General features: G+C 52.7%; 2 protein-coding genes and 2 long non-coding RNA genes across 6 annotated transcripts; 2 read left to right on the top strand and 2 right to left on the bottom strand.

Moving 5' to 3' along the window:
* Positions 1-33670: 33670 nt before the first annotated feature.
* On the bottom strand, positions 33671-46510 carry LOC127564638 (uncharacterized). Its single transcript, XR_007954322.1, has 3 exons — positions 44698-46510; positions 41589-41711; positions 33671-36619 (listed from the first exon to the last, which is right to left on the bottom strand). It is a non-coding gene; the product is annotated as an uncharacterized LOC127564638 (long non-coding RNA).
* A 1620-nt stretch (positions 46511-48130) lies between these two features.
* ICA1 (islet cell autoantigen 1) lies at positions 48131-82011 on the top strand. Of its 2 annotated transcripts, none has more exons than XM_052000446.1 (15): positions 48131-48238; positions 55470-55553; positions 56809-56977; positions 61133-61205; positions 61705-61828; positions 65719-65917; positions 75733-75858; positions 76117-76215; positions 76770-76870; positions 77154-77203; positions 78274-78342; positions 78431-78472; positions 80347-80595; positions 81278-81373; positions 81762-82011. In XM_052000446.1, exons 2-15 carry the CDS (start codon positions 55537-55539, stop codon positions 81881-81883), a joined length of 1536 nt encoding a protein of 511 aa, XP_051856406.1. In that variant the 5' UTR covers positions 48131-48238; positions 55470-55536; the 3' UTR covers positions 81884-82011. The 2 variants fall into 2 exon arrangements, with proteins under 2 accessions (XP_051856406.1, XP_051856405.1); XM_052000445.1 differs by lacking the exon at positions 48131-48238 and adding an exon at positions 48263-48523.
* Positions 82012-87626: 5615 nt separating this feature from the next.
* Positions 87627-125015, bottom strand: GLCCI1 (glucocorticoid induced 1). 2 transcript variants are annotated; one of them, XM_051963577.1, is made up of 8 exons: positions 124654-125015; positions 109507-109658; positions 107149-107235; positions 103676-103798; positions 101177-101308; positions 100738-100936; positions 89659-89779; positions 87627-89354 (listed from the first exon to the last, which is right to left on the bottom strand). In XM_051963577.1, the coding sequence occupies exons 1-8, from the start codon at positions 124928-124930 to the stop codon at positions 89039-89041; spliced, it is 1407 nt and encodes a 468-aa protein (XP_051819537.1). In that variant the 5' UTR covers positions 124931-125015; the 3' UTR covers positions 87627-89038. The 2 variants fall into 2 exon arrangements, with proteins under 2 accessions (XP_051819537.1, XP_051819538.1); XM_051963578.1 differs by having other exon boundaries at positions 103676-103795.
* Positions 89814-94393, top strand: LOC127539381 (uncharacterized). The gene is made up of 2 exons (XR_007947912.1): positions 89814-92169; positions 92398-94393. It is a non-coding gene; the product is annotated as an uncharacterized LOC127539381 (long non-coding RNA).
* Positions 125016-141071: the final 16056 nt, after the last annotated feature.

Raw genomic sequence — 141071 nt, 5'->3', positions numbered from 1 at the left:
TTGACCTTTTGGTTGCTTGCTTGGTCTTTTTCTTTCTCATTTCCCCTTTTTTATCTGATTTTTCTTATATAGTATGACAAATATCAAAATATGTTTAGAAGAATTAAACGTTTAACCTATATTGCATTACTTGCTTTCTAAGGAAGGAGGTGGGAGGGAAGGAGAGAGAAAAATTAGAACACAAGGTTTTGCAAGGGTGAATGTTAGAAACTAGCTTTGCATGTATTTTGAAGAATAAAAAAGCTATTATTTTTTTTAAATCCCTAAAGTCATAAGCTATCTTCTCCTTTGCTCTCTCTAATTACGCTAGATTTTTTTCTTCAAGTACCAGAACTTTGAAGAGGTCAAATCTTAGAGCTTCTTCTTTACATTTCTCATACGCTGCAAAACTTGCAGGGCTATTTTCCAATTTTTTCAATGTTTTTTCTCCCACAGGTGCCAGGCTGCCCTGGTTGATCTCCAAACCACCCTTTAGAACATTTGTTCAGGTCAGAAAGTACATTTAGAGTGTCCAAAACCACTTCCAGAGAAATATTGGGAATGGGGCCTGTTTTCCCCTTGGGGACTCCTGACATTATGCCCTTAGGTCACTGAGCCCTAGTGGAGAAACTACATGTGGGGTAGAGGAAGTGGGCAGTCCCTCAGCATGAAAGACATCCCGTCTTTGGAGTTGAGATTTCGAAGACAATGTCAGGCCCCAACAGAATGAAAGCTCCATGGAGGTAGAAATGGAAGGTTTTCCCCATGTGTGACACTGAGTAGGTCCTTAATCGATGTTTGTTGAGTGATTGAGAGGAGGGAGTAGATTTCCAGTCCATGTACCGAGTCACCCAGTGGAATTGTGGCTGGAAAAACCTACTCACAGCGCCAGCTCTGCCTTAGCAACTCCATCCATTTCTTCCGGTGGTCGTCGGTGTAGATGCCGTTCTTTAATTCTAGGCAGGAAAGCAATCTTGGGGCCAAAGCCGCCTGTCAATGATGAAGAAGGTGGGTGCAAATGCAGAGGATTAGAAGAGGCTTGCCCCTCAGACTGCCTTAGAAGGCCAAGCTGAGTAGGAACTTAGAGTCAGAGAGGAGCCGTAGGAGAAAATGGCCTTGGACGTCTATTCTTGGCTTCCCAGGCCCAGTGGAAGGCCCAACTCGTGGGCTCCAGACTCATCCCCGAGAGCATAGTGGCTGCCCCCTAAATGCTACTGATTACTGGCTATTCATTTAAAAGTACTCTGCTTTTCCCTGGTACAATTTTTCTATAAATTATCCCACTCCCTACTTACTTCTCAATAACTGAAATCCTGAACTCCCTTAATTAAAAGAGAGGAAACAAAAAATCACCCATCCCACTCCTGTATCCACTCAGTAGTGATAGTGAAAGTTTTCCTCAAACCTAAGGATAAGGCTCAGCTGGCAGCAATATTACCATAATTCTTTCTCCCTCTTTCCTCTCCCTTTTCTCTCCCTCCCTCACTCTGTCTCTCTGTTTTGTCTCTGTCTCTCCATCTCTCTACCTCTTTCTCTCTGTTTTGGTCTCTCTCTATGTCTCCCCCTCTCTCCTTTTCTGGCTGTCTCTCTCTCTGTGTGTTTGTCTCTCTGTTTCTGTCTCTCCATTGCTCTTCCTCTGTCTCTCTGTTTCAGTTTCTCTTTCTCTGGGTGTGTGTCTCCTTCTCCTCTCTCTGTCTCTCCTTCTCTGGCTGTCTCTCTGTCTCTGCTCCACCCCTGTCTGTCTCTGTTTCTGTCTCTCTCTTTTGTTGCTCTCATTATCACTCTCTCCCTCTCTCTTCCTGTTGATGGCAGTGACAAGTCATCACTTTGCATCTTTGCTCTCCTGGCCTCATGTCTAGGATTACTGTGAAGGGATCCCAAAATGCTAACGATCTCCAAGGAGCAAAGCAGCCAAAGGGACATATGCAATCCCGGGGGCTGACCAGCCTCCTTTGAAGCTTTTTCTCAAAGAACGAGAAGTTCCGGGCTCACACTTTGGCCTTGTCTTCCTCTCCTGGGGGTCACCATTTTCAGTCAATAGGGGCCGACCCCTGAACTCAAATCACCATGGGAAAGATACCAAAAAACTCTATTCAAACTCAATGGGTGAAAACCTGTTAGTAGGTTTTCTTAACTTCCCAGAGCTTTCTACCACCATGATAACCCACTGAAATCCCTGAAACCAAACTAAAACTGGGCCCTTGGTAATTCTGGACCTTGGGGAGGATTGGGGGAATGGTGGAAACACTATTGTAGAAACTAGGGGCAGCACAATGACACCCAAGAAGAATACTGGTCCTTCACTGGCTCTTATGACCCAGTGAATTCTATCTGATTTAAGCCAGTGGATCGCCTAGCATCTGGCCTGTAAAAAAAAAAAAAAAAAAAAAAACTGTTTTTCCACATCTTCACTTACTTAGCTAATTAAACTGTTGCTCTCAGGATAAAGAGGGCATGGCTTAACCCTCAGATAATTCCTCCCCTTCAAAGTGAGTGTCTGACATAGATCTGTTCGAGTGGAAAACACTGGGACCTTTGACAAAGACCTGGTCCCAATCCCAGATCTCCTTTATTCAATCTCAGGCCAGTTACCTAAGTTCCCCAAGCCTCAGTGATTCCTAAACATAAAATGAGAATAATAATGATATTTATACTCCATTCGGGCTCTGATGAGGTCGTTTCTCTGAAGGACTCTGCAAATAGTAAGGCCCTCTGTTCTTGCCCACCATGGCGGAGATTCTTTTATAGAAAAGGGTTTTTTCCCTCCTTCCCCGTGACAGTACAGCTGCAAAATGCCTCAGCTCGCTGGCTCAGAAATATGGGAGGCATTTGGCCCTAATGGCCATTTTTCCTCTGCTGCTGTCACCCCTTATCTCTGCTGCCTGATGGTGGGTGGCCAGTCCCACAGCTCTGACTTATTCTGTTTATGTGACAAAGGCAAACCAGCAAGGTCAGAGCTGGGGGCCATGCATCATAGTGCCAATATGGTGGCTGTGAGCGATGAGGATGGGGGGACACGCCGCAAGGTCCTGGACTTCTTCTCGGAAGTCACATTTTCACCTCCCTCTCTGACACACAATCCACCCAGTCACCAGTTCTTAGCCCACTTCCCACAGACATCCTGCTTACACTGGCTCAAGGTTGAACCGGCTTTACTGTAGGGGTGCAGAGAGAGGGCATGACGTGTTCAGCTTTTAAAACATTAAACAATCTTCATTCCTTTTTTTTTTTTAAATGGCCTATTCGGGCAATTTTTCATTTTCACTTTTTCTTTTATTTGTGTCTTCTTGTACAAAATGACTAATGTGGAAATGTTTTACATGATTGCACAGGTCTAACTTATATCTGATTGCTTACCATCTCACGGAAGGGGAAAGGGGGAAGGAAAGAAGGAAGGAGGAAAAGACTCTGAAACTGGAAAGTTTAAATAAAAATATTTCTTTAATTTGGGAGAAAAGAATAAAACTAGCTTATTCATGCCTTTTGTTCTTACACGTCAAATCCAGATATGCCCCTTACACAAACCCCAAATGAGCCATCTCTTACAACAAAGAAAAGCACTTAAGAAAAACTGAGCAACATAAAATGAGTGGACTTGTTGGTGACTGCACTATTCTCCCCCCGCCCAGAGACTACCAGCCTCTCTGCCAAAGGAGGGAGAAGCTTTTCTGTAGGCTGGTCGGGACTTCTTCCTCCCTGGACTTCGCTGAAGAGGCTTCTTCACTCGCACTGTTAGAGATAACAGGTATTTTATTTTCCTAGTTCTACGTGATTCACTCTGCATCAGTTCAGGTAAATCTCCCATCCTTCTCTGCATTCCTCATGGCCACTGGCACATAAAGCTCAGCAATGATGAGGCAGATCCTGTGCTCCAACGCACCTACGGTCAGTCGTATTCCTATGATCTCCTCCGAGGAATATCCCTAGGGAACCCAAATGGATGGAGCTCAGCCAAGCACGTCAGTGGCAGGGAACTGACCGGCTGCTTGCAGGATGCACAAAAAAGGCAGGGTGCCAAGGCAGGGGTCAGGGGTCCTGCCGGCTCCGGGCGTTTCTTCTTGGCCCAGAATAACTTCCTTGGTGACACCGAAGAGCATCCTGGAGACTGAGGGGGCTCTGCAGCTGGATGCACGTGATTCCTTGGGATTTTGGTGGATGGAGCCCATGACTTGGTTTGAGAGAACAGAAAGCTAATAGTATAGAATTCAAAAGGAGCTTAACCCCAAGTCAGAGAGCAGGCTGGGTCCAGAGACTTTCAGCAATAGTAAGAGTCACCCAAAAGAAAGGACCTCTTGGGGCAGCTTGTTGGTATACGGCTAAGGCACCGGCCCTGAAGTCTGGAAGACCTGAGTTCAAATCTGATTCTCAGATACTTAACATTTCCTGGCTGTGTGACCCCGGGCAAGTCATTTAATCCCAATTGCCCCCCCCCAAAAAGTACTTCTTATCCAAGAGGCTGTGGTGGCTTTTGGCCTGACCATAGTGTGAAAATGCCATCTCCCAGCATCTCTGTCCCCCACCAAGGACACAGACATTCCAACATGGACCTGAAGGTGAACTTCAGGCTCTGAGAAATCCCAGTTTCATCCCAGCCTCAGTTCACCACCATCTTCCTCTGGAGAACCTGCTGAAGCTGCCCCTGTCCTTTCCCGCAGGTTGGGAAGCTTCCCTCCCACCCCTGCCCCAGTTATCTTGCATTTCTTTCGTATTCATTTTATATGCACATATCCGCTCATACGTATACTCACACACATACATGTACTCCCTAAAAGGAAAGGTCTTTGAAAACAGACTGTTTCTTTTTTTCTTTATGTTCCCAGTGCCTAGGACAGCGAATAAATGCCCGTTTGATTGGAAGGCAGATGGATCTTTCCTGTTATGGTGTTTTTTTAATGCTACATCCTGGATAATTCCCCGGACACTAAACTAGGGATGGTAACAGCAAAATCATTGTAGGACTGGAAAATATTAGCCTTTAGGATAAAAAAAGGAATAATTTCCATGCTTCAAAAAAAAACCCAGAACCATTCATATGTAGAATTCAGATCCTAAACTGTTGGGATACATGGGAGCCACCTGCCAGTGGCTGCTGGAGATCCAACCCAGAATGGAGCTCCTCTTGTGAGAGGATGATACAAGGAGACTGAGAGGCCGCTGCTGTTCTCTGACCTCCCTGACTGAGGGGCTGTTGCGTTGTCTGACCTCTGCCCTCTTCCCCCTGCCTCCAATTTATCTCATTCCCAGTCCACAAGCAACACCTGTGTCAGCAAAGGCTGCCCTGCATCTCCTTCAGATTCTGTGATCCCCAGCTGTGGAGGCTCTCAGAGAACTGACCCATCCCTTAACACTAAACCTGTTCGCAGGTTCCAACACGCTGGAGACACGTGTGTGTGTGTGTCCATGCACATGCGTTTAAGTGTTTGGGGTTAGCAGTGGTCAGGGTGACTTTTAATCAGGGCCTCCCTCTGGCCCCAGATCCTGTGAAATTAGAGACAGAAAGCTCTTTTGTCTTCACATCACTTTCAGAAAAATCCGTCACAGCATCCTAAAATTGTCTGAGGGAAAACGGACTCCCAACCCAAAGAACCCTCCCTGCAGTTGCCGCCAGCTGTGTCTCTGGCTCAGCCCCCCTCAGCAGCCAAGGGGAGAGTGCTGTGGGATCAGCTCCAGGGAGGATCTCTGAGGAGGGGCCATGATGCACCCATTTAGGGCTGGAAGACAGGCAAAGCCCATGACTGAGACACCGTCCTTCTGTGGAGTCCTCGGTGCTTCCAGTACAGGGACAGGACAAGGAGGCCAGCAGCCAGAAGGGGAAGGAGATGGAAGGAGAGAGAATTTGGGAGACAAGAAGAAAAATGAGGGTCATTTACTCTCTTGGTTCTATTCACGTGTAGAAAGCAGGTAGGGACTTGCCTTTCTTCGAGACCATTTACTGAAACCTGGAGGGGACCAGAAAGAAAGCACAGATGGACATTTTTAATTGCACCTGCTCTTGGTCTCCCTCATCATCCTGCTATCGACCGCTCTCCTGACACCATCACCCCGCCCCTGAGCTGCAGCAGGAACTATCCAAACACCAAATAGCCCATACTTGGGCACCAAGCTAAAGACAAGGCTCAAAGGCAGCGTCCCCCGACCTCCATCCAGCAAGTCAGTCCGGCCACCGCCCAGACCACCGTGCCAGTGCAGCGGCAGCTTTTTGCACATTTTCAGCAACAAAGAGCTCTGACCTAAAGGTCCGCAAACATCTTCCACCTCCAGCTGCTGCAAGAGGCCGATTCTCAATTTCTTCGGCTTGATTTAAAAAATCGGCTTGCTCTGTTGACAAAGCCCCCGGTGGAGCGTGGGCCAGTTGGCCCTGCCCGGGGTTTGTGGACCTCATTTCTTTCCACAACCATCTATCTGGATTTAATTCTCTGATAATTCTATCAGCTTCCCAAGTTTGGTGACAGCCATTTCACAGCATCTTTTATATTTTTCACAGATGTTAACTCTTCCAGAGACGGTGTCCAGACTTGGAAATTTTCTAGGGAAGTACCCAGGCCCTTTGGAGCAGCATCCAAAATGCAGCCCCTCTACAAGCTCTCTTGGCCAGGGTTTCAGAGTTCCTTAAAATCATGGACAAACCTACACTGAATGGGCTTCTTCAGCCCACCTTCTAGTCATGGCACCCCTGGGAGCCCAAGTCTGAGAATCAGCAGCCCTGGGTCCTGGCTCAGGGATAACCAAGCCACAGTTCTGGGCTCAATGTCATCATCTACAAAATGGGGCTGCTAATCCTGACATCCCTCCTCTCGCTGGATTATTGGTTTTTTAATCACTCTGTAAAAGCTAAACACAGTCCTGCAGTTGCTGGGACTGTCAATGACATCTTTCAGTGATTCAGTCACAGTCTCAAGCCATTAGGGTGGTGAACCCCTCTTGCTTTATTATAAGAAGAATTTCCTGATCACTTCACTACACTTACAAGGTGGTTGGGTTTTTTCCCATTACAATGGCATAATTAAAATAGAAAAAAATGGTCCCAGATTGAAAAAACAACAGATTCCCACCCCTCCAATTCAGTCCAGCCTTTTTTTGCTCTTTGCACAATGAGAACACGTCCCAGGACAGGCCCAAGCCCTGACCATGCAACTACAGCCTTTCCTCACTGAAAGCCGCGGACCCGTGAGAAGTGTACGGGTCAAATCTCTGTCCCAGAATGTTCCCGCTCATCCTTAATCAACAGGATATGGATTAAAGCAGCTCTGAGGTGCAACCTCACGTCCATCAAACTGGCAAAGATCCTGTAGAAATCTAAAAATTAATGCTGGAGGCGCTCTAGAGAAACAGGGCCAGGCTTTCAGTATTGGGGGAATCTTTCTAGCAGGCAAAGTTACCAAAATAATCATAATCTTTATCCACAGGTTCCACTGCTGGGACGTGCCTCAAAAGCGTTTCTTCCTTTTTTCTATTTGTCTTTCTTTGTTTTCATTCTTTCTTCCTTTTTCTCTCCTTCCTTTCTTTTTTCTTTCTTTATTCTCTTTCCTTCCTGTTTCTTTCATTCACATAAGCTCCCTCTTCAAAATGTTCACAACAATATTATTTTAATTATACCACAAACAAGCTAAATGTCTAACAAGGGACAAATTAGACGATTTTGGTACATAAACATAATGCCATTAACATTGACAAGTATGAGAACATAAGAAATATATGGAAATAGCTAAGAAATAATGCAAAGAGCAAAGCTGCCCAGAAGAATGGCATATACTGGAACTCTGACTAAGAAGGAATAAAGGGAATGGGAATGAAGGGATTAAACAAAGACTCCCAGAGGTGAGTCAGAGGGAATACATTAAAAGTTCCCCTATTTAGGGGGGATAAAATGCATCTATTCAAAGGAATGCCATTTCAAAGACATCGTAATTGACTATTGCTGTAAAATATTTTGCATTAGAAATCATTAGAGACCATTGTAATCAGGTGTGTGCTAGAACCCCTCTCCAGAGAAAGCCAATTGTTAAATGTTCAGTGTCAGCATTTATACCTTGGAAATCAGCCAATATTACAAATCAGGGCTTGGTTTTGTTGTTGCTGTTGTTATTGTTGTTGTTGTGTTGATTACCTGTACTTTAGCAAATAATGGAGAAAATAATAATAATGCTTGTTAAACTTTAAAATGTATTGTGCACATATTTTTAACAAGAGAGCTGATTGTTAAACACTTACAAGCACGTTGCTAACTCTAATACCACAGAAAGCATAAGGAAGTTTGTATTGATCCCTAGGCAAGAAAGGAATCCAGTTTAGGCTGTTCTGGGTATTAGATAACCGGCCTTTTTGCTGATTGGCTGAACATACTTCCTTTCCAGACTGCTCAACCCAAACCAGTAGGAAGAAGCTGTTCTTCCCAGAGAGGGGCTTCAGGAAAAGCTGCTGGAGTCCCGGTTTTACAGCTCAACTGCTCTTGGGACCCGGGCCAGAGCTCAGGCTTCCGACAGTCGCCACCAAAACTCCGGGGCCAGGAGTTGTCCGAAGCAGGCCTGCTTTGGAAGGGCCTTTCACAGCTGTCTCTATTTGTAGGATTATGAAGGAGGCACAAAGTGGATCAGTGCAGGCCCCTTGGGATCTCCAAAAGGCGGGAAGGAAGGCTGATCAGGCCGGACCTTAGACAAGCAACTCAGAGCATTTGAAAACCTGCTGTATTGAAGCAAAAGCCCAGGAACTTGGCAAAGAACGATGGACCCGGACTCAGAAGATGGCTGGAGTGGCAGGCAGGGGTGTCAGTCCCTTCTTTTACCCCTGCTGTTCTGTGAGCTCGGCTACCCTTGCCCTTGGACACCCTGCCCCTCCGGTCATTCCCTGGACACCCCCCTCTGGGCGTGGCCTGCCTTCCAATTCAAACCTGGGAAGATGGCAGAGGCCCCGCCTTAGTGCAGCAGCCTCACCCCCTGCTGCCCCATCCCTTAGGAGAGCCCCCATAAAGTGTTCTCTCTGCCCAGGAAAGGACTAACTTGAACCTCTCTGCCATAGCTGAGATCCTTGCCAGAGGTCTCTGGCAAACGGCCTCCCTGTCTGCTCAGACTCTGCCCCGATGTCTCCTCTCTGTTTCATTTGAACAATGATATACGCGGATTAGCAATGTGGTTAACAGATCTTATCAAAGTGGAGCTCGAAAGCCAAAGCAAATATTTAACTCAGAAAGGTGAACAAGCTTGTAAGGAGGAGACTTTTCCTCACTGGGGAACTGATGGAAGAAAGACTGAAGTGCCGGCCCATGTTGGCGATGCAAATTCTGCCCGCGTCTTCGAGATTTCTTCTGGCCGTCTCCGGCTCAGGGCTTCCAGGGCCTTGGAGTGACCATCCCCTGGGGCTTCCATCATCCACACCACTGCCAGCCCCGTGGCTCCCTGCAGCCCCCAGGGGGAGGGGTCACGACAGCCAATTACAGGTCTCTAGTCCCAAGGTCAGGACAAAGCTCAGCAAGGAGTTGAGAGAAGGAGGGACACTGAAAGACTTCCAGGGATTCAGTATTCCACTCTTTGGCAGGCCCCAGAAAGGCGTGACCACGCAATGGTACATAGCAGCTCCTTCGTTCCTTTTGCTGCACCCACATGGGGTATCTGGGCTGAGCCGAGACTGTTAGACATGAATGCCAGTCATCTTGATATAATAATAGATGCCAGTATCTGGAAAATGGAGAATATAATGGTGAAACATGGCATCTCACGGGGAGCTGTGGGAGGGTAGGAACACTCAGCGATCACTCATCTCTATGTCTCACTCCCAGCCTGTTCTCTCTGCTGACCCAACGGCAGAGAACCCTACAGGGAAATGAAGCCAGAGGAGCCCAAATGGGTGTTCTCTGCCTAAACCTGGATTAGCCCTGGTCACCCCTGAATTTCTGTGGGACCCTGATTTTCCATGGGACCTTGATTTTCACCCCTGATTTTCCATGGGACAGTGCCTCTGTCCTGAGTGCACTCCTCACTGGTGGGGTCATACAATTAGGGTGGACGGCTTGAAAGAGCAAGCCAGGGCTGCCCGTCTCATACTAGCTCCATCTATCCAGGATGAGAGAAACAAGGTACAAAAAGGCTTTGAAAAAACACTCCCCCTCCCCCAATTCCGGGCAGGCGACCAAGGCGCTCCTCATCCTTGACACACTGGGGTTCGAGATAGCTCATGCGCTGGCCTGAAGCCTAATCCGATTTTTTTTCCTGCTTCCCCCGCCAAGCTGCCTCACCCTGATCACAGTCTCAGAAACTAGCCCTGGGGACAAGCCGAGACTTATTCAGCGCCATAGCAGGGACGGCCCTAACCTGGCTCAAGGGAAAAGGTTGGGGCAGCCTGTGTCCCTGTCCGAGGTGCTGGCCGAGAGGCACTCCCAGCTCCACTCTGATAAAATCCGTTAACCCCATTGCTAATCCGTGTATATCATTGTTCAGATGAAACAGAGCAGACATCGGGGCAGAGTCTGAGCAGACAGGGAGGCGGTTTGCCAGAGACCTCCGGCTAGGGTCTCAGCTATGGCGGGGAGGTTCGAGTTACTCCTTTCCAAGGCAGAGAGAACACTTTCTGGGGGCTCTCCTAAGGGATGTTTGGCTCAAATGTACCAAGACGGTTAGACAGGACCCCGGCAGCCCGGGGGCTGGGATCTTGGACAATGATGGCTCACCTCATTAAGTGAAATCAATCACAAATATTAACTACTTAATCAATTACAAATATTAACTACTTGCATTAAGTGCAAGCAACGTGAGGGGGCTCAGTCACCCATAAACACTGGCGGAAACAGGGCTGGGGTGGGGGGAAGGGAAGGCATGGGGAGGGGGCTCAGGGAGGGGTCTCTTTCTTCTCACTGTCCTTCACTCCTCAGGGGCAGCCATGCAAAGAGCCAATCTGTCCCCTAAACACAACCAGAATGGGCATTTACATGAGGCTGCTTTTAAATGGCGCCTGGCTGACTTCTGCTGAGACGGGAGCGTGGAGCTGCTCCCTCCGGGCTGTCGGGGTGCTCTGTCTTTGTCAGAGAGGCCGGCTCCCAGGGACGCGGAACTGCTCAGCCAGCAACAAGTTGGAGGAGGGAAAAGACAAAGGACCCACTACATAAATCACAGGTGTCTGCCTGATAGAAAGCTAATGATGCCGGGAGAAGGACTTCACCTGGAAAAGCTTCACCTCAAACCGGGCAAGCTGCGGGCTCCCAAGTCCTTCAGGCCCAAGGCCATCCCCCCAGGGGTGTCCGGGGACCCCACACACACGCTTCCTGCTGCCACAGCTTAGCCCTGGGAAAGTGACTGCGTCCCCGTGTCTATGAATGTCTGTGTGACCGTGTACATGTGTGTGTGAATATGTGCAGGATTGTATACGTGTTTGTGAATGTATTGTATGATTGTGTCTCTGTGTTTGTGTGTGAATATACGCAGGACTGTGTCCCTATGTTTGTGAATGTGCGTACATGTGTGTGTGAATATGTGCAGGATTGTATACGTGTTTGTGAATGTATTGTATGATTGTGTCTCTGTGTTTGTGTGTGAATATACGCAGGACTGTGTCCCTATGTCTGTGAATGTACATACGTGTGTGTGAATATGTGCAGGAATGTGTTCCTATGTCTGTGAATGTGTGTCTGAATGTGTGCATGACTGTACTTGTGGATGTGTGTGCAGGATTGTGTACATGTGTTTGTGACTGTATTGTGATTGTGTACGTGTGTTTTGTGTGTGGATGTGTATTGTGATTTTATGCATGTATTTGTGAATATGTTTATGTCTATAAGAGTCTGGACTGGACAGAACTGAGAGCATCCACACCAGGTCAGAGTGGTCTGGGAGGTCATTTTAGAGAGACTGGGTCTGGGCCAGGCCTGACATTGGGTCTCCGTGGACCACAACATAATATTTTCCCTCTTTTTGTTGTTGTTTGCTTACATTTTGTTTTCTTTGTCATTTTTTTCCTTTTTGATCTGATTTTGCTTGTGCGGCATAATAATTGTGGAAAATGTATAGAGGAATTGAACGTCTTTAACACATATTGTATCACTTGCCCACTGAGGAGGGGGTGGGGAAAAGGAAGGCAAAAAAAATTGAACACAGAATTTCGTAGGGTCAATGTCAAAAATTATCCATTATATATTTTGAAAATTAAAAAATTTAATAAAAAAATAATGATTGATTCAGTTCACAGGTCCACCAACAGTGCATTAATGTCTCATTCTCCCCACATCCCTTCCAGCATTGGTCAGTTTCTTTTTCTGTCCTATTAGTCAATCTAATAGATATAAGGTAGTATATCAGAATTGTTTGAATTTGCATTTCTCCAATGATTAGTGAGTCAGAGCATTTTTTATGGTTATAAATAGCTTCGATTACTTCATCTGAAAAGTGGTCATGTCTTTGTCTTTTATCATTTGAGAAATGGCATTATTAATTTTTTGTAAATTTGGTTCAGTTCTCTACATGTTTGAGAACTGAAACCTTTATCAAAGAAGCTAGTTTAATTTTTTTTACAATTACAGTTGCTAAATGTATTTCCCTTGATATGGTAGAGACAAGATGCCAGAGTAAAGTCCCTCCAAAAACCTTTAAATAATAAACAAAATCTAGAGCTGCAGAACTCACAAAAAGGATGGAGTGAAACAATTTTCCAGTCAGAGACAACTTTGAAGCAAAGATCTGTTGCACCAGGTTGAGAGTGGAGAGCAGTTAGGTGCAGTGCAACCATAACAGCACAGCCTGGGGCCCCAGCAAACCAGGAGAGAGCCCCACTGAATCAGCAGCAGCAGCAGCAGCAGTGGGTCCCTGCTCCACTGTGGCTGCAAGCTCAAGTGTGCTGGTGGAACTGCCTACAACATGAACCTGATTGTGGACCAAGGGACAGAGTCCTGCCTCAAGCCCAGCAAAAAGACCTCTTTAAACTCCTTCTGACTAGTTGTTTGACCCCCTTATCATGCATGGGATGAGAGCTCTGGAAGCCACTGCTGCCACTGGACTGGACCTGTCTCTTTCATCCCAATAGAAAATTTTCATTAAAAAGAAGAAAAGGATTTCTCATGCCATATATGTAAGAAGCTCCCACGGACAGCAAAGTCGACCATGATGGAATATGGGTGATTTTCGCAAAGCCATTAGCATTGTACATTTACTCTTTGTTCCTCATTTTTATTGGGGGGGAGAGATTGAGCAAAAACTTTCATTTGCTATAAGAAATAAGTACTTATTGCTATGGGCTAGACACAGTGCTAAGCACTGGAGATACAAAGAAAGGCTAAAAAAATCCAGTCCATTCTCTCGAGGAGTTCAAGTTCTAATGAGAGAAACAGTACACAAATGATGGAGTTCACAGAGCTACATACAGAGTGGATGGAAGCTCATTTGAGAAGGGAGGAAGGAAAGCCTTCCAGACAAGGGGAATTGCTAATAAAAAAAAGTGTGGAGACAGGAGATGGAATACCATCTTCCAGGTACAGCAAGTAAATCAGCAGAAATCACTAGAGTGTATGGACTAGAGAAAAGTTTTAAGATGTAAGTAGGAAGGAGACAGGTCATTAAGAGGTTTTTATATGACAGAGAATTTACATTTGATATTGAATGTAATACGGAGTTACTGACGTTTCCTGAATATCAAAGTGACATGGTCAGACCTGTGCTTTAGAAAAATCATTTTGGCAGCTGATGGAGAGAATGGATTGGAGTGGGGGAGATGGGGGAAAATAATGCCTCACTTGGGGCCTCGCTAGGGGGACCAACCTGTCCTGCTCTTCTGCCCCTAGAGACACAATGAGAGAGCATAACTTAGCTCATCTTATCTCTGTGGACATCAATTAACTTATCAAACTTTACCGACCTCAGACTGCAATTCAGGTTCTGAAAGCAAGAGCTAAATGAACTTCAATGGGGGTGGGTGGGAAAGGGGTGGGCTTTAACAAGATGGCGTGCTGATTACTGGGCAATGTGAAGTCGCCATTCACAGCCCACCATGACAACCAGGCAAGTTCATCCTGGAGTACAACATTCAACCCTCCATTGAAAGTATTCCTCACATCCTGGAGGTTTTCCAAATGACCAGGCTCACATGCCTAAGGGGCTCATTTAGCCAGAGTGCAGGCAGTGAAGGAACTTCCCAAATGGCAAGTAATAAATGCCATGTCTACTTTATGGATCAATTTCTGCATTTGCCTTTCCCTCCCTTTGGGAGCTCTAGTTAGATGCAGCTGGGTGAACCCAAATGTTCACAGTGGAAGTTGAGGACAAAGCATTTCTCTAAAAGGCAATAAAAAGAAGCCTCCAAGTATTCTTGATTGGAGACAGTTGGAAATATCCTCTTGGGGAAAAGAAGAATCAGAATCCAAAACTTTAGCAGAAGTAAAAAGTGAATATTGAGATAGAAAGCAATTGGCTCTGCTCTGGGAATAACTCTTCCCATGTCAAGGAGATGGAGGGAGAAGCCATTTCTGCTGCCAAGTACTCATTTAGGGGCTGTCTTAGAACATTGCCTGAAAGTTAAACACATTATCTTCTTTCTCCATTTCCTTCAGTCGTGTCCCCTCCCCTTTGCCTCCTCCCCTATCTCTGAAGCAGTGAGATGCAATAGAGAGCTAGACTCAAAGACAAGAAAATCTAAATGAAGTTTCTACCTCTGATACAAGCTGGACGACCTTGGACAAGTGGACATCCTTTCAGATAGCAAGTTAATAGAGAAGGGGCTAATCAACATTGGTAGAGGAAATTTATTTCCTGGAAGTTCCCTGTCTCAGTGGAATGACAAGTCCACTCCCTATATCTATCCCCTTTTATTCCTCTAAAAGAATGTCTTTAAGCAGGAAATAAAAGTTTGTATTCTTTGAAATCTTGGACTTCAGCTGCAGTGAATTTATCTAACCTTGTTTTCCTTCATATAGTCTATATTCCATCTTCCCTCTACAGTGTGTTGGGAAGATATCACCTAAACTGATTCTGACTTGGTACAATCAAGCAATGCTAATTAAGCCAAGAGCCCCAAGGAATCTCTAACTCAAAGTTAAAGTGAGGCTTCTTAAACAAGTGTCGGGTTTTAAAAGGGCCCAAAACTTTGCCCAAATATATGCCAATCAATCTGACGATCTAAATGAAGTGAATGAATATTTACAACATTTTTAATTGCCCAAATTAACAGAACAGGAAATAAAATACTTAAGAAGGAAGACCTGGAGGGTTTCTGGCTAAAACAGAAACAATTGCTATTTATACTCACTCTGAGAATAAATGACCAAATGAGGATTGGGCTGGAACGTATTGTTGGCCAATCAGTGAGAGCCAGAGTTATTTGGGTTTGAGGTATGGTCCTTAAGAATGAAATCTAGCCTGTAAACCCCAAGATATCTTTCAAGGTTCCAATAATTCAAACTGACATTTCTTTGGGCAGAGCATCCACAGGTAACAATGTGATACCCTATGTACATGGAGGGGAAGCCGGGCCAATATAATAAAAATGACAATTTTACCTAAGTTAAGTTACTTATTCAGCTCCACAACAACCAAACTACCCCAAAATTATTTTATAGAGCTAGAAAAAGGCAAAACAAAATTCATCTGGAAAAACAAAAGGTCAAGAAAACAAAAAGAATCAATGGGAGGAATGTAAAGGAAGGTGGCCTAGCTATAGCAGATTTCAAACAACATTATAAATCGATAATTATCAAAGTAATCTGGTACTGATTAAAACTATAGTAGTGGATCTGTGGAATAGATTAGATTCCCAATACAATGTAAAAAAAGATAAACCCAAAGATACAAGCTTTGGGTACAAAAACTCATTATTTGACAAAAACGGCTGGGGAAACTGGAAAATAGTATGGCAGAAACTAGGTATATAATAAGATAAGGTCAAAATGGGTACGTGATTTAGACATAAAAGATGATATCATAAAGAAATTAGGAGAACATAAAATAGCTTATATATTAGATCTAAGGATAAAGGAAAATTTAGAAACAAACAAGATATAGAGAGCATTACAAAAGTAAAATGGATATTTTTGATTATACAAAATTTGCACAAATAAAACCAACGCAATTAAAATTAGAAGGCAAGCAGAAAACAGGGGGAAGGGCGAGTTTTACAAGTATCTCTGATATAAACCTCATTTCTCAAACATACAGAAAACTAAGTCAAATTTAAAATAATTCAAATCATTCCCCAATTGATAAATGGTAAAAGGAGATGATCAATCATTTCCAGATGAAAAAATCATAGCTATCTATGAAAAGCTTTAAATCACTATCGATTAAATAAAATTAAACAACTCTGAGATACCATTAAATTAAAACAACTCTGAGATACTATTTCACACCTATCAGACTGATTAATATGATAAAAAAAAAGGAAACTGATAAATGTTGAAGAGGATTGGGAAAACTGGGACATTAATGATTGTTGATGGAATTGTGCATTGATGATCCAACCATTCTGGAGAACAATCTGAAACTGTACCCAAAGGACATATAAAACCACACATACCATTTGATCCAACAATACCACTACTATGGTTACAGGTTAACCCAAAGAGATAAAAGGAAGAAAAACCTATTTGTGCAAAAATAGTTGTAGCAGGTAAAAAAGATTCATAGCAGATTTTTGTGGTGGCTAAGAATTGGAAATTGAAAGGATGTCTATCACTAAAGGAGTGAATGAAAAAGTCATGGTGTATAATTGTACTGGAATATTGTGCTGTAAGAAATGACAAGCAGGATGATTGAAGAAAAATCTGGAAAGAATTGCATGAACTGATGCAAAATGAAGTGAGAAGAACCAGAAGAACATTGTACATAATAACAGCAAGATTATATGATGAACCATTAATGGCTTAGCTATAGTGTTTTTGAGCTGTTTCTAATCTAAGAGAGGAATACCAGTGCTGTTCTTCCTCTCCTGAGGTAAATGTGGAAGCACAGATTAAGCCAGAATTTGGAATCACAGAAAAGTTTTGCAGTCTCAGGTTCAATGAAGTCATGGCTGACCACCTCTTTGGGTCAGAGGAGCACTGTTGAACAACCCACACAAGATCAGAAGAAATAAATGCCCGTGTCCGATATAAGCCATGTGTCCAGTGAAACTTCCTGAAAGTCATCCCCTCTGAGCAGCACAAGAATATTACACAGTCCCTGCAGAGCTGAAGGGAGATGCTCCCCCTGACGAGTGAGCTTTTCTTATATGTGTGCTCTGCCCCAATACTTATTTGGCCACATGTTCTTTGTGTGTGTCCCTCTTTCTGAGAGCTCCATACTCAGATCTATTTCCCTATGAATGGCATCCAGATTTCTGATTGCTGTGCTCAGGTTTAGAGGAAATGGTTTGCTGCTCCCTTTCTTGTTGGGCTATTTTATTCAGTGCCTTTGCTCTGTGTCCTGTCCGACTAGAAAGAAAAAATATCTAAGTGGACCCCCATGAGCTAGGGTTCTTGAATGGATAGATCCATAAAGTGCCTTGTACATGGTATACTTTATATGAAGAAGTGACAGGGAGGATTGGGCCATCTCTGCAGGTTCTACATATTTTCCTCCCACACCACCTCCGATCTCCAATTGTTGAAGACCCTGTGTCTTCTAAGGCTCAATTCAGAGGTCACTTGTTCTATAAAGTCTGCCCTCAATCCCCCAGGTGGAAAGGAGCTCCCCCTTCTCAAATGGCCCTTGAGGCATTTGGCCTAAACCTCTTTGTTTCTCTTCATGTCTTTGTATCCTAGATATTTACATACTTCTCCCTAAACCCTTTGGAATCATGGGATTTTAAGCTTGTGGATGAACATACTCTGGCTCCGTAGTTACTGAGAAAATGGGCACAGCAAGCCTATATTTGAAAGTATTCCCTTTTGAGTTGGGCCACAAAGGAGATGGTGGGGATTCCCTGCTCAGCATTAGTGGGAACTTTCATGGAAATTCATATGGCTACATAATAAAGATGGTGGACAGGATCATCCTCCCTTTTGCTTTTTAAGTCAGCAGCCTTTGAGCAAAGAAAACAGGGGAAAACTTTGGATGATAAGGAGTATTTTTCAGGAACTTCTTGCAAAGTAGGTTGAGACAGAAAAACTCGTCATCTTAACGGGAGCATTTGTGGCTTCAAGTGCCGGAACGCGTCTCTTCATCTTCTTTTAATTACAGAGCCACGCTGGAGACGCCGAGCCATTTGTCGAGGCGGCGACCATGCAAGAGCGGTTTGTCTTGGAAACTTGGAAAACAAGTCCAAGAAGGAACTCTTCTCTTGGGAACCGAAGTTCCTTCGCTAGTTTCTTGGCTCCCCACTCAGCGGACAAGAGGCTGGAGTGCGAGGAGCCCGACACAGCCCACAGATCTTGGCCACTCTTGTCTTGGGCATTCACCGGCTTGGGTGGGATTGGCTTGATTCCAAGAAATAGCCAGGCTGTGCCTCTCAGGGCGGTAGAATATCGTTCTGTGCTCTTCCCTTACACCAAGAAAATAGAGGATGTGGACTTGCCCACACTGCCCTCCCCCTGAGAAAAATGAAATATCTGAGCTCTTGATAAAAATCCCCAATTCAGTACAGATGTGTCCAATGCTACCCTTTCTTCCTCCTCCAGGCCCCTGCACTGGCTGTCCCCAGAGCCCAGACAATTCTTTCTTTCCACCTTCTGCTTTCCTGGTTTCAGCTGGAATCCCCCCTTATCCGGGAAGCATCTCCTGAATACCCCTAATTCTAGCACCCTCCCTCGGAGGATTATTTCCTTTTCATGCCGTACGCTCTGGATTCGTCTGTAGACTGTGAGCGTCTCCAGGGCAGGAAGAGTCTCATGCCTCTATTTATATTTCTAACACTTAGCAAAGTGTCTGGCACATGATGGACACTGAATCAGTGTTTATTGACAGACTGTTACAGTGGGAATGACAGGCTCTTTAAATATAAAGTACAAACATTTCTGAAAGGAGAACATCAATATCTTTTCCCCCAAAGGCCCAGTTTGACCTCCCAGTAGATGAGGTCGTACCATGTAGAGAGAGCTTTTATTCAATCCCTTTCATCTCAGAGATCCTGTGATTCTGAGGTCAAGCAGACTTCTCTCTTCTAAATAGAGAGAGAACAAAAATCACACAAAGAAGAAGAGACTCCTGGTGAGTCATCCCTTTATCAGAAGAATCTCTAACTAACCATGGCCACAGAAAATCTGAACCATGATGCTATCCCTGCTGCTTCATCCTAGAGAAGAGGAGGAGAACCAGACCGACAGAGACAGACAGAAAATCCAGAGACCTCTGCTCTCTTGTCTGCTGGGAGAGAAGGGAAGGAACAGAGGGGACTCCAGACGAGCTCTGCTTTCAAAGCCAACCCGAGGCACATCGTGTGCTACGGTCCAAGGCAAACTTGCTACTCTCAGTGTTCTATGCAATCTAAGGGACTATGCCCCTCTCCTACTTGGCTCACTCCCCTTTTCCAAAAAAATTAAGTCATTTTGAGGGTGCCTTGTCACACTGATAAACAAAAAGCTGCCTCCTAAACTGAGTCAAATGGCTTGTTTTCTATCATCTTATTATGGATGGAGCTGACCATAGGAGGGCAGTCGCATGGTATAGTGCATAGGGTATGGGACCTGAGGTCAGGAAGTCTCACCTTCCCCAGTTCAAATATGACCTCAGGTACTTATCAACTGTGTGAGCCTGGGCAAGTCTCTTCACCTGTCTGCCTGTTTCCTCATCTGTAAAATGAGCTGGAGAAGGAAACAATAAATCACTTGCATATCTTTGCCAAGAAAACCCCAAACGGGGTCACAAAGAATTGGACATGATTGAACATGACTGAACAATGACTATCTGAGTCGAGAACAGATATACACCCTTCGCCCTACGGCCAACTCCACCAACACAAACAGTCAGAAGGTCTCAGTGTAAGCCATTCCAAGAATGGCTACAAAGTCAGACTTCCAGCAAACTCTTGGAACATATCCAACTCCACTAGTCAGGAACATGTCATTTATGGTAACCATCTTATTTAGTAGCGAATAAGCTGGTCAGGCTCAGCCCATGATACCCTAAGAGGGTCCTGTGTGAGCACTGAGCTCTTGTCTGAGCCCTTATCATCTCTCTGGCTTTGTGGAGGAAATAGGGCCCAGACAAGAGAAACAGTCTTTTGACAAAGACACCAAACTCTGGTTCTTGTCAAAGGTGGGCAGCCTTTCAGGACTGCTCTTGGTGCTTTTAGAAACCCCCTGCACATGAGGACAGTCATGTGGTGACAGAAAATGTCATCTCAGGTTGTGTTGTCTTATATGTAAATTGTCCCAATGGTCTACAAGCAGATGCTCAGCTTACCCTTGGTTATAAGGAGGCTGTCTCGGGTGCACCTCCCCTCCGGACTAGTACAGACCGTTGGAGACAGCCAGCCTCAGTATATACCTGTTGAAAGAATGGTGTCAATGAGTGAATTGGGGCAAAGTTGATTTCTTTTGGACTTACATGAACTGACGCTAAGTGAAATGAGCAGAACCAGGAGATAACTATACACTTCAACAATGATACTGTATGAGGATGTATTCTGATGGAAGTGGATTTCTTTGACAAAGAGACCTAACTCAATTTCAATTGATCAAGGATGGACAGAAGCAGCTACACCCAAAGAAAGAACACTGGGAAACGAATGTGAACTATCTGCATCTTTGTTTTTCTTCCTGGATTATTTTTACCTCCTGAATCCAATTCTCCCTGTGCAACAAGAGAACTGTTCGGTTCTGCAAACATATATTGTATCTAGGATATTGCAACTAGGATATGTTAAATAAAACATATTTAACATATATAGGACTGCTTGCCATTTAGGGGAGGGGGTGGAGGGAGGGAGGGGAAAAGTTGAAACAGAAGTGAGTACAAGGGATAATGTTGTAAAAAAATTACCCTGACATGGGTTCTGTCAATAAAAAGTCATTATAATAAAAATTTAAAAAATGAGATTAAAAAAAAGTTGATTTCTTTTACTACCAAGGGTGTCTGGGGATTTTCCTAGAGGAGTAATGTATACACAGCCCACACTCACACACACACTGTAGAACACAGAAGGATTCCAGGGGCACTTTATCAAAGTTTCTGCATGAATGTCACCATCACAGGTGAAATATAAATAGTTTCATTTTCATAAAGAGACAAATTCATTCCTGTTTTCTGTGGAGGAAAATAGTTTGCTTGCCCAGAGAACCATGTCCTCAGAGGGTGTCAGAAGAGTTTGCCATTCATGCCAGAGAAATACAGAGGCTGGGGAATTTGACATGCAATAAGGACAACCAAATGTCAGTCCCCAGACCTTAATGAGAATAGGTTGTGTTGGTTTCATCTCCTGTTCTCCCACCTCATTATATTCATTTTCGAGAAAATGGTTTTGCATTACATGACTTTCTCTCTTTACAATCTTTGACATGAGGGGAGGTGCCAGAATCTTAATAACTTCATTATTTAAACATTTTTGATCTTCTCTATATTTTAACTGAACTTGTCATTTTCCTCTCTGGTTCCTTAAAACTTGGGCCAGGAACAGGAATTGGCTGAATCAGATCAGAGAAACTCCGCAAAGTCACAACATCAGGGAGTATTCCTGATCCCGATGAATGTAAGCCCAGGAGGAATCATGAGGAGTCAATGGCCAATGCTTGAGAGCAGAGTCCAGAGGCTTCCTCAGGAGCAGGAGGTCTCCAGTATATTGACAAGGTCTCAGCATTAGTTTGCCCTCAGTGTTTTTTCTAATACTCCAATACATTCAGTTTTCCATGTGAATAATTTTTTTAAATAATATAACAAAAAACATCTATATAGCATTTTAAACTTTGCAAAATACTCTGAAAACGTAATTTTGTTTAATCTGCACAACACTTGTCAGGTAGACACATTATTTATCCACTTTATAGATAAGAAAACTAAGTAAGGAGAAGTTGTGTCTTGCTCAGGGTCCCACGGCTTCCATCAGAGGCAGGACTCAAATTCATGTCTTCTCACCCCAAAACAGCCTACCTAAAACCTCGCCGCCTGAGGGATTCTGATTCAGATTTGGGTAGTTCATGTGTATCTACTCAACACCCAAGGGAATCTGCATTTTTGACTCATTTCTGACTCTCCTGCACTATATTTTTCCTTTGTGATGACTGATTCAGCATCAGAACCAGTCCTTCTCAAACCCCACACATGAAGCTCTCATTCATAGGTTCTCTCTTATGCTAAGATTAAAGGTTAGCTCTAGGGACAGTCCGATAAAGGGACTCCATCACTCTGGCATAATCTCTGACAATTATGTCCCGCCCAGAAGCTGGAGAATCACATGTTCAAGTCCTGAGATCCTATGATATGGTCAAGGATTTGTTGGCTCTTAGGAGTAATGCCCTATTGTTGGGCTCAGAACAACGCAGCAACCATAATTTAAGGTAAAAAGGTACTTTGGCAATCTTCAAGCACACACTCCTCCATGTAAACATGATAGATTGGCCCCAAATCAGAGAACTAGAGAATTAAAAGATCATCCAGTCCAATGTATCCATAAAAGAAATTCCCTTCCAGCTCACCAGAGAAATGGTCATCCCTCCCGTCTCTGTTTGGCCTTAGCTTGAAAGCGCATCTTATAGGTTACACTGAGGTTTCTCCTAACCCTGAGCTTCTGGGCCTCCATTAGGGCATCACGATCCCTTAGAACCCCAACACTTTTATACTCTCTGTGAGAAAGTGTCAGCATCACTCACAGAAATTAGTCAGGGAAGGCAGAAGAGACCCAACCCAATGTACACCCAAGAAGTCTCTGCTAGAGGCGACTCAGTAACAAGGGAGCTGAAGGCAGCTTTCCCAGTACCCCAACAAGGAGAAAATTTTTGATGGAAATGATGGTAGGTGTTATTTCCCTTAAAAAGGCAAGAATGCATTTTGGTTTTTCTTCCCAGGTTATTTCTACCTTCTGAATCCAATTCTCCCTGTGCAACGAGAGAACTGTTCGGTTCTGCACACATATATGGTATCTAGGATAGACTGTAACCCATTTAACATGTAAAGGACTGCTTGCCATCTGGGGGAGGGGGTGAAGGGGGGGGGAAAAACCGGAACAGAAGCGAGTGCAAGGGATAATGTTGTAAAAAATTACCCTGGCATGGGTTCTGTCAACAAAAAGTTATTAAAAAAAAAAAGCAAAGCTTAAGAAAACTAGAAAAGTGTATCATAGTTGTCAAAATCAAGAAAATTAGATGAAGGAATTTCTATTAGATTTATCTGCTGTCTGCCAAACAAAGTAAATGATACACTTACCAAAAAAAAGGCAAGCAAGAAGACCTGTGTTTGCCCTGCCTTTTGAATGTCGGTACAGGCGGCCACCCGGCTTTCTGCCTCTCTCAGCCCACCAACGGGTGAACACTGAAAGTGGAACCCTCCTGGACTAACCCATTAGCTAAAGGAGCAAACTCCCACCGTGGCAGTTCCGTGTCTTTCCAAGTGCAGCCGAACAGCACGGTCATCACCGTCCTAGACCGGGACTGCGTCTGCATGAAGAAACAGGAGAAAATGGCCAGATTGTCACCGGCCAGCCCGGAGCCCGGGCTTAGGAAATTCTTTTCTTCCACGAAGGGAGCCTTAGGGACAGAGGGGTCCCAATGCCCCCTCCCCAGTTTGTTTTGCGACAGAGACTCTGTCGGAGGCAAGCGAAGCTGCACCTGGAAAGCACGGCTGGTGCCCCTTGTGTCAGCGGGCGCTGGGCCCACATCGGGGAGGGCACTTTTGACCCAAGGCTCTAGCGTTTGCACGTGTCTTTTCAATGACATCTCACCTTGTAGCTGCGGAGCTTGCTCCCTGTCCCCGGTGATTTGGGAGGAACTGAACGCCGGAAGCGCTTGGCCCCCTCCCTCCTGCCCGGCTCTGGGTGAGGAACACAGCGCTGGCCCTGGCAGGGGGCGGCCTGGGGAGAGAAGCTGGGGGGAGAAGCGGCTGGATGCTCCCCGGGGCCTCTCTTCCCTCGTCTTCCGTTTGCATTTTACCAAATGAAGCCGTTTGGGAGGAAGGGGCCGCCAGCCTCCATTCACACTCCCTGGGAACAAATGGGGCAGAGCCAGCGCCAAGAACGCGTGAGCACCTTGGGACCCCCCGCAAACTCTGCTCAGCAAGAAACTTCAGCCTAAATGTGAGAAAGCGCCCGAGAAAACCTCCAGGTCCCCAAGAGAACCTTCTCCCCGAGCCTGCTGTCTCTCCTCAAGGGAAGGAGGGGGAGCAGGAGAGCCCCCAAAGTAGGACGCGGCGGAGCCGCCATCGCCCGATGTGTCTGCACAAAGGGGGAACACGGCCAGAATCCGAGGCACAAGCAAAGCCAGGTTCTCCCGGGGGCCGGGGCTCACCCACAGGCCGGGGCTCTCTCGGGGATCGGGGTTCTCCCGGGGGCCGGGGTTCTCCCGGGGATCGGGGTTCTCCCGGGGCCGGGGCTCACTCCCGGGGATCGGGGTTCTTCCGGGGGCCGGGGCTCACCCGGGGGCCGGGGTTCTTCCGGGGACCGGGGCTCACTCCCGGGGGCCGGGGCTCACCCGGGGACCGGGGCTCACTCCCGGGGGCCGGGGCTCACCCGCGGGCCAGGGCTCTCCCGGGGATCGGGGCTCATCCGGGGGCCGGGGCTCACCCGCAGGCCGGGGCTCACCCGGGGGCCGGGGCTCACTCCCGGGGGCCGGGGCTCTCTTGGGGATCGGGGCTCTCCCGGGGGCCGGGGCTCACTCCTGGGGGCCGGGGTTCACCCGCGGGCCGGGGTTCTCCCGGTGGCCGGGGCTCTCCCTCTGCACCAATGGCCAGCCATTCTTATCCACTGCGGGGAAGGGAGGGGGGGCCTGCTCAGCCCCTACCCAGTCCCGATCAAAATTCCACGCCCGCCCTCTACAAGCTGCGACTCTTCGTCCCGTGGCCACGTTCTCCACGTGGGGCGGGAACGGGCGCGTTTTCTGCGCCGGTTTTCGGCGTTTTGTGAGCAGAGCCTAGAACTGCGGGAAGGAGCTCCCAAGTGGAATACCGCCTCCGGTCCGGCCGGAGAGTCACCGAACCGCCACTTTCTGCCTCTGCTTCTCATCTGTAGGATGGGTACAGATGAGGAACTTCCCGGTGGTGACGCTCCCTCTGGCAATGGCAAAGAGCATTCTCTTCCAGACGGAAATCCTGCTCCCCAGACACAGGCAGGGCCTGTCCGAGGAGCTTTACGCCAGGTCTTCGGGCTGCATTGCTGCCCAGGATGCGACACGGCCTTTCCGGGGTCCAAGTGCCCTCTGACGTAGATGGGCGGGGCAAGTGGGGTGCGGCAACTCCCCAAGGCCACGGGCTCCAGAGAAATGTGTCACGTGCTTTGGGGGAGGAAGTGTCACTAGGGGGCACCACACCGCACAGAACAATGCGTGTGGAGTCTGGGAGAGCTGGTTCCTTGTGAGGCCGCTAGGGGGCACCACCCTGCACAGAACAATGTGTCTGGAGTCTGGGAGAGCTGGTTCCTTGTGAGGCCGTTAGGGACAATGCACCTGGAGTCTGGGAGAGCTGATTCCTTGTGAGGCCGCTAGGGGGCACCACCCCGCACAGAACAATGCACCTGGAGTCTGGGAGAGCTGGTTCCTTGTGAGGCCGCTAGGGGGCACCACCCCGCACAGAACAATGTGTCTGGAGTCTGGGAGAGCTGGTTCCTCGTGAGTAGGAAGTGCTGTGTTCAGATTCTAGATGGGATCGTCTTCTATGACGCTCCTGAAGGCCGCCAACAACCCGAAATCCCCTGTTGTAGTCCCCACTGACGTCCCCATTCTCTCTGCCACGGCATCGGTCACATCATTCCAGATTTGTAGACTTGCGGTTCGCCCCTGGGCACGCGCCCTCGGAAGGGGCAGGTCACCATCCTCCCCTTCCTCCTCCTCTTCTAAGACTCTCGTCCACATCCTCCCATCGGCCTCCGCAGCCGCGCCCCGCGGAGCCTCCGCAGCCGGTGCTGGTGGCGAGTCCGGCCGATTTCTCGGAGACTGCACAGAAATGCAGGGAAGGCACCGAGGGTTCCGTGGCCAGGCGAAGACCCCAGGTCCGAGCGGGTGAGTGCGGGGGGCAGGACGGGTGCGCGGAGGGCGGCGAGGCCGAGGAGGAAACGCCCGGGACGTTCTGGAACCCCCGCGCTCCCAAAGCCAGCTGTTCGGTGTGCGGACTGAGCTCCGGCCCCTGGGAGGGCGGCCAGCGCACGAATCTGGCCTCGATGTGTTGCTGTTGTTTTTTGTCTAGACTTAAGTGATGAAGAGAATGCAAACGGGGCAGATTAAACAGGAAATTGTGTCTGGGGAATCTTCTTTCCCCTGGAGGGCCGGTTGTTAAACATTGCCCAGCCCTCAGCTGGGACGGATTACTAACTTGTAAGAAAACCACCCCCCGGAAGAGGGCGCACCTCATTGCTACTCCAAGTCCACCCGTGCTTCGGAGCAGAAAGCCGGCCTCTGGGGCCCATCGGGCGGGCGGCCGGGGACACATCCTGCGGGGGGCTGGGTCTGCGCCCCTTCCAGAAGGAGCCCGTCAGGGCAGAGGCCCCGGCTCTCCCAGTTATAGAAACGGGGCCCGGCCCCAGGCCCGAGAGCGCGGCCGGGGAAAGCTGGTCTCGGCCAAAAAGACAAGACCAGAGCAGCTGGTGGCTGCGGAGCCCCTTCGTGGTCAGCTTTTTGTGGTCTTGGTGTTGAGGTCTAGCTTTGGGGTACCTAAATGAAATTAGGGTTAAGGTCTAGTGGCAGGTTTGGGCACAGATTCGGCGCCAGGGGGTCTAGTAGCGGCGCGAGTTCCCAATAAAAGCATTTATTGGCCCGGAGAGCTAGATTGATAAAAGAGGTTTATTATTAGATAAGCAAAGGTAAAGTATAGGGGAAGATAGAGATAAGGAGGGCACTGGACAGAGGGTCCAGTGGACAGAGGGTCCTCACATGGCTGCCATGTTTGGAATCTCTGCAAAGAGGGGTTCCCAGCGGGGCCTTTTTATAACAGGAGACTTAGCTCGAAGGGCTTTTGGGTGTAGCCCCAAAGTTGGCTCAGATCCGGGTGGGGCTGGGACAGGTCAGATCTTCTATTGGAATTCAAAGGGACCAGGATTTGTGAGTTAAAGGGCCATTTACATTATTAACTAGGAGAGGCTGGGAATCTAGAAAGGAGCTTTCCCGCATCATTGGGAAAGTCACCCAAACTCCTCCTTAAGGCCCCGGAGGAGGAGGAGAACCTTAGAAGCCCCCGGCGCCTTAGGAGGAGGCAGCCTCCCTGCTGGGCCCAGAGCCAAAGGTAGGTCCTCGGGGTCCTTCCTGAGAGGGCCGCGCCTAGAAGCTTCAGGCTGACCCCAACACTGTCAAAGAAGGGATTTAGTCTCAGGAGAGGGAGGAATAAGGGCACTGCTAGGAAGCAGGAGAGACGTCCCCGTCCAGAGCCCGGGCAAGCATGCGGCCGGGAAACTGGGACCCAGAGTCCCCAACTTCCACAGGAAACCAGATCTCGCAGTGAGCTTCCACAAGCCCTCGGGACTAACAGTGTCAAAGGCCTTGGTCAGATGAATGACTGTTGTATCCAGACCCGTTCCGCCCGGTGGGATCAGAGACTGTTGTATATACGGACCGGTTCCGCTCGGTGGGATCAGAGACTGTTGTATATACGGACCGGTTCCGCCTGGTGGGATCAGAGACTGTCGTATACGGACCTGTTCCGCTCGGTGGGATCAGAGACTGTCGTATATGGACCGGTTCCACTTGGTGGGATCAGTGACTGTCGTATACGGACCCTTTCCGCTCGGTGGGATCAGTGACTGTTGTATATACGGACCGGTTCCACTTGGTGGGATCAGTGACTGTCGTATACGGACCCTTTCCGCTCGGTGGGATCAGTGACTGTTGTATATACGGACCTGTTCCACTCAGTGGGATCAGTGACTGTTGTATCCAGACCTGTTCTGCTCGGTGGGATCAGAGACTGTTGTATACGGACCGTTCTGCTCGGTGAGATCAGTGACTGTTGTATACGGACCGGTTCCGCTCGGTAGGATCAGAGACTGTTGTATATGGACCCGTTCCGCTTGGTGGGCTCAGTGACTGTTGTACACAGGCCTGTTCTGCTCCTGGTATTGTTCCCGGCATTGTTGATCAGCAAACATATCAAAACCTGTTCCTCAGTCCTTGCTGAAGCCACACTGACTCTCGAGAAGATGGCTGTCTTCCAGGTGAAGGATCTGTCCATTAAGGAGGACTCTGGCAGGAATCTTGCTGATAATTACTAAGAAACACACAGAGATCCACGCGATTGTCGCAGGACAATCTGTTCCCTTTATCTTTACACAGCTGGACAGTGGCGTTATCCTTGAACACCTGGAGGTTAACTTCTGCCTGCCCCGTAACTGGAAAATTTTCTATCAGCTTTTGGATGAGCCTTGAGCCCCCTGCCTTAAAAACCTCAGCTGGACTAGAATCAGCAGCAGGGGCTTTGCATAAGAGAGGAGCCAGATGCATTCAGAATCTCTTCTTTTGTTGGAAATTCAGCTAGAGAGGATTACTTCAACCTGAGGTAAACAGCTCTGGGAAGATCATCATGCAGTTATCAGGGCCATCTCCAGGAGCCCTGATCTCCATGTTCAGAAGCATCAGACCGGTTCTGGAAAGATCATCATGCAGTTATCAGGAGCATCTCCAAGCGTCCCGATTTCTATCTGGCCACTGAGCCCAGGTGACCCCTGAAGAGAAGGAGAGATGGGTGATGGGGCCCAGCCCTCCCTCCCTCCAATCCAATTCACTCGCATGTCCTGGGTCACCTCCCTGATCACGGTCCTCTTTGAGAAGGAAGACAAACCACTGGAGCAGTTATCCACCAGATGTCACTCTCTATTTAAACAAATATGCTTTATTCAGCTTGGGATCCCAGTTGAAGAGAAGCCGGACAACTTCTGGGAGATGGTTTCATCAACCCCGCAACCTGCAGAGGAGGGCAAAGAGCCTGGAGAGAAGCTCTCTGCAGTCAGAGCGAGCTCAGAGGGGACCAGAAGTATGGGGTCCCGAGCTCCAGGCCATCCCTCTGCTGCCCTGCCTCAAGTTTAAAACCAAAGCAGGGAAGGGATGCTAGGTTCCTCTCAGGGAGGGGGCAGTCACCACCATTGTCTCAACCCACTTATGAAGACGCGGTTGCCATGGGAATGGAGATCCATGAGATCCTCCTCTCACTACGAGCAGAGCCAAAGGCTAAAGAAATTCCCCTTCAAAGATTCAATTAAAAAGTCTGCTTTCAGGCCACAGCACAGCCAAGGACTCCCTGGGAAGCAGTTCACATTTCTGAAAGAGAAAATTGACCTTTCCATTATCCGGGCGTGCTGTGCATCGTGCTGGCTGAATATTGAGTCTGGTTTTCATTTTGGAGTAAGTATCAAGTGAGACTGAGCTCCTGTGAAGCTGCATCAGGGTGTCAAGGGGACCCCAGGCTCTGTAGGCCTTTGGGGGAGTTCAAATCTCTGCCAGGGACCACCAAGCTGAGGGTGCAAGAAGTGATGCTTACTTGCTGAGCACCCCTTAAGCTAAGGGCACAGAAGCTCTGCACCAGCAAGCTGCCAGATCTGGGATGACTTGACAGGAAATAAAAATACAACAGGCTTGAGGGGCCCTCTCTACTTCTACAAGAACAGAAGGGGAAAAACGACGGAAGACAAGAAAGGATGAAGGGCAGGGCTCATGGTCACCCAGTTTCAATATGATTCCACCACGGCAGATTCAAGGACACTGACAAGGCTGAGAATGGAAAGCTGGTGATCAATGAGAAAATCATTATCGTCTTCCAGGAGTGGAAGCTGGAACTTAAGTATGTCGTAGGGGTCACTGGTGTTTTGGGCAGTGGAAAACCTGAAGGATGGAACTAAGCGGGCCATTATCTCTGCATCCCCATTCCAAAACCACTTCTCTTTTTTACTAGATTCTCAAAGGTAAGACCTAACATGAAAGCTGTGCCTTGAGCTTTGCATAACAACATAACAAATAAGAGAGATGCAAGAAAATTTTAAGAATAAAATTAACAGCTTAGTAAAAGAAGCATTAAAAATACAGAAGAAAATAACATCTTAAAAAACAGAATTGGACTAAGGATAAAAAAGGTACAAAACTTCACTAAAGAAAAGAACTCCTTAAAAAGTGGAATAGAGCAAAAATCCACTGAAGAAAATAATTCCTTAGAAATTAGAACTAAACAAATGTAAGCTAATGACATAAGATGTTTAGAAACAACAAAATAAAGTCAAAAGATGAAAAAGTAGAAAAAGTATGAAAAATCTCATCAGAAAAACAATTTTTCTGAAAATATATTGAGGAGAGATAATTTTAAAATCATTGGACTACCTAAAAATTATGACAAAATCATATTTCAAGAAATTCTCAAGGAAAACTGCTCTGATATCTTAGAGCCAGAGTTGTCTTTTCATCAAGAATGCTTAATGATTCTCTATGTCATTGAATATCTATTTTTCCCCTTAAAGAATTATACTCAATTTTGCTGAGCCATTTGCCTCTTAACAGTCAAAAGATATAAGCAATTTTCAGAAAAATAAATCAAATCTATTTATAGTCACATAAAAAATGATCCAAAATCATTATTGATTAGAGTGGCGAATTCAAACAGTTCTGAGGTAACAATTCACATCTATCAGAACTGATATCAGAAATGTTGGAGGGATAAGGTACACTAATGAACTGATGGTGGAGCAGTGAACTGATCCAATAATTCTAGAGAACAATTTGGAATTAGACCCAAGGATCCACAAAACTATGTGTATCCTTTGACACAGCAATACCACTTCCAAGTCTGTATCCCAAAATTATTATAAAAAGGGAGAAGACCCACATATGCAAAAATATTTGTGTGACACAGTGACCCATAATCAAATTTAAATCAGAAACTCTCAAGGTAAAAAGCAAAAAGGACTTACTATGAGAAAGGGCAGTTTCCAATCACAGCAGTATTAGTATAGGAATGCAAAGCACAAGCTACAAAACACAGGATTATATAGACTTTAACACGGAAGCCCCCACTCCCTTCTTAGCTTTTCACCCATTGACTGGAAGTCCAGACTTATATTCTAAGATGTGGAAATCTACTCAGAGACTAAAAGCTGCCCATATGATGCGGGTGAAGTCTGTAAAAATTGTGTCCCCTTTGATCTGCAAAAGAAGAGAGATTGGGGTCTCCCAGGCTCCAAAGAATCTTTCTTCTAGATACTTTCCAGGCTGGGCTTTTTCTAAGGCAAATCAGCCTGCATTGATCTTTTTGGGAAACTGGATCCCCCATTCATGCTGAAAAAGCCTTCAAAGTGATTTTCATTCAATTGAGAGATCTGGTCTGATATTGAGTGGCTTGAAACTCCAAGTATTCTAGGCCTGGGAGCAGTGACAACACTGAAGGAATTTCATTTAATTGAAACTTCAGTCTCAGATTTCTTATTAAAGGGCAATTTTAAACTCATTTCTTTGCAGAATGTCCGTAGTAGGATTATGCCTTGTCAAGGAACTTCTTTCCCTGGCATAGCAGGACTCCTGCCCGCTGTGAAGAGACCCTCTTCTCAATGGAAAAATCTTTTGTCATTTCTCTACCAGGACCTTGCCACTGAGGAAATCAGTCTCTGAGCAAAGCTGACTTCTGCAGTGCCAATAAAATTCCCTTTTGCCATTAATATTTTAGGTTCATGAATTCTTTCTCATTGAACCTGTGCTGACCAGAAGGGGATTCTCACATCTCAACTCTCTGCACTGCCACTAGAACAGCATCACAGAGACCAACTAAAAAGCCACCCAGACACAAAGAACACTATCCAATGACACATTCTTATCATCAATAACACACCATATTAAGAATTTAATGCTAATTGTGGGGAAAAGGGCAGAGAGAAGAGGAGGGAAATGCATATTTATCTAAGCTAAGTGAATACCTGCGACTTTTGGCTATAGCACAACTTGTTATTGCAAAGTTTCAAGTTATACTTAGAGTACAAGTCAAGTCTACATTCTTATGAGAAGTCTTCACTCAGTTTATCCCATTCAATATTTATAGCAAAGAATTGGAAAATGAGATGCTCATCAGAGAATGGCTGATCAAGTAATGTATATGATTGTGATGGAATACTCTTGTGCTATGGGAAATGACAAGTCTCAAAATAACATGGTAAGACCTATCTGAACTCGTGCAAAATAAAGTGAGAAGAAGTGGGAGAGCATTGTGCTCCATAACAGCAAAGCTGTAGTGACAATTAACTGAGAAAGACTTGATTCAGGACAATTGCAATGCACTTATGATAAAAACAAAAAGTTCTGCCTGTCTCCAGAGAGAGAACTGATAAACTCTGAATACAGATTGAAACATAATTTTCTTACTTTCTTTACTTTCCCCGCTTTTTAAAAATATGGTTAATATGGAAATACATTTTGTATGCTTTTACAAGTATGTTTGTTATATTGCTTGCCTCTTAGAGAGGAAGCATGGGGGGAGGGATTCAGAATGAAAAATATAAAAAGAAAAGAATGTTAAAAATACGAAATCATAAATGGACAATGGCTGCCCCGCATCAATCTTTATTGCTATAGCTGCTCTGCTAGCCTTCTTTCCCAGGCATTTTCCTGGGCTCCTCATTCTCCAACACCCCCCCCATCTCCAGCTGGCAAATCTGGCCATTTTTGCCTTCATGTCTCTCATCTCTGAGCCCTTCTTTCAACCCTATTCAGGCCCTCATCACCCTTTACCTAGATGATTGCAGCAAAGCCCGATGGCTCTCTATTGCCCTTCATCCAGGATGAAATATAAACTGTCCTGTCAGATTTCCCAGTCTCTCTTTCCTGGCTCCTTCTTCACTCTGAGGGGCCAAAATGGCTTCTCTTCTTCCATGACACACCTCTATGCCTTTCAGCTACCACACAAGTCCCATATTCTATCTGCTAACGCCCCTCCTGCCGCGTGGTATCTCTGCTATCTGCATTTACATATGAACCTGTCACCTTCCCCACTCCAACTAAGGACAATGTCTAGCACACAGTAGGCGCTTACTAAGTTCTTGTTTGGTTAATTGCTTATCCTCAGTGAACAAGGAAAGAGAGAAGAGGGGAGAACGAGGAGACAGTGTGGTGCTGTGGTCAGACAATCAGACTTGGGTCAGACCACCTGCATTGGAATGTCACGAGGAGTCTCCTCGTGACACTAGGCAAGCCGTTTAACCTTCTGGGGCCTGGGTAGGGGTCCTGATCTATAAAAGGAGAAAGCAGACAGTGGCAGGACCCCTCCCCCTTATTATTCCTCAAGATGGAGGAACATGATGCCAGTGGGAATTGCCTGGGAAAGATTGTTTCCTCTAAATCACCAGCTCAATTCTTGTTGATGTGTTATTAGCCCTTGAGTTTGTTTTCGTTTTTGCCTTGCATTGAATTACATTCATTGTTCAAAGCAAAACACCAAGGAATTATGCAGAACTGCGGGAACAAAAACCCATTTAGTTAAGTTGGAGAAACAATAGGAAAAGAGTTTGACTAAAATTTGCTGCTGAAAAACAGAGCATTAAAGACCATTTAAAGCTCCTCAGTTCCCACCTGCAGTGCAGTCATTCATCCCAGTTTAATGGGCCTTCGGACTGACTTTCTCTCTAAGGGGCCATCAGTGACCTCTCAGATGCACAAATAAAGGGCTGTCTCATCAGCAATCACACTGATGGTCAATGAGTTGAGAAATGGAGAACTTTGGAAATGTGTATTTCCCATTCTCTTCCAAATGAGCTGCACATCACAGCCCATTGCCCAGAAGTCTATTGATCTAATTTCATTGTTCTCGGTGGAGAGGAGTGGGGAGACTGTTTCTTGAAAAATAAATGCTACCTTGTAGGATGAGGCTAGAGATCTCTGGAGCACTCCATGCAGACTTGAAGGCTGGGTCCCCAGACGGCAGCATGACTCCTCTCCTCCTCAGATTTTCGGGTATAACTCTAGAGGTTGGGGGTAGTTTTCCCTAAAATCATTTATGAACCCACAGCCCATGTGAACGCCCCCAAATCAATCAACTCGTTAAAATATCTCCAATTATTATTGGAGATTTAGTATTATTATTAAAATAACATTCATTAACCAATTAATATCAATTACATTTTACAAAGGACTATAGATCAGTGTAGCAATACTGAGACTCACTCTCCCAGAGCAAGACTAATTACATTGCCCAATCAGGAATCTAACCCCCATGATAAACATGGGAGAGGATCTCTTTTCTAGTGCCATTGACTCAACCCTCATTATGGAGAATATGTCAGTTAGTCAATAAACAATGCTAATGTTGAATCATTTGAGTTTTGTCCAACTCTTCCTGACACCATTTGGGTTTTGGGAGGTAAAGAAACTATTGTGTCACAGTTTCCTTTTATTGTCCTCCCTCAGTTTCCCTAAGTTGTCCTGTCTCAGTTCCTTGAATTGTTCTGCCTCAGTCCCCCTGGTTGCAACCCCCTTCCTGTTCCTTAGGACTGAGATAATTAGGGCTGTGGAGATCTTGCCACTCTGGCATTCCAAAAGCTAAGACTCCAGATGCCCTATACAGATACCTAACTGGCATCCCCTATCTCTAAATTCCAGACTTCCTGTCTCTAACTAACTACTCCCTTCACTTCCAGTTTATCAGATTTATGGTCCTACCCCAAGCCTGTCAGAACCAAATTGATGGTCCCTACCTGGACTCCACCCCCTTGCCTTTATCTCCTGATTTTGGGGGTCATGTATGATTCACTGGAATCTCACATTCGAGGCTGCTGCTGCTGCTGAATGCTTTAAAACATCAGCCCTGGGACCAAAATGGATCTTTTGGTCCCAGGAAATCTCTCCCTCTCAGAAATCCAAATAAAATATTAAAAACTCTCTAATTTCTATCTTGCCTCAGTTTCTCCGGCATTACAATACTGGGGTGGGCTGCCATTTCCTTCTCCAGCTCATTGTACAAGTGAAGAAACTGAGACAAAGAGGGCTAAGTGGCTTGCCCAGGGTCACACAGCTTGTAAGTTTCTCAGGTAAGATTTGAACTCAGGTCCTCCTGACTCCAGGAATAGTGCTCTATTCACTTCACCACTTATCTGCTCAAATAAGTACTTATGAAATGCCCATTGTATGCTAGGCATTGAGGTAAGAGCTGGACATTCAAAGAAAGGAACTAGTCAGCCGGGGTTACTGGATGTCCAGATGCATGAGGTGGAGGGGGAGTGGGGAATGGAGTAAAGTATAAAAAGACCAGAAAAAGTCAACCTCAGAATTGGGTGTGAGAAAGAGAGAATAATATTAGACTGCTCCTCTCAAGCTGGCCTGGGAATCTGCAGCCGGGACTGAGCTCATGGTGGGGTACAGCAGCAAGAGGTTAGAGAGACAAAAAATCCCAGAGGGGAGGTTAAATTGCATCATGACCTCATCAGGGCTGGCCATTGGGGTCCCCTGCGACCCCCACGGGATCCTTGGTTTATTGGGGGTCAGCATGAGCTAGTCTGAGCCAGTACAGCAGAGGGAACTCTGAGTTCAGCAAGCAAACAAAGGACCTTGGGATGCCCAGTTCAAGGGATGCTCAGTCTGTCTGCTAATTGCCTGATTCTGTTTCCCTGGTTAACCCAGCCTCCTCTGGGCAATAAAGGAGTGGGGTCAAATTAAGATGATTAGTAGTCATTAACTGCCTCAGTTTCGCCACAGCTAGGAAAGAGCTCGCTCATACAGGGAGTTAAGTACCAAAACAGAAGGTTATATAGTTGATCCTGGAGATGATAGGGAACCATCAGAACTGACTGAACAGTGTGGGGTGCTCAGATTTGTGATTTAGGAAGCTTAGTTTGATGAATTAATGGAGGATGGCCTAAAGAAGGGAGAACCTTGAGGTAGGATGATCAGCCAGCAGACTATGGCAGTTCAGAGGTGATGAGATATATCAAAGAAAACACTGAACCCCAGTGAGGAGCATCCCCTGCACTTCTAATGTATAAATATCTTCTGTTCATATACAGAGAAACAGAGGGACAGACAGAGAGAATTGCCAACTCAACTACTTCATTTCATTCTATTGAATATTCAACTTCATCAATACTTGTTAAAACAACAACAACAACAACCTGCTATCTGATGATGGGCACTGTGAAAGCACCGAAGGCACTCAAGTGTTACTGGCCACAAGGAGATCCCAGTGTTCCTGGACAAAGGAGGAGAACCCACTAGAAGGCAGCTACTGCTAGACAAAGGGATCTTCGAGGCCCTCTTGTGTCCACCCTAGGCCCAGCCTCCCTCACTCATTCCGGCTCAGCCTTAGCAGCTAGCCAGGCTGGGTGCCCTACAAACTTCTAAGGAATGAACAGACTGAGGGAATCACCGTTAACTATCAAACAGGCATTTTGAGTTTGGCTCATCATCTCCTGTCCATATTTCATTTATCTTCCCACATCTTTTTCTATGCTTAGGATAACTCTTTGAATACAGTCAGCACTTAATAAATGCTGTTAATTCGCATTTGTCTTTTGACCTTCAAACAGCTCAGTGGTGCATTTCAAATCCCAGAATGTCAGAGTTGGAAGAAATTCCGAGACATATCATCCAATCTGGACCTGGAAAAAAATCCTTCTGTGGTGTCCCTGTCAAGTGGTCATTCACGTTTTGATGGAAGACTAAGATTGAGGGGAAAGTCATTATCTCCTAAGAGAGAAAAGAAGAAAGAGAAAAAATTCAAATAGAAGAAGCCAATTTAGAATCCAGATCTCATTAGTATAATCCATTCCAATGGGCTTAAAAATATCACTCTGGTTTTTAAACTTGAGTTCATTATCCCATACATCATTACAGAACCTCAGAGCTAAAAGGAATTTGAGAAAAGCAAAAGTCTTGGACAAACATGGATATGGGAGATTTGTTTTTCCTTCTCCACCCTGACTCAACTCTCCAAACTCGCTTTAGTCTAATGACCATCCTAACCTCTTTGGGAAAGATTTGGGTCTTTCTAGGGGTAAGTAGAACACTGAGAGGACAATTCCTTGAGAAACACATATCCAGAGTGGAAGCTGTTTGTTGCAGACTGAGGAAAGGAAGGGATGGCTTCAATAATTGCCCTATTCCAGGTGTAATCATGAAATGCTTTATTTAAAATAAACAGCAGTCACATGGGAAGAACTAAGAAGTCAGAACAATAGACTCAGCAGCTCCAGCACTTTTAAGGAATTGGATTAGGGACAAAAATTATTTGGTCTTAACAATTTGGGACTTTACAGCAGCTATGTTATGGAAAGGGAAAAAATGGTTAACCAAAAAAGAGCTTACCTATAAATCTTTACAGGCTTTGGACCATAAAAGCAATAACTAAGCCCCCAAAATAAATCTGACAATGAAAGCTTACATTACAAAGTGGTAAGGGATGGGAATGTTACAGAACACAGTGAAAAACGGATCTACTTAAGAAAGCTGGCTGTCAGAAGCAGAGCTAAGATGAACCAAGTCAATAACTGGAGTTGATCAGCAACAGAACTGATCTGGAACTTAATGGAAAATCTCCAGAGAGCTGCTCCCAGCTGCACTTGCTCCTGGGGGGATGCTGAGGAGTTTGGGGGCTCATAGGTGGGGCCACACCCAACTGTACCTGTTTCTGGGGGGTTGCTGGGATGGCAGCAGCTCTTGGACAGGAGAAGAGGGACTCCTAGACCTTCTCCCAACTGTGAAAGGGAGGATCAACCAGGGTAGCTTCTTCACTAGGTCTGTGTCTATAGGTAGGGATGTGGCAATAGTTACTAACTCTTTGGTGGAGGGACCCCGAGGTCCTACTTAGTCCTGCAAGAAGACTTGCCTCTCCTCCTCCTAATATGTGCCTTTCCTCTGGCCCCCATTTCTCCCATGTGGTCATCACTGCTTGTATGCTGTCTCCTCATCACACTGTGAGCCCCTCAAAGACCATTTTCAGAAAAGATCCTGGAGGACCTTGCCATTTCCTTCTCCAGATCATTTTACAACTGAGGAAACTGAGGCAAACAAGGTTAAGTGACTTTTCCAGGATCACAGAGCTATGATTTTGTCGTGAAGATGAGTCTTCCTGACTGCAGGCCAGTATCCTATCCATTGTGCTAGCTCACCGGCCTTTTTTGAAGCCAGACACTTTTTCCTTTTTTTGTATTCCCAGCATTAAATACAGTGGTACATGATAGGTGCTCAATAAATGTTTATTGATGCACTGACTGATGGAAATGACTTCAGCAGGCTAACTATATTTGCAGGGAGTCTGAGCAGGAGTAACCTGGAAAATCCATGGGGATCTGGGAATGAGACATGGATGATGTCTCCTTGACATAATGTTTCCACTCACTTTAATGGCCACAAGAAATGTCCTGGGAAGTGCCGGTGACCCCTGTGTACTCCTTCTTGATGGGACTGAGTTCTGACTTATTTCATTGGCTCATTCTAGTATATACCTGGGTCACTCCTAGAAGTTCTAGTCTATGAAAGGGATTGGTGAGATCTTCAGGAGATCTGAATGTAGATCCAGAGAGTCTGTACTGCAAGATACCGGCAGACCCTGAGAAACCAGAGCCCAGAGGATGAGTTATGTCCTTGAGTTAAAATCTCCCCAGGGAAGTCCCTCAGTCTCAGAGACAGTAGCCACAGTAAGGCAGGTGAGGGGAATCATGGAGGAGGGCAAGGAAGTTGAAGGGTTCACACTCACTGGGTATAAGGTTAATCTAGGTTCAGAATTCTCATTCAACAGGCATAGACTTAAAAGGGGATGAGTCCAAGTTCACTGCTCAGAACTTTGATTCAAACAAGACAGAGAGGAAGAAGAGCCCTAACATAAAAGTAATACACAACCAACAAATGCAGGGATCATTATAATAACAAAGGCAATATAAGAAACAAACAATATACAGCATCACCACTCCGGGAAGCACCAACATCTGAGTTTCTTGGCTGGGGAATCCTGCTCACAGCCTTCAGGGTTCCAGGTGGAAGGGTCCCAGGCAAGGACTTCCTGAGTAAGATCCCAAAGTCCCTTTCCCACCAAGGAGTTTTTATGGGATAAGAATAAAGAATGCAGTACACTAGGTAGTCTCTTTTAATATGTAACTCTTGAGACAAAGCAGCCCTCCAGGGCAGAGGACTCTGTCTTAAGGGACCCAACAAGGAGAATATTGGTTCATTCTTTTACTCAGAGTTTTACTCAGGGAACTGGCCAGGTTTCCAGAGCAAATACAGATCAGCAATGAAGAAAGCTTATTAATCAATGCACAAGGAGAGTGACCTTCCCCTCCCTGCACTTCCTGGCATCCTATCAGATAACTGCAAACATGGTCCCATGGTCTCAGTGAAAAGTTACACAAAGGACATGGATGAGGCACACTAGTATTCCTTCCACTGGAATAGATGATTTATAATGTAATGGAAGTGTGTAAATCATTGAGGAAGGAGACTTCAGAGGTCAAGAAGCTATGTGTGGCTGGGAAGGGTAGGGAGGTCCAAGTCAATCCCTGAGGAGTTACAGGGGACTGAAGAGGGAGGGTAGCTGGAGCATGAGGAGTCTTATGGAATGGCTGCTTAGCTTAGCAGTCACTCATAACAGCCCAGGGAGGTAGGGGCTCTTACTATCCTCATATTAATAGGAAAGGAAACTAAGGCAGACACACATGAAGTTCCTTGCCTAGGGTCACACCTCTAGTAAGTGTCTAAGATGATATTTGCCCTTTGGGTCTTCCTGACTCCAAACCCAGTGTTCTGTGCCCTATACCAACTAACAGCCTGATAGAACAATCTGCAATTATTCAGCATTCCAAGGTTTCCAACACTAGGTCAATGAGACCTCAATGGCATTCTTCCCTTTATGACAGACAGTTGACACTAGTTACCTTGTTAGACTTAATTATCTTTTAGAAATGAAGCATTGGGACGCCTCCTCCCATGAACTCTCAGATTAACTTCTGGAGCCCTGAGAGGAGGGGAAGTAGCCAGATTCTGGACTCTCAGTCTGGCAGTGTGAACCAGAGCTTCTGAGAGTAGCCCCAGAGTAAGCATTGCCATGCTGCTGGAGTCACATCTGGAAAAAAGTCAGATTTTCTGAGACAGAGGCAAGGAAGAACTCCCAGGGGTGGGAGATGGCGTGCAGTCTGGAAGGAGCAGGGACAAGGCCAGTTTGGCCAGATGGCAGATTGAGGGAAGTGGAGTCATCTATAAAGAGCTGGAGAAAGAAGTTGGGTTCAGACCATGAAGCATTTTCCAAGCCAAACAAGGAGGCTTTTTTCTGAGCTTAAAGGCAATAGTCAAAGCAACAAGCATCTATTCAGGGCTTTCTGTATGCCGGGCAATGTGCCAAGTGCTGGAGATAAGCCCTGCTGGCCAGGAACTCTTAGTCTAATGGGAGAGCAGCATACAAACCACCTCCTACAAATAGGAGATGTGCAGGAGAGAGCAGAGCCCATCGATGGAGGGAAGCCATCGTCATGGAGAAAGTAGAGGAAGGAAGCCCGGAAGTGAGGAGGAAGAGAATCTCAGGCAGGGGGCTACCCAGAACAAAGACACTGAGGTGGGAGTTGGAGTGCAGTGCAGAATACGTGGGGGAGCAGCAGAGGAGAAAGGCAGCTTATGGAGGGTTTAAGATTCAAAAAAAGGATTGATCCCAGAGGTAACTGGGCTACTTTATTGGAAAGGAAAGTGGCATGGTCAGAACACATCTTGGGAAGATCACTGGGAGCTGGCTGTAGTGGGGCAGCACCAAGGATATGGTGAGTTCCAGATGGCAGTGGATAAGGGCTTGGTCATGTCAGAGGTCAGATGTTCTAGTCAAGAGAGAACACGAAGGTTGAAGCAACAGGATTTGACCAATGATTGCACATGTGATTGGGAAATTGGGAGCAAATGAGAAGTGGGAAATGGCACCTGGGCTGGAGCCTGGGTACATGGGGCAATGGGGCCCTTGACAGTATGACAAGTTAGGAAGGAGATACTGGGGGCCTTTTGATCTGAAGTTGACTGAGTAGGAGAGTGACATTTAAGGAGTCTCATTTTGGCAGCTAGGAACAGTTCCTCTCTCTATAGCGTGACTCAAGACTTGAGGCAAGAAGACCAGTTAAGAGGCCATTGAAATAATCCAGGTGAGAGATATGGAAGTCTGAACTAAGGCAACGTTGATGTGAATAGAGAGAAGTCAGAGGCAAGGATGAAGTGAAAGATTGTCCAGCTGATTGGCTATTGAAGGTGAGGAGAGGATGGAGTCAGAGAGAACTCCCAAGATCCCCCAGCATGTACCTCTTATGTTTTCCCCAGCAGGGTCCTTGGCCACATTTAGGAATTCTGCACTCACCAGTACTTATCAGTCTCGACTTGCGACAGTATGCAGGTGTAACACAAACCTGGTGAAAATCCCGTTTAATTCCTTCTGTGTAATGTCTGAGTTAAGCCACGAGATGGTGCGCTTCCCAAACTGTTCTTTCATGGGTCCCTCCTACAGGCCTGGGATGGGCAACAGCTGGCTGTAGTACCTGCTGTGGCCACTTCAGAGGGATAGAATCAGCAGAGACCTGAGCTGCTCGCTTAGACACGGCACCACAACTCCTCACTGTCACAAGTCAACTCCAGGAAATCAAACTTTGGTAGAGTATGAAACATGAAATGTAATTATTTAGGGCTCTGCTCCCACCTTTTCAGGGTGATTCCCTTTCCACTTCTCTTCCTTCTCTAGCTGCAATGATTTGCTTCATAGGATACTTGGATCTGGGGCTTGACGGGTCCCGAGAAGCCATCGAGTCCAATTCTTTCATTTCTATAAGACAAAGACAAAGACCAGGGACATTAAGTCAGTTGGTTACCCAAGTAGGAAGGTCAGCAGACTCCTCCAGTTTCACTGATTCTGGGGGCAGGGCTGTTCCCAGTGCATCTCTTGAATGCGCTCTCAGTGCCCTCTCAATAAATGAATTAGGAAAATGGCAATAGGTTTTCCATTGATGAAAATGGCATGGGTCACTGAGAAATGGGAAGAGGATGGAGTGAAAGCATTGATACCTTTCTATTCAAACAGTAAAAGAAAATGTACCTGCAACTACAAAGATGTCAAGATCGGATCCGAAGGGACCCGGAGAAGGACATCTGGACTCCTGAGAGAAATGGCCCCCTTCAAAATCCCAGCCTTTGGCCAGGGAAGATGCATGAGATACCAACGTATCTTCCATTGAGAACTTTAATATGTTGGTACTTTGTCTGCCTCGTTGGGCTCCTGGAAGACTTTCAGGCAGTAATCACCCTGCAGACCCTGAGTAAAGATTGTCACCTCAAAGTAAATATATAGAAAAAGCTGACACTACTTTTCCAGGAAACAAAGCGAGTGGAAATAAAAGCTTCAGAGAAAACTAATAATAAGCCTCTAATTGGGGCTTGTCCCAAGACTTTTCAAAGCCAAAAGTCAGGCATCCTAAAGGATGAGCAGAATAGATGGGATCTCTTTAAAGCCAGTACCTCTTTTCCGATTACAATGGAGTTGGGGAGCTGAAAGTACTTCCCACTTCTGTGCACAGTAGAAAATTCCACCTTGAGCAATGATGGAATGGAGACAAGTAAGCAAGGAGTTTGAGACACCTCAGCAAGTCAATTTAACATTTATTAAGCAAATTCTGGTCACGGGTGCTGTCCTTAGTGCTGAGGAAACAAAAGAACAGTCCCTATATCCCAAGTGCTTACATTACCCTGGAGAGGGTACAACACAGGACACAGATAAATGGGAGGGAGGGAGGAGGAGGTAGAGCTCACTAAGCACTGGGAGAGGGGAGCAGGGTAAGTGTCAGACAGGAAGAAAAAACCTCAAACCCATATTTATGAAAACTCCAACTCTTTAGACATTCAGAGTTCAATGTTTGGCATTTGAAAAATGGCTGTTTCAGTAAAAGCGGATATAACCCTTGTGTTGGCGACTTAGTTCTCATGGGATTCAAAGGGGCTCTTGGAGAAAATTCTCTCTGCTCCGGTTCTTGGAGCCCACCAGAAGATCTGGGAGCTTCACTAATGACGGCACCAGTGTCCTTCTCCCAATTCCCATTATAAGCACATGACCCCCAGTGCTCAACACAGGATCAAGAAAACAGAATGAAACTTAGAACAGAGGTCAGAGGAAATGAATACACCGTGTGTCCCACTCCCCAAGGAACTGAGCAGAGTCCCATACTCTAGGCGGGGCTCACAGCAAGTATCAAACCTCCCATTTCCCCAGAGGAGCCCCCTATGTCCCAGACATCCTTCCCAGAGAACTCTTTTTCCAGAGAAAAGACCTTCATTCATTACAGTCCCTATGCCAGCACTCCAAAGAGGCCAGTTCCTGATTATCAGGGGCCCTATAATTTGGAAAGTTTGCTTTTCTCCACACATTTCTTTTGTAAAGCTAATATTTTATCTTAAAGCAACCTGATGGTGATTTCAGGAAGGATGACTAGCAGTCGTGATGATATTCCTTTGATTATCATAACCTTCAAGTTCTCCAAGCCCCAAACCCAACTTCTGCCTCTATATCAAGTTGACCACAAATATGATTTTTATTTCACCTTCACTCTCAAACTATTCCCCTTCTATGTAAACTCTGATTTGGCAATACCTGTCTTTTTCCCTTTCTAAACCTAATCATCATGAATTCTAGTCCTTCCACCCTTTTTTGCTCTTTGAGTCTGTCACCCCTGTTCTGACCATATAGAACTTCCTTATATCTGGAATCCCTTGCCCTCACCATCACTGACACCCTGTCCATCCTTGATGCCAGTTAACCCTCAATATCCATTTTCTTAGATCCTAGTCTTGTACTTTTGCCAAAAGTCACTAAACAGAGACCACTGGTCCCTCTACAAAATTCATTCTATCTAGTTTCAAGTAGGCCCTCCCATAGTATGGCAGCCTTATTCTCCCCACTCTTTCTGCTGATCAACTAATCATGGGTTCTTTTATTAGTTATCACTACACAGACTCTGATTTAAATTTCTAGTCCTAGTCTCACTCCTGAACTCTAGTCCCACATTGCCTATTCTCCAGGGCAGATCTCCAAATAGCCAGCTCATTATGTTCTCAAGCTACACATATTCAAAACAGAAATACCCCTGTGTATTCCTTTTTTCCAAACCTCCTTACTTCGGTTGAGAGCGAGACCATCCCAGTCCTGGAATTTTTCTTAATCCTCTTCTCTTCCTAATTCCTGCTATCTGGTTGGTTCCCAAGTCCTATCCCTCTGACTCCTCCAGATTGCCCATATCCCTCTCCTCCACTACCCCAGTCATATGCTCGTTCTGGCCCTTTTTACTTCATGGCAGATTTTTTGAATGTCCTACCTTATGTCCTATTTCCAGTCTCTCCCTTTTAGTACCTTTTTTCCTCATTCTTGCCAAAATTATCTTTTGAATACCCAGGTTTAACCATGACATTCGTCTCCTCAAAAATCTAAGTGGCTCCTTATTACAGCCAGGATAAAATGCAGTCTCCCTGACTTGGTTTCCTAGAATGTCTACCTAACTTACTTCAGCTTGGAGACCACCTCTGCCATGAAGCCTTCTCAGGTTTTCCCAATCAGTAACGTTCCCTCTCACCTCAAATCACTTTGTTTTTCCTTATCCCTATACACTCTATACCTCCCCAAGAATGTAAGTCCCTCTGCACAGGGCTTTGTTTCTGTTCTGTTGAGGGAAGGTTGTTGGATTCTTTTTGTCTGCTTTACCCAGAGCGGGAGCTTAGGAACTGTGTCATTGGCTTGAATTAGGGGAGGGGAATGGAAGGTCACCCACCCCAGCGTGGCTCAAGGAGCTGATGGCTTCCTTCAGTTCTTCCAACCTGTCTAGGTGTGTCACGTCCTCTGCCCAGGGTCTGGAGCTCTGGAGTCTTTCCTTACAGGGAGTTGAGGCTTTTTCTTAAAAGTACCACATGACCTCATCCCAGAGGCTTTGCATGCTAGCTAACCCTAACCCAATGAGGCTTGTTTCTTCACTTAAGTACTTTCCCCAAAAGTGGAGGTGACGACTGAGGGCCCGCCGGCCAGCTCCTGAGTCAGCCTTAATAATCCATGGCATACTAGGCCATCGGTACCCTTGGTCAAGGCTTCCCAGGCGCCCAGTGCCCGGCAGAGAGCCTGTTTCCTGGGGCTGCGGCATCCCAAGCAGGTCCCGCCTTTGGACAGCGTCCCTTTGACACCCATGGAGACTGGGACACGACTGACTGGAGAGAGGCAGGAAGGCGCTTCTCCTCCAAGGGCAAATATTTGTGAACTAGGTCCTGACTTTCCGGGCTCACCCCAACGGCTCCCGGCCATCTCCGCGCTGCGTGAGGGAGCCCGTGCCGGGGCTGCTGCTGAGCCTGGCTCCCCTGCGCCAGCCCCACCTGAGGCTGCTTTCTGAATAATTGATCAGAGCGGCAGCTCGTCTCCGTGAAAGTTCAATGATCCCTCTGTGGCAGCTGGAGGCTCGACTCCTCCCTGGCTCTGCCCGCTGCAGGAAGTGCGGGCGGTCTGGGCAAACAATGGAACAGGTTGTGTGAGGTCCGGCAAACAGCAGGAGTCGACAGGTGGACCCGGTAATGACTTGGCCCGGCCCCTCCGCAATGATTAACCCCAGCGAGCTCCGGAAGCCGTGGGGGCGCAGTTGGGCCCCTGAGTTACAGGGCTCACGACCAGGGACCCTGTTCCTCTCGATTGCCCCAGATTGGGGAATGTCCTTCTCCCCTCCCCCCCCAGGTTCTTGAGGTGGAGGCTGCAGACCAACAGGAGCCGCCCATTAGCCGAGGGAGTCTCCTGAGCACCTGTGGAGAAAGGGAAATAATGAAGCTGGAAACTTTCCCCACAGTCTGCCTTCACCTCAGTTTCCTCACTAACATAATGAATATGTTAGACTATTCTGACATTCTGTGTGTCTCTGTGTGGGTGACTCTCACACACAAAAGTATTGGTGACAGGCATTATGTCGCTCCATCAGGGACTAAGTGAGCACCTACTATGTGCCAGATGCTGAGGATCCAATCAGAAACCTGGCTTTGGAAGCAGAAGGGGCCTCCAAGAATACTAGTCCATTCACCGAAGGGAGAGGGCCCAAAGTCACACACCAGTGACTGACATGGGCAGGATTGACTGCCCGGGCCCGTGGGCTCCTAAGCCAGGACTCTTTCTGTTGTCACACAATCTCAGAACGTGAGCACTAAGAGTGATCTTCTTACCCACCTGGCTCAACCATCCCATTGCTGGGGATGAGCAAACTGAGGCCAGGGTATTGTGACTTAGTTCAAACTGAGCTTGAAACAGAAGTGTCGGGGTCTCCCGGGAGAGCCCCGGACCCCAGTCAGATGTTCTGGGCTCTAGGCTCACTCTGCAGTTGTAGCAGCCACAAAAGAAAAGAGTTGGCAGAAATGACCTCTTGGTGCTCCCTGCAGCTCCAAACCAAACTTGCTCCCCCAGTTCACCCACGCTTCCTTGATTCCCGGGCCTTGGGGTGATTCAGCACACTTCTGAAACCCAAGCTGGCCTCCCTGGAGGCTCCAGCACTGCCCTGGCCTCTTGTTTCAGCCTCCCGGGCAGCCGGCCCCTGCCACGGTTAACCCTGTGTGGGCCGGTTCTAGGTCATGCACACGTCCTGGTCTCTGACTCCGCCCGAGCCCAGCGACCTGTCCCACTCAGCTTGGGGGTGGGGGCAGGGGAGCAAGGCCAAGGGATCTCCGGCAGGAAGAGAACTATCGTCCCCCTCGCCTGGAGCTCACCACCCTTGCTCTTGCCTGAAAACTCAGCGAGTCCAGAGCAGGAGGTTGTGCGGCCAGGAGGCACAGAGCAGATTTTGGGGAAGCCGTGAGCCTTGAGAGGGAGAAAAACCTCCTTCCTTCTCTCCCTGACGCCTCGTTTCCTTCGGTTGGGATGGAGGCAACGAGCAGCATGTTGTGGAAGGAGCGCAGCGGCGTCACCCCCCGGCCAGCAGGATCCACGACACCCAAAGGTGACGGACCTGGCTGTAGAGGGGAGAAAATCCGGGGGGAAACCAAGATACCCCAAGGCTCTTCTAGAGGGACCGCCGTGTCCTCCTTCCTCCCGTGGTCCTCACCCACCTCCATGAGCTCAGGGCCAGGTGGAACGGGGCCTAGTGCTCCTGCCTCCCCGTGCCGGAGGGCCGCAGTCGGCTCTCGGGACAGTCATTCCCCAGGTTTACCCCACCGGTTCCTTCCCTGACTGGCCGCAGTCCGCTGCACGGACGGGAGGAAAGCTCGGCCGAACGCTGACTCCCTCTTCCTGGCTCTGGGACCCTCGGGAAGTCGCTTCTCTCGGCCTCAGTTTCCTGGGTCTACAGGGGAGCCCTCCTTCCCAGGCTGGAAGTTAGAGGCCATGACCAAGCAAGAAAGTGGCCCCGGGCGCCAAGCTCAGGGACCAACCGGGCCCCTGCAGGGGTCGGGGTCGGGCCTGTAAGGCAAACGCCCAGTGGGCACTTCCAAATCTGCTGTTGGATTCAAGCACTGGCAGGCAGCACCGCCCCCAGCCAGGGGATCCCAGCTGTCCTCACCTCGGAAGCCCCAACGTTCCTTCTCAGCAAGAGCCTTTGGGCCCAGTGAATGGATCAAGGGAGGTGGGGAGGAGGAGGGGGAAGAGGAAGGAGAAAGAGGAGGAAGAAGAGGAGGAGGGGGAAGGGGGAAGAGGAAGAGGAGGAGGGGGGAGGAGGAGGGGGAAGAGGAAGGAGAAAGAGGAGGAGGAAGGGGGGAAGAGGAAGGAGAAAGAGGAGGAGAGAGGGGAGGAAGGGGGGGGAGGAAGAAGGAGAAAGAGGAGGAGGAGGATCAAAGAGAAGGTGATGGGAGCCTGAACACTTTTCTGTCCCTGTTTGGTGTTTGGCTTGGGGGAGCCCAGAGACGGCGATGATCAAAAGTGAGAGAGGAGCTCCGTGAGTTAAGAGCAGGGGGATGGAGCGATAAGTATCTCCTCCCCACCCACACAAACATGTACACACACACTCACACACACTCACACACTCTCAGTGTCACACTCTCGCTCACTCACACACGCAGGCGCGGAAGTCCCAGCAGGAGCCCGTCCACTCCCTCTCTAGGGCACAGGAGCGCAAGCCGGGCAGTCCACGAGCATTGTCATTAATCGCTTACTGTGTGCCAGGCAATGCGCTAGTGCAGACACACGCACCAACGCACACACGCACGCAGCTCCCAGCCCGGAATACCTGGCCGTGGAGGGGAAAGAAAAGGGGGAGGGAGGAGGGGGCCGCCCGAGGGAGGGGCCTAGGGGACTCCCGGGGAACAGTTGCTGGGGCGCGTCTTCAGTGAGCGAGCGTTGGTGGCCCCGCCCGCCAGGCGCAGGTGAGGGCCCCCCTTTCTCCCTCCACCCCCGCCGCGATTCCCTAACCCGGTTGGCCCGGAGGGTTTGGGGGGCCGTGCTGGCCCGGCCTCGGGCTGGCCCTCTGGCCCTCCACCCCTCCCGGCGCCTCTCACATCCCTCCTCCTCCTCCTTCTCCCTCCTCCCCCTCCTCCTCCCGCTGCTGCCAGGGCCGCTGCTCCTGCGGGCGGACGGTGCTGACGCCAGCGGGACGGACCAAGGGCCGCAGGCCCGGCAGGCGCCCGGGAGAGCGGGCCACGGGGCTCCAGGTACCCGCTGGGGCTCGGGCTGGGCGGGAGGGCTGGGCCGGGAGCGGAGATCCGGAGCCGGCTGCTGGCAGGTGGGGCGCCGGGGGCCGCTGCGGTCGGTGGGTGTCTGTCCCAGCTCCTCTGTCGGGAGCCGGGGCGCGGGGAGGGGCTCATCGCGGAGCCTCCGGGCTGGCTGGGGGGTGAACAAGAAGGCGGGGGGAAGGGGGGAAGGGGCGCTTCAGGCCGTCCCGGCCGCGTCCGGGTGATCGCGCCGCACCTGCTGCCACCTGGCAGGTCCCCGGGCGGCCGGGACGGGCCCAGGGACATCTCTGCTGCGGGGGAGGGAAGGAGGGGGGCGGCCATCCTGATGGGGCCGAGCCGCCGGGCTCCCTGCTCCCCTGCTGCCGGTGCGGGCCTGGCCTTGCGGCTCCCGCAGGCTTCCCCCAAAGCGCGCACATCCTGTTCCCGGCCCCCTCCCCCAGCCCAGCTGCATCCCGGGGAGGGACGGAGGCCGCGGCCGTGGCGGAGGGAGGGAGGCGGCCGAGGATGCTGGGGCCCCGCCCGGGCCCCCTCCGCCCGCCCAGCTCGCTGCCTCAGCCGGGGTGGGGGAGGGGGCTGCCCGGCTCCTCACTGCCTCAGCCTGGGGTGGGGGAGGGGGCTGCCCGGCTCCTCGCTCTCCAAACCCTTCAGGGACTGAGCTGTCACCCTGGGGGGGGGGGGTCCTTCGGAGAGGTGGAACCCGGGCCCAGTGACTCAGGGGGACTGGCCGGAAAAGGAAAGCTCCTTGGCCCGAGGTGTGTGCGGGCAGAGGGGAGAGCCCAGGGAAGGAAGGAAGGAAGGGAGGGAGGGAGGGAGAAGGGAGGCCGGAGGCCGGCTGCTGATTGGTGGCCCCCGGTCAGCCCCAGGGCCCAGAGACTCCGGGATGGTGGGTGGGGCAGGAAGGGGCCGCTCTGCCGGGTGGTCAGGATTCAGGCCCGATTTCACAGCCCTTGGGGCCCAGAAAAGACAGGACATGAGGAAAGAGCAACTTCTCCAAGTTTCCCAATTGAAGAACAAGTGCTTGCCCCTCAAGGAGCTTGGTTCCACCTCTGGTATAAACTGAGGCAGGAGCCCGCTCAATCAGCAATGGGTTCCTCCGGGAACAGATACAGGGTATGGGGGGAGGGGGGGAGAGCAGCAGGGGTTGGGGTGAAAAGGGCTTCTCGGGGAAGGGAACCGAGTCAGTCAGTTGGCATCAAGGAAGTGCCTACTATGTGCCAGGCACTATGCCAAGCATTGGCCTTCATGCAGGGAAGGGACAAAGATGCACCTGCCCCCACTAGGGAGCTCCCAAAGGAGGCAAGTCTCCAAGGAAAAAGCAAGAATTCCAAGGGAGGCACATCCCACCTCCACCCCCAGAAATGGCTTTCCAAGGAAAGGGGACAATGCCGGGGCCCGGGGCCAGGGAGCTGCAGCGGGCATCAAGGTCCTTGGTCACTTGCTGACCTGCCCACAGCTGCCCAGTCTCAGGCAGGTCCTCAGACTTCCGCCTGGGCCCCGAGTCACCAAAGTGACTCACAAGGATGAATCTGAGCCCCTCCAGAAGCTCCCAGTCCCCGCTGCCTTTAGGACAGCACCCGGAACTGCTAGGGAGTGAAGCCCTTTACTGCGTGACTCGGGGCCGCTCCAGCCTGTTCTAGCTCATTCCAGTCTCCCCTTCATTCACACTAGTTCTGGCCCCTGAGTTCCTCCCCCATGAGCCTCCATTTCCATCTCTACCTCTGCCCAGTCTGGCCCAACAAGGTCCTTTCTGCTGACTTCAGCCTCTTGGAATCCCCGGCTCCCTTTCCGTCCCAGCAAGCCTTTCCCGATTACCCCTTGAGATCCCCCACCCAAATAAAAGGCCTCGTATTTCCTTTGTATCTCCTCTGTTCCCCTCCCAGGCGATGGGGAATAGATGGAGCCCTGGCAAGTGGGAGGAATCAGTAGGTAAGCACCCACTATGTGCCCAGCAGTGCTCAGAGCTGGGGATACAAAGACCAAAGGTAGACAGTCCCTGCCCTCACAGAGCTTGCATTCTGCCGTCTTCAGAGAGCAGGGCATACAGGCCAGAGCCACCAACCAACCCACCAGGATCCTGCTGAGCCCTGGAGACCCAGAAACAGGCATCCCTGCCTTGGAGAAGCTTCCCTTCTCTGGAGCGGGGAAAACGGGCACATGTGCGTGCACACACACACACACACACACACACACACACACACACACACACGCCGGGGTATGTAGGGGACTGGGCAAAACAAATCCCTAAATGCAAGGGGATTAATTGCAGGGGCGACTGGAGGCCTGGGGGAGGGGGGCAGGGCTCAAGCGCAAGCAGATCCCAGAGCCTAATGGGGAGCATCAGGGGCACCTGCGCTAGGTGGGAGAGCAGAGGAAGGGGGCTGTGGCAGCGGCAGGAGAAGGCCGGCCTGTGCGAAGGTGGAGGATCCTGTATACAGATACACGTGTTACATCCAACACGTTTCAGACAGCGCGTGGGGCCCCCATCATGTGTGTCTGTATGACTGGAAAGATGGATTGTCAGGTCTGGAAGGGCTGCAAAAGCCTGAGTCGTTTGAAATGGGAGCTTGTGGTTGTGGGGATCCACTGGGGCTGATTGGGCAACTGCCATTTAGGGTTAGAGCTCAAGGCTTGGGGTAGGAGGCAATCTGTGAGGAGAAGGGCCCAAGGGGAGCTTGGGGGAAGGAGGTCATTGGGAGTAGGACCCAAGGGGAGCTTGGGAGTAGGAGGTCATTGGGAGTAGGACCCAAGGGGAGCTTGGGAGTAGGAGGTCATCTGGGAGTAGGACCCAAGGGGAGCTTGGGAGTAGGAGGTCATCTGTGAGGAGGACCCAAGGGGAGCTTGGGAGCCTGGAGAGCCCTTTGGGAGCTTTTTAGAGCGGACACCTGCACTGATCATAAAGTACTTGGGGGACGTTTTAGGGAAGGGAAATCCCCATTTATAAGGGGATTATATTTCATTTCCATGGACAACTCCTGTAAGCACTTCCCAAGTACCTCTGGAGCTTTCACAGGCGAGAAGCGGAGGTAACCAGGCCCAGCGGCTTGCCCGAGTCTTGCATCCCCTCCCGGAGGGCAGGTCTTGAGGCCCCGGCCCGCTTCTCCCCCCCAAGTCCAGCCCAGACAGCATAGTGGCCAGCCCTGGGGCTTGTGGCCGTTCCCGTGCGGGGGCCCGGGGGCCCAACCTTGGGGAGGCTCTGGGACAGGAGACGCAGCCTGCCTGTGAGTTGTGTGAATCCGCACCTGTGCACACACGGACCTCGAAGACTTTAAGCTTCTGAGGCCGATCCTGCCAGAAGGACATTGTCAGGCCTTGGAGAGAGCCGAGACCGCGGCGGGCCCTGGGCCGAGCTGCTGGGAGGATACCCAGGGGGCTGAGGGGCAGACAGAGAGACGGGGAGCAGGGAGCGAGCGGGCACCTGCGGCCACCCTGTCCCTGGCTCCGCCTTCCGGACCGGCAGCCACATCCCCCTCCGGGCCTGGGCTCAGAATGGAAGCCTCCCAGGCTTGGGCTCGGGTTGCTAAGGCGCACATTAAGTGGGTACTTGTGAGCCCTGTCCTGCTTTTGCACGTGCACACACACATACGCACACACACACACGTGCACACACACACACACACACACACACACACACACAAGCTCCTTCAAGGCAGGAAACAGTTCCTTTTGTGTGCCGGCATCGGGCACCTGGGGGCTCAGGAAATGCCCCGTGGGGGGGTGGCGGGTGTGGGGCCGCCACTGGCCCCTGGAGCCCTTCTCTGGGAGGGGCCCTCCTGGGATCATGGGAGTGTTTTCCTCTGGCCCACCGGGGGCAATGGAGGGCTCTCTGGCCCTTGGCGGGACTCAGGGGGTCAGTCCCAAGATCCAGGGGAAAGGTCAGGCTTCCCAGCATTTCCACTTGGCTTGGGGGGTGTGGCCATTCACCCCATCCCATCATTGGTGCTAAAGGGACCCTTGGAGACCGTCTGGCCCTACCAGGAAATGGGCCCGAGGGGGGCAGTGACTTGCCCACAGTCACAGAGCTGGGAAGAGGCTGAGCTGGAGCCCTGCTCTGACCATTGGGCTCTGAAGATGTCAGCCGGCCCCAGATTTCAGATCAGGCTGGTTCACTGAGTAAAGGGGCCACAGGGTGGGACCCCTCCTGGGAAGGCAGGGGGGCCTGGACCAGGGCTTCCCCACCAGATGCCTCCAGGAGCCTTCAGGGCCAGAACCTCGGCCAGGCTCCCCAGGGGTCTCGGGGTCTTGCCCCTCTGAGTCTCACCCAGCGCCCAGCTGCTGCTGATCCGGTGTCAGCTTCACACAGCGTCTTTGTTCCCAGAAACAGCCCTCGGCTAGCACAGAGGACAATAGGGACTTCGGAGCCTGGCCAGGCAGGAGCACCCCCTCTCCCCCCGCGGCCCAAGCTCAGCCCCGAGAGGGTGCCCTGCTGGGGGGCCCGAGGCCAGAGCCTGCTCGGGAGCTGTCTGCCAGCAGAGGGGCGGGAAGGGCCCAAGAACGGCCCCGGGGGCCAGCTTGTCCTTCCAGGCCGAGACACTGATTACTGGGGAAGGGAGGGAGGCGGCTTTTCTGCCAAGCTCCAGGGGGTCCGAAGGCTGCCCTCCATGACATCCCAGAGAAAATGACCCGGAACTTGAGGGGGAAGGGCCCAGGTCTCAGCCTGTGTCCGTATTTGGCCCTTTGAAGGGCTCCATCCCCAAGAGGGGCGCCAGCCCTTGGAAGGAAGCCATTTGCCCCTTGTCCACAGGACCTGGATCGGGGGGAGGTTAGAAACGACTCCATTTAGCAGCTACCCATCTTTTAAGAAATCACTTGATGTAAAGGGGACGTGACTAAAAGTGAAATCCAGGAAGATTTGATAAGATAATTAGGGGGCATGCACAGGGCATTGGGACTCCCAGGGGAGAACTTCCCTCTCCTCTTACCCATAAGCAGCCTGGGCTGAGAGTGCCGGGACTTGTCCAGGGTCACCCAGCAGTCTGTCCCAAAGACGGGACGTGGTCCTCTGGCTTCTGGGCCTGCTCCCTGGCCACTGCCCCGGAGGTGGAGGTCTTGGGGCCAGAGTGACATGTCATTAGGAGATGAAAAGGAACCCAGCAGCTGTAGCACAGAGGAGTGTGAATCTGGCTCTCCCAGTCGGTGTGATCCGCTGGGATCGAGTCCCTAAGCACACCTCGCTGCCTCCCACCGGATGCGTTCTGGAAAAGCGGATTAATGCTAGGTGTAGTTTGGGTTTATTCCTTATGATTTACTCTTTCATGTAATTTAGCTGCTGAAACAAAGCCTGATATGTCAGCGTGGGAATATTCGGGATGTCTCTGTGGCTCTGTTGGCCCAAGGAGGGCAGAGGCAAAGTGAGACAGTCCCTTACACCCTCCAGGGGGGTCTACAGGAAATACAAGCCCATTGCTATGAGCCCGGGCCCTCAGGTTGGACATGCTGTCCATGGGCCCGGGACCCAGCTGGAGTAGAGGGAGCAGCTGGGGAGGCAGCCGGGGCCCGATGGGAACGAGCCAGGGGTGCTCCGGGCACCCCTGATGGGCTGGGGAAATGGGGGACAGCATTGCTGAGCCTGTCTGGCTTCCCTTTGCCCTGCCTGGCCACAGACAGGGGTCTCAGGACTTTGTTCCCTATTTGGGGAGTCTCTGCCGGCTGCTCCCCACACTGGTTCCGCTCCAGATTCTGTAGGCGCGGCCAGAAGCCCAATGGCAGGCGGGGACGGTGGGGAATGGCGCAGCTCAGGCTCTCCGAGTTCCCACTTTGGGGTCTGCCCTCTCTAGTTTGGGACTGCCCCAAGTTGGGTGGTCTACCTCTAGAGGGACTGTCTCTCACCCTTCTCTGGTCCCCGCACCCCTGCAAGCAGCTCTTCCTGTGGCTCAGCCCTGTGGCCGGCTCTGGGGATTCTTTCCCGATTCATCCCCACTAGAGCCTTCCTCTTCTTCCCAGACTAACCTTGGGTCTGCCTTTTACCCCGCGTCATACTGGGCCCTGGGTGAGCGCCCCCTCCCACGGAGCCCCCTGAGGACGGCAGCTCCCTCCGGGAAGCTTCTCTGTGGGCAGGGACGGGCTCCCCTTTGCAGCATCAGGGTCCGGAGCTGGGACTGTTGTACGCCTTAACAGAAACGAAATTGGGGAGGGGGGCTCGCTGGAGGACATTGTGGAGGCGCCAGGCTGAGAAGCAGGGGACTCCTGGCCCACAGCCTTTCTATCTCCCTCTGGACATCCCTCATTCAGGCAGGAGAGGAGCCCCCCTTTTTCTCTGTTAACCTGGGGAGAGGCTCCGAGGATCCCAGCCCCTTTTGGGGGGCAGTGATCCACCCCTACAGTGTGGGGCTGACGAGGCGCTCGTGTACACGTGAGAGACGTGACCCCATGAGCCGTCCCACAGGCAGAGACTGACCCGGGGGCTGGGAGGAGCATCCTGGCGGGTCCAGTGTTTGTTTGACCAGGGCTCCCAACTCAAGTCAGGCTGAGCCGGGATCCGCGGGCACCAGGCAGCTGAAGGACTTCCTGGTTCGGCAGCAGCAGCATCCCGGTCCCCCCTTGGGTCCCACTAAGCCAGAGAAAACCACTGTTCCCCCGCTCTGGAGCCCAGGGTCCTCTCCCGTCCTTCCCCAAACTGTCCCCCCGCCTCTGAGCACCCCCTCCCAGGGCTGCGCAGCCCCTTCTCCTCCCCTTTCTCTGCCAGGCTGCATCGGGGCTGCTCCGGGGCATGCTTTGTCCCATCCACGCCTAGAAGCCTTGTAAGGCACCTACTGTGTGCCTGCAGCCCCTGTGCTGGGGTCCCCACACACACCTCATCTGCTCTCCAGACTCACGTTGACCCCAGTATCCTTCAGTTAGAAGCGCTTTTGCTTCCAATTTTGCTTTGTTCACGGAGACATGAGTTAAGGGGCCCGCGGCTGCCTTCAGGGCTCTTCCCTCTTTGCAGGCGGGTTCCGGTTGATGTCCTCCTGCCCCTACCCCGGAATCATCGGCGAGCGAAGGCGAAAGGCAACATGGAAGGACACAAATGGTGAGTGCCGTTCCTCCTCCTGCCCCGGCTGTGGGCAGGTACCTTTGTGACCAGCCCCGTGCAGTCAGACAAGCGCCTACTGTGCGCCAGGCAGAGGGAGGAGTCCTGGGAGGACTTGGAGTTCCCAGCTTTCCTCTCTTCCATGCAAGTTCAGGCCGATGATGGCGTCGGTCACCAGCGATTCCGTCTCTGGTGACAGTTGGTCCTTCGTGAACACTTCCCCAGTTCAGGGACCCGCGGTGACGGAGGCCGGACGACGGGCGCGTCCCGGGAAGCCCTGGGCCCTTCCGCTGCGGCGAGGACGGGCCGGGGGCAGTGAGGGCGGCCCTGAGCCCTGGCCGCCGAGACGTGGAACGGCCAAGGGGTTCTGGGGACGTGCCACGTTCTGAAGGGGAGCGGGGTCTTCCAGGGGTTTCCTGTTCCCCGTCTCCTTGCCTACCCAACACTCCCCGATTGTTCCAGAATGCTTTGCTAAGCCAATGGGATCCCGGGCCCGGTAACCTAGACGGCCAGTACCTAGCTTGCCTGGAGTCAGCCTCGGGAAGTTGGGGCTCACTAGTCAGGGGGACACAGGTGAGGGCCTCACAGCAGGGGGCCCCGAGCCCCGGGCAGGTCCGGGCCTCCGAGGAGGGGCCAGAGCAGGAAGGCGAGGGGCCCTGGCCGGAGGCGGCCCTTGGTCGGCAGGACGGCTCCCGCCATTCTTCTGACAGTCCAATCACAGAACTTCTTTTCCTGTCTGTTGAGATTGTCTTGAAAGAATGCTTTTCAGGACACTCCCCCTTAGAGGGTGACATTTTGCCCGTTACTTTTTCTCTGTTTAAAATGTTACAGATTTCATGATTAAAATGTGACCTTCTCAAGCATCTCACCTCCCCCCTACATATGCACCTTTTGGGGTACGGCCATCGTCCCTCGAGCGTCAGGGGCAAGCTGGCAGAAAGGAGAGAGCCCTGGGCTTGAGGCTCAGAGCCCCGAGTTCTGATCCTGGCTCTGCCGGGAAGTGGTCAGCCTGGGAGGGGCCCCTCTCCGGGGGTCTTAGGCTCGGCCCCTGAAGTCCCGGACAGCTCTCAAGCCCAGGTCTCCTACGGAAATGTCATTCTTTAAAAGATTTTGGGAGATATTGAACCGTGTCCCTTCCTGTTAGTCACACGACCAGGCTGAGAGAGACCTTCCTGCCTGGCCCAGACCCTTCGCGCGCCCCAGAAGTCCCCTCACAGCTTCCTCCCCCTTGTAATTGTTGGCCTGTCCTCGGCAGCTACTCCAGGGAGTTTTATGACCAATATGCCCAAAGTCAAGACAAGTCAGTTGTGAATAAGATGCAACAGAAATATTGGAAAACGAAGCAGGCCCTTATCAAGGCGACGGGCAAGAAGGAAGACGAGCATGTGGTCGCCTCCGACGCAGACCTGGACGCCAAGCTGGAGGTGGGTGGGCCCCTGCGGTAGCTCTAGTGGCTGCTGGGGAACGACAGTAACTCTGGTGGCTGTGGGGCAGGGGACTGCAGTAACTCTGGTGGCTGTGGGGCAGGGGACTGCAGTAACTCTGGTGGCTGTGGGGCAGGGGACTGCAGTAACTCTGGTGGCTGTGGGGCAGGGGACTACAGTAACTCTGGTGGCTGTGGGGCAGGGGACTATAGTAACTCTGGTGATCACCAGGCAGGGGACTACAGTAACTCTGGTGGCTGTGGGGCAGGGGACTGCAGTAACTCTGGTGGCTGTAGGGCAGGGGACTATAGTAACTCTGGTGATCACCAGGCAGGGGACTACAGTAACTCTGGTGGCTGTGGGGCAGGGGACTGCAGTAATTCTGGTGGCTGTAGGGCAGGGGACTATAGTAACTCTGGTGATCACCAGGCAGGGGACTACAGTAACTCTGGTGGCTGTGGGGCAGGGGACTGCAGTAACTCTGGTGGCTGTAGGGCAGGGGACTATAGTAACTCTGGTGATCACCAGGCAGGGGACTACAGTAACTCTGGTGGCTGTGGGGCAGGGAGACTATTATAAGTCTGGTGATCACCGGGCAGGGGACTACAGTAACTCTGGTGGCTGTGGGGCAGGGGACTACAGTAACTCTGGTGGCTGTAGGGCAGGGGACTATAGTAACTCTGGTGATCACCGGGCAGGGGACTACAGTAACTCTGGTGGTTGTGGTCAGGGAGACTACAGTAACTTTGGTGGTCACAGAGCAGGGAACTACAGTAATTATGGTGGCCACAGAGCAGGGAACTACAGTAATTCTGGTGGCCACAGAGCAGGGAACTATAGTAACCCTGGGGGTCACAGGGAAGGGGGACTATAGTAACTGGTGGTCATGGGGCAAGAGACTACAGTAACTCTGGTGGTCACGGGGCAGGGGACTACAGTAACTCTGATGGCCTTGGGGCAGGCACATCCCTGCAATAATTGGTGGTCATGAGGTGGGACAGCCTGGCAGTAATGCTGGTAGTTTTGGAGCAGGGGGCCCTAAAGTAATTCCGGTGGTCATGGGGTGAGAACAGCCCTGCAGTAACTCTGGTGAGCATGGGAGAAGGGGACTTTGGTGACCATGGGATGGATGAGACATACCCATTGACAGGATAGGAGGTGGGCAAGGGGAAGAACTTACAAAAGGACACAGACCATTGGACAAGGAAAGATGGCATCAGGGAGGGAATGGATACCAAGCACTTACTAAGTGCTGAAAACACGACAAAAAAGTTGGTCCCTGTCTCGAGGAGCCGACATTTTACTGGGAGCTGGACAGCAGGGGAGGACTTGACCAGTACTGGGGGGCCCTGTGAAGGTGGAGCAGGCCCAGGGGGGTTCTGACACTGTGAAGGTTCCAAGCAAGGATTCATAACTCATGGAGCTGTCTTATGGCTGAGTCATTCCCTGGGCAAAGTGGATTTAGGATGAGCCAGACCCAGAGAGTGTAATTGGATTAGGTTAGAACACAAAGTGGTAAACTGGGGAGAGCAGATCCCCAGCACTTATTCATGCCTTTCCTGACAGCCCTGGGGCTGGGGCAGGATGATGTCTGGGCTGGGTGATTCACAGGGAGGAGCTGAAAGCTTCCAGGATGAGGAACCCACCAGGGAGAGGGGGCTGGGGCTCTGTCCTTGGTCCTGCCCGGGAGACATTTCCATCCATTCTTTGGGTAAAGGGTTTCTATGTTTGTGGCTGACACGCAGGGGGTGGCCAGTGACTTGGAGGACACAGTCAAGATCCAGGGACGGTCTCCCATAGGGACAAGTGTAAAGTCTTCCCCTTGTGTCCAAAAACTCAGTTGTGCCGGGTGAGGAGACAGAGGAACGTTCCAGGAGGCTGCCCCCTTACCCCAAGCCAAGGCAGGAAACCCCCGTCCAGAGATGCTCCGACTCTGCTGTTCAGACTACTTCTAGAGGGCGGAGCTAAATGTGGGGCCACGCTGTGGGAGGAACATGGAAAATCCTGAAGCGCATGAGAGTGGAGAGGAGGCAGATAGATGGGAGGAGGCCATAGTGGTGAGAGACCCAGTCAGACCCAGATTCGTGCCTCAGCTCTATACTTCCTGGCCCCGGGGGTCCGGGCCAATCACAAGCTCTCAGGCCAAACTCAAACACAACATAGGCATCCCTAACCCTAAATGCGCGCACGGTAACATTATCTACATCCCGCTGTAGTTTATTTACTTCTTGACCATTTCTCCATTATACTGTACATCTGGAGGCAACTCCCAGGACCCCCCATTGTTAAGAAAGGGCTTCTCTTCCCTCCTTAACCCCAATTGCCTCAACAAAAAAGAAAAAAAGAGAGAGAGAGGAAGGGAGGGAGGGAGGGAGGAAGGAAGGAAGGAAGGAAGGAAGGAAGGAAGGAAGGAAGGAAGGAAGGAAGGAAGGAAGGAAGGAAGGAAGGAAGGAGGAAGGAAGGAAGGAAGGAAGGAAGGAAGGAAGGAAGGAAGGAAGGAAGGAAGGAAGGGAGGGAGGGAGGGAGGGAGGGAGGGAAGTCAGTCCACAGATCCTTGGGGGAGTGAAATACCACAGTCATTTGCCTTGTTAATCATTTCTTAAAACCATCTTCTAAAAATGTTTGCTCTCCCATATATTTATAATTCTACAGACTGAGGGAGAAGCTGTTGGTCAACTACCCACAAGCGTTGGCTAAAAAATCAGTGACTCTATTGACTTTCTTAAGGGGATGAGGTATAACCCCGACCTTTCAGGGTCTTCCCTCCTTGATTACTGGTGTGTGAGGTCGGGGACTAGAATTTGCTCCTTTTCCTTAAGGTCTTCATTCCTGTTAAGGATACAAATTCTCCTGAAGAGGAGGTAAAACTGAGGCTATAATCAGTTATTTACACTTTAGTGTGAGTGAGTTTGAGGATGTTATTGATAGTCCTCCAGGGATCTGTAAAAAAGAGGGAAGTGACTGCAGGGCTGTCCGAAGAGCCCAGGTTAGCCCATGGGGGAGGGATGAAGGCCAGTGACCACAGGGCTGTCCGGAGAGCCCAGGTTAGCCCATGGGAGGGATGAAGGCCAGTGATTGCAGGACTGTCTAGAGAGCCTGGGTTAGCCCATGGGAGGGATGAAGGCCAGTGACCGCAGGGCTATCCGGAGAGCCCAGGTTAGCCCACGGAAGGGATGAAAACCAGTGACCGCAGGGCTGTCCAGAGAGCCCAGGTTAGCCCACGGAAGGGATGAAAACCAGTGACCGCAGGGCCGTCCAGAGAGCTCGGGTTAGCCCCCAGGTCACTAAATGCATCTTTTTCCTCCTGACCGGTCACTCCCCGGAGGGCACAGTTTTCGTGAGCGGCTCCTCTGGGGCCCTCGCTGTTGTGTTTAGTTGAAACCTCCTTCTCTGAAACAAGGCTCCAGCTGACGGAGTGGGGCCGGGCCCTTGGCTCACAAGGGGCAGCTCAGGTCCAGTCAGCAAGCTGCCTCGGGGCCCCTGCTCAGGAGAGAGGGGGGAGGGGGAGGGGAGTGTGGGGCCTGGCATGGTCCCTGTGCCATCCTTCGGCATCCTTTGCCCAGGGACTCCGAGAGCTTAGCCGACATCCGCAGGGCCCTTGGCAGACACAGGCCTTTGTGCCCCAGGGGCTGCCTCTATTCATTGCCATTTGACATCTTGGAGATGGTCTGTGACCCTGGGAGGCGCTCCTGCCACTCTGCCCACCACATGTCACTTCCCTGCTGCCCCAGAGGCCGCCACACTTTGGGGAAGTGAGAGGGAACTCGGTGGGCCGGGGTGGGGGGGGGGTTAGAGGGGTCCCCTCCCCCTTTAGCTGCCGCAGTCGCTGACCAGAACCTTGGCTCCCTTGCTCTCTCTGGGTCCCTAGTCCCTCCTCCCAAGGCCGTCCACAGTCCGCCCTGCTGCCAGGGGTGCTCCCTCTGCCCGTGCTCCCTCTGCCCATACTCCCTCTGCCCGTGCTCCCTCTGCCCGTGCTCCCTCTGCCGGTGCTCCCTGCCTCCAGCCTCACAAAGGCCCTCTGGGGGCCCTGCTCTCATTATCTGGGGGAGAACCTCCCGTGGCTGCGCCTCTGGGCGAGCTCTGTGGGCTTTGGGCAGGGGACCCCCTCGTGGCGCCCGGTCCAGCGTGTGACCCCCGTCCCTGTGTTTGTCCCAGCTGTTCCACTCTATCCAGAGGACGTGCATGGAGCTCCTCAAAGCTATAGAACTCTACCAGAAGAGGATTTGCTGTGAGTACGCCCCGGGACCCTGGGAGCCCGCGGGAGACCCGGCAGGGATGGAGACACCCTCCGCTCTCTGAACTTACAAGGGCTTCCTGGGAAGGGGGGCCTGCCCAAGGCCTCGGGGCCGGAGAGAGTCCGAGGAGTCTCGCCCCCAAGGGACGCTCTCAGGGCACAGCAGAAAAGCTGACTGTCCGCTGGGGGCCAGACCAGGAGAGCAGGTGCCCGGGAGGGAGGCCCCGGAGCGCCCTGGCTGGGCCCGGGAGGGAGGCCCCGGAGCACCCAGTCTGGGTCCAGAAGTGGGGCTGAACCAGGCAGGGCACCCATTTGAGGGAGCAGCGATGGGCTCCCCAGCAGCAAAGGGCCGGGCCCCCGGGCTGGCCGTCCCTGATATCGGGGTCTCCTCTGAGAATTCTCAGGCCGGGGGGGGGGCACTGAGCTTGCTCTGGGTCCTCGGCTCGCCCACTCCCCCGCTCGGGCTCCTCACTCTCGTCTCTCTTCTCCCCAGTCCTGTCCCAAGAAGAAAGCGAGCTGGGGAGGTTCCTTCGCTCCCAGGGCTCCCAGGACAAAACCCGTGCGGGGAAGATGATGCAGGCCACGGGGAAGGCGCTGTGCTTTTCCTCCCAGCAGAGGTGGGTAGCCTTCCTTCGCCGCTCACTCTCGGGGGCGAGGTCCCGCGGCTCGCCGCCTCAGACGCTCCAGGCTTCTGCCAGACGGGCCGCTCCGAGGAGGGGCCGCCCTCGCTCCGTCCCGAGGAGGGGCTGCCCTCGCTCCGTCCCGAGGAGGGGCCGCCATCGCTCTGTCTCTACCGAGAGTTTGCTCTGGAAAACCGCCCAGCCCTGGTTCTCACAGGGGCCGGGCGCTCTTCCATACAAACCCTCAGGTAAGGCTGTCCTTCTGGATGCTCCCGGGACCTTCAGCCCTCAGAGAATCCTGGGACTCATGGGAGCTAATAACAATGCAGATCTTAACCCTTAAAGGATTCAGAAAGCCACTTAGCGGCCACGAATAATTTTTCTCCTTTCTTGTTTTACTAAGTTTTTCAGACAGAAATGCATCTTTCCCTATGATCTCTACCTTATTCCCACCCCACCCCCCAATGAGAAAGCCAGAAAAACAGAATCGCCATTACAAGCATGTCTTGGCAAGCAAAGCAGATCCCCCCACTGGCCATGACAAACCCCCTGCCTCCCTCCAGCCCCGAGAGTCCTCCCAGCTCTGTCAGAAGGTAGGAAGTCGTGAGAACCTTGGGGTTTCAGCCCGTAATCCATGGATGCGGCTGGCCCTCCCTCCTGGCTTCTGACTTTCTTCAGGGTCCTCGGTCCCTCTGGCATTTGGACTCCAGCTGGAAAGGAAGCTTGATGGAGGCTTCTAGATTAGACCCCATTCCCAGATTCAATCCCACACTGGTGAGATCTGAGGCTCCGGAAAGAAAGGCCGCTCCCGTAGAATCGGCCCCAAGCCGAGACTTAGTATTGACCCTGCAATTCCCTTAATAGAAAGTTTTGTTAGGGAATCTCCCCCTGGCGGTGTCAGCCTCCGCCCATTAACTCAGCTGGTTGGACCAGGAGGCCAGGGTCAGAGATCGGTGGCCTGAATGTGTCCGGTGAGCCACAGCATCCCAGAATACGCAGCTCCGTCCCACATCCTACAAGGTCCTTTCACTCAGGACACTCCCCCACCAAGACGGAGGCTGCGACTCCGGTGCCATTGGCCCGTGGCCGCCTCTAAAAAGATGGCGATTGGAGCTCAAAGACCATCAAGGAACGTGCATTGGCCTTGCCCGGGAGCTGGCCCCAAGATTAACGTAGATCAGTGAAGACAGAGGCTGGTCCGAGCCTGCGCGGTAGACCCTCGACGAGCCGTCCAAAGCTAAAAAGCTAATTGGCCCCCGTCGCGTTGGGCCCCCTTCTGTAGGCTCCTGTGAGGGGCGATTCGTTCATCTCAGGTCACGAGGAAGAGCGGAGGTCCACGGACCTTTTAATAAAGTGCCATTGGCCCGAGCTCTGCTCAGGCCCATTTATTGTAAGTGGGATTATTTTAATTCCCATACTTCCTTGTAAAGCCCACTTCTCTCAATAATTTCCCCTTTTTAACAGCCTTAGAAAGCGCCTGTTTGCAGCAAATATCCAGGAATTCCCAAGGTATTGCCAGGTTGTTAGGTCACAGAGAAAGAGGACAGAAGGGGACGCCGCAAAGGGTCACATTTCCCGAGGGCTCCGAGCGCCTGTTTTCCAGGAATCCCTCTGGAGTCCTTCAGGGCTTTGGGCCATGTCCCTTCTTCTAGATGTGGGGTGAAGGTGAGAAAGGGTCAACTCCCCACCCCGCTCGATCATTTAACCTTCATCCTTTATTCTGTAACTTTGCCGGATTTTTGTTTCTCCTATTTTCATAACAAAAGCAAAAAGTGGGTCAGTTAATAAACAGTAAGAGCTTACTACGGGCCAGGCTAAGTGTTGGTGATAAAACAAGAGCCAGATAGAACTCTTGCCCTTGAGAATAAGCAAATGCGCCCTTTATAATCTCCGTGTGGGATAAAAAGGAAGGAAGGAAAAGGTGTGAAAAATAAGGTCTTAAGACAGAGGTCTTAAAACTCAGGTGGAAAAGCTGGCTGAGTCCGGCCTGTGCACTTGGCTGGAATGGTTCATGAGCCCAGCCCAGCGCCCTCCGGGCTCTCCCCACAGAAACCACCTCCTTTCCACCTTCCACCGAGGCAAATGACTGGGACTAGCACCAAGGACAGAGCCATCTATGCCGAAATCCATTGGGGCTTTTGTCCTGACATCTTGGTTTTTTTTCCTAAAACTTTGTGGAGGAAAAACCACAATTTCAATGTGCTTCCGACGGTCTCTCCCTCTAAGGGTGATGTCCCTGTGGGGAAGCATCCTTTTGTCCTACATCAATACACAGCTTTTCTTAAGCCTGGGAATAAAATCAGCAGGGAATTCCCTTCTGATTAGTGTGACTTGGAAAGAGAGAGAGAATCAGAGACAGAGAGAGAGAGACAGAGACAGAAAGAGAGACAGACAGACAGACAGACAGAGAGAGTCAGAGGCAAACAGAGATAAAGAGAATTTGTTAAGTGCTTAGGATATGATCTGGGAATAAAAATACTGCCCTCAGGAAGTTTGCTGTCTGGTGGGGGACTAGAAGTGGAGGAGTGAACAATAGCAGAAGTGAGAAGTATCAACTGTGCTGCAACTAGCACATTCCTGGTCCTGGGCTTGTCTCCTTCCCCTTACACACTCACACACACACAATCTCACACACACACACACACAATCTCACACTCACACAATCTCACACACAATCACACACACAATCTCACACACTCACAATCACACACACAATCTCACACACTCATAATCACACACTCACACACACATACACACACAATCTCACACACAATCTCACATACTCACAATCACACACACACATACACACAATCACACACTCACACACACACAATCTCACACACACTCACACACACAATCTCACACACACACACTCTCACACACTCACAATCACACACTCACACAGACACACACACACACTCACACACACACAATCTCACACACACACAATCTCACACACAATCTCACACACACACACTCACAATCACACACACACACATACACACAATTACACACACACAATCACACACTCACAATCACACACACACACACACACACACACTCACACACCACTTTTATCTTGATTTTCTCCCCCCCCCCCAATCAATCACTGGAGCAGCAGATGTTTCCAGAGGCTCCTCCAGCCAGTCCAAAGGGGTACGTGGGTGTCTGGTGGGGAAGGATGGGTAGAAGCCGAAAGCAAGATTGTCAGACGTTGCTGGAAACCAGATATGGTAGAGAGAGCCCTAGGACTGGAGGGAAGAGCTCTGGGTGCAAATCTAACCGAAGTTCCTCAGCTTGCTCTTCCTCTAAGACGGGGCGATCCTCATAGGAAAGAGAGAGGCGGCGGGCCTGCCTGGTGCAGACCTGCGCAGGAGGGTGTGAGCCCCCAGCGGCCCCGGAGCTGATTAGGAAGGACATTGGCAAGGGCCGCCCACTACCTGCACCTCTGGAGGGAGGGGGCGGAACACCTGGGAGAGCGAGGATGAGGGAAGGCACCTAGAAATCATCCACCCCGTCCTTATTTTAACTGGACTTAAAATGTCACGGGCAGAGGGATGCCCTAATGCCCCCCGGCTCTCAGTCTAGCTGAGCAGCCCCTTTATTTTTCTGCTCCTCTTCTGAGAAATGGGTGGATGATCCTCTCTACACGCTCACCTTAAGTTCCGGACAGCCCTTGGCTCCTCCATGGTAGTTATGCTGACTTCCATGCTCTGGTCGGCGGTCACGGCCCCCTCCCCCGCCCGCAGGACACCAGCCTGTGGCTCCAGGGGCCCCGATGGGCGGGGCTGCTCCCCGGGAAGGTCCGTCCTTCGAACGGGAGAAATGGGACTTCCCGGGCGCCTTCCCCCGGGCGCATCCTTAGTCTGGCTCCCTCCCTCCCCCAGGCTGGCCTTGCGGAGCCCTCTGTGCCGACTCTACCAGGAGGTGGAGACGTTCCGGTACCGGGCCATTTCGGACACCTGGCTGACTGTGAACCGCATGGAGCAGTACCGGACCGAGTACCGCGGCGCCCTGCTGTGGATGAAGGATGTGTCCCAGGAGCTCGATCCGGACCTTTTTAAGCAAATGGAGAAGTTTCGGAAGGTAGGAGGTCCCGAGCGGGGCTGTGGGGGAGGGGGGCCGGATACCTGCCCCAAGGTGAGCTTTTAGATCGCGGGCTGCAGAAGGCCGGGGGAGGGGGGGGGCACCGAGGATCATAACTGGCGCCTCCTGCTGGGACAAAGGGCCAATTAAGGCTGCTGAGGTTGCGAACTGGTCCTAATTGGGAGCTCCGGTTCAGGTGTGACCAGGAAAAGCGCTTTTCGGGAGGCTGATGCTTTTACAGATCTATTTAGTCACAATAGAGAAGAGCTGGGCTGGGATTCAGTGAAATGTGGCCTCTGGAGGGGGGAGAAGGCCCTGCCCCCCCCAATAGAAATACCATCCGTGCGGGCTCAGACAGCGGCGAGGGGCCGGGCTCACGGGGGGCACCAAAGCCCTTGGTGTCCCGAGCAATGCCCGGCGGGGCCTGGGGTGGGGAGGTGCAGCCTGTGGGCTCAGCCCCTCGGGCGGATTTGGGGGCTGGGCGCCTTGGGCACGGACGGCACGGAGGGGATTTGTTGGGGATTGAAACTCCCGATTTTAATGCGTTTCGGATTCGGGATGCCCGGGCGCTGAGGTCCGCAGCGTTTTAAGCTGACTTCTCAGGTTATTTTCTAAGCGTATCCGCTTTTGCGGCCCCTACATTTCCAGAGCCTCCCTGTTCCTCACTTAGGCTCTCCCCATAACAAAAGGAAAGGAGCCGTCCAATGAATGCTACATGTGGGCGCCCGGCACCTAGTCCGCCCTCTGCCGGTTGGGGCGGGGGAGGCTCGTGCCTCCTCCGCCTCGGGGCGGGGCGCGGTCATTAAGGTCCGAGCAATTCGGCGGCTTTTAGCCGGGGTTCCCAGAATGCAGAGCAGCAACAACTGAAGGCGTCCTACTTGCAAGGATGGGCGCCACCACAAGGGGGCAGCCTCGCCCCAGCACTTCCTCCGCCCCAACGGCCAAAGGTGCCGCCTTAGTCCTCGGATCTCGAGCAGGAGCCGGGGGATTGGTGGAGACCCGAGCACGTGACCGGCTTGATGCGGAAAGACTTCCCTCGAGGATTGTTCTTGGGCTCGCAGCCTCTGTGACCTCTCTGAGCATGCTCTCACGTGCGGGGGCGGGATCAGAGCCTCCGGGAACCTCACGCTCCCGAGGACTGAGGGCCGGAGACTCGGGGCAGGAACTTTATTCGGTCAAACCCCCCGGGGCTTTCCGAGGGAGAAACTGAGGGGGAGTGTCGGGAGGAACGGGGCTGCCGGAGCTGCTTGGATTCCTTCATTTCTTCCTTTGCCTTTCCGCTAACCTTGGCTCCGAGGACCAGCGGTCCGGAACTCGCCAGGGGCGGCGGGCCTGGGGGGCGCGGAGAGAGCTTCGGGGGCCTCCCCCATCATTCACGGGCAGGCTCTCCTGTGGCAGGCCGGCCCCAGGCCCGGATCAAGCGCCTTCCCAGGGCCTTTCTCCTCCCTCACGGACGGGAGAGAGGTCGGAAGGCGGATCTTCCCAGATTTCTCGAATCTCTCTCCTCAGACCTCCTCAGGAGAGGGGGGGGGGGGGCGCCCGGTCTCTTGGGGTCAGAAGTTTGCAGAACTAAATTCAACAAGCTGGAGACGGCACTTCCTGTGAAACGGAAGGGGGAAGAGGAGGAGGGGGAGGGCTCGCCGTCTGCAGGCGCAGACCAAGACACGTTTGGGGGATGTCAGGCCGCCTGAAGGGAGCAGGGGGCCAGGAACAGCCACGCCGGCACCCCGCCTCTGCCCTGTCAGAACACATCTGGCCGTTAGTCCTGGGGACCGTTGGGCTGCTGGCTTGAAAATCTTGGTTTAAATATCACTTATGTGGTTTTACTCATAACTGGTGAATGTCCCGACAGCCAAGATGTCTGAGTCAGCCAAAGGAAGCGGGAATAGTTAACCTGAAGAAAGAAGTTTGGGAAATTTGCAAGTGGAGGGGGAGCAGGTGCAGTGAGGAAGACAGCAGCCTCATTCACTCCCAAGTCAAGTCCCTTACCCTCAGTTTCCTCTTCTGTAAAATGAACTGGAGAAGAAAATGGTAACCGCCTTCAGTTTACCAAGAAAACCCCGAATGGGGTCATGAAGAGTTGGACACAAGGGAACAACAAGAAAACATGGAAGAAGGATTAGGGTTTTCTTCTTGGTCTCAGAGGACAGAACCAGAAAAAGAGGAGATAAGTCTCAGAGAGGGAGAATTAACTCAGAGGTCAAGAGCATTGGACACCCAAGGTGGAATGAGCCTTCTGCACGGAGATCTCCATGTGGCAGCCAGGTGACCCTCCAGGGGCAGGTTGCCGCAGCTTGATGACCCCTCAGTAGGGATGTTGTGGCAGCTAGATGGATGACTCCTCAGTGGCTGCTGGATGACCCCCACTGGGTTTGTTGTGGCAGCTGGATGGATGACCCCTCCGTGGCTGCTGGATGACCCCCCCGTGGCTGCTGGATGACCCCCACTGGGTTTGTTGTGGCAGCTGGATGGATGACCCCTCCGTGGCTGCTGGATGACCCCCACTGGGTTTGTTGTGGCAGCTGGATGGATGACCCTCCCCCCCCCCCGTGGTATCCAGATGATCATCACTGAGCATGATGTGTCAGCTGGATGGATGACTCTTAGTGGCTACTGGATGACCCTCACTGGGTTTGTTGTCGCAGCTAGATGGATGACCCCTCAGTGACTGCTGGATGACTCTCACTGGAGATGTGGTGACAGCTGGATGGATGTTCCCTCAATAGCATCTGAATGACCCCTACGAGGTGTGTTGTGGCAGCTGGATGGATGACCCCTCGATGGCTGCTGGATGACTCGCTGAGGGCATGTTGTGGCATCAGCGCCAGGATGACTCCCACTTGGCATGTTATGGCAGCTGGATGGATGACCCCTCAATGGCTGCTGGATGACCCTCACTGGAGGTGGTATTATGGCAGCTGCACGATCCTGACTGGAGATGCTGTCCAGGAAGATCTTGGGTCAGGTCAGAGGAGGGCAGGCGTGGCCATGAAGGTTCCTTCCAGCTCAGAGGCTCGATGACTTAGGAAAGTTAGGCTGAGAGACACATGGCTCCAGGGCTGCTTCCATCACATGAACACATCATGGCCACTCTCAGGTCCTGACCTGACCAGGACACAGCTTGCTGATTTGGGGGAGGGGGGAGAGAGAAATTCCAAGTTGGTGGATGATTTGGTCTTGGACCAGTTGTAGTTATAATTACTTATTCCTTGAGGGCAGGGCTTGCTTCTGCCTCTTTTTGTATCTCCAGCACTTGCACAGTGCCTGGCACATAGTGAGCACTTAATAAATGTTGATTGATTGCTTTCCTGGGAGCTCCATTTGCCCCCTCCTCCCTCCCCAGTTCATTTCTAAGTCATTGTCCCTGGGGGAGCTTCAGTCATTGCTTCCTCTCCCTCAGAACCCGGAGGCTTTATCCCAGCAGAATCAGGGAGGAGGAGCTGAAGGCCATTTTAAACTCAACGTCAGGAAAATTTCTAAGAATGAAGCCTGTTCCAAGGGGGAGGGCTGAGGCCCCTCCTGAGACGTCTCCCAGCTAGAGGACCATCTGTCAGGCAGAACACGGGGGGGGGGGTCTCCTTGGTGATTGGGCTGGATTGGAGCTCTCCAACCTACCATTCTGTGGCTGGGCCTCCCCAACTCATCTGACTTCTGAGAGCCCCGAAGTGGAGATCGGCCGAGACCCCCTTCAGACAAGCTTCTTGACCAATCAGAAGGTGCCATTTTGAGCATCAGCAAGGGTCTGCTGTGTCTCAGGGACCCTCCCATTGACACCATCATTATGTTTTTCCAAAACCCTGATCCAGAGACCTGAGAAGAGGAAGCCTCCTAAAATGAGGAGGGGAAACCCTCAACAGCAGGACTCCTGCTCCCCCACACACAAATTAGGGGGTAACTAGAGAGAAAGGCCAGGGCTATTGCTGGGGCCATGCCTGTGGTCGCAGCCCTCAGCAGCAACCCAAAGTCTCAGGTGCCTGGGACAAGAGGAACCCCCTAAAGATAAAGTGAGGGTCTGGAGTGGAAGAGAGTAAGCTCCAGAGTACAGCTCCTCCCCCACAACCCCAGGAAGTTCCCAGGGCCAGGCTGCCTCCAAGCTATGGGCACACTCACAGCGCCAGCATGGGCAGCAGCAGTGGACAGCCCTCTATTGACTCAGGATCACACAATTACAAGTGAGAAGTAGAGCTTATTCAGGTTTCCAAGACCCCAAAGAAAAATAAATTTTCAACATTCTTCATAAAATTTTGAGTTCCAAATGTTTCTCCCTCCCTTTACTCCCTCTTCCCCAAGAGGGCAAGCAATCTCATATAAGTTATACATGTAGAATCAGAAACATTATTCATATTGTGAAAGAAGAATCGGAACAAAAGGGAGAAAACCACAAGAAAAAAAAGTAAAAATAGTATGCATTTTGATCTGCATTCAGACTCCATAGTTCCTTCTCTGGATGTGGACGGTATTTTTCCTCATGAGTCTTTTGGAATTGTCTCGGACCATTGTATTGCTGAGAAGAGCTAAGTCTGTCACGGTCGATCATCACGCGATGTTGCTGTTACTTGTACGATGTTCTGGTTCTGCTCACTTCACTCAACAGCAGTTCATATTTCTTTCCAGGTTTTTTGGAAATCTGCTTTTCTTAAAGCACAATCATATTGTGTTACAATCATGTACCCCAACTTGTTCAGGTTCAGCCATTCCCCAGTAGATGGACATTTCCTCAGTTTCTAATTCTTAGCCATCACAAAGAGCTGCTATATATATTGTACACATAGGTCCTTCCCCCCCGCCCCTTTTTGTGATTTCTCTAGGATACAGACCTATTTGTGCACAGTTTGATAGTAATTTGGGTATCTGAGATCTTATTAAGAAACATCTTTCTGCGACCCTTGACAAGTCACTCAGTATTTAAAAGGTCATTTGATTCTCCCTAGAAGGGATAGGTGAGGGATGGCCAGAGGCTGTTAATATTTCACATTAGACATTATCTCCCGTGGAAGGTCACAAGAGTTCTGAAGTTCCGTCCAATGTGATGGGAGCTATCCAGAGATTCCCAAACATGAGCACTGGCCACGCCCTCCCCCCATAGCTAAGTGCTTCACCTGGGAGGGAGGGGGGCAACCATCCCCAACTGAATCCATGGCCGTTTGTTCAGTTCTACCCTATGAAGAGCCTGGATTCTGTTCCTGCTTCGTGAAGACACAGTGCTCATTTGTCCCAAATGGAAATTAAAATATCAGTGGAAATGCTGTGGGAGGCTCCGAACTTTCAATTTGCTGGGGCAATTCCCTTTATTGATTAAGGGTGACATCCTCCCATGATTGCCTTCATTTCTCCCCTGCTCAGATGTTGCCTTGCAGAAACAAATTGATGAGAGGAGTGTCAGATAATAAGCCTGTAAAATAACTCTTTTTATGTGAATATTTTAAGAGACAAAATATATATACTTACACACAAGCGCGCGCGCGTAGTGCACACAATTAGAAAGGAAGCCTAAGAAGAATAGCTCTGAGAGAAATGGAATGAAAGGAAATTAAAGTTTTTTCCACTTAATAGTATTTCATTTTTTCTAGTTACATGTAAAAGTAGCTTTGTAGGATTTTTTTGTAGGGTTTTTGTAGGGTTTTTGTAGGATTTTCAGTTCCAGTATTTTTTCCTTCCTCCCTTACCTCTTCAAGACAGCAATCTGATAAATTATAAATGTACAATCATTTTAAACATTTCCATATTAGTCATGTTGCAAAAAAATCAAACCACAAGAAAGAAGGAAAAAAGAAGAAATTGTTATGCTTCCATTTACATAGTTTCCATAGTTATTTATCTGGATGCAAATAACATTTTCCATCCCAAGTCTATTGGAATCGACTTGGATCGCTGTATTTCTGAGAAGAGCTAAATTGAGTATTTGTATCTGATAAAATTGGATTCGAGGTTTCTCAACACTAAGTTATATGGGTCATTACACATGATGGAGCCCCTAGTTTGAGACATAAAAGGCCAGCAACTTGAGAAGACACAAGGGAGCTAATGACAGAAGCTTCTTCAAGAATCTTAAGACCTCAACACTCATGTGCGCAAAAATATTTGTGGCAGCGAGTGGCGAGGATCTGGAAACTGAGTGGCTGCCCATGATTTGTAAAGTGGATGAATAAGTGATGGTACAGGAATGTCATAGAATATTATTCTGTAAGAAACAATCAGCAGGAGGATTTCAGAGAGGCCTGAGGAGACTGACAGGAACTGATGCCGAGTGAAATGAGCAGAACCAGGAGTTGTACATGGCAACAAGAATACGTGATGATCCACTGTGATGAACTTGGCTTTTCTCCATAATCCCAATAGATTTGTGATGGAAAGTGTCATTCACATGCAGAGAGAACTGTAGAGACTGATTGTGGATCAAGGCATAGTTTTTCAACTTTTTGTTTGCTGTTTTTTTCTTTCTTGTGGTTTTTCCCAGCATGCTAAAAATGAAAATACGTTTAAAAGAATTGCACATGTTTAACCTATATTGGATTCCTTGCCTGGGGAGGGAGAGAGAGGGAGAAAAATTTGGAACATAAGGTTTTGCAGAAGTGAATGTTGAAAACTCTCCTTGCATGTTATTTGGAAAAATCAAATACTATTCCAAAAAAGAATCCAAGACCTCAGAAATCAGAAGAGCACAGAACAAAAAAATGGACTGAGAAGCCTTGAGTTGAGCATGGCTGAGCAGAGGCAGGCAGGCTCTGTAGTTCATAGAGATGATGTGACTGGAGGAAAGCATTGGTTCCGGAAGCTGACTGGGAGCTTCCATGGGAGGAGACGGCTGAGGATGGGCTGCCCGGTTCTCCAGAACTTTCTCTGTCCTGAGAGAGGAAACTCTGACATCTTGGAGGACTGGGAGTGAGTGCAGTTGTCCCTTCGTCCATAGATTGAAAATGTGAAGGGACGGTAGCTACCATATATACCAGAGCACCCTGGACAGCGCCGAGTCTGCCGTATTCATAGGTGATACATGTTATATGTTTATCCACTCTCTCAGACACCGAGGTGGATGCACTGGGGATACTTTCCCCCAAGAGCCTCCACAGCAGCTGGCCTGCAACGTGTCCCATTGGGCAGAAGGGTCCTAAGGCAAACTTTACCAATGGTGGGCCACCCCGAGTCTGCAGAGCGTCACCCGGACCTGGTTCTGAATGTCACTTAGAGTGTACATGCATGGCGAGGTTCTCACATGCTGCTGCGCTTGGGTTAAGCGAGAAGGCTGCGCCCAGGAGAGTGTAGGGCTGGTGGGATCCAGGGACTCCTGGGTTCAAGTCGTCACCAACCAGGAGAATCCAAAGCCCCACCGCCATGCTGAGCCTCAGTGCCCTCTTCTGCTAAAGGGGGACCATCGTGGCACCTGCCCCTCAGAGCTGTTGTGTAACCCAAATGGACCAAGGACAATGTAAGTCAGCCATGGCTCTCTGAAGTGCTGAAGCCTCCCACGAGACTGAAGTGCTTCCATGCACGCCCTCTCACATCGGCTTCCAGCCTCTCACCCAGGCTCCCAACCCTTCCATACTGGCTCCCAGCCCTCCCACACCAGCTCCCAGCCCTCCCACACCAGCTCTCAGCCTCTCACCCAGGCTCCCAACCCTTCCATACTGGCTCCCAGCCCTCCCACACCGGCTTCCAGCCCTCCCACATCGGCTCCCAGCCTCTCACCCAGGCTCCCAACCCTTCCATACTGGCTCTCAGCCCTCCCACACCGGCTTCCAGCCCTCCCACATTGGCTTCCAGCCTCTCACCCAGGCTCCCAACCCTCCCACACCGGCTTCCAGCCCTCCCACATTGGCTTCCAGCCTCTCACCCAGGCTCCCAACCCTCCCACACCGGCTCCCAGCCCTCCCACACCGCTCCTAGCCCTCCCACACCGCTCCTAGCCCTCCCACATCGGCTCCCAGCAGTACTTCGGAGCTGAGCTCTGGGCAGCGAATGTCATAGGAGCAGTTGGTCATTCTTGGGGTCTTCCACAGAAGCAAAGCTGGGCTCTCAGTGCAGGTCAGGTCCAGACACTAATCGGGTCCGATCCGGTCCAGGCTAGTAAATGAGCGTGACCCATCCCGGGTCATTCTCCTGGCAGGAACCTCATCCCACGCTCGTGGCTCATCCCTAAGTAGTCAAAATGTGTTTGCACCCGTTGGGGCTCTAGGCAGTTTTAGTTTACTGCTCGTGCTCTGTACATCCGTGAATGGGATGCGAAGCCGTGGAGTGGATTTTTGTCTCCCATGGATCGTGGGCTCACCACTCCATCACAATTCTCCAGGATGTCAGTTTTAACGGGTGGCCGGGGGTAGGCTTTCTTTGCCGTCGGCCACATTGAAACCATTTGCTACGACTCTCTCCTCAGTGACCAATGCAGTGCCTTGTATACAGTCGGTCCTTAATCACTGTGAATTGACTTGGATTGAGTGAATGATTTGTATACATTAAAGTAGGTTAGCTTGGTGTCTTCCTCCGAGCTCAGGTCACACAAAGGTCCCGTCAACCTGGCATTTAGAAGTAAGTTGCTAAGGTTCCCTTCTCTACAGAGTTCTAGCTCAAAAAGCAGGCGGGTGTTAACGGTGGCCGATGTGGCGTCGTCTCTTCCTGACGCGCACCTTGCATGGGGGGGAGGGGCGGGGGGTTCCTCCCTCAGTCTTGTGAATTCTTCTGCTCATTTGAGCAACTTCCAGAAGAAATGGAGAAGTCACAAAATCTTTTCAAAAGTTAAAGACTGAAGTGAAGCCGTGACTTGGGCCAGGCGGGACGGCCGGTTCCTCCTGAGGGGACCTGACTTGTGGACGGGATGGCTCCTGGCCGTCCCTCTGAATGGGGACGTAGCATCTTCCTCAGTCCGCCCCAGGCTCGAAGTCAGGAGTCGGGCGTCAGCAGGGGAGTTCGGTAAGTCGGGACCTAAACAATAAGCAAGAGCAGCTGGAAGAAAAATCCCATTTTTCAAAGACTGGAAAATGGCACTGACGGTGGTGAGCGGCCGGAGCTTCTGCTGGTCCGCGGCCGGACGCGGCTGGTCCACTCCCCAATCCTTGCCGTCGGTCCCGAACCTCCGGCTCCCTCCACGGCACGATATCTGTTGGTGAGGACTTCTGACAGAAGCTAGGCCTGGGGTCCTCCTTCTACTGGAACCATGAACCTCCCTCCTCTTCGACCTGGAGACCTCAGCTGTCTTCTCCCACCCCCCACTCTCTCCCTGCCTCTGTTTCTTTCCTATAACAATATGGTGGACATTTAACAAGTATCTCTTTATTCGAGTTGGGTTATTGGATTGTGGATATTGAACCTTTTGTGGGGCAGGAGAACTGAGGTATTACACCCCCTTCCGGACTCTGAATTTTAGAAAACACTAAGGAGTGAAGGGAGAAGGCGGAGGGCGTGATGTCCGTGCCATAGGACAATCAGATAAAAGGAACTAGGAATACTTAATTTGCTCGGAGTATTGCGTATCCTATTTTTTCCCAGGGACATGTAAAGAAAATTTTTGATGTTCTTTTTTATTTGAGAGACAACTGGGGTTGAGTGACTTGCCCAGGAGCACACACTCGTGAGCGGTCTGAGGCCAGATTTGAACTCGGCTCCTCCCGCCTCCAGGGCCAGTGCTCTGTCCCCCGCGCCATCCAGCTGCCCCTTCACCATTCATTTTTAAAGAAATTTCGAGCTAATATTTTCCCCGTCCCTCCCTCGCCTCCCTTTCCCCGCGGGGATAAGCAGTTTATGGAAGTTACACTCGTACACTCCTCAAAGACTGCTTCTGTATCGGTCACGTTCGGGAAGAACGTCTCCTGTGAACCTTCCAGGTCCAAGCCCAAGTGCGCCACGCCAAGCTCAACTTCGACCAGCTCAAGAACGACGTCTGTCAAAAAGTGGACCTCCTTGGAGCCAGCAGGTGTAACCTCCTGTCCCACATTCTCACAACGTATCAGGTAGCTCGCGGACGCTGGGGCGGGGGACGGGGCGGGGGCGGGGCTGGCCAGGAGAAGAGTGGGGGAGACCCGGCGGCGCCAGACTGACCGCAGGGACCGTCCCAAAGTGGGCTGGCTCCCCTCGGCCGGGCTCAAGCCAAGGGTTCGGGCAGACCGAGCTGGGGGCATCCCTCGGCACGAATCCAGCAAGCCCGAAAGCTGGCGCTGGCCGAGCCGGAGAGCCCTGGCTTTGGCCGTTCTCAGACTCTCTCTTTGCAGACCACCTTGCTTCACTTCTGGGAGAAAACCTCCCACACTATGGCCGCCATCCACGAGAGTTTCAAAGGCTACCAGCCCTACGAGTTCACTATGCTGAAGGTAAGGACGCGGGGCCCGTCCCTCATTTTGGCCGAAGCTGCACAGGCTCTCGCTCGGGGCCCACGGCTGCCTGAACCCCGATCCCAGAACCGCGGGCGCTGGGAAGTGTTAGCCCCCCACCGGAGGCCTGGCCCACGCTCCCATTCGCTTAGCCCTCCTGCTGCGGCTCGGCACCCCCAGCCCCCCTGGCGCACCCGGGTCACGTGCCCCCCTTTCCCCCCCACCTCCCCGGGACTCTGTCCATCTGGGGCACAGCGACCGCTCCCACCATCACACTATCGCCCGTCGGAGGAGTGGGGAGGGAGCTCAGAGGCTCCCGACTGTGTGAGGATCCCGAGTCTCAGGCCCGGGCAGTGTCGTGTCCGGTGTTCATAATGACTAAGGGCGGTCCGGACTCCCCAGCCTGATGCCTTTCCGAGCCCTGCGGGCATTGGGGCCCCCAGGGCAGAGCTGCCCCCTTGAGTCCGGCTCAATGCCGGGTGCCCTGCGGGCTCGGGCGGGGCGCTCTGACCTCTCTGTGTTTCCCCTTTTCCTGGGTCCGGATCGGGATTCAGAGCCTACAGGACCCCGTAAACAAGCTCATCGAAAACGCAGAAAAGAAGGAAGAAGCCCAGCAGGAAAGCTCGGAGAGCGAGGAGTCCCAGCAGGCAGACTCGTGAGTGGAGGCCGAGCCTCGGCCCCAGCTGGGAAGCAGTCCCTGGCCTCCGGGGCTTCCGTGGTATTGGGGGTCCTCCGCCGGGCCTTCTTCCATGCTACTGGTGGGGGGGGTCTGTCCTCCACCGGGCCTTTCCTTGCCTCCTCTTTCCCAGACCGAGGGAACCGGCCCCGGCGGAGGGATGATTTCTGGGATGGAGGCTGGGAGGCGCATGCAGCAGGTGCTTAATAAGAGATGCTCCCCAGGTCCGCGCAGACTGAGCCGGTTTTGTGTTCCCTCGCAGGCTGATATCGCTGGACGTGGAGAACCCTGACCAGAAATCCGCTTTCCTGAGTAAGTTCTGCCTTCCTTTCCCCCTCAGGGACACGGCCGCTCTCTCCCTGCCTTGGATTTTGGGGCTCTCAGGCTTGGAGTTTTCAAAAGTCAAAGGAGAGTGGGGGGTCCTGGGAAGGGGGACCCTGCTCTGGAGGTCAGAGGAGCCACAGCCCGGAGCCCAAAAAGCCTTCCCAGGAGCGCCCCGGGTGTGCCCTGGGGATCCTTCCTGAAGCAGCCCGTGGCCCCTGTTCTCCTGGCCCCTCCTCCCCCTCTTCCTCCCCTCCTTTTGGCTCCCCTTGGGGGAGCTGGGGCAGGAGTCTAAAGCCTGCTTCTGCCTCTTGCCTGCGCGGCCTCGGGCCTCGGTTCCCCCGGAGCCCTCCAGAGCTTCCTTCCCGTGGTGGGATTGGGGCGGCCACTGCTCCGGGCTGCTGGGTCCCCCCATGCCTGGAAGATGCAGGACAGGGATCCGAGGGCCTGGGCCTCCCTGAGAGAGCCTGGGTCACCCCGGGAGAGCCTGGGCCACCCTCAGAGCCCGGATCACCCTCAGAGCCCGGGCCACCCTCAGAGCCTGGGCCACCCCGGGAGAGCCTGGGCCACCCTCAGAGCCCGGGTCACCCCATGAGAGCTGGCCCACCCCACCACCCCAAGGGACCTGGGAGGTCCCTCCAGGCCCAGCCCCATGGGGGCAGAGGTTGCTGTAATTGTGTTGAGACCTGGTGCCTAGGGCAGAGCCTGGAACATGGGCCTGGCGTCCTCGCCATTGCCTGGATTGGCAGCTGACGACAGCACCTTTTTGCCAGTTTTGTCCAGTGTCTGCCGGGCCCATCTCTACACCTGCCCGGGTTTCGGGGCTTCTTCCCCGGGGGCTCCCTTCCTAAGGCCGGGCTGTGCCCCAAAAAGAGATCCCGCCAGCTGCCCGCTGTGTGGCCCCCCCAGGCTAACCCAGGCCGTGCTCCCGGAGGTTTGGGCGTCCTCTCTGGGCAGTGTCTGCGGGCACTGGGCACGAGGAGGGAGGCCCCCCACGAAGCAGCGGGCGCCCCCGGGAGGCCGCTGCGCGGCACTGAGCAGCTCTCTCGTTCCCATTCCAGCCGAGGACGGGAAGGACGGCTTCTCCACCCTGGAAGGGCAGTGCGACCACCTCCAGTGCTCCGGCAGTCGTGAGTAAGGGCCGGGCTCCGGTTGTGGCGCTGGGCGGAGGCCCCTCGGGAATCGGGGCTAACGGCTTCTGTCTCTCCTCCCCCCAAGGAGCCATCGAGGAGCTGCTGGACCTGAAGCCCGCGGACACAGGTGAGAGGCGGCGCTGCCCCGGTGGGGGACACACGGCGGCACAGAGTGGCCTTTTGGGGGGGCTTTATCAGTGCCCGTGACCTGAGCTGGGGGAGGTCGGAGACGGCCGGCCCAGGGGTCCTCCCGGCTCTGGGCCCTGCCTCCCCAAGCCGGGCCCTGCTTTGGGGGGCTGAGAAAGGTCAGTGAGGCCCCGGGGGGCCTGACCAGGGACCATCTGGAGGGCTTCCCTGCCTCTGGGCCATCCCTCCGTAGGTGCGGGCGGTCCCTGAAGTTCTCCGGCACGGGCTGCCAAGCTCAGGCCGTCCGTGGTCAGGTCCTTCAGAGGCACTGCGCCCCCCACCCTGCCCCTTTGGGGCGCCACGATGTGCCCCCCGCCCTGCCCTTCTGGGCACCACGATGTGCCCCCCACCCTGCCCCTTCAGGGCACCACGATGTGCCCCCCGCCCTGCCCCTTTGGGGCGCCACGATGTGCCCCCTGCCCTGCCCTTCTGGGCACCATGATGCACCCCCCGCCCTGCCCTTCTGGGCACCACGATGCGCCCCCCGCCCTGCCCCTTCAGGGCACCACGATGTGCCCCCCGCCCTGCCCCTTTGGGGCGCCACGATGCGCCCCCTGCCCTGCCCTTCTGGGCGCCATGATGCGCCCCCCACCCTGCCCTTCTGGGCACCACGATGCGCCCCCCGCCCTGCCCTTCTGGGCACCACGATGCGCCCCCTGCCCTGCCCCTTTGGGGCGCCACAATGCACCCCCTGCCCTGCCCTTCTGGGCACCACGATGCGCCCCCTGCCCTGCCCCTTTGGGGCACCCCTCACCCTGTCCCTTCAGGACACCCCTCACCCTGCCCCATCTGGGCGCCGCGCTGGGCTGCGGGTGGGAGGCCAGGGAGGCCGGGGGCGCCCTGCTCCAGCCTGTGGGGTGAGGGGCTCTCTGGGCTGCCGCCTCCTCGCGTCACCTCGCGTCCGAGTGTCTAACGGCCGGGCGCCGGTGACCAGGGCGTGGTCCTTCCTCCAGAAGGACGGAGGCGAGGGATCCCATGGTGACCTCAGTTCTCCCAGAGATCACACGCCCCGCTCAGGGCCTGCCCCTCCCCCTCTGCGCCCAGGCCCCCGCCCCCCACTGCCCGGGCTGCAGGAGTCTCTGAGTCCTCCTCGGTAAAATGGGGATAAGGAGGACGCTCGGCTCCCGACAAAGCCACCTTCAGCGCCCGGGGCTAGGCTTGCTCTGTGGCGTGTGGCAGACCCCTCAGCTCTGCCAGGGGCCCCGAGGCGGGCTCCGAGGCCAGGACAGAAAGGCGTCTCTTGGCCTCCTCCCCAGAGGTGCCTGCCTGTGGTCCATGGGCAGAGGGCGAGGGTCCCAGCCGGCCTCTGCAGGGGGGCTCAGCAGCTTTTCCCGTGGGGCACTTGTGCTGCTCCCACTCCCCAGAGGCCACCATGACCTTCCTGGGGTGGTAGGACCCCACGAGGGCAGGCAGTTGGCACAGGTGCCCCCGCCCTCCGGACGCACGTCTTGTTCGGCAGCCGTGGGCAGCCAGTTGTCGCTGTGTGACGCCCACCAGAAGAGCTGGGGGTCCTGCCGGACTTCGGCCCGTCGGCGCACGCCTGCGGCCTGTGTCCAGCTGCGGACGCAGCGTGGCCGAAGGGCCCCGTCACAGGGAGGCAGGCTGAAGGAGCAGCGAGCAGGGAGGACGTGGCGTCCCCTTCTTCCATCTGGTCGTGGGGGGCGACAGCAGGAGCCGTGGGCAGAGGCAGCGGGGGCTCCTTACGCCCTGTGGCGGGCCCGGTGGGCGGAGGGCTGCCTCGGCATCGGGAGGATCCTGCGCAGAGGCGGGGAGGCTGGAGCGGGAAGGACCAAGTGTCTGTCGGCTCCTTTGCAGGCGCCTCAGAGTCCGAAGTGACCGAGAAGGACGACATGCAGCTGCTCAACGAGATCCTCAACGCGTCGTCCCTGGACGAGGGGGACTTCAGCAAAGAGTGGACGGCCGTCTTTGGGGATCAGCAGACCCCCGAGCCCACGGCCACGTCGGCACCGGGAGAGCCGGAGCCCGGGCCCCCCGCGGCCTCCAGTTTCCTCCCTTCCCAGCTCCTGGACAAGAATATGCATGACTTGCAGTCATCCCTGCAAGGTCAGTGTCCCAGCTGCCTTTGGGGACCCAGGAGCCCCAGGCTCCTCCCCACGGCCCCGGCCACAAGAATCGGAATCGCTTTCCGGGCGTTAGATTTAAAATGTTCCTCGAGGTTTTCTCCCCCATCAGCTCTAAGCTAAGGCTGTGGAACCGACAGGGCAGCCAGGCCCTTGCCCCGAGGGGAAGCAGCAGGGAAAGCCCAGGGCTGGCCAGGGCTGGGAAGGCAGTCAGACAGAGCAAGAAAAGCCGGGGGTCAAGTCAGTGGGCATTTATTTGGCACCGACTTTGTGCCAGACTCCAGGCTAAGCCCTGGGGGTGCAAAGGCAGGACCCTTGTCCTTGCTCTCAGGAGCTCACTTTTAATGGGGGAGACCCAAAGCCCCTGGGAAGAGGGAGAACACGATCATCTCAGAGGGGAAGCCTCCCTTGGAGAGTCAGGCTGGAGGAAGCCAGGGAAGGGCAGAGAGTTTCCCCCGATGTGAAGGGGGCTGCTGAGCCACAAGACCGAGGGTTGGGGGTTGGGAAGTGCTGAGTGCGGCTCTAGGGCAACAAGGAGCCTCCTGCCCGGGAAGCCGCTGGCCGCTTCCTCTCCCCCTTAGGAGAGGGGGCTGAGGAAAGGGAGGGTCCGGAGCGAGGCAGACCCCCGCGGCCCGGCCCAACGCAGGGCCTTTGTGGGATTTCAGGCTGGAGAGAGAGCCCAGGAGGCCCTCCGTCCATCTGGAAGGCAGCCGGGACCCCTAAGCCCACGAGCCAGAGCAGCAGCTTGGCCCCTGTGAAAGGTGAGTCCGCGGGGGTGACTGCGCCCTCTGACCTTCCCGCCCACTCAGTGACCCCAGTGCTGTCTTACCCTGGCCATCCAGGACTTAGCTCCCCCCAACCCCAGCAAGGGCCCTCAGGCTTGAGTCAGAGCCCCCCACCCCGGTCCCTTCCAGCCCCGACTGGATGACCCAGTGCCCCTTCTGAAGGGCACTTAGCAGCCGGGACGCCTGAGCTCAGTTTCTTCCTCTAATGGCAGTTACCTTCCCCAGAGCGAGGACACTGGGAGAGGGCAGGGCTTGGGGCAGCGGGAGGGCAGGAGGAAGGGAGGGCCTGGCTGGAGGTGGGCGGGGAGGGCTGGGGGGGGGATCCCTGGGCCGGCCGCGGCCAATGCGCCTCTCCCTCTCCCAGAGCCCGAGAAGAACGCCCGAGATCTGACGGCCTGGTTCAGCCTCTTCGCCGACCTGGACCCGCTGTCCAACCCCGACGCCGTCGGGAAGACGGACAAGGAGCACGAGCTGCTCAATGCCTGAGTGCCCAGGCAGGACCGGGCGGGCCCCGCCGCCACTGCCGCCGCCGCGCGGCCAGAGCGCCTCCCGCGGGGTCGTGTCTGTGCCGTGACAATAAAAGGGGAGGCTGAGAAGCCCCGTTTATATTGCTATTGCCGGGTGCCGGTGTTTCATGTGGGCCTCGGGGAGCCGCGGAGCGGGGAGACGCGGGGAGATCCGGGGAGCGGGGAGACGCGGGGGGATGCGGGGACCGGGGAGATCCGGGGAACGGGGAGACGCGGGGGGATCCGGGGAGCGGGGAGACGCGGGGGGATCCGGGGAGCGGGGACCGGGGAGATCCGGGGAGCGGGGAGATCCGGGGAGCAGGGAGACGCGGGGGGATCCGGGGAGCGGGGAGACGCGGGGGGATCCGGGGAGCGGGGAGCGGGGAGATCCGGGGAGCGGGGAGACGCGGGGAGATCCGGGGAAACGCGGGGGGCGGGGAGACGCGGGGAGATCCGGGGAGCGGGGAGATCCGGGGAGCGGGGAGACGCGGGGAGATCCGGGGAGCGGGGAGACCGGAGGCGCCGCCTGGGTGCGGCCCCGGGCACTTCCCTTCCCCGCCGCCTCCTGCCTGGAAAGCACCGAGGCCGTGGTTAGTATTATTGCCCGAGAGGGGGCGCCAGGGCTGCTAGGCCGCGGGGTCCTGCCCCAATGCCAGGCGGAGACACAAAGGGGGACCCTCCTCTTTATGGCGGGGACAAGGGGGGGGTCCCCTCGGGGGCCGCAGCAGCCCGCGCCACTTCCAGGGCCCGCCACTCCCGGAGCCCAGCGGTGAGGGGGCGGCGCTGACCAGGGTGCTGACCGGCGGCCGCATTGCGTCCTCCCGCGGGCGGCCGGGGCACTGCCTCCGCCCAGGAGCCGCTAGCCATGGTCCCCGGTGACACTCAGGTCCCAGCGCCCAACACCCCCCCCCCCCACATCCGCCCCCCCCCCACACACACACACTTCTCTCCGCTGCGCCCTCTCTGCCCGTCCCGGGCTTAGCACTGGGGCGCGGAGCTCAGGCCCGAGGGCTTAGGTTGGGAGAGGAGGGGGGGCGGGGCACACATCACGGAGAGCTGGGTCACGGACAGCGGGAACTTCCCGGACGTGCAGGGCCCTTCCCAGCTCCGGCGCCTCGCGAGCAAAGGCGGAGGCGAGGGGGTGGCTCCGGACGGGAGGCGGGCCGGGGGCGGGGCTTGTGGCCAAGGAGCTCCGCGGGCACCCGTGGAGTGGCGCAGCCGTGACCCCAGGAGGGCAGGAGCGGAGCGTCCCCTGGGCTTCAGTGGGAGGACAGAGGGGGAGGAGGACGGGGGAGGAGGAGGACGGGGAAGGAAGGGGAGGTGGGGGCGGGGTGACGAAGTCAAGGGGCCCCACCCAGAGCCACGTGTTCCCAAGAAAGGCGCTCTGCCTTCGAGGGTGGTCTTGGTTCGAGCCCTGGGGCCCACGGGCTGCCGCCCTCCGAGCACGCTCCAGTGAGGTTCCGGCCCCTCCCACGGGGCCTTAGAAAAACACGGGGTTTATTGAAGCAAATCCTTAAAGGATGATGTTTCCTGGGGGAGGGAAGAGAGGGGGGTCAGGCTGGTGGTCTCCGAAGGCTGGAGGAGAGGTGCCCCCTGCAGTCCCGTGGCCTCACTTCTTGGCAGGACCCCCAAAAGGAAGCAAGCGTGGGGTTCCCGGTGACGCCGTCCCCTTGCCTCTCCCACTCATTCCCGGCCCGAGACAAACACACGGGAAATGTTCCCACATCGTGCCCGGCAGCCGTCGGAGAAGCTGGCCAGGTGCTCCGAGGCTTCCGGGGGACACCGGATGTAAACCTGACCCACAAAACAATGTAGAAAGGCCAGTGACGTCATTCTTAACCTCCCCAAAGCCCTCCCGGCTCCCCTATGGGGCCCCCTTCCTGCTCCAGCGCACTGAGGCAAAAGGGTCACCCAGCCAGGAAGTGCCCGAGGCCGGACTGCACTCAGGCAGGGGCGGCTTCCTGACTCCGGGCGATGCCCCCTAGTGGGCTCCCTTCCTTCCTTCCCCGCCCCTTCTCTAGGAAGCCCCCCCCACTTCCTGTCTGTCCCACGTGGAGCTCTCTTTGTACAAGTCTCTCCGCCCCCTCCCGGTGGATGGTCGCCCTCAGGGGCTGGCGCTGCCTTTCCCCGCCTTTCCCACCCTCGCCCCGCCCTCAGCGGCCCCGCCCACGTTTGCTGGTTCCGGGCAGACATTTCCTCCCCGGTCCCGGTGCTTTTGCCAGTGGCCGATGCCGCGGGGGGCTCGGGCTCCGTCACCCTCACTGAGGAGACCAGGCTGGCGGAGGGGGGTCGGGGCCAGAGGCCTCTCGCTGCTCCCGCGGTGGCCTTGGGGGGCCCGGCCCTGGCTCACGGGCCAACGGCCGCCTCGCTTCGGGCTGCGAGGAGGGAGCGCTGGGAAGGCGCAGGGCCTGGGAGGGAGCGCTGCCATCTGTTTGCCCCGGGCAGGGAGGCTCGGGCCGGGCTCAGGGCCAGCTCTTCCCGCAGCCGGGCGAAGCAGCCGGACTCGCGCTCTCCCGGGCTTTGGGCAAGGGGACGGGGGTGTTGGGGAGAGAGCAGCCCTGGGCCGATCTCTCTGGGGCGGCCAGCGAGGGCGCCCCCTGCTGGGACCCCGAGGGAAGCGCTTAGGTTTTCGTGGGAGCAAAAGAAGGGGAACAGCGAGGGCCGAATGGGCGCCGGGGGCCGCGGTGAGAACCAAGCCCAGGCCTCCCCTCCCGGAGCCCTTTAGAGCCAGGGGACTGTGGGGTGGGGACACAGCGCAAATAAACCCTCGGTTTTCTCCTTTTTGCTGCAGGGGACGGCTGTCTGCATGGGGAAGGGGGGCATTTCTCTGGAGAAATGAAGATGTAAAAAATGTTTAAAAAAAAAATCATCCCTGGGCAGTCTTGAAATTGCAGTGGGTTCAGTGCAGATTTCTAATATACTTGGTCAGGGCTAGTGAGGGAAGGAAGGGAGGGAGGGAGAGAAGAGAAGGAGGGAGGGAGGGAGAGAAGGAGGGAAGGGAGGGAAAGAAAGAGGAAGGAAAGGAGGGAAAGAAGGAAAAAGGGAGCAAGCATTCATTGGGTGCTTTCCACACGCTAGACACTACTTTGTTTCAGAAGAAATCAGGAGAGAAGTCTGGGGCTCCCAGGGAAGGGGGTGCTTCACCAGCTATGACTGAGCTCTGAACTGGCCACACCAAGTCTGGGGGAGATGTTCTCGTCTTGGCTGCTGCTGGTCACCAACCTGAGGTCATGGGCACAGGCAGAAAGCCCTGGCACAAGTCCTGGGCACACAGCTGGGGGCCAAACTGAGCCCGAACGCCTGCGTGTGCTCCCCCTTACACACACCTTGGATCTCTGGAAGGGGCAACCAAAGGTGGAGTGGGGGGGGGAGTTGGGGTATGGGGGGAGGGTCTCGCTGGATGGACAGGAAGACTCTGAGAGGCGGCTGAGGGAACGAGGAGGAACGGAACCCAGGATCCACCAAGGGAGGAATTTTCGGGTAACTGCCCTGCAAAGAGAGCCGTTGTACAGGTGGGCGGCCGGCTTGGTGGGGCTCCGCCCTGGGGCGCACCCAGAACAGCAGGGCCAGAAGGACCCTCGGCCGTGCCCGCGGCCCCTCTGCAGCGTCAGGGAGCCCGACAACTCTCTGCACACGGCCCCCAGACACCGGCTCATTCACGCTCTTGGCGCCCACAGAGAGCCGGGCCCTACTGTGCGCAGCTGACCACCAAGTGCCCGCTGAAGTCTGGTGACAGTGGCCACAGCGGGGGCTTCCTGGAGGCCCCAACGCCACCAAGAGGCTCGAGCTGATCCAGCTGCAAATGCCGACCTTCCCGGACACAGGCTCGGGTGGGCGCCCCGAGGCTTCTCGCAGGGCAGCTCCTCCTCTCCCCCCGAGGTTCCTGACCCGGGCTCCCGGCTGTCCCCAGAAGCCTTTCCAGCGGGCATCACCCCGACAAGCTGCCGCCTCCCCCCTCCTTGGCCCAGGCTGTCCCCTAGGTCCCCTGGAAGGCCGGGCCGTGACAAGGAGCCTTTGCTGGCCCACCCCAAGGCAGCCGCCCATGGCACAGGGGGCACTGCCATCTGCGAGCTGTGGCTCAGGCACTGCGCCCTTTGGGGCGGGCACCCCAGGAGCCTGAGGTGGTCCTCGGGGCTCCGGGTTCTATGTCCCCGCTGGCCTCAGCGCCCACAGTGATTGTTGCGGCCTCATTCCAAAGGTTCTCCAGAATCTCTGGGCCCAACAATGGAGCAGTGCCCGTCTCCCTGAGCCAGCCTCCCACCAGCTTTGTGGATGGGTCCGGGCAGGAGCCTCGGGCCCTTCATGCAGCAGGACTGCTGGGAGGGAGGCCTGGGACCCTTCCCCTGCAAGTGCAAAGGCTTTGTCTTTTCTTTTTCTAAACCCAGTAAAATAGTAAAGGAACACTCCAGGAAACAGCCAGGTCGGCACCGCCCGGAGACTGCTTTGCCTCAGGTTAAGAACACTTTGCTTGCAGATAATGATAAATTCTGGAGGGATGCGGGAAACTGGAACCCTGAGCATTGTGGGAGTGAAATAATCCGACTCCTGCAGAGCCATTTGAAACTAGGCCCAAGGGCCCTCGAGCTTGCTCGGACACCGCTGGCTCGGTGTCACAGAGAGAAAAAAGGGCCTTCGCGGGCAAAACTTCGCGGCGAGGACTGAAAAGTGACTGGTGCCCATCGGCCGGAGAACGGCTGCACGAGTTCTGGCCCGGGAATGCTGTGGAACATTACTGTTCTGTAAGAAACGACAGCGGGAGGGTTTCAGGGAGGCCTGGGGAGACTCACAGGAAGTGAGGGAAGCGGCAGAGCCGGGAGATCATTGTACTCGGCAACAAGAAGTTGCTCAATTCTGAGGGACGTGGCTCTCTTCCACAACGCGATGATCCAAGGCGATTCCAATAGACGTGGGTGGAGTCTTCAGCACCCAGAGAACGATGGAGACCGAATGTGGATCGAAGCAGTGTCTTTCCACTTTTTTGTTCTTTTTTTCTTTCTCCTTTTTTCCCTTTTGGTCTGATCTTTCTTGTACATGACAAATAAGCAAATTGCTTAAAAGAATTGCACATATTTAACCTACAACAAAGTGCTGACTGTCTTGGGGAGGAGGGAGAGGAGGGAGAAAAACTTGCAACACAAAGTCTTATAAAACAAATGCTGAAAAAAATCTTTATATGTATTGGGAAAATACGAGGAAAAACCACTTCTTCAAATCTTCTGGATAGAAAATCAGGGCTGGCGGGAGTTCCGCTTCTCACAGGACACGCTCAAGTTTGCACCAGGTTCGAAATGGGAAACATCAGTCCATCCGGTGGCTTTTCTTGGGAAACAAGTGTGGGACCTAATGAGAATTCCAGGAGAATACACGCTGGAAGTCACTGGGCTCCAGAGGCGGCCTCGGTCCTTAGCGTGGCCCTGGGAGAACATGCACTGCCCCCCGTGTGACCCCCAAACAGCCCCATCCCATGGGACCCCCAACATAGCCCCGCCCATGTGACCCCCAAAGCCCCGCCCCCTGTGACCCCCAAACATCCCTGCCCCATGTGACCCCCAAAGCCCCGCCCATGTGACCCCCAAACATCCCTGCCCCATGTGACCCCCAACATAGCCCCGCCCCCTGTGACCCCCAAACACAGCACGAGCCCATGTGACCCCCAACAGCCCCGCCCCCTGTGACCCCCAAACAGCACCAGCCCAAGTACACCCCACACATGACAACAGGACTCCTTTTTACTAATAGCTTTATTTAAATAAGACACGGGGATTTCTCTACTGGAAAAGTACAAAACAAAAGCCACATCTGTCCTCACGTAAAGAAAGCCCGGCCTCGGGGCCCCGGGCTTCAGAGGACTCAACGGACAAGACCCAGACACCTCGGAAACGCCCCCGGCCCCGCAGCTTCCCGGGAGCTCCCGGGGACAGGCGGAAGCTCCCCCGCGGCACGTCCAAGCCTTCGGATGCACTAGACAAACGGGCAGCACGACTACTAGCTAGCTTCTCACGGGAAAGGGGAGGCGTGGGATGGCGCCCAATCTCGGGGAGCTCAGCCCCGGGCACCCCGACGCTGGACACCGCCAGCGGCCCTTCCTCCCTGCTTCGAGGCCTGACAGCATTACCGAAAAAATGATTCCAAAGCCCCCCAAAAATGGCAGAAGGGGGTCCCGTCCCTGCTCCGTGAAAGGCTCTCCCGGCGGACAGAATAACCGCGGGGGGATGGCGGCCCCTGTCGGTGGGAGCTAGGGAGCGGAGCCTCCCTGGAGAGTGACAGGCAGGCGGCCCCTCCCTCCTTCCCAGGAGCCAAAGGAAACCCCGCGGCTTCCCCAGAGCCCGGGCCCCGCGGCCCCTCCCTCACACCCCCCCGCGGAGGAGACCGGCAGAAACGCGCGCTGACAAAAGACACGGGGCACGAGACTAGGGAAGCGCCCCCGGAACATCCGCTCTCCAGGGACGGAAGCGCCTCGGCCCGAGCGTGGCTGCGCTCCGTGAAGCCGGGGAGGGCGGAGGCGAGAAAGCAGCTTGTTCCCTTCAGCCAGAAGAGGCGGGCGCGATTTCCCAAGGGGAAGGCCACGGGAGCCTGCGGACCGGGAGCGGGACTTTCCGGGGAAATCCCTGCCTTCCGGCCCTCCCACCGGGGCGCCCCCGCCCGCGGCAGCCCCGGCTCTCAGAGCGCCCCGCGGGGGCCCAGGGCTCCGGCCGCCCGGCCCGCTCCCCCTCCGGCGCGTCCTTCCCACAGAGGGGGATGGGCTGGGGGAGGGTCCGTGGGAGGGACTCGCTGGGACCCCGTCCTCGCCTTAGATTTACATTCCAAGTTACCTGAGTTAGACTTCGGCCGAAGTACCTGAAACGAGGCCCAGGGAGGGCGCGGCGGCCTTGGCATCGTGCGCGTCACAACCCCCGGAGCGCGGCGTCTCCCCGGGACACAGCGCGGCCAGACAGCTTCCGTGGGACAGGCAACTTTCGGGCGCGGGAGGGCTGGGAAGGGACCGCGGGACACGCCCCGGTCTGGGCGGGCGACAGGCGGGCCGCTCGCAAACAGAAGAAATGCTCAAGTCCAGGCCGGCCCTGGCGAGGACACGGGGCTCGTCCTCCGCGGTCCAGAAGGGCTCCCGCCCCCCGGGGCTGGGACCCCCCTCCCCTTAGATGGCCACGTAGCTCTGGGACGAGGCCCGCTCCTCGGCCGGCGGCGGCAGCGTGACCTCCGCCACCGCGTCCACGGCGCCGGGATCGTCGGACAGGGAGGAGAAGGCCACCCGGGCCGAGAGCTGCTCGACGGCCAGGGCGCTCAGAATCGGGCTCTGGCCGGAGCCCGGGGAGCTCTTGAGCACCAGGTCCGAGGCGGGCAGGAGAGGCCCCAGGAGCCTCACGGGGCAGAAGGCGGAGCCGGTGGGGATGAAGTTCACCTTGTTTTTGTCAGGACACGAGAAGAGAGGGGCCGAGATGGGCTGGCGGGCCCTGCGACGGGACAAAAAGCACCGTGACCCCGGGCCGAGCTTCCCGAACGTCAGGAGCCGGCTCACGGGGACCCCCCACAGAGCCCGTCTCAACGAGAAGGGGCAGGCGGCTCTGGGGGGGGGCATTTCAGAATTCCCTATTCCCGCCATGGAGGGGGTGGGGGTGGGGGGGGTGGCGCCTTTCCCAGGACTCTTTTTTCCTCGACCCTCAATATGGCCAGAGGAGCGGCCCTTCTGCGTAGGCTGACCGCTACGTCCCGCCGGGAAGCTGCCCGGGCCCTTGGGGGGGGGGGCGCGGTACTTACGCCATCTCCTCAAAAACCTTCACTCGCTCGCAGCCCTCCGGGGGCTCCCGCTTGAACATGTAGCTGTTGTTGGGTTTGGGGGAGGAGGCGTACTTGGGCAGCGGCGAGCTGCTCCCGCTGTCTGAAAAGGTAAAACGGGCGGTGAGAAGCTCTCGGGGAAGGACTGGTCTTCCCCGGGACCCCCACTGAGGGCCCCCCTCTCCCCCCACCCCCTCCCCGGCACCCTGAGGTCTCGCCCCCTCACGGGGCACACGAGCTCCAAGGCCAGACCAGGCTGGCCCACTACACGCAGGGGCACCGTAGTCTCCAAAACCGTGCCCCCCGAAGCCAGATGAACAAGAGGCCCCCAATCCGGGCTTTCTCAGGCAACGCAGGCTCCTTTAACTGCCTTGACCTGGAGCCCAGAGACACTTTCACGACAACCCAGGCCGGAGCAGGCCGGAGTCCTGGCGCCCACAGACCCGAGGGGACCAGAACCCCCCCCCAGCTCTAGGGGGGCCTGCACAGTGAGAGAAAAGCTCCAGAAAGCCCTGTGGGCAGGAAGGAGCCCCAGAGGCAGCACGGGCCATCGGCCCCTGAGGGTCAGCCCTGGACCTCAGCGGGAGGTGTTTGGCCTGCTCTGGGTCTGCCCCAGGACCTCCCAGGCCTGCCCTGGCCCCTCCGTCCTCCCCCAGGCCACTTCCCTCTCCCCTTCTGTTCATCCTGACCCTTGTGCGAACCAACTGAATTTGAAAGCACCGTCCCCCTCGGCTGAGCCCCTCACACCCCTAACATGTCACCCATCGCCCAGCCAGGCCTCCCACCGTTCCTACCACTCACCTTCGGCCTTACGGGGCCCACGCTGCTGGAAAAAATCACATCCTGCCTTCCCTCCCCCACTCTCCAGTCTCTTCCTCCTCACCCCTCCTCAGACCTCCCCCTTTCCTCATCTTCCTTCCTCAAGTGCCTTCCGCTCCTCCCTCCAGCTTCCCCCACCTTCCAGGATGGAGGAGCCTTCCTCCTGGCCCAGGCCAACCCCTGTCGGAACCGTGACCCCACCCGCCATCTCTGTCCCCTCATCTGGTCTTTCGCTTCTCTTTTTTAACTGAGAAGTCTTTTATTGATCAGTTCCAGGCAGGACCCAAAAGGCCATAACAAAGAAAGGAGCTACAGTTTAGAGAAGAGGCAAAGGGGCTCCCATTCTCCCCTTGCCCCCGCCTCTAATCTGCCTTTCGTCCCCAGCGGGCCTGGGAGTCAGCCAAGATGGCTGGAGGCACACGGAGCCCAGAGGGCCGCACCTGTCCCAGGCTCCTCTCTCCCTGTGACCTGGGCGCTCCATGAATGTGAGCCTGGGGGACCGAGACCATGTCAACCTGGGCTGGGGGGGGGGGGCCTGAATCAGGGCTGACCCTTGTTTCCAGTCCGTCCCTCCTGCCGACTCCTTCCCTTCGCCTTCCACTTTCCCGGCCTGAGAAAGCCCCCAGCCCTCACTACCCACACCGGCCCCAAACCAGCGACCCTGCTCTCTCCCAGGGGGCTCGCGGTCTCCTTTCCTCTGGCCCAGCCCCGTATTTCTGATTGTCCCCTCTTCCCCTGCTTCTCCTTCCCGCTCTCCTGGGCTGGGGACCCCCGGGCTCCGACCTCTCATCTGCCCCTTCCCCGTCAGCTCCTCGGCTCCCCCGGCCTGAATGACCACCTCTGTGCTGCTGCTTCCCCACGTAGCCGTCCGGCCCCGGTCTCTCTGCGGACCTCCAGCCTCAGCTCCGCTGCTGCTTCTCGGCCATCCCAACCCGTGGCCAGTCCCAACAGAGCTCCTCCCCCTTTCCGGGACCCCCCCTTCCCTATTTCTGTGGAGAGCCACGACCTTCCCCCAGCCCTTCAGGGCGGCACCGGCCTCCTCCTCAGCGGCCAGGGTCTGTGCGCTTCACCCGCGGCGCCCCCTCGGGCAGAAGGTCCTGGGGAGCAGCGACGGGATTGGAGCGGAGCCTCGGGGGAAGCTGAGGGGCTGGGGTGGGCCCGAGAGGCGAGGAGCAGAGCGTGGGGAGCGCGAGTCCGGCACGTGGTCAGACTGACGCTTCCGCTTTCAGGGCCTCCCAGGAGGGACTCGGCCGGAGAGCTCAGGCCGGAGGCCGAGAGGGGCACGGGGGAAGCTGTACCAAAGGGCAGGATGCCCACGGACTGAGATCTGCCAGAGACCAGGCAGGCGGCGGGAGGACAGAGGCCCCGAGGGCTCGGAAGGACGGCTGCAGACGGTCCTGGGGGCTGGGGTGTCTCGGGCACGCGCCTGGGCATCATCTGCACAAGAGCTCCGAGAGGGAGCCTGGGCACGCCCACGGGACAGCAGGAGGGGACGCCCAGGGCCCGGGCAGAGAACCATGGCGGGGACCGAGGGGGGAGGCTTGCTTTGGCCGGGACGGGACGGAGTGAAGGGCGTCGTTGGGGCAATGTCCGTGCCAGGAGGAGGAAGAGGGAGAGCGTGAAGGCACAGAGGAGTCTGGGAATGCCGGAAATGACCTGAAATACTGCCTCAAGGTGAGCTTCAGAGCCAGAGAAACAATTACAAGTTGGGGGAAGGACTTGGCTGGGGAGGACACGGCGGGGTCTGACCTGACTGACAAACAAAAAGCCCCCGGGCAGTCCCGGAACTTTCACTGCAGGGATAGGGCCCCTCCCTGGTGCTAGACAAGTTCGGGCCCCCAAAGGAAATGCAAAAAACAGCACAAAAGACCCAAAGTCTCAGACACTTTCACCAATCCTCAGGACTAGGGCCCAACTCTAACACAAAAAAGCCACCACACACCGAGGAAACCAAAACAAAGGACCTGCTCCCGGACAGCTACCAAGGGGACCAGCGGCAAACTCAAGACCAGGAAGTGAAAACAGCTACCTCTCCCTCAAAGGAAAAAAAATTAGTCACAAACCAAAGAGTCCTGGGAAGAGCTTTACAGACTAAAAATCAAATGAGAAAAGTTGAGGGGAAAGATTGGAAACGGTCAAGAAAATTATGAAAGACCATGTGGAAAAATGATTGAAAACCTCAGGGGTAAAAAGGAACTTCTTGTAAATTAATAAAATTTTCGCCCCCCCCCCTCCGCCAAGGGGAAGCTATGACTTTGTAAGACTCCAAGAAATAATAAAACAAAATCAAAAGAATGAATAAATAGAAGAGAATGTAAAACATCCCATTAGGAAAGAAAAACCCACTTGGAGAACAGCTCAAAGAGAGAAAATATTGTTGCACTACCTCAAAGCTGTGATCAAAAAGGGTCTAGACAGTACAGAATATTGAGGGAGATTCTGGGAAGATGATGGAGCACATCACACAATTCTAAGCTCTCCTGATTTCCCCACAAACAAAACAGAACAGCTTGGGATGAACTGAGAGTGATAAAAACAAGTACCTGTGAGGCACAGGGCTGGTCCTCCTGGACAAAAGAAAGGTACCGAGATGGAGGTTTGGCCGTAAATACCCACAGGCTAATCCCTCCGAAGCAGCAGGGGTCAGCCCTGGGGCTGGCTAGGCAGGGAAGCAGCCTCAGCCCCAACCCCAGGAACTCTTCTACCCAGACCTAGGACAAAGGCTGGGCTGCTGGCCCCAGGCCAGCCCCAGGGGATGATCTGCCCACCAGCACCTACAAGAAGGTGCAGCTCCCGGTCACGGTTTGGGTCAGAGTGGGGAAAGGAAGCAGGGCCTGAGGCCAGGGGCAGCATCCCTCACCCCACAGGACTAAAAACATGCACAGATGATCTGCTCAGAGTCAAAAACAAATGAGCAAGCAGAGCAGAAAGTTACATGAAAGGGGGAGGGGGGCGTTCAACATCAGAGGAAGTCAGTGAAGTTTAAAAATGCTCTTCTACCTCAAGGAATACCATCAAATGGTCAACTGCCCAAAAACGAATTCACAGAAGAATTCAAAAAGGATTTTAAAAATCAAGTGAAGGAGATGAAGGAAAAACTTTTTTAAAAAAAATAACAATTCAAGAAAAACAAGAAGATTATGAAAAGAAAGTCAAACAACTAGAAAAAGAGATCCAGATTCTTAAGGAAGAAAATGATTCCTTGAAAACTAGACCTGGACAAGGGGAGGCTGGCAAAGTTATAAGAGGCCAAGAAACAACAAAACAAAATAGAATGAAAAAATAGAAGAAAATCTGAGATATCTCACAAGAAAAAAAGATAAAGAATTTTTAAAAATGGATTATCTGAAAGCTACAATAAAAAAAATATATTGTTACAATAATACAAGAAATAATTAAAGAAAATTGTCCTCAAGTGTTAGAACCAGAGGGGAAAACAGAACTAGAAAAATACCCACCGATCACCACCTCAAAGAGATCCTACAAGGAAAACCTACAGGAGCATTATCATGAAATTCTGAGAGCCCTGAATCAAAGAGAAAATATTACAATCAACAAGAACAAAAATCAACTGAAAACTGACAAAGCCACACAAGTAAAAATAAGACCTAGCTGCACAAAATTAAAAGACTATATCGAAGAGCAGAAGAACCAGGGTTCTAGCTCCTGAATGGGAAAAACAAAAACAAAAAACTTTCAATGAACTCAGTTTTCAGGATTTTGATGCAAAAAAGATCTGCACTTAAAAGAAAATTTGACATATAAAATGATAGAGAAATATATTGCAAACATCAACAACGGAAATGTGAACCATATGTCCTGATTATCATTAGTAATTGGGCAATTCAAAAGAAAGACTGGGATAGAATTGAATATAATGTGATTCTAGAAAGCAAAACCATGTAGAAAGAGGTAAGACGAGTAGTAATTGCGTTATATGAATGAGATATAAAAGCAAGAAATAACAAAGGGGAAGTAGGTGGGAAAAGGTTTCATAGTTCTGAAATCCTACTCACAGTGAGAATGAATTGAGTGGATTAAAGGGAATGAGATAAGATATATAGATAAATGGGATAAAGAGGGAGGGAAAAGATGGGGAGAAAGGATAAGGAAGGGATTCTTGGGGGGTAGGTTAAGTAATACCAATGCAAAGTAGAGAATAGAAGTAAAGCAGAGGAGTCGGCAGGGAAAGGAAATATACATAATAATGATGATCAGGAGTAGAATTTAGTTTTTTTAAAAGGCAGAAGTAGTAATCCTCGATCTTAGACAAAAAAGTTTAAAAAGTTAATCAAAAGAAAAAATAAGGAAACTACGCTATGTGTCAGCTACGTTAAACAATATTGCTTTAGACCATTTGAAATAATTTGATGGTATAAGATTGGAATACTGCTAGAGTATAGAAAATGATGAGTTGGTAGATTTAGAAAAATATGGAAATACTTGGGCCTTATGAAGGATGCTGTTATCCATATTCAGAGAAACAGGACAAACAAATGTAGTACAGTCCCACGTAGATGTATATGAATGTATATGCGAACAGCTGTGTATGACTAGACATACATACATGTACATATGTGTGTGTATGTATACACGTATATATTTCTCTCTATATAAATATATCTATGCTTAGTTACAGCCTTCTTAGGGAAAGGAGGAGGGAGGAAAAGAGAAAAAAAATTTTAAAGTGCTCAGTGGAAAACAAAAGAAAACCTACAGTTGTGGAAACAAAGATGGACAGCTCTGAACACAATGTGCAATATTTACCAGACAGGCTTTCTTGAAATGGAAATTGATTGTTTCATATTTTGCAGTCTGTCATGTTCTGCTATGCATGTGGCAATGTTTTTTTCTTTTTTCTATTTTTCTATTTGTTTTAATAACTATTTTAAAAATTATTAAGGAAAGTTGTCCTGAAGTTTCATTATTAGAAAGTAAAATAAATAACATGTATAGGACTTCTTGCCATCTGGGGAAGGGGGGGAGAGAAGGAGGGGAAAAGTCGGAACCGAAGTGAGTGCAAGGGATAATGTTATAAAAAATTACCCAGGCATGGGTTCTGTCAATAAAAAGTTATAATTATGAAAAAAAAAAGAAAAGAAAAATTGAAAAAATCCACTGATTACCACTGAATGATCCAAGAAAAAAATTCACAGAAACATTCACTATAGTTGAATTTCAAAGTTCCAGCTTAAGGAGAAACATCACAAATAATAAAAAGAAAAGATTTAAATATTGTAGAACTAAGTCAAGATAGCACAAGATTTAGCAGGTTCTGAATTAAAAGACCAAAGGGCATGGAACATGACATTTTCAGGAACAAGTCAACTGGGTTTGCAACCAAGCAAAGCTGAGTATAATCCTGCATGGAAATAAATGGATATTTAATTAATTAAAGGACTTTCGGTTATTTGTGAGGAAAAGACCAGCACTGAGCAGAAAATCTGACCTACAAGAATTGGGAAAAATACAAGGAGGTATACCTTACCAATTATAAGGGATGTAGTAAAGACAAACTGTTTACTTCTTACATGAGAAAATATAATCTCTACTCTAAATTATGCTTACTAGGGTTGTTTGAAAGAGCACACATAGAAGGCTTGGGGTTGAGCTGAGTATGATGGGATGATCCTAAAAAAATAAAGTTGAGTGGAGAGTGGTAAAATGGGCAATTGTCTCATCTGACTATGGCACAGTGGAGCTCTGCAGTGCTGGGGGGGGGGGGAGGAGAAAGAGGGACATTCCGAAAAATAAGTTAACGAGAAGGAACTGAAGTTCTCAGCAGAGACGGTGGGAAAAGGGAGCCAACACTGTGGGAGGCTTGAGAAGGGTGACAAGTTTGGACCAGCCACCCTTGTGAGTGGGAAATAGAAAGGATCATCTCCTGCAGGGACGGCTCAGTTGAGATGATGCGACAAACTGCTGCGTCTAATGGCTCCCCCAGCTCCCCACACAATAGGAGCCACAGCGAAGAAGTGGGTGGTGGGAGCAATCCCGAGGCGTGGCCAGCTGTGTCCAGCAAGAGGACAAGGGGGGACGAGGAGCCCCAGCACAGTCTGCAGGTGGACTGGTTTGCCAAGGGAAGGGAAGGCAGCCCCAGGGTGGGATGAAAACAAGGGGGCAGAACTGCCCCCTCCCCATGGGGAAGTCAGTGCTGGGGCTCCACAATCCGGGTCCCTTGTGAAGGAGGTAGGGAGGGGTTGGCAGCCCTCCCAGAAAGTCACCCCGAGCCCATCAGTCTGCCACCCCATGGGCCACGGGAACAGGGCTCTCAGGCTCCCCACAGGAGGCAGCTGGCCCTGGGCACTCTGGCTATTTTCTAAGCAGCCTTTGGCGGCCCCGCCAGGACTTCAGGGGTGTCGTGAAGCCCTTCTCGGGAGAACTCTCCTAGTGCCCCAAGTATAATACAGAGGTTAGGAGGAGCTCCGGCTGACTCCCTGCCGCCCGGAGAGCCTCCAGATGGGGCCGCCTGGAGCCATTCTCGGACCACTAGCAGCAAGGTGGCAGCGGGGAGGGCCGACACAGGCCGATGCCCATCGCAGAGGGTTCTCCTGGGCACGGGGCCTGCGGGATCCCCCGAAAACCTCCGAGCTGGGGAAGGCTGGAACGCCCCGGGTGGCCGCGGGCTCTTTGTATCTGACATAACCTGACCAAGGGATTCTGATAAAAGCTCGTTTCCGGGCGCCAAAGGGCTCCAGGAGGCACAAGGTTCAGCCCCGGGGCACTCTGGGAAGTGCTGGGCTGGAGGTACCACCGACTGATCGGAGGCACAAATAGACTGGATCTGGGCTTGGAGACCCTTAGTTCTCTCCGGGTGCCCCTCCTACCATATGCCTCGGGCCTAGGGGGAAGGTCGGAGAACTGTCCCCGACCTCGTCCCTCCCGGCGGACACGGCCGGACTCTCCCAAATGCGCCTCCCGCCCCCTCAAACTGCCCTGCTCCGCCCATACTGCGGCTCTCCTTAGCCTAGTCCTGGGGAGCCCTCTGCTGCACGTGACTACTGGCCCCGCCCCACCCTGCAGCTGCCCCGCCCCCTCTGTCCCTCCCCCCCCCCCCCACACACACACAGGTTCCCCCAGTCTCCGGGTGGACAGGAGACCGGCTCCTCTCCCACGGCCCACGGCCGCAGCAGGCCCTGGCCCGCACCATTTCGAACCTCACTCCCTCCCCTTCTCCCCCAAACTCCTCTCTCCTAAGCGCCCCGTCATGGAGGCCGTGGTTGCCAATCTGGGAGCCCCCCACTGACCTCCCCCTCTCCAGCCCATCCCCCCAAGGCCCCCAAGCTCTTTTCACACGCTGTCCAAGACCCCTCGGAAACAAGAGCCCCGGGGGAAGGCGCCGTCATCGCCCCCACTTTGGAGGAGAGGAGGGCAATCCCAGGATGCTGGGGCATCATCTGAACTCAGGCCTTCCTGTGGTGCCCCAGCCTCGCCCTGTTCCGCACTCTCCAGTCTAGCCCCCCACGGAAGGAGCCCGAGCAGCATCCTGAGGCCGGAGCACTCTGGCGGCCCCTGCGGGGCGGGCCAAGCTCTGGTGCTTCCGGTCCCGAGTCCCCCTGGGGAGGTCGGGGCCATTCTCAGCTGGGACCCTGCGCCTGGCGGCCGTGGGTGGCTGGCCTCGGTGGCCCGGCATCCTCCCCGCCTCTCCCTCCCAATGGCGCCTCTGTCCCCAGCCCGCCCCCTTGGGGGCAGGAAGTGAGGGGGGAAGGGCGGCCCCAGCGGGAGGCGGAGCCCCGACAGCAGAGAGCGAGGCTCTCCCAGGGCACCTCGGGAAGGCGCTGCTGCAGCGGCGGAGTCCGGAGACCGGGGAAAGGCTCTCCTCCGCTTCCCTGCGAGCTTCGGAGCGTGTCCCGGCTCCCGAGACAGCATCGCCCAGGCCGAGGGCCACGTTCCTGGGCTAGGACCGGGCTCCGGGCCCTGCTGGGACTCAGTCACGGCCCCTTCGGGTCTGGCCTCGGGGCTAAGGCTGGGGTGCGGAAGAGTCAGGACCCCTTCGGTCTGGTTTGGACGGCCAGCGGTCCTGGTTTGCACGGCCATCGGTCCCAGGGTCCGGTTCCGATGCCCTGGGCTGGGGCCGGCCCTCGGGGCTAGAACAAGGCCGGGAACCCGAAATGCGCAGACCAGGCCCAGTCAGGGCTCCTTCCGGTCTGGTTCAGCCCGGTTCCACTGGGTGCGCTGGGGCCGGCCCTCGGGGCTAAGACTGGGGCGCCGAAGAGTCAGGGCTCCTTTGGTCTGGTTTGGACACCGGCCGGGCCCAGGGTCTCCTCCAGCCTGCGTCCATCGGAACATTCTGTCCCAGGCCTAATCCGATCTACAGCAGCCCTGACCCAGTCACAGGGAAGAGGCCGGGCCTGGCATCCGGGCCCGGAAGCTGTGCTGCAGCCGGGCTGGAGGAGCAGATTCCCCCCACACTGAGACCACCCAGAGCCAACTCTGCCGGGGAGTCCAGCACCGACCCACTGCCCCCTGTTGGTCCTCAGACAATCCCTAAGGGGGCAGCACCTTGTCCATCCCGGGCGCAGGAGGGACGGGGCCAGGCAGGGGGTAGCCCAGCTGCTCCCAAGGAACCCTGCCTCTGCCATTCCCTCCCCTAACACCCCGTAAGTGAGGCTTCCAAAATGCGCCCCTCCAGCGCTCAGCGGCCAGAGGCGAGTCCCGTCCCAGTGTCCACAAAAGCGGCCGTTTCAAGCTCCTGGGAGAGGGTGGCCCTGGGCCCTCCCTAAGCCTAGAGGGCGCACCGGGGAAATGGGGTTGGGGGGCACGGGGAGACCACCTGCAGCTGGAGGTCAAGAAAGACTCTGGACCATCAGAGCTGTGGGAACAAGCTGCCAGCTCTCTGAGAGGCGGGGACCCTTCCTGGGAGGAGGTGGCCATGTCACAAATCCCTCCCTGGCCAGGGAGAAGCTGGATGAGCTGGTCACCATCGGAGTGAGACCGACTACCCCTCATCAGCCTCTTCAAATCAAAACCCAAAACACTCCAGACTGAAAAGGCGCCTCTTGCGGCACTAAGAATGCCAGAAACTACCCCAGCAGAAATGCCGCTGGCCTTGGGTCCAGTCAGGATCCTGCCCCAAAGGGCTCATGAGGAGCTCATGGGGCCCCTGGGTCAGTGCCCAGCCCACTAATCTGCCCCGAAAGACATTTGGCCAGCCAGTGGACAGCAGGAAGAAGGGGGAGGGGTCCGGCAGATACCGCAGGGCTTCACCAAGTCTCAACACCAGTCCCCTGCATTGGCCCCCCCAAAGGGCCACGCGGGCCATACACTTAGGCCATCCAGGGAGGCTCCTGAGTGTGGCGGAGAGATGGGTAGCCTGGGAGCCAGAAAGGGCTAGTCTGGGAGCCAGAAAGGGATAACCTGGGAGCCAGAAAGGGATAGCCTGGGAGTCAGAAAGGGATAACCTGGGAGCCAGAAAGGGATAGCCTGGGAGCCAGAAAGGGATAGCCTGGGAGTCAGAAAGGGCTAGTCTGGGAGCCAGAAAGGGATAACCTGGGAGCCAAAAAGGGATAGCCTGGGAGCCAGAAAGGGATAGCCTGGGAGTCAGAAAGGGATTGCCTCAGAACCCCAACTCAGAGCTTTCTAAAGCTGCCTCCTCAGACTCCTGTGAGCCTCCAAGGAAGAAAAATGGCCAGCATACATTACACACATGTTACCATTATCAAGATGAATTTCCCATTCATCTTTAACAATAAAAGTTAAGTCCCAGTAACAAACTTCTAGGGCTGGTGGGCAGCCAGCAGTAAGGACACAGACCACGGAAGGGTCGGGGTACTCAAGGTTCTGTCACTGGATGAGGGAGGCTGGGGAAGGGGGAAGGGCCAGCCCAAATCTCATTACAGAACTCTTATCTGAAATGACACAGGTACCAGTTATCAGAAATGTAGAAAAGCTGGCAGTCCAATCTTCCAATGAATTTTTTGGGAGCTACTTGGGAAATGGCTTTCCCCCCAAGCCATGCCGACTCCCCCACGCACTCCAAAGCATGACAAATACACAAATTGGCCACGATGGTGACGGTCATTTGGAATTCTGGGTAATGTCAAGGTCAAAGCAGGAGCCATCAGCCCCAAGGGCTTCCCGCCCAGACAGCCGTGGCTGCCCACCACACACAGAGGAGGATCGGGAAATCCAGGGAAGGCCGCCGCAGCTACGAGAGCCCTCCCCGCGCCCCGCCGCTGCCCCCCAAGAGAAAGAAGTGTCTGTGAGGGCCGCTCAGCCCGAGGCAGTGCCCAGTCCCCTCACCTTTGTCGCGGTCGTAAAGCAAGTCTTCGGTGGAACACGGGCTGCCGTCCTGAGACACGCAGGGCGAGTGGCTGCTACTGCAGCTGCTGCTGCGCTCCGGCACCGATGGTGTCTGCGTGTCTACGCTGCGGGTGCCGCTGCTGCTGCTGCGGTACTGGGCGGGTGGTGGGGCGCGACGGCCATCAGGAACGTCCAGGGGCTGGAACACAAACGGCGCCCCAAGAGGTCACTCCACCTGGTCCCCTCGTCGGGGCCCTCACATCTGGGATGGTCAGGGAGCCGGCCCCCAGAAGTCTGGCCTCCAGCAGAGATGTGACCAGGAACCCGCCTGCAGTATTCTGAGCCTCTTCAGATCCCCCCACCCCTTAGCCCTTCACTGTCTCCCCCTTCCCCCACTGTCTCTTGCCCCCTTCCCCCTCGCCCCTACCCTCTCTCTCACCTTGCCCCCTTCCTCCTTGGCGCTGCTGTCCTTAATGAACACCTTCTCCAGCTCCGGGCTGATCCCTTCGACGCTGCAGGGTACCCGGGAGACGGCTGACTTGGGACCGGAGACACACTTGGAGCCAGCAGCCTGAAAAGACAAGCAGCATGGGCGGCAGCTCCGGGGGGGAGGAGGGGGGGTGCGGGAGAGGGGAAGGGGGCACCTCCAGCCTCTTGTCCCTTCACCTCCTGTAGCTGCTCTCAGGGTCCCAATCCCGATTCGAGTTAGCCCACATGGGGCCCAGGAAGCACGTGGAGGACAGAGCGCTGAGAGTCTGGGGGGTTCGGCGCTCCTAGGGGCACAGATCAGCCCCGGGCCAAGAGATCCGCCAGCCTCTTTTGGAGCAGAAATGGGGCATGGACCACCCCAGCCCCTCTTCCTCTGGGCCAGCGTCCATCAGCATCATGTATGTTTGGTCAAGGAGACGGGGTCTGGGCCTTCAAAAGCTAACAGTGAGGGAGGGGGAGACGCACCCCAAACTAGGACGTGGGGAAAACAAAGGTCAGCGGTAAGAGTTCACAGAAAGGGAATCACAGCAGTAAACTCCAGGCTAGAGAGAGGAGGAATGTCTAAAGACGTCCCCCAGAAGAACCCCTTCAAATTCTGTTTTCAAATCCCCTGAAAAGTTTCTGCTTATTGACTGGGCAGGTGAGCGAGCAGGACCAAGGAACAGTGACCTCGGGAAAGAAAGCGGCCATCGCCATCCCGGCGTTCCGTCTGAGGACCAGAGACACGTCACAGAGCTGCCCTGAACCAGCGTGGCCACACCTGCCTCCCAACACTCCTAGGGAAGGCCGGGACTCCAAGGAGGACGACCCCTCCCGACCAGAGGACAAAACGGACCCACGCGCATGATTCACAGCAAGGAAGGGCCACAGGTGGAACCGAGCTTCCCCCTCAGCTCCACAGCCCACTCTATGAAATGGAGACTCTCCTCTTTTAAAAACATTTTTCCACAAGGACATGTAAAAGTGGTTTTTAATGTCCTTTTTTTTTTAAGGACATTCCAAATTCTATCCCCTTCCTGAGACAGTGAGCAATTCGATCTAGATCATCCCCGTGCAATCATGTCAACCATATTTCCACATTAGTCATTTTGTGGAAGAAAAACCAAGGGAAGGAGGGAGGGAGGGAGGGAAGGAGGGAAAAAGGGAGAGAGGAAAAGAAGAAGGGAGGGACAGGGAGGGAGGGAGGGAGGAAGCTTCGACCTGCACTCCAATTCCCTCAGGCCCTTCTTGGAGGCGGTCTCGTGCTTCCTCCTGAGCCCCCTGGGACTGTCTTATCAGGGTCCTGCTGAGAACAGCTGAGTCAGTCCCCCTTCTTCGCTGACCAACGTTGCCGTGACTGTCCAATGCTCTCCCGGTTCCGCTCACTTCACTTCCCATCAGTCCCTGTCTGTTTTCTTGGGTTTTTCTGAACTTTTCTTGCTCATCCTTTCTTACAGCACCATAACATCCCTTACAATCGCACCACAGCTTGTCCAGCTGTTTCACAACTGATGGGGAATCGGGTTCAAAAACCAAAACTGCCATCCGTACAGTCCAGATGGCTCCTTTCCCTTCCTTATGCTCTCCCAGGGATGCAGACCTAGCAGAGGTATTGGTGGAACCAAAAGAATGCACTCGATAACCTTCAGGGCACGGTTCCAAGTTGCTCTCCAGAACACTGGATCACTTCCCGGCTCCAACAGTGCAATGGTGGTCCAGTTTCCTCACGCTCCTTCCAACGTTTGTCATTTTCACTTCGGTATTAGCCAATCTGGCAGACGTGAGGTGGTCCCTCAGAGTCGTTTTAATTTGAATTTCTCTAATCAATAGTGATTCAGAGTCTTTTTACACGACGATAGATGGCTTTGATTTCTTTGTCTGAAAACTGCCTGTTCTATCTTTTGGCCATTCGTCTATTGTGCAAAGATTTGTATTATTATAAATGCGAATCAGTTCTCTATATTTGAAAAACAAGCTCTTTGACAGGGACACCTGCTGTAAAAATTGTATTCAGCTTTCTGCTTTCCTTCTCATCTTAGTTGCATTGATTTTGTTCGTGCAAAAACTTTTAAAACGTAATAATCTTGTTTCAATTAAATTCTCCATTTTACATGTCATAATGCTCTCTGTATTTTTTGTTTGGCCCTAAATGCCTTCCTCTCCCATAGACCTGTCAGGGAAACGCTCCCATACTCCCTAATTTGCTCATGATATCACTCTTTATATGTAAATCGGGCCCCCATTTTGACCTTATCTCAATATATGGTGTGAGCTGTGAGTTTTCACTACCTTGTAATGGACACCTTGTAAAGAAAATCCTTAAAAGTTTTCTACTAATGACCAAGGCTGACTCAGAAGTAATAACAAGTCTCTCTGCATTCTGGAGATTTTGTTTTCAAAACTTTTACATATACAGGGCTTCCCCCGTGGGGACCCCATCCCCCGCTGCAGACCGCAGCCCCCTGCTCACCTGCGTCTGGCTGCCGGCCGCGGGGTGACCGTGCAGGGGGGAGTGCCGGTCCTTGTCTCGGTGCCCGTGCCGGCCGCTGCTCTGCTTGCCCCGCTGCAGCTGCTGCTTCAGCTTGGCGATCTGCTGGAGAAACAAGGAGACGCGGGTGAATGCCGCTCCCCACTGGCCACATGCCGCCCTGGCTCCCAGCTCGCCGACGGGCCGGGGCCACGGGCTCCCCAGGCTGCTTGGGGATCTGGCCTGGGGACGTCCGAGGTAAAACCTCCGGCTTCCCTGCCGCTCCAGAGGCCCACAAGCTGCCCCGCCCACCCAAGTGCTCAGTCCCTCCTGGAGGCTCGGCTCCTCCTTGTGACCGGACCACTCATCCTGGCTCCCGACTGAGGACCGGCCATGCGCCGGGGCCCAGAGAGCACCCAGGGTCTGAGGCCCAGCTCAGCGTGACCACAGGAAGTGGACCCTCAGCTTCCTCCTGTAAGATGGGGACGATCTGTCTCACGAGCTGTCATGAGGCTCACGAGTGACTCGCGCTGGGCGATTTCGGCGCTGACAGCCACGTGACCCCAGGGCAGTCCGATGGCCCATTGCTGCTGCCAGCTCTCCCGGGTGCAGTAGCCCTTCCGACAGCCCCAACCCCCACCCGGACCGCTCTGGGACACCCCGACTCTGCCGCCGCCCGCGGGTTTGCCATCACCTGGCAGTGCCTTCGGCAGCGGGCGAAGGGAGATCCAACCAATCAACCCATCAGCCCGCATGAACCGCCTCCTGGGTGCCGGACACTGGCCCAAGCCCCGCGGACAGAGGGAGGGAGGGAGGCCGGAGCCGGCCTCTGCCCCACAGAGAGGACAACCTGGGCACATGGGAGGGGGGCCCCGGCAGACACGGGGACCCTCGCCAGCGTTCCTCCTCCCAAGTGCAGCTGCTCCCCTTGGGCCGAGCACCTACGGGAGACGGCGAGTGGGCCGGTGAGCAGATGTTTGTGGAAAAAGAAGCCCTTCTCCGAGGCCATGGTGACGTTTTAACGGTAAGGGAGAGAGTGGCCGGGCACCAGCAATGGTGCAAATGGAGTCATCCGGAGGGGGCCCATCCGGCAGGTGAGCCGCTCCGTGTCCCCCGAGGGCTTTCCGAGGACTTGCCTGCGGAGAACTTCGGGCCCAAATCCCTGCTTTAAATAATGCAGCTGCGGAGTGAAATAAAAGCCGAGGCCAGACCCGAGTGAGTGCTCTGGGGAGGCGCGCTCTTCTCCAGCTTTTCTCTCCTGGGGAAGAAGTCCATCATCCCGTAGCACCAAAGGCGCTCTTCCGGCCGAGCGGGGAGCAGACGCGCAAAGCTGGATTTACCTGTTCAGAGTCACGGGGGCCGCTGATGCAAACTAAAGACCAACCCTAACAAAAAGCAAAGCCAACTAAACAAAACAACCCAAAATCTTTCATTTTTAAATTCAATTTGACTTCAAGCCGGCCCAGCGGAGCTGTCACGGGATGGAGATGTGCTCCCGCTGCCGCCAACTCGGAGTCCAGCCGAGACCGGATCCCGCCCCAGACACAGGTACGGGCGCGTCCCCATTAAGGGGGGAGCCCGAGGGGCGCCAGGCCAGGGCCGGCTCCGGCGCCTCCCGAGAGCTCTGAGGAGTTTCCTTCGCTTCTGTGGCCAGCAGTCTCTCCCCCTCAGACTCCCGCTGTCTGACCGCTCTCTCTTCGCGCCCTCGGGGAGTCCCACACTGCCTCGGGACAAGCGGCGTTTGCCTCGGGCCGCACCTTCTCCACCACAAACGCCTCCGGCTCCGCTTCCTCCGCGCTCCTACTGCTGCCCTTCTGTTCCCCGCCCGCCTTTTGCGAGGTACTTTTTGGAGGCCATTTTTTATTGCAGACGTGAGGGGTTTTATTCACCTGGTGCCGGTTCCAGGCCCCCGCGGCTGCCGCCGCCACGCCGACATTGTGATTATTCAAACATTTTCCAGTTACCGTCAGGTTCACTCAGTAACTTACAGACTCTCTCGGTGCCCCGAACCCCGAAGCCAAGGGGGGGGGGGGCTCTCCCTGGCGGAGGAGTTCCTGCCCAGAGGCCGCGCCCACTCTCACCACCTGACCCCCGTGGGAGCCGCCAGGAGGGGCCGGACACACTGACCATCACGGCGCCCTCTGAGCCTGGGGACAGAGAGGAGGCGATGGGATTCAAACGCAACCTGAGCAGGGAAGGGGCCGCCTCCATTTCTGAGGGCACAGTCTCTGTGTCAAGAAGAGAAGGTTTGGGGCAGCCACCAGGTGGGAAGGAACAGAAGAGCAAAGGGGGAGGCAGCCGCCAACAGGAGCAGGGGGGCAGGGGCCTTCCCCACAGGCGGGCTTCCTCATGGCCGTGGGTGAAGGGCAGGTAGGGTCCCTTCCCCACAGGTGGGCTCCCTTCCCCAGGTGGGCTCCCTTCCCCAGGTGGGCTCCCTCCCCCACAGGTGGGCTTCCTCATGGCCGTGGGTGAAGGGCAGGTGGGCTCCCTTCCCCACAGGTGGGCTGCCTTCCCCACAGGTGGGCTCCCTTCCCCACAGGTGGGCTGCCTTCCCCACAGGTGGGCTCCCTTCCCCACAGGTGGGCTGCCTTCCCCACAGGTGGGCTCCCTTCCCCACAGGTGGGCTCCCTTCCCCACAGGCAGGCTTCCTCATGGCCGTGGGTGAAGGGCAGGTAGGGCCCTTCACGGCCAGAGAGGCTGAGCAGCCGCTGAATACAAGGTTCTCTGGCTCATGGACACAGTCTCAGAGGCACCTTCCTTTGACTCAGAACGCCCTGTAGGGCAGGGGCCATCACTCCTGCCATTGCTCCATTTTCTGGAGGAGAACCCCAGGGTAGACAGAGGCTACGTGACTTAGGCCAGATCACACCGCTCATAATCTGAGGCTGACTCTAGGCCCCCCCAAAGTCACCCGTGTCCCCTTGAGCATCCTGCCCTGAGGAGGGAGCCTGGACCCTCTGATTAGCTGTGAGGGGAGCCCCTCCCTCTCCTAGAGGGTCGTTCCTTACCCTGACCCTGAGGCCGTGCCCCCAGACTGCAGCCGCCCACCCCACTGCAGCCCAGGAGAGGGGAGCCTGAGCACAGAAGGCCTCGGGGCCCTCCAGCTGGAGGGGAACCTGCCACTTGGCCTCCACCACAGGACCCTGGGAGCAAAGGAGGCAACTCCCAGAGCCCAGGCAGTGGGATCACAGGGGGCCCAAGTGCTGGGGGAGAGGAGGCTGAGGGAGCTCCCGGAGCTCAACCGCCCTGTCTGAGGTCCCAGAGCCAGGAGCAAAGCCTCTGCTGGGGAAATATGGAAATGGATTTGAGGGGGGAATGGAAAAAAAGCTGAGATCAGCTAAGCGCCAAAGGGAGGTGGGCGGATCTGAATCGGGGAAAGCGCCCGCCAAAGCTCTCCGGGCTTCCTTGGAGCCAGACCAGACACTAAAGCTGGGGAGACTCTGTCCCCCTCCCCGCCCACCACGGGGGTCCCTCACCTCTTTCAGCTGATCCGAGCTGCCCCACGATGCCGATCGCTGATGGGATTTCTTCTCGGCCCCCTCTTCGGCCCAGCAGCTCGGGGTCTGACAAAAGAAAAACGTGTCACCATCATCGTGTCCCCCAGAGATGGCCCCGACCCCAGGGACCCAAGACGGGACCCTGAACCATCTCGACACAATCTCAGAGCTTCCCACCCGGGAGCGAACCTGGGGGAAATCACCATAAAACCCAGAAAAGAGGCGTCAGCATTTCTGCCCCCTCCATGTCCCAGAAACACGAGAGACAGAGCGCCAAAGCACGGAGGGGAGAGAAGGCCGAGGGGTCAGAAAATGACTCCACAAGTCTGCGGGGAGGTCGCTCCTCGGGCAAAGAAAGAAAAGGGGCATTTCCCCGCCGCCCTCCGCTGCCCAACCACCAAGAGCGGGAAGACGGGACCTCCCTGGGCCTGGCCGTTTAAGAGCTGCTGAGCCGGCGGGTAAAGCCTGGGTCTCCGGAGCTCTCCAAATCGCACTAAATTGCTTCAAGTAAAACGGCACTTAGGTCGTAGGTGCCCCCGACTACCCGGCCAGGCGGCTGGAGGAGGTGGAGGATGTCTGGGGAGCCCTGATAGAGCCCCCCACCCCAGGCAGCCTGCGCCCATCCCTCCCCTGCTGGGGAGCCCACGATGGGGCTGGGCTGGAGATAATAAACGCTGATTCCCAAATAAAAAACAAAAACAAATCCCTCAAGGCCCAGACACACGGCCTGGCCAAGCACGGGCCCACAAAGCGGGTGCCTCCCCGGAGGGCGAGGGGGCCCTTCTCCCTGACGGCGCGGTCCCCCCCACCCCCTCTTGCTCTGCTCGCTCCCCTGCACGGGAGGGGCCTTCCTGGGAGCTTCCGCCTGTCCCCCCCTACCCTGAAGCACTCGCCGGCCAGAGGAGGACCCCGCTGGGCTCTCTGTCTCCAGCCACCCAGAAAGAGCGAGTGCTCCGTGGTAGGGGGGGACAGGCGGAAGCTCCCGGGAAGGCCCCTCCCGTGCAGGAAATCACTGTCCACGGCAACAGCAATATGACAATTAATTCTGATAAATGTGACTCAACTGTGAGCTGATTCGGGCCAGTTCCAATAGATTTGTGATGGAGAGCGCCATCTACACCCAGAGAGAGGCCTGTGGGAACCGAGTGCGGACCACACGGCATTCGCACCTTTTGTGTTATTTTTTGCTCGTTTCTCTTTCTCATGTTTTCCCTTTTTTCTCTGATTTTTCTTGTGCAGCAGGATAAATGCGGGAATATGTATAGTGGAACTGCACGTTTTTAACAAACATTGGACTCTGTGCTGTCTAGTGGAGAGGATGCAGGGAAGGGAGGAAGAAAAGTTTGGAACACAAGGTTTTGCCAGGGTGAATGTTGAAAACTATCTTTGTATGTATCTTGAAAATAAAAAAGTATTATTAAATAAAAAAATAATAAAAATGGAAATGAGAAAAACATTTTACATGTACTTGGGAAAATACTATCAAAAATTTAAAAATATATAAAACAAGTGGCTCTCTGGACAAGGGAGATGGAAGGATACTGGGAGAAATAAAGGTATTGTAAAAAAACAAAAAAAGGCATCAATAAGAACTTAAAAACAACTTCAGTCCAGAATGCACCAAGATTACATTGATAAAGCCCTCAGGCACAGTACCTAGCACATAGTAAGTACTAATGTTTATTGCTTATTTGTGTCTATATTTTTGTGTTTATTAAAATTACATATTAAAAAAGAAAACTGCCTGTTCATATCCTTTGGCCATTTATGTGGCAGCAAATGGCTATAATCTTACCAATATGAATGAGGATTTCCACATGTGGGATAGGAGACCCTGAGAGAAGACCCAACCCATCGCTGGCCAGTCTCCCTTGGCCACTGTGCTGTGCCCTCGACAGGAAGGGCTGAAGTAAGGTCCGACCCAGACCGGGAAGGCCCCTGGGAGGGAGCAGTCCCAGGCGGCAGCAGGCCTGGAGCCGCGGGCCCAGCAGGGGGTCCATGGTGGGGATCCCAGGGGAGGGGGAGCCCGAGCTCTGCCCCCTGTGACACTACCTGAGGACATTGGGGCTCTTCTGCTGTTCCCTGGTGTGGCCTGGGGAGGCTCGGGAACTCTGGGTATCTGCGCTAACTCTGGCATCTCTCCGGCTCACTCAGAGGTGGGGCTGGGGGGCACAGTAGGGAACTGGGCACACGGAGCCAGCCCAACCCCTGTACCTGGTACCAGCCTGGGGAGAGGTTAAGGTGGGAAGGGCATAGAGAGCCGGATCGGCGCTTCTCGGGGCGCCCCGGCCACGCTGGGGGTTCACACTAGCAGCCACGGCAACCCTGACACGTTACCTGAGTAGCCTTGTCTTTCATGCACAAGGGGAAGGGTCCGTGGGGGTCCCGCGGCCACTGCCCGGTGAGGTAAGGTCCCGTGATGGCGTCCAGAGAAGAGGTTCGTCTGATGGAGCTGGAGGTCCTCACGTGCTGAGACTGGGGCCGGTCGCCTGCAAGAACAAACCAGACACAAACAGGCTGGGACCGGTCTGAAGGAGGAAGACAGCAGACGACCAGAAGCCAGGGACCCCAACAGCGGCCCTCCCCACGGCAGGCCCCCCCAATGACGGCCCTCCCCACAGCAGGCCCCCTCAATGGCAGGCCCCCCCATGGTAGCCCCTCCACAATAGCCCCCCAATAGCGGCCCTCCCTGCCCTGTCCCCCAGGATGGCCCCCACCATCAAAGCTCTACAAGAAGGACAATTTCAGAAGACAAATGGGGGAATCACGTCGCCCAGTCATGAAGGAAGATAAGGGGGGGGCAGAAGGCCGAGCGGGGGCCACCTAGGGACAGGGTCCTGGGGCTGGTATCTGTCCCCTGCCTGAGGGATCTCTACTCAGCAGCCCCAACCAAGACCCCGCCCCAAGACTAGTGGCCATCAGACAAAGCAGAGAAGGGAAGAGAGACTCCCCTCACTAGTCTCCTCCTGGCCCGGCGCTGTCCCTGGGGGTCCTTTTTAGCGCTGGGGGTCCAGAGCGCTGCAGTGACTTCCCCACTGGCCTGCCCTGGGGCATGGCTCTCCCACCTCAGAGCCCATTCCAAAGCACTGAGAAGCCCCCAGCATCTGCTCGCAGGACCCCAGTTCTCCCCCTCCTCGCCAGCCAGCGGCCATTACTCGTCTCACTGACTAAGCCCTTTGCCCCCTCCATCTCATGCCCTGCACCCAGAACAGAGCCCACGGGCACCCCTGCCGTGGGGCTGGCTGCCTCTGGCAGCAGACACTCTGGAACCCTCTGTAACTGGTCGCTGCTGAGGGCAAGACTCTGGGGCCAAAAGGGCTGGGTCTGAACCCCCTCACCCACTGGCTGCATGAGCCTGGCCGTGGCCACTGCCCACCACCTGGGTGCCCCAAGGGCTCCCCAGCCGCTCCAGGCTGTGCCCGCCATCGCTCTCCTCCTGGCACCTCCCCAGCCACCTCAGGACTTTGGGCACGGGGACCCTCCTCTCTCCCCTCTGGTTCTCTTGGGTCTGGGGGTCCAGCTGGCCTCTGCAACTGGGGACCTCACAGGGATGGAGGAAATCTCCCAGTCAGCCTCACTGGACCCTCCGGGCTGGACTGGGGCACCTCTTTCTTGTAGTTTGGGTTCTTCCCTGGGGAATTGCCTGTTCTTGTCCTTTTAATGGCTCAGAAATAAAAGAAAGCCTTTTATTCCCACCTCTTTTAACTGGTTCCTTCTATACCTTTCTCAGCAAGTCGCTGCCAGGGTTTTCCCTGCAGGTACCCATCGTCTTCTGAGCTGTTCTGTTTCTACAAAAAGCGCTTTATTTCACATATTCGATAATGGGGCATTTTCTCTCCGGTGCCTTCTCACTCGCTCCAGGATGCCTCTGTGACCGTTACTTTTCCGTTTGGAGTTTCTCTTGGCGAGCGGTACGAGGTCCCCGTCTAAATCCCATTGCCGGCAGCCTGGCTTCCGGTTGGGCTGGCAGTCTGTGCCGATCCTGAGCAAGCTGTTCCTCCGGGGGACTCTCTGACCGTCGGTCCCCAGCTCTCTGCCTCGGCCCGGCACTGAGCGGTAATTTAAACTGTGAGTCCCATCCCACATATAACTGAAGGCGGGGTGGGTGTGTGTAAAAAAAAAAAATCCTAAAAGGCTTCAAATACGAAGCCACAATCAAACACGCAGTGAATCCAAAATCTGATCCAACGCGAACCTGCCAGAAACACTTGGCTCCATTCGGGGTGGGGTCGCACAAAAAGAGCTTGTGAATGGAAGAAGTTTAAGAAGCCCTGGGTCGATGATGTTCCACTGACCCACTTTTGTTTAAAATCAAGCATGACATCATTTTCATTACTATTTGAGTGTTCAGTGTGAGATCAGGTCTTACCAAGTCCCTTTCCTTCCTACTATTCTCTCATTATTTTCCTTGAGATTCCCGATCTTTGATCTAAACGAATTCCAATTTTTCTACCTCTATGAAGTAATTTTTCGGCAGGGTGAATAGATAGATGAGATGGAATTGCCATGATATTGGCTCATCCTAACCATGAATAATTAATATTCCTATATTAATTTCGGTCTACCTTTATTTCTGTAAATGATGCTTAGTTTAGTTGCATCCGTACAGTTCCTGAGTGAACCTTCCCGGGGAGATTCTCAACTATTTTATTATACTCTCTGGTTATCTGGAGTGGAATTTCTCTTTCAACACCTTCCTGCTGGGTTTTATTGGCAAAATGAAGTGGTGAATACTTATGGGGATTTACTTTATATTGTGTAATTTTGCAGAAGTTATAATTCCCATTAATTTCCCTCATATCATTTGCAAAAGAATCAATGATTTTGTTCCCTCTTTGCCTGACATTCCCTCAAATTTATTTTTCTCATCGCATTGCTAAAGCGAGCATCTCTAGTGCTGGACCAAATGGTCGTGGCGACGATGGCAGCTTTGCTTCACCCCTGATTTTATTAAAAAGACTTCTCGCTCATCCTCATTACATAGAAGTCTAGGTTGGAGACAAAAACTTTTCATCACATCAAGAAAAGGTCTAGTCCTGTGTTTTCTGATGCACCTTTTATACACATGTGATGGTTATTTTTCAATAGGGATAGATATGACATTTGGTTAAGAGTCTGCACCTCCGAAATCACATTTGTTGCTGTCGCTATTATGTTGATTATTTTTATTGTTTTCCTAAGATTGGGCCAACTCTGAATTCCTGGTATAAGCCCAACTGATATAATCTTTATTTTAGATGCTGTTGGAGCTTCTTTACTAATCTGTTATTTAAAACTTTTGCTTCAGTGGTCATTAGGATACTGCTCAAGTTTCCTCGCTCTCTTTTTATTCTCCCTGGTTCAGGTATGAAGACCATATTTGTATCACAGAAGGAAACTGGCAGGATCCTTTTTTATATTTTTGCTTATATATAGCTTTAGAATGAGCTCTTTGAATGTTTGACAAAATTTACTTGTAAGTCTGTTAGGCCTTAAGGACTATTCTTTGGGATTTCATTGATGGTTTAATTCCTTTTTTTGTGATTCAGTTATTTAAGTTTTCTATTTCTTGTTCTGTTAATCTGAACATGGCGGTGGGGGGGGGGGGTAATTTCATCTCATTTAAGTTGGATTTCTTGGCAAGGAAAGGAGAACCCATCTCCCTTTTCAAAGCTTCTGTTCATATTCTGCTCCCACCACGGTCAGCGCCCAACTTTGCCTCTGTCCTCTGTCTCCTCACCCTCAAGTAGACATTGGAGCATTTTAATGCAGCACTGGAAAATGCAGATGGCTATGCATTAATTATTTCTTCAGCACAACAAATTGTTTCCTGATTACAGTCGTGATTAGAGGTTCTATTTAGTGGTGAATCGAGCAATCAAAATATTTCCTAATTATTATGGAATTGCCTCGTCTCAAATGAGTCAAAAGGGAAAATATTAGGTGTTCCTATTAGTCCGGAAGTACCCTCAGTACCTGGCAGAGAGAGGCCCCGCCCCCCACCCCAACAGCTCCTGCGTGGAGACAGAGCCAAGCTGACCTCTAGGCCGTTTCCTGGAAAACACCAGGAGATCTAAGAACCTGAGAAAGGAATAAGAAAAGAAAGCCACGGCAGGAAGCTTACACAGGGAGGGCAGCACGGTGCCAATAAAGTAAATAAAGTACCTACTGGCCTTAGTGGCGAAAACAAACCTCTGCTTCTATTTGGCCTGACCAGTGTCTACTCCGGCCTACTAAGTCCACAAGAAAAGACTGAGCCCCTGCAGGCCGCCAGAGAACCTGAAAGTCCCTTTTTCTGCCCCATATAGGCTGGGCCCAAGACTCCGGACCCGCAGAATCTGAATCCAAAGCCGAGACCGGCTACTGATGTCATCCTGGACACGTCTCTCAACGTGCTCGCCTCCGTGTCTGTGAAACAGACAGTGACTGTGGTCGGAAGGATAAAAGGGAATTTCTACAAAGCACCTTAACTTGGAGGCACCGTGGAACTGCGAGTACCATGCCATGCTACTAATGCCCGTTGCCAGGACGGTTCCCCCGTACACAGTAAACTGGGAACGAGTTTCCCTGGAGACATCAAAGGGAAGAGTCTGCAGCACTTTCCCACCGGGCTCCAGCCCCGAACGCTCAGGGCTGATGCCTCCCTATAGAATGGGGGGGAACAAGCTCCCCAAGACCAAGAGAGCCCCAAGATCGGCCTCCACGGGCAGCCGGCGCCAAGTCCGGCTCTCTCGCACTGAACACGGGGGCTCGGCTCTGCCCGGGGGTTCCTGGTTTTGAGACTATTATTTGACCTGAAAGATTCAGATGTAGCTCTGTGGCTCCTCCTCACCTGGCAGGTGGATTACCCCGCCAAACCCCAGAAGCCTCTCCAGTAAGTGGCCATGCCCAAGCTGGCCTTTCGCCGGTCTGGCGGCGTTAGAATTCACCTGGGCACACGGAGGATGCGCTGCGCAAGATCCGGTGGGCACAGCTCCGTCGTCCTCCCTGACAAGCAGGAGCACGGCCAAAACCGTGGAAGGAAAATAACCGGCCTCGGCCGGACGTCCATCCAACCTAAGGACGGCACAGAGGGAACCAGGACAGATCCAAGGTCGTCTCTCCCATGAAAAGGCCATCTGTCATCCCCTCCCCAGAAGCTGGATAGGAGACAAGAGGTCTCCACAGCGCCCCCAAAGGGAGGCTGAGGGAGAAGCGAGCGCCAGAAAGCATCGTCTGGGACGCATCAGAAAGGCCGGGAGCCGCTGGGGAAGGGGACCGGGCTGGAGACCAGCTTCCCTCAACAAAGCAATAACCTTGGAAGGTGGCGTCAGCCCTCCTGGGATTCCCTCCGTTAGTCAGCCTGCATCTCAAGCATCCCAAGTCCTTCCTGAGGACTTCCTGAGCTTAGGGACTAAGTGGAGTCCGGCGGGGGGAGGAGCAGCCAGAGCAGAGGCTGGACGGCCACCCTGGCAGGGCGGGGGCACCCCACATCAGCCGAGAAAGGCCCGGCCCCCAGGCGCTGGGCCGGGCTTGCAGAGGGCTCTGAGGACCAAGCGCAGGGGCAGCTTCGAGGCTGGAAAAAGCAGTCCCGGCCCCAAGGGTGTCAGTGTTTTGGAGAGGGTCTCCCCAGTGGTATCCTGATGAAGGTCCTCTGTGCTGAGCAAAATGCCCCAGAGAAAGCCAGCTCTACGACAAGGGGCCTCCTGCCCGAGTCCCTGAGTGGGTCTGGAGAATTCCTGCTCCTTCCACGAGGACCCCCTCTGAAACGCCCACTTACGGGTGCACCCGAGCCCGGAGTCTACTCGGCCAGAGAATGGGCCGGACTGCCCGGACCTGCCAAAGCCCAGACCAGGGCCTCTCCGGGTGTCCCAAGGGGGCGGCCCACTGCAATCACAGAAAAAAAGCAAAACTCCTGGCGTGGCCATGGCGCCGTCTACACCAAACTCGCAAACGGCGGCACTGACCGCACACGCAGACACACGAGTCTCTCTCGGGAAAAGGCTGCCTCCTGATCACCCCACCATTCCCATCAGCTACAAGGATCGATGAGGAAAAAAGAGATCGTCCCGTTCCTATTTCCTAAGTCTCTCCTACTGGAAGCAATCAGAAGTCCATATGGTTACCAGTCCCCTGGACCTAGAGCATGATCACGAAAAGAAAATCACTCCATGCAAAAACTGCATTTAGGAAATCTCCAAAAGGAGCCAGGCTACTGAGGCAAAATGGCAGCTTCCTCATGTTGTCAGGGAACAGCATGAGGGTCACCAGGCACAGGCTCTGCCGACACATCCAAAGGCAGCTTCTTGAGAATCCCCATCAGGCGACAGGAAAAGATGTCAACAAATGTTGGAGGGGATGTGGGGAAACCGGGAGGCTGATACATTGTTGGTGGAGTTGTAAACAGATCCAACCATTCTGGAGAGCAATCTGGAACTATTCCCAAATAGCTACCAAATCATACACCCTTTGACCCAACAGTGTTTCTACTGGGCTTATACCCAAAGAGATCTTAAAGGAGGGAAAGGTTCCCACATGTGCAAAATGTTTGTGGCGGCCCTAGAAACTGAAAACTGAGTGGCTGCCCATCAATTGGAGAATGGTTGAATAAGTTATGGTATATGGATATTATGGAATATTATTGTTTGGTAAAAAATGACCAACAGGATGATTTCAGAAAGGCCTGGAGAGACTTACAGGAACTGATGCTGAGGGAAATGAGCAGAACCAGGAGATTACTGTACACAACAACAAGATTATATGATGATCAATTCTGATGGACGTGGCCCTCTTCAGCAATGAGATGAACCAAATCCATTCCAATAGAGCAGTAATGAACTGAACCAGCTATACCCAGTGAAAGAACTCTGGGAAATGAGTGTGGACCACAACATAGCATTTGCACTCTTTCTGTTACTGTTTCCTTGCATTTTTTCTTCTCAGGTTATTTTTACCTTCTTTCTAAATCCGATCTTTCCTGTGCAACAAGATAACTATATAAATATGTATACATATATTGGATTTAACATATATTTTAACATGTGTAACATGTATGGGACTACCTGCCATCGGGGGAGAGATTGGGGGAAGTAGGGAAAAAGTTGGAACAGAAGGTTTTGCAGGGGTCAATGTTGAAAAATTACTCATGCATATGTTTTGTCAATAAAAAGCTATAATAAAAAATAAAATTTAATTTAAAAAAAATTTGAAACACACAGAATTTCCACCAGGTATGAAGGTGTGGAAGAACTCATCTGGAACTGGCCCATGCCCTGAACAAAGGGGATATTCTCTCCAGATCGGCACTGTCCAAGAAATAATGGGGAGGGAGGCCAGGCCATGGGTCAGAGGTGAAAGGGGACGAGGATCCAAGCCGATTTAAAGCATCTACTTTCTTGGGCTGAGGACATAAAGACAAACCTCCAGGACCTTCCCTTGGACTGAGGGCAGAGAGGATCAAGGGACAACACACCCAGAGCCGAGTCCAAACAGAATAAGCTGAGATGGGAGGGGGGGATCCAGAAAAGGTTTCTGGATTAGCTCAGGGGGAGCACCAAGCCTTGGATAAGTGGGAGCACCAGCATGGCTTCCCAGGGACTCTACCGGCACTAGGGGGCATCAGGCCCCAGCATTCCCATCTACCTCCATTTCTCAATCTGTAAAATGTGCAGGAGAAGGAAATGGCAAACCCCCCAAGCACCTCTGCCAAATGGAGTCACGGAGAACCAGACTTGCTGAAAATACCCTGGGGCCTGGCGGCGGGCACCCTGCAGGGCTTTGTGCCGGAGCCTCCTGTAAACATCTCTGCTCATCTCCAGACCCCAGCTTGGCCGCTGATGAGACCCCCCCCCCCCAACTCCATCACCCAGCCCCGCCTCTTCCAGATTCCCCGGTCACTTTCGTTTCTTTTCATTTTCATTTTCATCAGCTTCTTAAATAATTTAAACTTTTTTCATTTCAAACTTAAAATATATAGACAAAAAAAGGACATAAGAGTTCGGCACACCCTAAAAGGAGGATTCCCTGCAAAGCCACGAATTTACATTTCAGTTGTCTGTTTTTGAAAATCTGTATAAGTAGCTCTGGTGATTTTCAAAGCTCCTCGGCTTTCCTTCTACGTTTCCTTTTGTTCTCTGCTGTGCAACTTTAATCTACTTTCCTTCCCTCCTCAAATGCCCCGCCCTACAGATGGCTGTTAGACACAAATATATGTGTATAAATGTGTGTGTACATACATATATACATATATATGTGTTGGTGCATGTGTGTGTATGTATGCATGTAAAACCATTCTGCACTCTGCTATTTATCAGTTCTTTTTGTGGATGTAGATAGTGCGTTCCTCCCTAGATCCTTTGTAGTTGATTTGGGTATTTATAATAATTAAAATGACTTATTTGCCCAAAGTTGTTCTTAAAACAATAGATTGGGAGATGATCAATTATGCAAATTTAGTTCTTCTCAACAATACAGCAATCCAAGAAAATTCCAATCTAGGATGGAAAAAGCCGTCAGCATCCAGAAAAAGAACTACGGAGACTGAATGCAGATTGAAGCAGGCCATTTCCAGTTTTTTTTTGCTTTTTTCTTTCTTGTGGTTTTTCCCTTTTGTTTTGATTTTTCTTTCACAACATGTACATGTATAATCTTTATATATATGTGTATATGTATGTATATATACATATATATAAATATCTTGCTGTCTTGGGAAGAGGGAAGGAAAGGGAGAAAAAAATTTGGAACTCAAAAATCTTATAAAAGTAAATGCTGAAAACTATCTTTTCATGTAATTGGAAAAAATAAAATACTATCAATTGGGAAAAAACACAATATTGCTATTACCATGTACAATGTTCTCTTCATTTCGCTCTTCATTATTTCATGCAGGTCTTTTTCTACAGTTACTGAGCTCATCAGTTCTTATAGCATAGTAGGATTTCGTCATGATCATATACCACAATTGGTCCAGCCATTCTCCAATTGATGGGCATCTCTGCAATTTCTAGTTCTTTGCAACCACAAAGAGAGCTGCTAGTACTATTTTAGAACACATGGGTTCTTTTCCTTTTTTCTTATCACCTTGGGACACACGTTTGAGAATTGTATTGCCAGATCAAAGGGTATACACGGTTTTATAACACTTTGGGTATAATTCCAGATTGTTCTTTAAAATGGCTGCATCAATTCAACTTCACCAACACTGAAATGACATCCCTATTTTTCTCATCCTCTCCAGTACTTGTCACTTTCCTTTTTAGTCATTTTAGCCAATCTGATAAATGCAAAATGATGCCTCAAGGTTGTTTTAATCTGCATCCTCTTGTCAGTAATGATTTTGTTTTCATCAGAAATCTACCTGTACATATTCTTTCTCATTTAACAACTAGAGAATGATTCTTTTCTTTCTTTTTTTTTTTTTTAAATTAACTTTTTATTGACAGAACCCATGCCTGGTAATTTTTTACAACATTTTCCCTTGCACTCACTTCTGTTCCGATTTTTCCCCTCCCTCCTCCACCTCCTCCCTCAGATGACAAGCAGTCCTATACTTGTTAAATAGGTTACAGTATATCCTAGATACAATATATGTGTGCAGAACCAAACAGTTCTCTTGTTGCACAGGGAGAATTGGATTCAGAAGTAGAAGTAACCCGGGAAGAAAAACAAAAATGCAAGCAGTTTACATTCATTTCCCAGTGTTCTTTCTTTGGGTGTAGCTGCTTCTGTCCATCCTTGATCAATTGAAACTGGGTTAGATCTTCTCTTTGTCGAAGATATCTACTTCCATCAGAATACATCCTCATACAGTATCATTGTTGAGGTATATAATGATCTCCTGGTTCTGCTCATTTCACTTAGCATCAGTTCATGTAAATCTCACCAATCCTCTCTGTGAGAATGGTTATTTTCTTCTAGAATTGGTGAAGTTTTTATATATTCGAGACTTGAGACCTTACTGTTTATAAATTTTCCCAAAAAAATTGTTTTTCTTTTGATCTTAGTTACATTGATTTTATTTATAATAAGCTTTTTAATTTGAAATAATTAAAATTATCCATTTTATACCTGACAATGCTCTATTTCTTGTTCATTCCTAAATTGTTCACCTGTCCATAAGTCTGATAGGTAATATGTTCTATGTTTTTCAATTTTTCTTGTAATATCTCCTTTTATACCTAGGTTCAGGAATCTATTTTGACCTTATTTTTGGTAAATGGTATAAGATATTAATCTATATCCAATTTCTGCCAGATTTTTTTTCCAGTTTTCCCAACAATTTTTACCAATGAATTCTGATTCCTAAAACTTAAGTCTTTACATTTGTCAAACTCAAGGTTACTACCGTCATTTGCTGTTGATATGTCTCCTCTGTTCTACTAATCTACATTTCTGTTTCTCAGGCAATACCAAATAGTTTTAATAATTACTGCTTATAATGTAGTTTTAAGATCTGGTACTGCTAACCCTCTTTTCTTTATATTTTCTTTAGTTACTTGGATATTCTTGATCTTTTTTTCTTCCAATGAATTTTGTTATTTTTTTCTAATTCAATAAAATAATTTTGGTAATTTAATTGGGATGACATGGAATAGAGATAACACTCATTTTTTAATATTGGCTCTGCCTACCCATAAATACAATTATATTTCTCGAATTACTTAAAACTGACTTTATTTGGATAAAAAGGGTTGTTTTTTTTAATAATTTTGTTCATATAGTTCCTGATGTATTCCTAGATACTTTATATTGTCTACAGTTATTTTAAATGGGGTATCTCTTACTATCCCTTCTTGCAGGGTTTTGTTGGTGATATATAGGAATGCTAATGCTTTATGTGGGTTTACTTTATGTCCTGCTACTTTGCTAAAATTGTTGTTGCAATTAACTTTTAGTTTATTATGATTCTCCAAATACATTATATTATCATCTATATTTTTAACTCATGACCCATTTTGATTCCTTCTATTTCTTTTTTCCTCTTACTGTTATTGCTAGGATTTCCAATACAATGTTGAAATAATACTGGTGACAGGTGACCTTACTAGAAAGACTTCTAACTTATCCTTATTACAAATAATGCTTACTGATGGTTTTAGGGAGACGCTTTTAATCATTTTAAGTGAAAATACATCTATACCTGGGCTTTCAAGCCTTTTAAATAGGAATCAGTGGGTTTTTTTTTAATCAAAAGCTTTTTCTGCATCTATTGATATTAGCACATAATTGTTATTTTTATTACTGACATAATCAATCATATCAATAGTTTTCCTTGTGTTAAACTATGCCTGCACTTCTACTATAATCTCACTTGGTCACCATGTACAACCTTTGCAATATGTTACTGTAATCTTCTAGTTAGTTCCCTCCTCCCCCAGGATTTTTGCATCCATATTCATTAATGAAATTGATCTATAATTTTCTTTGTGTTCACTCTTCCTGGTTTAGATATCAGTATTATATTTGTTTCATAAAAGGACTTTGGTAGGAGCCCTTCTTTGCCTATTATTTCAAATCATTTATTTAATACTGGAATTAGTTGATCCTTAAATGTTTGAGAGAATTCATTTGGAAATTCATCTGGTCCATTTTTTCTTGGGAAGCTCAATTATGACTTGTTCAATTTCTTTCTCCCAAATTAGTTTATTTAGCTAGTCCAAGTCCCTTCTGCTAATCAAGGCAATTTACGTTTTTGCAAATATTCTTCCATTTCACTCAAAGTGCTAAATTTATTAGCAAAATAATTACTTAAGATTGCTTTGATTTCCTCTTCTCCTTTCTAATACCAGCCACCTGGTCACCTTCTCTACGCGATGACTCGGAGTGTCCCACCACCGGACCCTCACACTCTCACGTTGCTCCCACCTTGGGCAGGCCCTCATCACCTCCTGCATGGACTCCTGAACGGCTGCGGGGGAGGCCTCCCGAGGGCTGCGGCCGGCCCTCTGACTGCCTCCATCCCTCTGGCCGCCTCTGGCTCTCTGGCCACAGCTTGGACACCTACAATTTCTTCCTTGGCAACTGATGGGGTGGAGTCGACACCAGGAGCATCGGGCCTTTTCCTCTCCACAAGGAGTCTCCATGGCTCCATCACGCAGCCCCATTCTCTTCAAGGACACCCCCTTTTTCTGTGAAAGACACGGCTCTGGTTTTCTGAGACCCAACGCAAAGACCAGGAGGGCACCTTCTGCCTCTTTGTGCCCCATCAAAGCTGGCTTCAATGAGTGGTCCCAACTGAAGGAGAGCCCGAGGGAAGCCTGGGGAAGGGCAGAGGCGCCCTCGGCCTGGGCCCACCCAAGAAAACAGAATTCTGCTTGCCTGCCCCACCAGGCAGGGGACAGCGCAGGGGCCCACTGTGGCCGGACTCTGCTGCATTTCTCAATCACAATTCTCCTACGCGAGCTTCAACCCACGCTGGGCGTTCTCAAAGAGCCCGCTGGGCCCGCCGCAGAGATGGCTGCCGACGGCTCCGGCTCCGAGCCCCCGGTGGGAGAGCTGGAAGCTCCTGCTCCCGGGGCGCCGCTTCTTGGGGAAAAGAGAACAAAGTCCCGGTTCGTGTCCAAAGAGCAGGAGGAGCCACGTGTCCACCCACGAAGATCGAGAAAGGGCCCTGGAGCGGCTCTGCCCAGGAGCGCACTGCTCAAGCCCGCTTGACCCACTCCTAGACCCGGCCCCCGGCCCCGCCTCTTCTAGGCCGTCATGCTCCGCTGGCCCAGTCCATTCCTCTCGTCTCCCAGCCGTGAACAACAAGCAAAGCGGCCCAAGGCTCGAGCCTCCGGGGAGCACTTGCACTCGCTGCGCTGAGGGCGCAGAGAGGGAGAAGGGCAGCTCCTGCCCCCAAGGAGCTCGCAGTCTGAGCGAGAAAAGGAGGAGGGGCAAAGGGGAGGCGAGGCCCACCGCCCCTGCAGGGCTGGAGGCGCTCGGGGCCAACTCCCCAACACACTCTCGGCGCTTTCTCACATGTCTGCGGGCCTCTCTTGGCGTTCTGGCCCCTGAGGAGAGATGGCGACTGACGGATGGAACGGGGAGTTCTGCAAAGCAGCCGGTCCCCACTATGGGATGTCGGGGCCTCCTCCCGAGGCGTCCGCGAGAGCACCGCGGGCAGGCTTTGTGCCCAGGAGAGACAAATCCCGGCCCTGGCCATCAGCTCATGTGCCGGGCGCACCAAAGAGCTGGAGAGCTGAGGCACCGGGAAACACATGCATGCACAACCACACACGCGTGCACAATATGCACACACGCATGTGCGCACACAACCTCATAATCCTGCATGATACATGCATGTGTGTGCACACACAAACACACATGCACACATGCCTTGCGCGCATAACCACACAATGCACAGTACACACATGTGTGCACACACAAACGCACGTATGCACAATATGCACACATGTATGTGCACACACAACCACACACTCCTGCACAGAACGCACACACGTGCATGCACAACTACACGCCTGCAGTGTACACACCACATAGGTATACATGCATGTGCACGTGATGTTGCAGTTGTGTGGAAAGCTGGGGAAGGAAGCGGCTTTCCCTGCGTGAATGCCAAGAAGCTCCATCCCAAAGGGAGACTGAATTTCTCCCAGCTCCCTGGACGGAGAAATGGCGGGACCAATCGAATGAGCAGAACCTTTGCGTTATGGCTAATGACCCGTTCCCGTGCCGGCGTCCTCAAAAAGCACAAAGACTAAAAAACCCCAACCACACATGCGAGTTCTTTAAAATGATCCAGTTGCGCCTCCGGATCATGAAGCGCCTGCTCGAGCCCCGGAGCTGGCCATAAATAAGCCCACAGCAGTACAGAGGGAAGGGCGAGCCGAGCGCTCCAGCCGCAAAGCCCCCTCCTTCTAGGTCCCTGGCTGAGGTAGCCTCGCTTCCTAAAGGCCGTTTCCACAAGGAGAAGCCTAATTCCGGGATGGGGTCCAGGCTGAAGAACACTGCTAAGGACACGGATCTCTCCGGGAGTCCCAAAGGTCAGTGCAGGCCCAAGGCAAGCCAGCGAAGCCCGTGGGGAGGCGTAAGAGCCGGCCGGGTGGGCCCATGCATGTAAAACGGAGGAACACAAGCAGCCCTGGCCATCCATCAGCTACCTGGGAGACCTCTCGGCGGCCAAGTCCGGCCAGGAGTGCGGGAAGAGCGCCAATGGTCACATCTTCCCCACAGTTTTGGAAAATCTGGTCCCTGGTTCAAAGGGGAATTTGCGACTTGAAACGAGGGGACTCCCTTATTCCCAGTAACTGGCGGCCTTTCAGGCTTTCTGGTTTTCCACAATTGGAACCAGTCTGAAGAGCAGCGAGTCTCCCCTAGCAACGAGCCCCTCCAGGAAGGAGCGCTCTTACTTTTGGATGCCTTTGGCAAGAGCCACCTGGGAAGAAGTTTCGGAAGAAACAAACCAACTCCTCCCCCCTCCCCTCTGGCCACTTAGTCCTAATTTCAGGAAATCAGGGTCTTCCTAGGGTCCCATCTCCACTAGGCAGACCAAGTCCCACCCCCAACAATCAGGGAAAAGGCTGATTAGCATAAAAGCCTCCTCAATGTTCTGGATGTGGAGCCAAGAACTGGCCTTGTCCATTCCAACGTGTAAAGCCACCTGCGGGAGATGGGGGCAAGCTCACACTGGGAGAAACCGTCCCCACTTCGTGTTAAACAACAGTCTGGCACAGACAGCTTTTAAAATCCTCCTGCCACCAGGTCAGTGAGCCGTGGGGAGCCGGCGGCCGCCCCCTGACCCTCCCAGCCCTGACCTCAGCAGCCCGCAGAAGCCGGCCACTCATGACGCCACTCCCACCCACGGAGCCCTTCCCCCGTCCCCCAAGCTAGGCTGCCCAGGGGCCACTCCTGGGGGAGGGGGGGCAGGGCCGCCGTTTTCATTCATCAGTGGCTGGAGTGACGTCACGGCAGCAGGAGTAGCAGGGCCTGGCCTGGCCCCGGGCCTGGATCCCGGGGATCGGCTCTGCAGTCACGGGGAAAGAAAATCCGCTGCTCCTGGGGGGAGGGGGGTCGTGGGGCTCCCGAATCCTCCAAGAGGACACCCACGGGGACCTCGCGCGCGACGTGGCAAGTCCCGGGGGGAGGGCACGGTCTGCAAGGGGGGAGCGGAGCAGGGCATCACCCGCGCACGCGTGGGGCATTATCAGGGCGATCACGTCGTTTTCATTCATTCATTCGAGATTTGCGGGAGCTTGTCAGTTTCTGCAGCAGCTGGCGATGGGGGCGGGGCAGGGGAGGGGGCGGCCTCCCGCCGAGCACCAATTACAGGACCCCCATGGCGCTGCCCGGCCCAACCCGGTATGACAAGGGGCAGTTCATACCGCCAAGGGCTCTGCTGGCCCAGAAGCCCCCCGGGAGCGCTGGGGCTCCGCCAAATGCACACACAGACGCGCGAGCCTCCCCACACATACACCCCATCCCCGAGGGGGTCCACCCGGGTCAGCCCCTTCCCACATCTCCCCGGAGGCTCCAGCCGAGGCTCTCTTCGCCACGCCCCCATGCCTCTCCTTCCCCCAGCGCCCTTACCTCGGGGCTCCGGGGAGCCGCTCCTGCGCCGGGGACGGCCCTGGGGCCTCGGGGGGTCGGGGGCCGGAGGGCTGGGCCCCCCACGCAGCAGCTGGAAGGGCACTGTGGCGCGGATGGGCTGCAGCAGGCGGCCGGCGCCCGGGGCCGTGGGGGAGCTGGCGGCGCTGCGCCGCATCCGGGGCCCGGCGGGGGGCGGCGGGGGCGGGGGCTGCGCGGGGCCGGGGCCGGGACCCCCAGCCGAGCCCACTGAGCCCCCAGCCGCCGCCGCTGCCGACATGGCCCGGGAAGGGGAGGGGGCGAGGAGGACAGAGGGGAGGGCGCGCCGCGGGAGCGAGGGCGCGTGCCCGGCGGGCGTGGGCGGGGCGCGCCCCCGGGGTGGGCTCGGCTCCTGGGGCTCAAGGCCGTCTCAGCCGCCGCTGCCACCCGGGACCAGAGCCGGAGCCGGAGCCGGGGCCGGGGCCGGGGCCGGGGCCGGGGCCCGGCGCCCCCATGGCGCCGCCGACAGGACCCGCTTGGGAGCCCGCTCACATCGTCCGCGTCCGCCTCCGCCTCCGCTCCCGCAGCTCCTCGGAGCAGCCGCCGTAGTCACCGCCGCCGCCTCCTGTCACCGCCGCCGCCTCCTGTTACCGCCCCCCGGTGCCGCGCTTTCATTGGCCCCAGCTCGGGAGCGACGGGTGCGTCGGTCAATGGAGGGTGCAGGTGGTGCCGCGGAGGCGGGGCGTGCGCGGGAAAGAAGGGGGCGGGGCGCCCAACTGACAGCCTCGGAGGGAAGGCGGGGTCTGCGCGTGCGCGCTCCTCTCCTGGCCCCTCCCTCCTCCCGGGCGCACCTGCCCACGCTGGGCCGGGCAGAAGCTGGAAGACTTTGAGGCTAGAGCCCAGCCTTACCTAGCCCAAGTTCCTGCAGCTGGCCCAGGTCCCCGAAGGCAGCCAGGAATCCGCACACTGCAGGCGGGGGAGGCGGGGCTCCTCCTGAGACTTCACCTTTCCACCTGCAGGCAGGTGGCTCCAGAAGGCAGGTGACCTCGCCCAGCCCCCCTCGCTTCTGCTCCCTGATGTCAGCGAGCTCTTAAAGCGAAGGACAAACAGCAGCGATGAAGCGCCGGCTGTGTTCTTGGCACTGAGCGTCGCGTCCGGGTTTGGGGCAGCGGCCCGCGGGGAGCGAGCTGGGAAAGGAGAGCCCGCGGGGCAGCCTGAATGGGCGGGCGGAGCAGGGAAGGTGCGAACCCGGGGGGGCGGCGGGACCGCAGGGGACCCCTCCCCCACCGGGGCTGGGGGACCACCCGAGCGTCTCCTCCAGTGACCGATGTGGAGGCGCTACGGAGACGGTTGTTAAAGCCGCCTCGGCCAGGACAGCCCCGGCCAGCGTCTCCACGGGCCACCACTTGCTGGCCGCAGAGTCCGAGGGGCAAGATGGAGACCCCCGGGAGGCTGCGTGGGCGTGGGAGGGCTCCAGCGAGGGGTCAGCGCCCTAAGCAAGACGGGGAGAGGCCACGGCGGGAGGTGCGGAAGCCCTGCGGCCCCCGGGACTGGCCTCCCCCGGGAGACGCTCCCACTGTCCACGCTCAGTGTCCGTGGCCCGGACCAAGTCCCCTCCGCCAGGCCGTGAGCTCCCTCAGAACCAGCACCGGTCACCCGGCCTGCCGCGGCGCGGCCCTGGGTTCCCCTGGGGCCCGAGCTGGGTGACCACAGAGGCTGAGGGAGAGGCGTCGGAGGGAGCCTTAACCCGGAAACCTGCAGTCTACGCGTCCGCCCGACAACGGTGACGGGCAGTTCTCGCCTCTCCTCCAGTTCGGGACGTGCTGAGAGGAAGGTGACCCCCGGCCATCCCGGTGAGCGCCGGCAGTCAGCTTGGGAGGAGACACGGGACACGGAGGGAATGGAATCGTTCATAGAGGCGTCGGGACCCCGGGGGAGCTGAGACGTAGCAGGAAGAGGAGTGGGGCGCCCACGTGCAGGTCGAGGTGGGAGGACTGTGGAAATAGGAAGAAATGGACCAACGGGGAGAACCTTCGGAGAAGGCAGTGTCGGATCGTCCAGGTCGGGGAGAGTGTCCCGAGTGCCCGAGGCGGCCAACAGGAAGAACAAGGGAGAAAGGGCCTCTGGATGCAACCGTTAGATCCTTGGGAGTCTTGGAGAGGGCGGTCCGAGCTTACCTGGGCCATCAGAAGCCGAATTCAAGAGATCCAGAAGTTTGTGCGAGAAAAGGAAAGCAGGGTGTTCCCAGAGATTCCCCAGGAGTGGCCGTGAGAGGAAGGAAAAGTACAGGAGGCTAGCTTAAGGATGGCAGGGTGCATAAGGGCAAGGAAGAATCAGGCCCCGCTGAAAAGGCTGGCCAACAGTCCGTCCTCTGCGGGAGAGAGGGCAAGCTCAGAGAACTCTGGCGGTGTGGCGGCCATCGGACAGCAGCTCTGAGCCGCTATTCCCCACAGTTCTACTGGACTTCTTGGAGGGTCCTTCCTCTCTGGCAGCTTGGCCTAGGAGCTGGAGACATACCCTGCGGGGGGGGGGGGGGTTATTGCGGGTCTTCTCATTCTACTGGCAGGTCATAATAAGGACACGGATTTGGGGGAAGCCATGAACAATACAGGGAATCCAGGAAGGCCCAGGAGAGTGGAGAGTGGAAAGAAAAATGCTCCAAGGTAAAGGGGAGGAGGGAGGGCATCGCAGGCACAGGGGCAGCACTGGAGGCTTGTCTGGGAGTCAAGGAGGCCCATTAAATGAGATATTCTGAAACTCAAAGGAGAAATGAATAAAATTGAAACTAAGAAAATGATTGAATTAATAAAAAGAGTTGATTTTATGGGGGAGGGGGAACCAAAATAGATAAACTTTTGGTTAATTTGATTAGAAAAAGAAAAGAAAAAAAATGAATCAACAGCATCAAAAAATCAAAAGGGAAGTAGCACTAATGATGTAGAAATTAAAACATTAATTACGAGCTATTTTGCCCAACTATATGCCAGCAAATCTGACAATCTAACCAAAATAGATCAATTTTTAGAAAAATATAAATTGTCCAGGTTAGCAGAAAAGGAAATAAATTACTTAACTAGTCCCATTTTAGAAAAAAAAAAAAAATGAAGCCATTAATGAACTCCCTAAGAAATAATCTCCAGGACTAAATGGATTCACAAGTGACCTCTACCAAACATTTAAAGAATAATTAGTTCCACTACTGTGTAAACTATTTGGAAAAATGGGTAAAGAAGTCCTGCCAAATTGCTTCTATGACACAAATATGGTACCGATACCTAAACCTGAAAGAGCCGAAACAGACATAATTGTTATATTGATGCAAAAATGTTCAATAAAATCTTAGCAAAGAGATTATAGCAGCTTATCAGCAGGTTAATACACTATGACCAAGTAGGATTTATACCAGGAATGGACAATTGGTTCATTACCAGAAAATTATTACCTAATCCACCATATCAAGAACAAAACAACAGAAATCATATGATAATCTCAATAGATGCAGAAAAAGCTTCTGACAAAATACAGCACCCATTCCAATTAAAAACACTGGAGAGCACAGGGATAAAGGGAGCTTTCCTTAAAATCATAAGCAGTATTTATCTAAAACCAACAGTATGTGGAAGGAAAAGGTACAAAATTCGGCACAGATGAGATAAGAAGCGGGTCATTGTGAGGGACAAGTTCAGTTTGTGAGCCCAGCTGGTGGGAAATGAGCTCTGCTCAGACATTCTGAACTTGAGAAATCAAGCTCAGCAAGGCACCTTTAAGAAGTACTAATCGTGAAGGGAATTGCATTCTAATACCGGAATACACAAGTTAAGACAGAGTGGGTGGGGGCAACATGAACAGCTGTGTGAATATTAGCCAAAAATAAATAATTGGAGAAGGGAAGGTATTAGTAAGTGGCAGAGAGGAGAAGTGACCCAGCAAAGAGCTCCAGCAGAAAATGGTGCTTGAATTGAGTTTTGAAGGAAACCGTAAATTCTAAGAGACAGGCAAAGATCATGTCAGGCAAAAGCAGTGAGCTGGCCAATGGAGTACTGGGAATGAGCAACGGCAACATAGGCTGGTTTTAAGTCTTTTTTTCTTGACGATAGATATAGCCTCTACCCACATCCTTTTCACTGAGCAACTGAAACTACTCGAAATTCTTTTTTAATGATCTTTTTCCCAGTTACATATAAAGACAGTCTTTTAACACCCATTTTTTAAAAAAATTATCCAAATTTGCTTTCCTTTTCCCTCCCTGAGGGGAAATAAGTTTATACCATGTGCAGTCATGCAAAACATGTTTCCATATTAGGTTATGAAAGAAAATGCAGACCAAAAAAATTAAAAATTAAAAAAAGGAAGTGAACAAAAGTAGGTTTTGCTCACTTGGACTCAACAGTTCTTTCTCTGAGAATGGACAGCATTTTTTCATTATGTTTTTCTGAATCATCCTGGATCATTGCATTGCTGAGGAGCCATATCTATCATAGGTACCTTTAGTGTGCACAACATTCTCCCGGTTCTGCTCGCTTCGCTCTGCATCAGCTCACGTAAATTATCCAGCTTTTTCTGAGACCGTCCTGCTCGGTATGTCTTAATACAGTTGATTCTAAAAGTCCATGACAACTGAGTATGGCTAAGCTAGAAAGGATTAATGTCTAGAAGACTAATCACGGGTAGTTAAGAGAACTGCCCCCTAAAGTCACCCTGCCGATCCATGTGCACAGCAGTGACCCCAGACTTTCCTGCCCCTCCGCCATGGACTGGATACTGCGGCTTGAGGGCCAGCCAGCCTCAGCACAGCTAGGTTTTCCACCTCGTTGGCCACAGTTGAGTCTTGGGAAGCCGGAGGACAAGCCTTGGAGGAGTGAGACCTTCCAAAGAGATGAAAAACTCTCCACATCCGAGACAAGAGGGCTGCCCTCTCTGTCCTTTTGGAAGGGAGCTCTGGTGAGAGAGCAAGCAAAGAGGGTTTTAAGTAACTCTGGGGGAGTCATCAGTTTCATCATCTGTAAGGGGGGGTAATAATAGCTACTACCTCGCTCATATCTTTCCACACTTCAGTCCCATCCTCCTCTCACCTGTCAAACCGACTGATTTATGAATTAATCACTCAATAAACATTCACCACAAACCTATTATATGCCAGGCCCTGTGTTAATCAATGGGGATCCAAGAGGCAAAAGGCAGGATCTACCCTCGAGGCACTCACAAGCTGATGATGAAGACAAATGCAAACCCATATATACAAAAAGCTCTGTACAGGGCAAATAAAAGAAATAATTAGCAGAGAGAAGGCACTAGAATTAAGAGGAGTCGTGAAAGGCTTCCTCAAAGAACAGACTTAAAGTTGGGAGGCAGAGTTGAGAAGGATAAGGTCCAGGATGCCGGCCAATCAGAGCTAAGGTGGGATGTCGGCATGGAGATGTCACGGAAACCCTCGGGAGCTGTCACAGGCACTGTGCACTTGACCCATGGGATGATATCTGTAAAGTGCTCAGTGCCTGTTACATAACTGCTGGGTAAGTGTAAGCTGTTATTATTATTAGCTATTATTTTAAACGAGAATAAAGGAACGAGCCAGAGTGTTCTCTGCCTATGATCACAGAGGGACAAAGGCTATTGAATTCCCCCCTATTCCTGTTATAAATGAGGAGAGACTTGGACTGTGCCTGATGTCCCGGACGTGATGAGAATGCACTGAGGGAGTCACCAGCAGCCTGAAGGTCAGGTTCAGAGGTCATCACGGACACCGTCCACAAGGTGAGCCTGAGCCAAGCCCCTGAGTGCCCTGAGCCTGCAGAGTATGGACGGAAGGGAGCGGTCGGACTGTTACAAGTCCTCCTCGGCCCTCAATCAAGACCCATCCCTTTACAGTGACATTGCACTTTACAAACCCATTGCTCTCAGGAAGGGTTTGCCATCAGCCCGGTCCGATGTTCTTCAGTGCTGGGGCGGCTCTGCTTCTGAACAAGCCAAACGGTGCCATGAAACTGGAGGCCTCCTGTGACTGCCTTTAATATTACTTCAAGGGGAAGTTCACAATCATGAACTCTGGTCTTCAAAGCAAAGTTCACATATGAGATGAAGAGAATGACTGGGGAGAAAACCTACTGATGTCAAAGATGATTACTGAAGATTGGCTTCAGTCCTTAAATGTTCCTTCTATGATTCCTTTCCTGGGTCTCCCTTCACGTCCACCATGCAACAGTCTTTTAGTCAATAGACCTCTTCTCAGAGTAAAGTTCTTCAATGTCTCTAATACAATGTATGGCATTATAGAGGAAACCAATTATGTTGAAATCAGTCTCCAGATAGGAAGATTGTGATCATGTGATCATGACCTGCAGCAACCCTAATAAGCAGCCATTTCACAGTAGTGACAATTGTAAATGACACTTTTAGACACTTGCAACATTGGTGATGTGATATGGAAATATCTGGGATTTCTAGTGTGACAAAATCACAGGTACTATTGATTAATCCTACTGTGATTTGTTTCCTATATTCATAATGGAAACAAATGCTCCATTTCAAGGAGAGATGAGTGAAAATAAAGATGTATTTTCCTAATGTTGTTGCAGAGCCCCTAAAATCAAACCAGACGCTAGATTAAGAACTTCTACCCTAATGGCTCTTAAGCTGTGTCTAGTCAGACTAAATTTCTTCTCCATGGGCCAGATTTCTCCTAACAAAAAACCTTCCCCAAGGGAGGGTCAAATATTTCCCAGGCAGTTCATCTAAGAGTTTTCAGGCAAAGCTGCTTCTCTGGATGTTTAAAGATGACAAAAGCTCAGTGACTCAAATGAATATACACACAAAAATAATTTTAAAACAACCGTCCTTCACTTTAATGCTATCTATAAAATCAACCTCAGGTTCCATCTTGTCATTGTGGAGAAAGCACCAGTCTCCTAATAAGCATTTCAGGGATTCCGATACAGGGAAGGAGCCAGTGTGGCTGAAGAATGTGAAGCTTCCACAATGGCCCAGCAGCCTAAAACACAGCAGGAAGCTGAGGCAGCTTTAATTTCACAATCGTTTGTCTGCAAGGCTGTGAATATTGAGAGAAGGGGAAAAGCCTTCCACAGTTTACCAGATCCTTTTGTGTGGGGAAAAAAAAGTCCTAAAAAGTATAGGAATCAAGGAGTTATTAAAATGATCAAGAAGAAATAGTTAAAATGAGAACTTACAAATTAGGCACAGACCAATACCTCCCACTGTATATCAAGATAAGATCAAAATGGAGAAATGATTTAGATGTAAAGGATGATGTCATGAGCAAATTAGGGGAGTTTACCTCTCAGTTCTATAGAAAAGGGAAGGGCCTATGATGAAACAAGAGGCAAAGGGGAGCACAGGAAGTAAAATAGAACATTTTGATTATATGAAATTAAAAAGCTTTTATACTAACAAAACTAGTGTAGTCAAAATTGGAAAGCAGGAAGTTGGAGGGAAAAAATTGCATAGCAAGTTCCTGTGATAAAAGTGTCATTTCTCAAACACAAGGGAACTGAGACAAATTTATAAAATTAAAAGTCATCCCCCAGTGGACAAGTGGTCAAGGATATGAACAGTTTCCAGAAAAAGAAATCAAAGCTATGGATAGCCATATGAAAAAATGTTCTAACTCACTATTAGTCAGAGAAATGCAAATTAAGGCAATCTCTCACCAAGCAAATTGGCTAACATGACTAATGCTGTAGGGAATGGGAAAAAAATAGGCACGCTGATTTGTTATTGGTGGAGTTGTGAACCGATCCAACCATTCTGGACAGCAATCGAAACCATATTAAAGTGTGCATTTTCTTTGATTCAGAAGTGCTACTCCTAGGTCTGTATCCCAAAGACATCCAAAAAAAGGGGAGAAAAGACTTACATATACAGAAAACATTTATAGCAGCTTTTTTTGTGGTAGCAAAAATTGGAAAGTGGAGCCCCATCAAGTGGGGAAAGACTGAACGAGCTGTAGCTTATGATTGAGATGTAATACTATTATACTTTAGAAAATGATAAGCTGGATTGTTTCAGAAAAATTTGGAACTTACATGAAATGAGCCAAACCAGGAGATGATTGTACCCAGAAACAATAATATTGATGAAAGATCAGCTGTGGTATTCTCAACAATGGGATGATCCAAGGATACTCAGAAAGACTTATGATGAAAAATGCTATCATCTGTCTCCAGAGGAAGGCTGAGTAAAGCTTGAAACATGCATTTTAAGTTCCTTTTTCTTGGTTTTTGTTGTTGTTGTTGCAATGTGGATAATATGGAAATGTTTTGCCAAACTTCACATGTACAATTTATATCATATTGCTAATCCTAAATGCCTTCTCAATGCAGAAGGGAATTAATCATTTGGAACTCAAACAAAAGTTAATGGCAAAAATAAATTCACAAATAAAACAGGAGCATGCAATGCAACTGGACAATTCTAAAAGTTCTCCCAGTAAGTACAGGAGTAAGACAAGGAGGTCCCCTCTGCACAATTTTTTTGGACAAAGATCTACGAATGTTATTAATAGTCCTTTGAAAAGAAAGAGCAGTTAACATTATACATCAGCAAAGAGGAGACAGAATTATCCTTTTGCAGAAAGCGTGGGAGTTTACTTAGAAATACTTCCAAACACATAATGGAATGAATCAGGACAACGAATGGCAAAAATAATTTCAGTAAAATCATCGAAATCATCAGTCCTTCTACGTTCAGCTGACAAGCCCCCCAAAAAAGAGAAATTCCACTCCCAACAACAACAAAAAATCATTATCTTTGTTTTAACCTGCCTGGATGCATTCAGTATTTGACTGCATGCAATGCAGTACAATGACCAGACACCGTATACAGATCTAAAGGAAGCAGTAAATAATGGGGGAGCTACTTGTTGACAATGGCTGGGCCGTACCACCAAACTGAATTATACCAGTAATGCTCTGCCAAACTGAGAAGGAATTACTTTGGAAAAAAAGAATAAAAACCAACTTTATTCGGAGGAAGAAAGGGTCTGCAATCCCAAGGGGGTCAATGAACAAAAAATTAAGGAAGCAGCTGGAACCATTGCCGAGAGCCGCGGCGGGGCGTCCCGGCTCGGTCACTTGCCACCTGTGGGATCACGGGCAAACGGCTCACTGCTCCAGCCTGTTTCCTCACCTGCCAGAGGAGGGGGTGCGGGTCCCTTCTGGCGCTGGGATCCCTCTCTCCGTCCCCCTCACATTAACGGACAGGTGCTGGAACGGTTTGGAGCCTGGAAAGCCTTGGAAGGCAGGTGCTCCATTTGACAGGTGACCAACCGCCGATGAGTTCCGGGACTTGCCCAGGCGGTCAGTGTCTGAGCTTTGGGGGGCTGCCTGCCCTGCGGCTCTTCTCCGGGGATGGTCCGGCAGACTCAGGGCAGAGCTAGAACGTGGCCCTCGGCTGGCGGAAGGCCAGGGAGGACACAGGACCAGTGGGGACCGAGGATCAGAGGGCGCCGGGAGGAAGGGACCTCGGCTGCCGAAGCTCTCGCGTCTCCTTAGTGGCTCTGGACCCACGAGGAAGCGCGAGCCCACGGGCAGCCACCCTATCAGATGCAATCCCAGCCGCTGGTGCATGATGCCTCCCAATCAATACGCACCACTGGGCGCCGGCTGCGCGGGAACTGTGGCCTTCCCTTCGGGGAGCTCGCCCCCCATCTGGAGGGGGTGTCTGAGCAGCCGAGCTCCCCGAAGGGCACCGCAGAGGGGCTAGGGGAAGGCACCGGAGTTAGGGGGTCCGGCTCCCAGAGAGGAAGCTCTCTTCCCCTTTGGGGAGTCCTGGCAAAGTTCCCCTTAGGGAGGGGGGGCTTTCTGCCAGGCTCCCGGGGGGCTTCCGGCCCCCAGGGCCCTGTGGGGGAACACTGGCCTCCCCTGGGGCCCTCCTGGCGCAGGTCTCTGCTCTCCGGGGTGGGGGCCGCCTCTGGCACTGGCTGGTCCTGGCTTTCCCCCATGAGGAGGCCAGGGTAGTCCTGCTTGAAGAGGCTCCCATCAGGCTTTTAGCTCCCTCTCATCTCTCAGTGGGCAGAGACACAACCTGCCCTCCTGCTGGGCCTGTGGGGGCCATCGTCCTGGCAGCCGCGCGGGCTGTCCACTGGGCAGCTCACACTGGCCACGTGGCCCGTCCTCTTCCTCCGAGGCTCCTCGGGTTGCCAATGGCATTCTCTTTGGTGTGGAACAGCCCCGGCCCTTCCCGAGTCTCTCCATCAGCCCTGGAGCCGGACTGGCCTTGTGTGACTCCCAGACAGGAGCTGCTGTGACTCAATTCCATACACACTTAGGAAGCACCAGGGAGACGAAAAGGAAATGCCCTCGGGACCTAACGTCTGCCTGGAGGAATCATGATGTCGGGCAAACAAAGCACAGACAAAGATATTGGGGGCGGTGAGAGAGAGACAGAGACAGAGACAGAGACAGAAACAGAGACAGAGACAGAGATAGAGACAGAGACAGACAGAGACAGAGATAGAGACAGAGACAGACAGAGACAGAGATAGAGACAGACAGAGACAGAGATAGAGACAGAGAGAGAGACAGAGACAGAGATAGAGACAGAGAGACAGAGACAGAGACAGAGACAGACAGAGCCAGAGATAGAGACAGAGACAGACACAGAGATGGAGACAGAGACAGAGAGAGAAAGAGAAGGTGGGAGGGAGGGACAGAGAAAGGAGAAAAAAGACAGAGGAGAAAGAAACAGAGACAGAGGCGGAGAGAGAACTAATAACTGGGGCAGGAGTGGGGGGGGGGGGCAGGCAGCTGAGAGGAGAACCAGGAGAGGCCCCAGATCTGAACCCGAGGGGAGGCAGGAGGTCAGCCTGTAGGAGGCACTTGGTGGCAGATGGCCGGCCTGCCTGACCAGCGGGGGAGGAGGAGGTTGGAGGGATGGGAGCTTCCGGCCAGGTGGGAAGGGCTCGCAAAGACCTGAAGTAGAGGGACTTCACAAGCGACTTCCTTGGAGGAGGCAGCTGCCTCTGGACCTTCCCTGCCTCGGTCCGGCTTCCATTCTGCCCAATCCCTCCCTTGCTGAAGCCTGGCCACTGCGGGAGACAAGACTGCCCCCTGCCAGCAGATCTGCTAAAGTGTGGAGACAGGAGCTACGAGGGAGGCCGTGCGGGCGCTTCCTTTTTAGCTGCATCTTTGTTTCCCCAGATTCCCCTTTTGCTCCGTCTCCTCTTCCTCCTCCCCAATAACAAGAAAGCAAAGCCCTCCCGACCCGTCCCCACTCCTCCGTTGGCCAGCCCGGCTCCCGGTGCAGCGTCCGGCCACAAGCGGGCAGCCCGGGCCCCATTAACTTCCTGCCGTCAGGGAGGATCAGGGTCCGGCCAGGGCTCTTTGAGTGACTTGTTTTTCGGCTATTCCTGTTGTGTCCCGAATCGCGTCCCCACTGCACGCGGCGGGCCCAGGTTTCCCCGCTTCCTGAAACATCTTTGTTCCATGACACTCAGAGGGGACGGTCGTTGGGACAATCCCTGATCCATCAGGGGCCCGTCCTCAGCTTCGGGTCTTTGCCGGGAAAACCTGCTGCACACGCTGCCGTCTGCACGGATCCTTTTCCTCCTCTTGGGCCTTGTTGGGAGACAGGCGGGGGAGGGACTGCGGGCACAGTCGGGCACGGTGCCAAGTTGCTTCCCAGAAGGTCTGCACCATCCTCAGCTCCCAGCAGGGCGTTAACGGAGCCGATTTCCCCCGAAACCCTCTGACCTTTGTCACTTCTCTCCTGGCCAGTTTTGCAGCTTTTGGGGACGAAGCAGAACTTTGGCGTGACCCTAAATCGCCTCTCCCCAACTACTGGAAACTCGGGGCACTTTGTTCGGAGCAGCTGACAGCTTAGATTACTTCTCGGGAGAAGAGCTTGTCCACAGATTAATCACCCGCGTTCCGTTTTCACACGTGTTAATGCCATTAGAAAGAGAGGAAATGGGACGGCCTCCCCCCATCCCCTCCCTTTCCCTCCCCCTTCTTCTCTGGATGCGTCCGAGGAGCCCTGGCTCCCCACCCGCCAAGGCAGCGGACCAGGCTTCAGCACAGGGAGGCGCGGCAATCCCGGGAGACATCAAGGCGGCAGCGGCCTGAAATAACGGGCCACGGGGTAGCTGATGTCTGAGGGTCCTTCCCCAGACATCCTCATTAGCCTTGTGGTGGGAGGTGCCGGCAGAGAGGCAGCTTCTCAGGAAGGGGCTGCTCCATGTTTTAGCGGCCCTGGCGGTGACCAACCCATGCCCTTTTTGGGGTGCTCGCGGGACTTCCTGTTTTGGTTTTTAAACTTTGCGGGTCACTTTTGGTGCCAGGACTGCCGGAGGAAAAAGAACGGGGTTCTTCCGAAATCATGCAGAACCACGGCGGTGCTTCTTCTTAAGTCACGGAGCACCTATTTCTCTCCCAGCATTACTCTGCAGTGGAGACCCAGCAAGTCCTCAGGGAGGGCCCGCCCGACCCCGATAAGGCGGCCTCCGAAAGGCCGCGGGGCAGGTGGACGGGGAGCCCCCAGCAGCCGGGCCGGCCCCCACACAAAGTAGCCGGTTATCTTTTAGGGGCCAAACCAAGTGAGGGGAGCAGGGGCAGCCAGGGAACCGTCCGGACGGGGAGCGGGTGCAGGGGTACAAAGGGCAGCCCACAGAGACTGGGCTGGGGCGATGGCACCCTGAGGGGAGGGGCCGGAGCTGGGCCGGCCAAGGGCAGAAGGTTAGGGGTCACAGTCCCTGGGCTCTGTCTGTAGGAAGCAAGTGGCATCCTGGGAACAGCCGCAGGCCCCGAGCCCCCGTTAGGGTGCACTGGGGCAGCCACTGCTGCCTTCCAGTCAGAGCCATGGGTTCTCTGTGGGGAAAAGGCTGCTCCTTCAGGCCAGGGGGCAGATCTTCCTGGAGCTCAGGGGAGAGCAGGGGCTCAAGTCCTGGGTCTGGTAATCAGCTTTGCCAGAGCTGGGGGGTGACGTGAGGGGCCCAAGGTAGGACACCGTGGGCCCCTCTGGGTGAGCAGGGATGGCCCAAAAAAGGGCTTGGCCAAGCGACCCACATCTACGCGGAAACGGAACCTTTTTAGTTGCCCAATTCACTGATCTGCTTTGTAATTATTGTAAAACTTTAGAAAAATAAATTGTTGTAAGAATTCATAAATATAGATATAAACAGACACATATCACTCACACATATAGCCCATACTATGCTTTCTTCTTGATTGGTTGACTTTCCTTTCTTAATTTCCTTGATTCTTTTCCTACTACTTTTATTGTGTTTTTCCCTAAACCTCTCATTTGATTTTCAAAGTCCTTTCTGAGTGCTTCCGAAAACTCTTCTTGCTCTTAGAACCACTTGGCTTTTTTTCTCTGAGACAAAGGTAGTTATTTTAACTTCATTATCTTATTCTGAATTTGAAACCAGATTTTCTCTCCCACTACAGTAGCTATCTATGGCCAGGTTTTTCTCTTTTGTTCACTCTTCTTATTTTTAATGGACAATTTTTTGTTTTGTGTTAAATTTTAGGCTCTAAATTTAGGTGTGGGGGGTATGATGTCAGGATTCAGGGTTTTTGTGCTGTTGTTTTCTGAACTCTATCTGGGGGAACTTTCTTTTGTTGTTTTGCTTTGTTTTAAAGTTTTGAGACATGGGTCCATATGGCTTTCTGTTATTTTCTTGTGCATTCTGATCTTGAAAAAAAAATCAACATGAACATTTTTATAACAGGAGACTCATATATCTACTAAATACAGCTTGGTTTTTTTTTCCTTTCTATTATTTTTAATTTGCTCGAGGATCCTGCTTCTCTGATCTATTCTTCTGATACTTTTCTATTTTTAAAAACAAACCAATGCATTTGATGGTTGCCTTAAAGTAAAGCTCGACATCTGACGACACTTTCTTCCTTCCCTGTCATCATTTCCCTTGAGATGCCAGACTTTTTGTTTCTATGAGTCAATTATGTTATGATTTTGCATAGTTCAAAAAAGGACACCTAGGGAGAAGCAGAAACAAGCGTAGCCAGTTCTTCTCTAAGCAGCTCTCCAAAATCCAAGATCAAATCCTGATTGGGAAATTTAAGAAAATGTCACTATAAGCGAGCGGCTGTGCCCCAAGGCACAGAAGCATCCAGGGCACGGCCACAGGAAAGGGGTCCAATTGGCAGCTTTGTCCCCTTTACCCAGGCCGGAGCACAGATCCGGGGCAGACTGAGGGAGTTCTCTGTGCCTAATGCATCCTATGACCTAGACCGCGTACTAAAAGAGGGACGGGTTCAGCAGGGAGCACGTGGGCTGTAAGAACGGGGCAGGTTCTCCGTTCTAGGCTCCAGTCCCAGCTGCAGGCTGTGGAGGAATAACCAGGGCAGGACTCCCAAAGCAAAAAGGAACCTCGGATCTGTCTGCCCAATCAGCAAAGGTTTCCAGCTGGCCGAGAGGGGTTGAGCCCAGCCGAGTCTACTGCTGCTCAGACCCAAGCCTAGGATGATAGTTTGCAGAATTCAGACTCGAAGACGGTCACGGGATTTGTTCTGGGACCAGAAGACTTTGAAAGCTTGCAGTTCCCTAGGCTGAGCTGTCTGAGATATAGATCTCTGTAATCCTGGAACATCACAACGCACAATAACTATAGCAAGAAAACAAACGCAGAACATCCCTTCAGAAGCCCCTGAAGCCCAGACATCAAGTCCATAAAGAACGCCATATAATCAGTTGTTATGGCAAAATGGATCCTCAAAACACCAATCCAACAGAAGAGAATCACTCCCAAACAGCTTCCAGCAAAACTGCAAAGAACAAAAAAGTTCCGGCTCGAATCCAGCTAGAACTCTTGAAAGAGATGTAGAAGGAGCTTTTAAAAAGGTTGTCAGAATTTTAATCAATGAAACAGAAAAAAATTGAAAAACAAGTTAGACTTAGCAAAGAAAGGTTTGGAAAAGGAATGAACAGATTGGCGTCAAAGGGACAAAACTTTACCCAAACTCCCTGAAAATAGTAATGGACTGAATAGAAGCCAACGATTCCATGAGATACCAAGAAATATCAAGATAAATTCAAAAGATTGAAAAAAAAATAGCAGAAATCTAAAGTATATCATAGCAAAAACAAAGGACCTAGAAAACAGATTCAAGACAGAGAATGTAAGAATCAACAATGTGTGAAAGCCATGAAAAAAAAGTCCGGACGTCCTGGTTTCAGAAATCTGAACATTGCCCAGATCTCTTAGAATCAAAGGTCAAAGTGGAACAGAAAGAATAAACCGAGAAAGTGAAAAGTCACAGCCAAACTTCAGAGATTCCTGGTCAAAGAGGGAAACAACACAGAGAAGAATGCTAAGGAGGAGCCAGTCAGGAGCAGTCATAATTCAGCAGCCCCCCCCCAGCAAGAAGCAGAGCTGGGAATGTGATATTCTAGAAGTCAAAGTTCTAGGCTTATAATCAAGAACAAATCATCCAGAAAAACCGAGCAAAACCAGAAAAAATAGGTCTTTAATGAAAAGTGCTTCCACATAGTCTGGAAGAAAGGCTGGCGCTGCCCAGAAACTCTGAAGTACAAACACAGGGAGGAAGAGCAGCCTAAAGCAGTGAACACGAAGGGATGGGGATAAAGGCCAAGGAAACGCTCACAGTCCGGGTGGGGAGGTGGTCTCTGTGCCCCGAGAGAAGAACGGAGGGAGAACAGAGGAGTCCTGAGGGAGGAGGGAAGGGGGGCATCAATGCAAACGAGGCGGAGGAGCTGGGATCGGGGGACCCTGGAACCCGACTTCCAACAGAGCTGGTCAAAGCAGCCGAGGCGGCGGCAGTCGAGGACGCGTCCGCCCGGCGGGGCACAGACTCTGGGGGACAGGAGGGAGAGAAGGAAAGAAGGGGGACAGGGATTAGGGGACAGAGATGTAAATAAGTGTGGGGGAAGGTGTTTCAAGCTCTTGGGGAGGTGAACCTGAAGCACTTCCCACTAAGAGGCTGTGTATGTGCATGCGCGTGAAGGACTTCTTCCGAGAAGGGAGGAGGAGAAACCGAGAACACGTGTCCGACCTGGCGCAAGCGAACGGAACCGGACCAATGTGCATGACCACAAAAAACTTCCCAAGGATTGGGAGCCCCGCAGGGACGGCGATGGCGGAGGGCCATGGCTGGGGAGGGGGGGCGGCGGCAGTGGGGTGGGGGGGGGGCGGAGGGCGGCGGCAGAGGGCGGTGGGGAGGGGGGGCGGCGGCGGAGGGCGATGGCGGGGGCCAGTGGTGGGGGGGGAGAGGGGGGAAACTGGCGGCGGAGGGCAGTGGGGGGGGCAGAAGGGGGGAAAGAGGGGGGGAAGGGGGGGTGGGGGGGAGGGCGATGGCGGGGGCCAGTGGCGGGGGAAGACCCGCTGCCGGGCTCTGGAGGATGAGAGACGTGGAGACGGGGCAAAGGGCCTTCGATGGGGTTTATCCACAAGGGGAGGAGAGGCGGTCCCAGCTGCGGGCCAGACAGCTTAAAACCCCGGATGGTCC

The sequence above is a fragment of the Antechinus flavipes genome, chromosome 5, assembly GCF_016432865.1.
Source record: "Antechinus flavipes isolate AdamAnt ecotype Samford, QLD, Australia chromosome 5, AdamAnt_v2, whole genome shotgun sequence".
Classification (NCBI taxonomy): Eukaryota; Metazoa; Chordata; class Mammalia; order Dasyuromorphia; family Dasyuridae; genus Antechinus; species Antechinus flavipes.
This window is presented reverse-complemented; position numbering and strand designations above follow the sequence as displayed.

What these genes read in the sequence shown, in the direction of transcription:
- GLCCI1 (XM_051963577.1), bottom strand. Translation starts at nt 124,930, where the DNA reads ATGTCGGCAGCGGCGGCGGCTGGGGGCTCAGTGGGCTCGGCTGGGGGT. An exon ending in CGGCCGGCAGCCAGACGCAG is followed by an intron (nt 101,309 to 103,675) that starts GTGAGCAGGGGG and finishes TTGTCTTTTCAG; the next exon opens with GCTGCTGGCTCCAAGTGTGT. An exon ending in CCAAGGAGGAAGGGGGCAAG is followed by an intron (nt 100,937 to 101,176) that starts GTGAGAGAGAGG and finishes TTTGTGTTCCAG; the next exon opens with CCCCTGGACGTTCCTGATGG.
- ICA1 (XM_052000446.1), top strand. An exon ending in ACCTGGACGCCAAGCTGGAG is followed by an intron (nt 56,978 to 61,132) that starts GTGGGTGGGCCC and finishes TGTTTGTCCCAG; the next exon opens with CTGTTCCACTCTATCCAGAG. An exon ending in AAATGGAGAAGTTTCGGAAG is followed by an intron (nt 65,918 to 75,732) that starts GTAGGAGGTCCC and finishes TGAACCTTCCAG; the next exon opens with GTCCAAGCCCAAGTGCGCCA.